We start from the raw sequence: 143,741 nt of genomic DNA, 5'->3' as shown, positions 1-143,741 counted from the left end.
TGCTGCGTCACAGGTCTGACCGCCGCCTTTAAATAGTTAAATGTTTTTAAATGCGCGCGCAAAATGCAATGTGGCGCCATCTACTAAATGGCACCGTAAGATTTGTTGCGCACATCCCGGAGGCTTCGGATAACAGCAGGCGAAGGGCGACATTGCCACTTTCCTTCATGAGTGCGCCGGTGTACGAGCGCTCTCGCGACGGCCCGTGACCTTGCTCAGTGTCACGTGGCCTTTCAGATAAGTGTGCCGGCGCCGCAACATACGCGAGCACGTTCGCCCCGTACGCTGCTGGCATGTAGCACGCGAGGAAACAGCTAGCGAGGCCGGCGTCATCTGACTTGACAACGCGTGAGTTTCCTGCCTGCTAATTGCTAGCTTCGATTTCGCTTGTGGCGATATGCATAACACGACTATTAAGATTGTTTCTCGCTTGGAACGGGTATCACACAGATGCATGGCATACGGAATCTTTGCGAGTGGCGAGGCAAATGCGCCTCGGAAGCTCGGCGAGAAGCGGCGGCGCGCTCCTGCAAAACGCGATCGTCTGGCACGTTCCCGTATGACGTAGCTTCTCGCCGACGCAAGGGGGCGCTCTCACGGTAAGCGCTATGGTAAGCGTGACAGCGCCTACCGTGAGAGTGCTCTCACGGTCACGGTTACAGTGCACTAGAAAATATTGGGTAGTGGAAGAAGCGGCGGCCCGGGCGCGAGGCATGTTGTGTAGAAGCTCACCAGATGGCGCGCGCGCTCACATCCCGAGCACCGGCTGAGGGAGTATGCGGCAGAAAGCAGCAAGCGAGTGCGGCGGCACAGAGTTTCAGAATGCTGCCTTCATTTTTCCTCAAGCCAAATATGTAAATATGGTTTTATGTAAGCAACCACAAGATCTGTAGCATGGGATGGTAGGGCACGGCACGTACCTGCAATGCCTGTTATTGCGATACACGCACTTCGTGCCCCCCCCCTCCTCCTGTAGCGGCAGAGTGCACTTCTAGCATTAAAATTTAACTTCTTTTTGGTGTACTGAGCGGCAGCAAGACGATGAACATCCTCCTTCTTTGTGAGAAGCAATTTGTGGCATTCATCACACTCCAATTTCAACAGAAACTGCCTGGCAACATAACCACAAATGTAAAAAATGAGCCGGTCGTCACTTTTTGCTTGAGCACATGAGACATGGTCAGGTACAGGACTCTGCTTTTTATGCTCTGCAGTGGGAATGTCATCATCATCAAGAAGGCTTTGGATTAGGTCCCTTTTGCCAGGTTTTGGGCCTTCCATCATGTCTGGCTCAAGTAGGGCTGTAAGAGCTCCAGGCTCAGCATTGCCATTAGCAACAGATCTGGCAAGCCCATAAACACTTAGGCAAGACACAGTAATGAGAAACTGTTGGGATGTTGGATGGGTATTGCAACCGCTTGACTGTCGTGCTATACCGAAGAGATTTTCAACTGGGTCCTGACTCAGCTTTGAGGTCATTAAGTATTTGTAGGTAAAATTCTTTGTCAGGTACGTCAGCAACAACAGAACACTTGCAACTGTCACTCTCAGGCCAACAGCACTAGATGCGGACAGGAATCCACCTCGACCACCTGCATGCAGCTCCCATTCGGTTAGGTACGTCAAAAACGAAAGAAGCTTTTCCACAGAAGCAGATTCTGGCCGCACGGCTTGGCTTGGAAATTACCGCACGGCTTGGCGGTAACTGTGTTTGCGCAGTCAGTCGTAAACATCAGCACTCTTATGTGAAAAAGAGCAAATGGATTTTTTCTCACACTTGTCGTGGTAAACAGGACTCCATCGAAGTCTACCGCATCAAGTCGTGTCCACCTCTTCGGTACGGTCACACTGTTTACGAGCGTTTGAAGATCATGCTGAGGCACTGTCACATCCAGGCTGTCGTTGCCATCCGCACCATGATCTAGGGATGATGAATCATGAACTCATGAACATCGCAATGAGACAAACGCACCTTCTTCGTACGTGCAGCTCGGCACACAGCAACGCGTTTTCTCTCTGGTCTTCTCTGACGCATTTCCTTCGAGAGGTAGGATGGCAAATCGGGCAGGAGCGTGGGCACCGCGTCGTCGGTTAGCGCCGGTTTACCTCGAGGAATCTTTACTTCCTCACCGTTGATGAAATGAGCATAGTCGCGCAAAATAAAATGCGCTTCAACGAGCCTCTCGCACACACTTCAAGTCTCGGAGAGTTGCTTATCTTTGCGGTGAAGATTCCTCATCCATTGTCTTTAGGCACTCCAAAAAGAGAGAACGTGCGCCCATTTACTTTCCGAAAACCAGGATACCCGGCCGCTCTTGCATCCGGGCGCATAACAATGCGTATCGCTTTTTTTCTTCTTCTCTTCCATTATCCAAAAAGCAACAACAGGGCTGCATCGAACTGAGCAACAGTCACGCTCGGCACTCTCAGTAGCTTCACTAGCAAAATGCGAAAAGCACGCTGGCTCGTAGAATGACGCGGTAAAGCGCACGTGGGCAACGCGAGCTCCAACCGGCACGGTCTCCTCGGGAAGAGCACACCAGCGCCCCTAGCGGGAGTCTTCGCTCTTGGCTTCACGCTGCCTGTGTGCCCAGCCCTCCGCTCTTTCCACTACCCAATACTTCTAGTTCACTGTAGTCACGGTGTTAGAAGCTCACGGTACCTGTGCTTGTACCTGTGGAGACTTTTGAGCGCTCAAAAACAGGACGTCGAACGAAGAAGGGACCTTCTTCGATCGACGTCCTGTTTTTGTGCGCGCAAAGGTCTCCAAAGAACGATGTCCAACCAACTCGCCCAAAACGTGACGCTTCTCTTACCTGTGCTCGCTTTGCTCGAACAGGTAGGCAGTAGAGCGTCATCCTGGCTTGGCTTGGCTTGGGCGTGGTTGCCACGTCTAGCCGATACAAAGGGTTGGCCACAACAACATCATCATCATCATCATCGTGAGCGCAAACCTTTAACAGTGTGGCCACCTTCTAGAAGCATCGGGATTCAAGGTGCAAGGTTTAATTGGTCAGCAGGCGAGATAAATAATAAGCGATTAATACAACCGGAGGCATTGCAAGCGTATGTAAATATCGTACAATGTCGTGAGAGAGGATGGAAAAAGGCTAGATAGCGATAGATGTATTAAAACCTAAACAAATCAAGCAGCCTAGGGGACTATTTGTCCAAGCACCGTTTAAAGGGGGACGCCAATAAACACCATCGTCATCATCGTGACCTCATGGAGAAATAATGTCCGTAATGCACACTACGGGAGAGCGTATTTTTCGAGCTTGCCAGAGCGGCCTTTAATGCAACAGGGTGATCTATAAATCAGGCAGTTCCGGCGGCTCTCGAATTCCCTCCATCGGGCAATTAAGGTGCTCGCTCGAGTCGCAGGCGGCGCACCTTGAACGGGAAATAACTGTTCGTACCGTTAGCGCGACCGATAGGGCGGAGACTGACTGAAAGTTGATCAAGTTGGCAAGATCGATTCACGGTACCATAAAGCCCGCGTGCAAACACGAACACATGAGGGAACGAAATATGAGTTTCGTTTGTGTTATCGTTTTCACCGTGCCTACCTTTTAGTACGATTCCTAAAGTTCCTAAGTCGAATCGAAATACGGAGCTGCAGAGTTAAGACGGACAAACTACGCAAACAATGAAGCGCTTCTGTGCTCGCGTCCATGTAGTTTGTCTGCCTTATAAGAGGAAGCTTTAGCTCGGGCCCACCTGCGACGAGGCCTATTCAAATACATGTAAAACGCAGAAATGCTTTTCGGAGATAACGTCTGGATCAATTTTAATGAAATTTGTTGCATCTGAGAGAGAAAGTTAAATTGTACTGTCGGATGCGTAATATTGATATAGGGCCTGAATTATGTTCAAAGAATTTTAAAGAATTCGCATGTTCGATAAAAAAATTGGACGCATGAAGTTTATTAACGAATAGCTCTGCATCAAGAACAGATATTGCGGTTCTGTAAACGGCATCCATTAGATCATTCAAAGCGGACAAATTCGATATGTCAATTTTTATCTTACGCGAATTTGTTACGTTGTGCACAAAGGTTCTGCAAAAGCTGTATTTACACATTACTAAATTTTTTGAGATTCATGTGTAACATATCAAGTTTGTCCGCTTTAGATGTTCTATGAGATGCAATTCACATAATTGTGATACCAGTTACCATTTCTGAGTTACAGAGTTATAAACTTGATAGTTTCGTTTTCTGAAAATTTCGATTTTTGCCCATTGTTATTAAAATATCGACAATCTAAATCGAAAATTCGAAACCTGCAGTCACTAGATTTTAAGTTTCTCTTTTAGATGCAACAAATCTCGTCAAATTTGGTGCAGTGGCTGCCGAGAAAAACAAATTCTCCTTTTACATGTATTTAGATAGGAGCACCCGAGCTGAAAGAGAGAGAGAGGGGGAGGTGGAATATAGGAACGCAGGGATGTTAACCAGTCAAGGGTCTGGTTGGCTACCCTACGCTGGGGGAAGGGAGAAGGGTAGAGAGAGAAGGGAGAGAGAAGGTGTTGAGACGTGTACGGACACTACTTGAGTTAAAGCCGCTCGCGCAAACCAGGCGTTCTGAGAAAGCACAAAAGTGCCTTCACTGCCTTCTGAGCCGATGATCGGTGGGTACGCTGCTCTAGTACTGTCTGTTCACTCAGAGGACGATCATCTAATTTCCTCAATGTGTTGGACAAAGAATGTCTTTGTGCTTGAAATTGAGGTCAATGGCACAAAAAGTAATGGCACCCGAGCTAAAGCTTCTTCTAACTCTGCATCTAGCGCTGTATTCTAATTACGCTATTCGATATAGCTCCAACGCAAGCCTCTTTAGTGTACCATGCGGTACTGCAGTGTTTGACATATCCAGCCATAGAAATAATGAAATACGTCTACGAGTGAGTGAACGCCCTGAACCTGGTGGTTAGCAGATAAATAAATGCTATCGCATTTAAAAAGTTGCGGTGACCGAATACTGGACATTTCCAACTTACAGATATAATAATTTCTGCTGTTAGATTTCTCAGATTGCACTTCTTGAAATAATCGATTTAGTCAAACAGTCGATTTAATCAAAGGTGAGGGAATAATATACTTCAAAAGATTGCGACCCTTTATACGCAATGCCTAACAACTCAAAGTGTTCCAGAGAGTTGGAAGAGTGCCAACACTATACTAAGCTATAGGAACAGAGACGTTAAAAATGTGAGACTTTAAAGATTTGAATAATTATAAATCAATTAGATTGCACTCAATACTGCATAAAACATTCACCAATTCACCAACAGAATCAGGGCAGCCTTTGAATTCAATCAACCAAGACCCACCTTGGTGGCTTAGCGGCTATGGTGTTGCGCTGCTATGCACGAGGTCGCGGGATTGAATCCCGCCCGCGGCGGCTGCATTCCGATGAGGGGCGAAATGCAAGAACGCCCGTGTATCATGCATTGGGGGCACGTGAAAGATACTCTCGTGGACGGATAGGTGGGCTAGTTGGTAACGCACGTTAATAAAAACTTGGAGCGCTAAAAATACGATAGACGTAGAAAAAAAAAACCACGCGCTCTCACTCACAACTGATGAGCGCGTGTGATGTGTTTGTTTTTCTACGTCCTTCGTGTTTTTAGCGCTCGAAGTTTTTATTAATACTCTGGTGGTCCCAATTAATCCGGAGTCCCCCACTATGGCGCGCCTCGTAATCAAATGGTGGTTCTGGCACGCAATACCCCAGAATTCATTCAATCAACCAAGGCTGGCTTCAAGAAGGGGGTATTCGCAATGGATCACATCCATGTCATTAATGAAGTTACAACGCATGTAAACTGTTTGCGCGCGTTGTCTTAATCTTTGTTGTTTTTTGAATTTGTCTACCAGTTACTCTAGAATGCCCGCATGATCGTTACAGGGCGGCCATAACTCCTGTCTCTTTAGGTGCGTGCCTGGTAAACCCGCAGCCGTAATTGTTTTCTTTGTCTTTTTGTGACGTTGACTATCGTTCCTTGCTTGCAGTCTTTTTTTTTTTCCTAGTATATTTTCCCGTTCTTCCAATAGATCCCAGTTGATAGCCAGCGCTCGTACCATGTGTGTCTGAGTTCTCGTTCATACCGCTGTTCCCAACACAATTCCTAATTGTTCCTGTGCACCATATAATGTCACAGGGTGTCACTACTGCCAGAAGCATCATGATCACGTGCTCACCCGTGACCCAAGCAGCCAGCATACATATACCCAGACTGTATTCAGCCTGCAGTGCAATGGTTGCAGCTGTTAGACGAGCTAGTAGGTCCCAAGAAGAGAGGTAAAATTAAAGAAAAAGCTTGGAAGTGTACTGAAGCCTAAAGAGACCGGAAATTAAATTTTATGGCACCGGTTTTCTTTCCCCAATGCAAAGTTCACGGCGTAAGAGTGCGCAATCTTAACAGTGGCAACGCCGAAAACGCCGTGGAACGAATTTCTTTCTCGGAATTTTTCGATCTGCAGTTGCGACTGCGTTTATGGAAACGCAGGAAACAGTCTGGAGACAGCGATAGCTGTATGCGACAAGTGTATGCGACAAGGATTACTGCGATAGCTGGATTACTGGATTACTGCGATCAGCGATAGTGTATGCGACAAGGATTACTGTAGTAGGTGATTGATCGCTTTTTTTCTCTCTTTTTCTTTTTCCTCTTTTTTTTCTTTTGTTGTTGTAAATAAGCTGCTGGTATTTTGTTCCCGCACAATTTTGCTGCTACCATGAGATATGCTAAACCTTGTTATTTTTTGTAATCAATCCTGTATTTTGTTCTGTAACCGTTCTTTTCTTGTTGCTTGTATACTTCCTTATTATATGCTGTTGTTGCTTTTAGATGTTAACTACAATAACTGTTCTTGTACAGGAGGTCCCGATACAGTCTTTGACTATGGGACCTCCTTCTGCATACTAAGTACTTGTAATGTGACCCAACTTCTAATAATAAATTTTGATTCTGATTCTGATAGCGATTCAACGGCGCCATCGGGGCGAAGTGCGAGGATATACGTGCCAGTAGTGCTGGTACCCGTTTACGGCACGATTAGTCGATGGCCATTTGTATCTCAAAGAGAGACCACAGATACACATTTCAAGCTCGCATGCGCAGTCATGCAATGAAGAACGTACGCCACAGTTCACCACGGTTCTGGTGTTCCACTCGTTGCCGCGAAGACAGCGTCGCTTGCTAACGTGAACTTCTTTAAATATACTAATACGTATAGAATAATGCGTAAATGCCTATATAATAACACGACTGCGATATAAACAATAGATACCGTACACGTAATGTAATATGTGGTTACTTAGCATCCATCTCTAGTAAGAATGTTTCACAGGAGAGTGCAGGACACACAGTTTTTTTGTTACTTCAATTGCTGCAGATTGCTTTGGTGTTTCGTGCAAATAATGTCCGTCTGGTTCTATTATTAATCTTTTGTGTCGTCATTCGAGAAACGTTTGTGGGGCTCTTTTAAAAAGAAAGTGTTGAAAGTAAAGGTTAAAGGTTTTTTTTAAGTGCGAAACTTTTTCCTCATTAGTGCAATACTACTTCGCAAATAATTATTCATGGTAGTCTGTTTGCGTACCCGTTTTATGTTTGCGTAACCCCCCCCCCCCCACTCAATGCTCCATATATTGGAGCCTGTAAGCTATGTTAAATAAATAAATAAATAAATAAATAAATAAATAAATAAAGAAGACCCATTGAATATGGCTAACGTGCTCCATTGTTTTCGCTTTTGTGGTCACAGAAACCCTTTTTTTTTTTTCAAATGTCTCTCATTCATGTGCTGGACTTAATACAGCATCTTTACAGTCTAACGCTATACTGGCTCTCCAACTTGTTGCGCGCGCGTACTGAGGTGCTGCACCGCCATCTTGACTGCTTTATCTTTCCCTTTCTCAAGCGCCTGTATCTATCTCAAAACGCAGTTTGTTCTGTAGAGCGCAGCAAGCACGTCGCATGCTGTTTTGACTGCCAGAGATAGCATTGTGTGAGGCCGCTGGAAAGTCGGCAAGCTGTTACAGGAAACCGAGATCGTTCGGCCTCGAAATCGTTTAACTAATATATGTATATATATATATATATATATATATATATATATATATGGACGACATCTCTTCGTGTCGGGGAGCAAATTCAGGACAGACAGAGACCGCCGACAAAACCTGTGCGCACATGATTTAGAGTGCTTAGAAGACGTTTAGGCTGCTGAACGGGTCTCTTGTTCACCACGATGAAAGGCTCAAAATGTCGCGCTTATGTTAGCTTCAGGAGTATCTTTGGGCCTCTGGAGTGTCAGGCAGGCGGCAAGTTAGCCTCACTTCGGTTCGGCCTCTTATAGCTATAGAGAGACGCGTCCAAATACACTTCGTTTTCCGACACTCGACCTACACGTCAAAGCCATGCAAACAAACTAATTGAATATTCCTGCAGTAATGAAACATTCAAACATTCTTTCTTTAGCTTGCCATAAGAGAATGGAACCAACTGCACCAATTAATGCATCACAAACACCAAATCGTTCGCGGAATTCGCTAATAAAATTGAAGGCAACAAAAACTAGCTTTTTTTTAATTGTTACTTCATGTATCAATATTCTTAAACTTTAGTAACACTAAAGTGATGTTCACTGTCTGTATTCATGTAAACAGTATGTGTTGCTGTAATGCAGTACTGTGACCTTATTTCCTACATTTGTTCACAAATTTGATTGTTTTGTAAACGTTTCACATATTGTATCGCCCTCCTGCTATGCTCTCAGCTGAGAGCAGCAGTATAAAAAATAAATAAGTAAATAAATAAATAAATCTCGTCATGAAAGAGAAAATTAATATCCCCCCGACAATTGTAGCACGAAGCTAAAAAGCTCCCGAGTTCGATTCTTGCACCAAATATATATATATATATATATATATATATTTTTCAACTTCGAAATGTCTTTTTTGTGAACCGGAATGGGTTTTCTTTGTACCTTCGCGCACAAGTAAGGTGGATGTTAATTTTCTCCTTCGTGAACATTCCTTCAGCTTGCGGGCTTCGGCGGAACTGATTTCCCAAATATGTTATCTGGATAGTTATTTATCTTATAGATATTACCGTTGCGCCCAGTTCTCATCCTTCGCGATAATATAAGCCTGCAGGAGGTCCCAGTCGACATCCCGCTGCCTCGCTTTATGCGTGTTCGGAGAGAACCCAACACATATCAGACAAGGGTAGTTCAGGGCAACATCGTTTAATAAGGGGAGAGGGGGGCGCTGAGTACGCTCATTTATGCATCATTGTTGTCTCCAAGATGTATTCTTTTGGCTGGCCGGAGCATACATAAGCGCTCCTCATATATACTATAGCTTAAGGCCTCCGTCGTTTACGTTTTAGCAACACGGGTGTTTTATTTTGCAGTGCCCCATTTCTTGCCTGAAACAACTTTTTTGTCACCCTAGACCTCACTTCAAGAACGTTTGTACTGCGATTTTTAACGCGACAGCGTTAAGAAGCTCGTGTCGCAGAAAAGCCGGTGTCGTCGGCGTCGGCGGCGTTGGCCGTGAGCGATAAATCCCAGAAGGCACTTTTTTAACGTAGGGTGGCTCTTAATCTCTCATTGGTTGATAGCTTGAATTCAGTTAGTCGGACTTCTCAGTTACGGCCACTTGGCCCACCGCAGCGGCCAAGTTGCTACGGCGCTGCGCTGCCGTGCACGAGGTGGCGGGTGCGACTCCAGCGCGTCGAGGCCGCACACCCATGGCGGCGGAGCGCAAGAAACGCTCGTGTACCATGCTTTAGTTTCAAGTTATACCCCTGTCAAGCGGGCCAGTTAAGTGCACTTACGAGACCTTGAGTGACACTTTAGGCGACGCGGTGCTAAATGGTAAAGCAGAGCGCACTCACATTGAAAAAAAAAATGGCGACAGACTAACACCATGTTTTTTAAGATGCAGATTAAAATAAAAAAAAACTTCTAAAAAGCGATTGCTTTAGTTGTAATATACATAAAAAACAATTGTAATCTATATTTACTCAAAAAAAAAACGAAAGTATCTTTATCATAAGAGTATTGCAAGTCAAGGCCGGCCAAGACGAATGGCTAGCCGATCCAGAACAAGGTGGTGGCGTGCGACGATGCGGCATTTGATCCTGCTAGAACAGAATATGAGCGCGCTGTGCTCTGTTTATTTTGTTAAAAGCTGTTCAAAAGCTAGAATTAACTTCTGTGTCATTTTTCTATGCATCACATTTTGCACCGTTGAAACCGCTGGCGGCGAGGCTACGTACTCAACCAGCAAAGTACGTTCCGTGAACGCACTCCGACCGGAGTCCACTCTTCTGCGAGTGCACTCCGCTTGCGACGTTTATATTTGGGAAAGTGCACTTAAAACCGAGTGCACTCTCCGTAAGTGTACTTAACTTGCCCGCTTGACAGGGGTATTAAAGAACCGCAGGCGGTGAAAATTCATCCGGTACCTACTCCCCCTCCCCCCACTCTATGTTAAAAGTCATAACCCCACTGTACAGCTTCGCAAAGTCTTAAACAACACAAATTTGAGACAGGAGTCAGTTGCGTTTCTTTTTTTAAAGGCGAATAGCATTCTTGGTTCTGTAAAACCAGTTTTCTTTCCGGCTATTTAGCTATCCATCTATTCCACTAAATGTGTGGGCCGATCCCGGAGGTAGTGCAGCCTAAAAATGCGGCCCGAGTCTTAAGATAGTGCGGTCCAAAAAATGTGGGCCGATCCCGGAGGTAACGCAACCTAAAATATGCGGGCCGATCCCGGAGGTAGTGCAGTCAAAGAACGTGGGCCGTTCGCGAGGTTACGCATGTGCCGCGCTCTTCAATAATCCACTTTGACCCCAACTGGTCACCCGCCGCGGTGGCTTGGCGGCTATAGTGTTAGGTCGCGCTAAGTCGCGGGATCAAATCCCGGCCGCGGCGGTCGTATTTCGGATGGGTGAGAAATACAAAAAAAAGAATATCACTAAAGACTACGATACTTTCTAATGCGAAATTTGAGCGCAGCTCTATACGTGTTATCATGTCGCGATATATATTGAGGCAAAGACTTTCAGAAACATGTAGCGACCGGCAATCGTCGAACGTCCGATCTGCGAATCAAGCGCGTCGGCTTTTATACGTGACTTGTCGAAGGCTCCAGTGTAGTCGCTGGTGCCGCTTGGCTTCCAGAAAGTACTACACAATTCGCGTCGTGCATACAATCAGATTGCAAAACAGTCGCGAACCATGACAATCAAAACAAGCGCCAACGAGACCAAACGAGCGAGATCTGACGCGAGCAGACGATAGTGCGAAACTTGCGGTCCGGCTGAGACCAGATACGAATACGCACCAAGCCGTCGGGCGTGTCCGTATGAAACCAGTTTCCCGCAAGCACGTCATTGAAGGCGCCGCTCTCATTCGGCGCTCATTGGTGTCCACCGTTCGCGGCTCGCGTCTTTCTTCCCTTTTTTGCTCTTTCATCCTTCGCTGTTGTGCTCGCTCGTTCGGTTACGCCGAGACCGCCGCTCGCCGCCAAAGCGGGCGCTGCGCTCTAAAAACGTCCGCGTCCCGTGGGCACACGCTACTGTTCCCCGGGTGGTCAAAATTAATTTGCAGTCCACCACTACGGCGTGCCTCGTAATCAAATCGTGCTTTTGACACGTAAAACCCCAGAATTCGACTCGATTCGCCAGCTTAATTGTTGAAAGGGAAACGCGATAGAGGAGCCCGACACGCTTCATACACTGTGATGCGTTTCGGCTATTCGCACTCTTCGACAATCATCGCGTATATGAGTTCTGCCCGAATTTCTCGCATTTATTCACAGTACCTTATGTTTCTTTCTTCGTTCGTTCTTCCACCCGGCTCTTGGTTCATCTCCTGTTACAGGCTTAGAGTTCCTCACCATATTACCTAGAGGGAAATCTGGCGCTGCTGCGCTGTGGTATGCATGGGAATGCTGGTACATTGTGGCTTAGGATTGGCATCGTTCTCGGAGAGCCAGGCAAGCACCGTTCCGTCTGTCACAATGATTAATTTTCCACTAAAACAGCACGTAAAAAGCTGTTTTAGCTTTATTATTACACAAAAACATGTTTTGTTTAACTATGAAAACTTGTTATTGCATGTGCAACTTTATAATATGTAAAAAGTATCAGCGGGCCGCTAAAGTTGGAGGACAGACGACAAGATTCGACAAGATCTTGTCGTCTGCCCTCCAACTTTAGCGCACGCTCTGGAACAGTTTGTCGTCTGTTCTTGCTTTTCTTTCCTTCATCATGCATTTTAGGTGAGCAAAGATGCAATTTGCGTTAATGGAAACATTTTATGAAGATTTTACTTTAACAACGCGTTATTTGTGTAGCCATATACAAGTTTTAGACGAAGCCTCTTACAACACCAGCCAACAAAAGCCTTGCAGACACATATACCGTCATTCCCATGACAGCACAGCGCCCCTTAAGAAATTCCCATAGACAGTGGCGCCGGATTTCCCTCTCGGTGTTACAGTGAGAAACTCTATGGTTACGGGTACACACCAGTTTGAACATAAATATCATCGTCTTCTCTGCAGGCAAGCATCGTCATGGTTGTCGTCTGGACGCTGGCATAAATCTGGTCTAGCTAATTCGCCATCGCGTCGCTTCCGTAATGGATTAGAATCAATCAATAAATACTTACCATGGACTGTCGTCGTTTCTCTTACCCGAGGAAAACGGCTGTGCAAATCCCACCGCGACAGCTTGGCCTGCCCATGAAGTCTTATTATTTCGTCTATATGCCTCTTCTTTCCTCTCGCATACGTTTGTTGTTTTTTATCGTGGCTCACCGCTCAACCACAGAGTATATCTGTACTCCCCTTGATTTCTTATATGTATTAAAATAATATTACTGTCATTCTTGAATTAATTGCACTGATACCTTCATCAAAGCAGCTGGACGATGGGTCATAAAAAAAGAAAAGAGAGATACCTTTGAGAGGGTAGGTACCCCTGCTAAACGTATTATTTATGCTAAGCTGAGTTTCGTATGTCGAAATTTGTATTTAAGCACGAAAAACCTGATTCATAGCGTTTTTGGTGAGCTCAGAGCCAAGTTTCAGTTGTGGATAGATTAGGAAGCCCAATTACAAATTAATTACTACACTAATTAAATATTTCCTCAAATAATATTTCATTGTTTTTTTTACAAATGTTCTCTCCATGGCCATAAACAAATGGGAACCAGTTTACCTCATTTTCATAAGTGTGGAAACTGTTTAGGCATCGCGGGGCTGATATCACCATTGTAGTAGAGTCATCACATCATGATCGAACACCATCGTCACCAGCTCGATGCCGGCTCGTGGTTCCCCTGTTCGAAGGCGCCGTCTTCTATGCAGGGAAGCATACCGATCGACGGCATCACCGAGTTACTACACCAATGAAATATTTACTCAAATAATATTTCATTGTTTTTTTACAAATGTTCTCTCCATGGCCATAAATAAAGGGGAAGAAGTTGTCTTAATTTTCATGAGTGTGGAACTGTGTAGGCATCACGGGGCTGCCATCACCATCGTCGTAGAGTCACGATCAAACACCATCGCCATCGTCTCGATGCCGGCTCGTGGTTCCTTCGTTCGAACGGCGCCGTCTTCTCTGCAGGGAATACATCGACGGCACCACCGAGGGGGCGCGCCGCAACACACAACCATGTCCCGGAAAGGCGAAGTGGGCGTCCGGGGTTCGGCTCGGCCCAAGTTCATCAACGCGCCGGAGTCGTGCGTCGCCGACAGCCTGGCGGGCTTCGTGGCCGTCAACACGGCCGTCCGCGTGCTCCGCGGATGCAGCGCCCTGGTGCGGCACGACTACGAGCAGCTGGCCACCAGGGGACAAGTGGCGCTGCTGTCCGGAGGCGGCTCGGGCCACGAGCCAGGATTCAGCGGTGAGTCTGAGTGGAGCGTACTGACGTGAGGTTGTCGAATTTTTCTGTTTCTTCCTTTTTTTGCGTTAAATGAATGTTTGAAAACTCTCGATCGTATCGTGTAGCATCTGCTTATGGAAACTGCTGCTTACATCAACCCACTCCTCTCTGTATATGGTTAATGTAACACCTCTCTCTAACGCCCTAGTAGTCATGAAAGCATTAAAATGAAAGCCTACAAAAAGTACTAGCCCAACAGCGCACTAAATATTTTATTATACTCGTGGGCAACATTCTGGCGTCATGAAGGGAAAGATATAGAGGGGCGGAGCTTATGCACTCTTGTTACTGCGCCAGGTAGTCCGGCAGTCTGACACCTAGCGCTTTCTGTTACTCGGAACGCTCGAAACAGATATTAATCGGCGTAGCTTCTACGCGCGACAGTTTCGCATTTGCCCAAATGCGCAAGAGAAAAGTCGATGAAAGTCAATTTCGAAGGGACTGACAACTGGCCCGAATGTGTTGTGAGACGTTGATGGAAATGAAAGGACCATGATTTACAGTGATAAGAATGATAACTTTAAATTGACAAAGAAAGTCTGAAAAACCAGTATGTGGCGAGGTCTGGCGGTGAAATCTTGGTACTTCGGATGTAGCCTATAATATTACTGTACGTATGTCGCATATCATATTGACCGCAAATAAGGACGGGGACAGAGGGAGAGAACACATAAACAGCACGGGCGGTCTCCCTCTGTCCCCGTCTTTATTTGCGGTCAATATGATATGCAGTAAATACCAACTAGGCCAAAGTGAAGTTCTTCTGTACGTATGTCGACTGTTAAGTACAGCATAATTATTGCTTAAAATTGCAGTAGTTCTATTACTAGAACGCGCTTTATTCTACGCGTCAGAAATAAAAGGCGCACGCATGGCTTCGACAACACGCTGGACTGCGTATCACGTGTAAAAGCGTCGTTTCGTTTTCGATCCAATTTGTTTCGCTTTCGGTGGTTAAATACCAAACCAGTTGGACAGGAAAACATGAAAACACGCCATTATCACAGGAATACTTCGGGAAATATGAACCGCAGGAAAATCGACTTGGTAAATAAAATGATGCTTTCTCACAGTTACGGCCGCACTTGTGCGTCTGCCTCCCACTAATGTCAGCGTATAATCGCTATGGCGCTCACCTATCACCGTTTTCAGGCTACTTCCACGTGAACTACATCCTCACTGCAGATCGAGAAACTCCGATAAAATCTGTTCCGCTGCGTTTTCCGCGTTAGCACTTCATGGTTATACACTCTGGCCCGTAAGCTTTCCATTGCACACAAAAAAAAAATAATAAATAGGTATCATCAAAATTGGTTGTCAGTTCCTTTAACACTCCATGGTGTGGTTTATCTTATGTTGCTGTTTTAAATAGGCTGTTTGTTTATTTTTCCATAGTGCTCACTAACAACGCGGATGCGGAACTTTTGTGTGTATATATATATATATATATATATATATATATATATATATATATATGCATATTTGTTTTCACAAACAATTAAGTTTAAGTACCCCTGAGCAGTAGCACATCGCGATCCAAAAGAGCCACCTGCAGGGCCCGTTTACTTGCTTTGAGCAACACCATCGCATCTACGCACAAAGTTAGCAAACTTAGCTATGCGTCATGACTTCACGACAATGTCCATGACGCCAGATCCGGAATCGGGAGACCCAACTTTAGCATCAAATAAAGATGTCTTACCTTTCCCAACCTTCATATACATGAGTTGCCTGATCGTGAGCCTCTCAGGTAGAGAAGCGCGTGACAGAATTCGTACGACTTCGAAAATGTGGAACGATGCTCCTTTTAAAGAATCGTCGTTTTCAAAAGCCACAAAGTGCGTGGATGCAAGAGAAGGGTTCACAGGAAGATGGAGGCTTGAGGTAATTAACTCTGGTTGGACGAGGAATGTCGCCGAAGTCAACGGTTGGACAAGGGAGCCTGTCTTTATCGTGGCTGATCGGGCATGCGGAACGCCGTTAGGCCTAATTCTCTAAGACGGCGCCGTGAACATTGGAGTCGGCCACCAAGCGCAGTGAATAAGAAAGACTCAAAACGAAACGAATCGTTACAAAATACGCAGTTTCGTCCGCTTATACGTATAACGGCCAAACCTTACTTCATTGGGAGTGGAGCCACTTAATTGTAGTAAGTGGACGTTGCGTTTTAATTTAAAAGAAAACGAGAACACAGTGCAGAAAGGTCAAATGAACGCAATTATCTGGTCCATCTGTGGGTGGTGTTTCTCTTGGCACGGTCGAAGAATCGAACGTCAGTGAGTCATGAATTACCACACTCCTACAGTACACGTTGAAGTAAAGGTGTTTTAATGTTGCGCTGTTACAGGACCGAGTGCCAGTCGACGTCAGGCTGTAGGTCGACTGGCCCTCGGTCGCGACTCTACACGTCTCGTTTTACCTAACCAAGACAGCGGACCTCGCGCTATAATCGGATTTGCGACCTCAGCGTTTCGGGATGGCACCACCATCCCCGCTGTGCCCTCTGTTCCTTTAACTATCCAAGCTTTCAAAGCGCGTCTCTCAGCTGGTAACATTGCTATACTATAGCGTAAAATGGAGAACGAGAATAGTTGTAGTGTTCTAGTTCTATTACACTTAACGTGCTGCTACCGGGAGTTCCACCATCTTGGTTACAGATGGCCAGAAGCATTGATTAAAGCCTGCTTGCACCAATTTCGCACGCCGTCTGCATTACTTAAATTTGTGCTATATCAGTTTCGGCGACCTCCGCAAACTAAATATCTCGTCTCTGTTTCTCGCACTGTCCGTAGAGTTTATGAAAAGGAAGTGTCGCCGCAGCACGCAATAATGACGCGATAGTTGCTCCGGCGAAGTTTTTCTTCACTCTTCTGGCCGCGAATGGTACTGCTCAGGCGTCGCATGCTATGCTAAAGTTCGCTTCTGCAGGCTTCATCGGACAGGGCTTGTTGACGGCTGCCGTAGCGGGACCCGTCTACACGTCTCCGTTCTCGGATCACATCCTGAGCACCATTAGGACAGTGGGAACCAAGAACAAAGGTGAGATGTACTGAAAACTCGCAGTTGAAGAAACGATATAGATTGAAAGGCATGTTTGATTGGTCGTTTAACTGATATCTACTTTTACGACTGAAATGTTGCGCCTGTTTTTTTTTTCTTATAATTTGCTCTTGTGGTACAAACATCAACCGTGTCTCGTTTCGCGTTCGTATGGAATTGCTCCTCAGTAGGGCAAAAGAATGCTGAAATATAGGCTGTTTGGTGCATGTTGTAACCGGTCATGGTACAGGGCGAACGGCTAACTTCATAGAGAGCGTGTACCAAATGCTAGTCAATGTTCCTTTCATATTTGTGGTGGGCACGTGAAATACCTACTAAAAGGTGTTCCTAAATAGTTTCTTGAAAAATACACTCAAACGAAAAAGTGCTCTTCTCAATATTGCTCACGGGTATCAACGTATTTAAAAGAGTTTCTTATAACTTCACTGAATTTATCTGGAACAGCGTCAATGGATATTTTCTTAACTTCAACGCTGCAGGTTGCGAGTACGCCAACCGTGTCGCTTATTGGTCCTTTCTGAACAGCAGAAACGAAACATTCTGTTTTTAAGTAGCAATTACTCGTGACATGTGTATATAAACCTAAGAAATACTGAATGTTGGGCTAGATAGCCGGTCTTGCATCTTAAATAGGAGAAAGCGCAAAAAAAAAAGATCTGAAAGAACACAAGAACGAAACAGAAAACTATGAGAGATTTTGACAACTCTTTGACAACAGGGGACCAACCACCGATGCTATGCTACTTCGAGCCGAACTTTTTGTTGGGCTAGTTGGTGCATGTTACTGAAGTACTATGCTACTTGGAGCGCATGCGATCCTCGTGTCAGTGCGCAATAAAAACCGCGACACCCATGGCAACAACAACAACAACAACAACAACAACAAAAAAAAAACACGCCGGTCATTTGAACCGCATTTGTTTACGGTTGCGAAGGAGCGTTTTCGCTTACTGTTCTGCCTCGCGCGAGGCCGTCATGTGAGCCATAAAATTAAAAGTTTTGGTGGTCCATAAGCGTTATCACAGCCTATGAAAGGAATGCCGGATATCAGAAGGCAGCGGCTGTAGGTGCGCTGGTTGCGCCGTCTTGCGAACACCACCCGCCACCTCGACGTTCGCTAGGCACATAAAACAAAAAGTTGATAAATATATTTTACTCTTACTCAAGAATACACTATAGCTTGACGCGCGAGGTGTGTCTCCTATATTAGAGACATTAAGAACGCTCACATACATACAAGCTTGACTACAGGACAAAAAAAAAAAAAAATTTGTGGCTAACTTAAGTGCAGTAAGCTTGCCACTGGAAGTTCTTTTGGTGTCACAAAACATATACCGCTGCCACGTAGTGCTGTACGTTTGTCGCTTGGTGGTAAAGTGCTTCCATTTGTAAATTGAACGAAGTGGTTAACCGCAGTTGAATGAAACTAACGGCATATGGATTGCCGTGCCGCTCCTTAGAGCATTTTTTGATATTCCGCCTAATTAGTAATTAACTGAGGTCAACTATTCATTTTTTAATGTTCACTTTAGATCCGAGCGCGTTTCGTTACGTTGTAGAGTGTGCTCAGAAACGACCTATTAAATTTTTTTATGGCACCGTTCATGCGACGTGGTGATTTTTTTCCGCGTTTAAGGAAAGCCCGCGAAATATGAAATAAACCACGTGACTGCGCTCATGCGCTGTCGTATTGCAGCGCTCTCAACGTTGCTACGAGCCTATCGCTTATCAGGGATGACGGTGCTTCACTGTCCGCGTGCCACCCTTCAAAGACCGTGACGCAATGCGAAGCCGATGACTAGAGCCGCGGCCGCCCACTTCGTCACGGTCCGCGCGCACAGGTTCTTTCGCACGAACCGCGATTGAGGGCGCTGCAATACGATGGCGCATGAGCGCAGTCACGTGGCTTCATTTCAAATTCCGCAGACTTTCTTTGAAATTGAAAATTGAATCGTTCGTTTCTGAATTCCCTCTACAACGCAACGGAACGCACCTGGCTCTAAAGGGAATATTAAGAATTTCGCGTAATTGATCTTAGTTGATTAACTAATTCAGCGAGCTGTAAAAAAACACTCTAAGGAGCGCTACATGACGGCAAACCACCTGTCTTTAGCTTCATTCAGCTGCAGTTAACCAGGTTTTTTTGCTTAATCCTTGGTTCAAGTTACGTGAAACACGCTATACCTATCCCCCCCGTGCACTGTGCAGCCGGCGTGCTGGTGTTCGTGTGCAACTACACGGGTGACCGGCTGACCTTCGGCATCGCCATGGAGAAGGCCGTGACGGAGGGCATCCGCGCCGAGATGGTGCTCATCGCCGAGGACACCGCGCTCGCGCACACCTACCCGTCCACCGGCCGGCGAGGCCTGTGCGGCTCGGTGTTCATGATGAAGGCAAGAAGAACCGTCCTATATATAACTCGTTTCACGATTATGCGACGCGCGAAACGCTCCCGTGGGTGGCGTCGCGCTGCTGCCCGGCGAGGCTTAACTTTTTGTTTCACGCGTTTCGTACTTTCGAGCCTGTGCGAATCATGGCCTCCGAGATCCGCAACGGCGCGCGCGCAACAGGATCTCGGATGCCATGCTGGGACGCAGCGACCGCCACCGGCGAGCGAGCGCGCGCGCAGCGCCGCTGACACATCAGCACATCAGCTTCCGTTTGCCAGACGCTGAGTCGCCGCAAAAATGTGCAACATTTCGGGTCCGAGTTCTGTCGCAGATGCCGCGAAAAAACGCGTGCTTGCGGCCGCTGCGGCCGGAATCGACGTTTGAAACGGGCTAAGCATCTCTTCGAGCACGTCACTAAAGGAACCACGCCGTTCAACTATTGCGGGAAGCTTTGATTACTGTGTCTTCCGCCCTCCTTGCATTAAGATGCGGACATCACTTGCACACGAAATCAAATATGTACATTTAATTAACAGATTGAATTTCACTAATAAACTCGTAGGTTAACTATATTATGGGCTGATCCGCCTGTGAGTTTGCAAGGCATATCCCTCAGGAACGAATTCTGGGGACACCAGTTCCGAGAAGAGCATTTCAAAAGCGCGCGAAAAATACACACTTCCCGCCAGTGCTCTTTAACTTAATTTTCCCCTGTATAATGCCCTTCCACAGCAACAACTTGTGCGCAGAATACAAGCGCGCACCCTAGTGTTTATTTAGAGCGCAGCTTTTAGGCGCCCGTTGCTGTGTTGAGCGTCGGTGTGCCTCGTCGGCGTAACTGAGCGAACGCGGAGCGCAGCGGAGAATGAAAGACGACGACAGCGAAGAGAGCGCGAAGATGGAGCAACGCGGAAGAGGAGGCCATATACAGGGAAAGCACAAGGCGGAAAGCGGAAAGGAGGAGCGTATGGCGAAAGGGTGAGTAGAAAAGCAGAAGACTGAGATAGCGACGAGAGCGCGAGGAGGAAAGCGGAAGAAACCACTTTGAGGCAACACCAGATGGCGCTCACGTCCGCGCATCCGACGCATCTGCGGCATCGGCGCTGCCGGCCTAAACAGCCAGAAAGTTCGCTTTCTAGCACAGCGTTGGCCCCAGGCGTTTCCGGTAAAGACTGCAGTCGCGTAAGCTGCAGTTGCTGGGAAGCGGCAACTGTGTGGCCGTTCTATACATAGCGCCGCGAGTCGCGGCTCTGCCATTCAGTGCGGTGATCGATGCTATGCCTCTATATATCGCGTAATGAAAACACGCATAGAGCTGCGCTGAAATTTCGCATTAGGGAGTGTCGCAATCGTAGGTGAATTTTTTTCTATCGGTGGTGAATTTTTTTCTTCAACTAAAACGTTCAAGTGATAGTCAGTGCTCGTGTCGTGTTGTTCTGTCCTAGTCTTTCTGCAGCGTTTTTGTCGCGCTGAAAAGTTAATGATAAGTGGAAAAACATTCCACTTCTAACGCTAGCTTGACGGCGCTTATCTCAAAACTGGTGCTATAGTTTCAACGTTCGTACCATAAGGATATGGTTCGAGAATTCACTGGCTTCAATCCGTAAATTGAAATATGTGCCCTAAAGTAATCGATATATATATATATATATATATATATATATATATATATATATATATATATATATATATTAATTACTTTAGGGCACATATTTCAATCTACGGATATATATATATATATATATATATATATCGGCTTACGGCTGCACTATGGTATGTTTCTACTACGCTAACAAGTCTAACCAAGTCAGCCAATATCGACACCAGCACCTCGCCTAGATACCTCTTATCCTTATCTGGCATCGCAGATTGCGGGTGCTATGGCCGAAGATCAGAAGGGCCTCGATGAGATCAAGGCGTTCGTCGAAGCCAAGAAGCAGAATATGGGTGAGTGCGTCATCGCGATCGTCATAAGCCTGATTAAGTACGCTGCAAAAGCCTCTTTCGGAGATTTCCACGTGTGGTTTTGTACTGAGTAAACCGAATCCACCATATACCGGAGAATTCATTCATTCATTGAGATTTATTTTATTTCACTTCCTTTCAACGAAACAGGAAGTCGATCGTTTAGCAGGGACTTTAATCGATGCTTTAGCCGAGACAAGACTAGAGGAGAAGTGCCGCGAAACTAGTCGCACGGCATTTTGTCGTATTTCGCAGGCTGTTTTTTCAGGCTTGGAAAAACTTTAGTGTATCACGTATTGAGCAACAGAAACCTGGATCGGGAATTTTTCAGGGTGGTCTACACTTTTCTCATTGACACTTTTGTTTGAATATGATATTTGATGAGTCGATTGAAGAATAACTATAATTATGCAATTAGGTGAAATACGATCTCCAAGCGACGGCAAACAGCGTTACCTGGGTTTTGTCCAGCTACGTGACACTTGCATATCTTAAAATTTTGGTTTCAAGCTATTCGTGGGACACCCAACATACATACACCTAAGGTTCTCGAAGGACAGGACACCATATATTCAGTAACAGCCTAAGAATTCAGTACAAGCTCCGCCCACAAAAGCACACTGCATCTGCCCTCTGGACCTCCACGCTACAAAACGTAGTTCCTAAGAGACGCCTATATTGAAAGAAGCTCGCCTACGCAGTGATGTCACGGAAAGGCGAATGGAACTGAATGGGCGCAACCATGCAAACTTTCATACAATTGCGCAGCCGTCAGAACAATCAAGAGACATCTACAGCGGCTTAATTTTGAAACGGCTGTGAAAGGAGCACACATCGAAACTACTCAAGGCACCCTAACCAGGAATCGGACTGAGTATGATTATCACTGCAGCTGACTGAATGCTTAGACCGTCTTCGCTTTTAAGCGAGTGGCACACGTGGTATCTTGGCACCTGCCTCTTCTATTAATTGTGTCAGCCGCGCTTTTTTTACATAAATAATATTGAAAATAATATTGACACATGGCAGTTAAGTTTATCGGAGAATGGCATTGGACCGCAGGTCCTTCAGCCTCAGGAAGATCTTAAGCCCATGACCTACGTATTCATTGCAGAGACGGGCGTTACTTCAGGCCCTCCAAAGATTTCTAGAAGCGAGCGATATGCTCGCAAACTATTGCGTAGAGTATTTATCTGTAATAATCCGACTCAGTGTGTTTAATCTGGCCCAAATTGGGCCCATTAAATGCTTGGATTCATGTGCCTTCGTGTGGAACCTACTATACGTTTTCTTATGTGCCCCGACTTTAGCGTAGTTATGTGACTGCACTTTGTGTTGTTGTGTTACTGAGTTGAGTTTAAGATTTAGTGCATTTAAGTGCTCTCTTTCATGTCTATCTACTTTAGTATTAGCGCATCTGTACGTCAAAACGAGTAGCTGACGCCAATTAAAGGCGCCATCATCTAAGCATCATATAATAGCAAAACAATATTCTTTATTTTTTTTCTTTTAAATGCAGGTACCATAACCGTGGCGCTCACGCCTTGCAGCCTTCCTGGCAAGGACGAGCTGCTGTTCAACTTGCCAGCGGACAAGATGGAGCTTGGCATGGGTACGCAGCGTGCGAGATTGCCAGTTTTCAACTATGCCTTAACACAGCTTCCGAGATCTGGAGGCGCTCCAATCTCGGAGGCCCTAAGCCTTGTTCAGGATTTAGTTTTCTTTTACTAACTGGCTAGTTTCAAAGGGGCACTAAAGCACCAACCTTTCCGTATGCATTACACGTGCTTATAATACTTTTTTTATGGAAATTGTGTGCTAATCGAGACGGAATTTGTATCCATACCGTGAAACTTATAGCGAAAGTACACGAAGAAGATATCAATCAATCAATCAATCAATCAATCAAGGAAATTTATTTTCATGATAACAGAAAACTTAGTTTACGAATAATCAAACATAAAATGTGATCTCAAACAATTTTTACACATTCGCATGTTAGTACTACAGTATACGCGAACTACTAGTGCATGTGCACAAGTAATATGACGATTACGACATGTATTTCTAGGGAAAATGTATTGTGAACGGTGAAATGTAGAAATGCACTTTAGAGACATGCGTATAACATAAGAATAATTAATAAAAATAAAATACGAAGCGTCATGAAACACTAATATAAATTAAGGCATGAATAAGCTTTCACAGAAATAATGCTCTTAATTCTTCTTTAAGGAATGAAATGTCATGGAATGAAAGCGAGTCATGGTAGTTTAATGTCGTTGGCAAGATGTGTCTTATGCGGTGCACTGTGCACTGCGTGCGTGAAAATAAAACGTGCCGAGGCGATTGATATCGGAAACGATAGGGAAAGGCGTTTCGAAAAATTATTTGCCGAGGACTGTCTTTTTGTAAAATCATAGTAGTTTGTAATTATACAACTCTGCTATTTTAACGGTCCTATGCTTCTTGAAAAGAGAAGCGGTGTGTTCTATACTCGCGGACAACTTTCTGTGGCTATGAAGGGAAAGCTACGGGGGTGGAGCTTCTGCACATGTATTACGGCGCCAAGTAGTCCGCCAGCGTTTGACCGTGCTTCTGGTTGCTCGGAGCAGACGGTGAATCGACGGAGCTTCCACGTGCGGCGGTTTCGCGTTTGCCCAGACGCGGAAGGGAAAAGCCGCAAAATAAGTAAAATTTTACATTCAGTGGTGTGGTCTGTCTTAACCGTTGTTATAATAATGTGTTTATGTTTTCTCTTCCCCAGCTTAAGCTAACGTGGATGAAAACGCGGGACTATTTTCAGAAGCGCTCTCACTTGTACGCGCTTGGCCTCCGTAGCTTTCCCTTCATAGTCGCAGAAAGTTGTCCGCGAGTGTAGAAAGGAAGCATTTGAAATTACCCGAACCACTTTTTTCCGTAACATGCTCAGGTTGGATATATTAAGATCTGTAGTTCTACCCCATACCAGCAGGCAATAACACTAGTGAGAGTTAAGGGCGTCGTATAGTTATTGCAACTGTTAGCGTATGTAGATGACGGTTCATTAATCCTACACACTTACCTAATTATGACGTTACCGTTCTTACTCGGTCATTCCATTACATGTGTTCAGCGAAGATGTCAAGTATCTCAACGCATTTTTCAATACGGACAGTGTACTGACCTAGGGGAAGGTTCTCTGGTACCGCAGACAGTGTTCCAGGCCCACGATATACAATACAGTTTTTGTTTCGGTCAATATTAGGCTGTTCGCTTTGCACCGCTGATCAAGATTCCAGCAAAACGTACTGGCTTCGGTTTGAATTCTTGACCAATCTTTTCCGTTAAAGAAGACTGCAATCATCGGCGTAAATGATAAACTGACAGTTGGTGTTTATTTTTATTATGTCACTTATACAGGCTGTTTCAGCTAACTTTCAGCCAACTTTTCAGCAAGCGTTTCAAAATATGCCGATGCACTCTAAGACGACGCGACCAAATGCTTGTTGCTCACTTTTGTATGTAGTGTGTCATGCTATTATTGTATTTTGCTTAATTGGATGATTGGTCAAGATTGATTAACCAACTCCTGAAGCAACGAAGCTAGGAAAGAAATTCCAATTGGAAAGTTGCAGAGCAGTTTGCAAAACGTCCGAATAAACGGTTTCTGTCTTTCTATCTATTAAGTATTAGTTCTTTTTTTTTTCAGCCTACTGCGGATACCTGCAAAATAAATAAAAAAACACAACATGGCATGCCCGCTTACGCGTCATGATTGCACTGCTCCCAAGCGTTCCGCGCACAAACGAACATAGCATTTAGCCGGGTGTGCTGCCGCTGCGTCTGCTTATCGCTTATCATGAATCGTTGCAAGGGAAGGACATCGCTGGCGTAAATCGCACAGCCAACGCCTTCGTCACTGCCCTGTCGCCTTTTAAGCGGCAGCACGCCTTGCTAGATGCGATGTTCGTTTGTACACGGGCAGTTTGGGAGCGCTGCAATCACGGCGCGCAAGCGGGTATGTCACGTGGTATATTTTTTTTTTGTATTTCGCGGGCACCCGCAGTAAGCTGAAAAGACTAATACTTAATAGATAGAAAGTTAGAAACTCTAATCGGACGTTTTGCAAAGCGCTCTACAAATTTCTAATTGGATTTTTTTTTGCCTAGCTTCGTTGCTTCAGAAGTTGGTTAATTAATCTTCACTAGTTATCAAATAAGCAAAATACAAAAAATAGCGTGACACAATACATACAAAAGTGAGCAACATGCATTTGGTCGCGTCGTCTTAGAGTGCATGGGCATATTTATAAACTCTGGCTAAAGTTACCTGAAACACCCTGTATAAAGAAGGAAAAGAATAGGCCCTAATATACTCCCTTGTGGTACTCCCACAGCAATTCGTCTTAAACGTGATTTGCATGTACCTATTTCGGTATATCGAAGTCTTTCGTCGGGGCAAGAGCGAGTAAGTTGCGACTAAACTCCCCGAAATCCGTATAGTTCAATTTTTTCCAGTAATACGGCGTGAGTGACACGATCGAAGGCTTCGCTAAAATCTAGATACAGTCCTAGCGTCAACGTCTTACTTTCGATGTTCTCTAATATAACCTCTTTCTGAAATAGGAGCGCGTCTTCTGAGGAGCGATTTTTTCTTAATCCAAACTGACCGTTAGTGTGAATGTTAATTTTTTTTTCACTGGAATTGTCGATGCGGGTATTAATAACCTTCTCAAGGCCTTTTGAAACAAACTGGCAAAATTAAGAGAAGCGGTAGTTAGAAAAGCTGTTCTTGTCACCTCCTTTATGTATTACTGTTACTCTAGCTGCTCGCATACTAGTTGGAAAAACACCACTTGAAATAGATCTGTTAAATATATGTGTAATCGCAGGATCGATCAAATCAATCGAGAACAGACCTACAGGCTTAATTCATATTCCGTCTACGTCACAACCATGACTGCGTTTAAGGCCCGCAAAAAGAGTTGTAACCTCATAAATAGCTGTGGTAATCTTGGAATATCGATGGAAGTAACCAAGGGAGCTGCAATGCTTCCTATCTGTACGAAGAAGTCATTAAAACGGTTCTTACGTTGTTTCCCGCTTAGTGAAATGTTATCAACTACCATGCAGTCGACAGCGTCTGACAGTGGCTTTCTATTCAATAGGTTATTTATTTTTTTCCAGACAATGTCACTTTTCCTAAGGCAATGACTGTCGTAATTTCGTCTGAAATATCCTTCCTTTGATTTAGTAATGGCTTTGTTCAAGTTGTTCCCAAACGATTTGAATTCTCGCAAGATTTCGTTGTCGCGAGTCTTAAGGAAGGCCTCAAACATCCTGTTTTTCACGTTGATAAGTTTTGCTAATTCTTGAGTGACACAGGGTATGCGAGCTTTCTTAAAGACGTAGTAGGTTTTCGGGGGAAAGGACGCGTAATAATATTGTTTAAATATGTGCAAGAACTTATCGTAGGTAGCGTTCACGCCTGTGAGAGCCGTTACCTCACTCCAATCAATAAACATCAGTGTTTGTCTATAACGGCCTCGACCGTATGTATTGATATATCGCCATATGCTGTTTTTCTTTGTATTCGTTTTTTTTTTTACCGCTGCCTGTCTTTCAAGCACTGACACAGTAGGCATATGATTGCTTAGATCAAAGGTTATAACATGAGAAACTACATTTTCGGCAACCAAGTTTGTGATGAACAGGTCAAGCAAAAATGTTGTAGTGATAACACGGGATGGGGGCAAAATTTTCATTGCAAAATCCATTACACGGCAGTGTAAGTAGTAAAAAAAGTAGTTCGATTCATCTATAATACATTTGGGCGTACTTCAATTACTTACCTCTGATTTCGGAGCGGCTTGCCTTCTATAACTGACAGAAATCGTCAATGTAGTTTAAAATTCCTTTTCCAGCTAATAAATGGTCACTATACACGTATCACCTTCTCATCTACACGACAGGCTACGCTACCAGGCACAGACACTCGCTAGCTGTAACTCCATTTACTACACGTGTCAACTGCTTCAAGTATTAATTTTTTTCCTATAACCATAGTAGATTGGAGTAAGCTGGCCGATAAAAATGTAACACAGGACTCATTATTACTTTTCGAGACATATCTTTTATGAAAAGCAGTCTCCGCTTGCCGAGGGTGTTTTGATGTCACTGTTTGACTGTACGATTTGAAAATTGCTGAACAACGTTGCTTAGCTTTATTGTTCCTTGTTTTTTTTAGCGCTTGTGTGAAAAAACTTGAGCGCGGGTCCCCATTGTATTGTATTTATTCTGTACTTATTCCGCGTACCACGCTGCTGACATCTTGTATAAGATCGCAGCATATATACATAAAAAAATAAGTCAACAGTAGGCCCGAGATTTTCGAGACATCAACGTTCGAATCGCCACCTATTGTTAGACCATAACCATTGTTGTTCCCGAAAGGCTGCTTCCACGTGGCGGTCGATAAATAACACCAAACATTTGAGTGTCCTTTTCTAAGGCATAGGTTTTCGTAATTATCTGTGACAACTGTGTAGCCAGGAACTAATTGAAAACCCGAGAAATTTCTTTGCAAGGCCACGCCACCGTCTCTGCTGCCCTGCCGATTTAAAAAGAAGTGGTTATTGGGGGCGAGGACTTACGAAGTCGCCAGCTGTCGGAAGCGCCCCCATAATGCTCGGCGCGCTCCTCATAGGTTTGGCTTACGGCGCTCAATAAAAACACCACGCGGCAGCCCTCCTCGACATTTCTTTAGGTACATACTCTCAAAACAAGGGAAGTTCTTTACTCTCAAAATGATAATCTTGAGCAAACTGGAAGTACAGAATCGTTTACAGATGCTATTTACCGAGTACGTAGTGAACGCCACTGAGCGTGGTCGCCGCGATGAAAAACACCCGTGCACTTAGATTTAGGTGCACGTTAAAGAATCCCAGGTGGCCCAAAATTTCCGGAGTCCCCCACTACGGCATGCCTCATAATAAGATGGTGGTTTTGGCACGTAAAACCCCATAAGTTTCAACGACCCCCTCAGATAAAAGCAGAGAGATTTCTAACCTGTAGCATGACGAAAAGCTGATCAGGAACTGCTCGTGCCGCCGCCACCACTGCCGAATGTCGCCTCAATTAAGTGCGCCAGTTTGTATAAGTGCAGCAGCGAGCACGTGAACAGCAGTGACGTCAGGTCAGGAGTGTTGTCTTACGTGACATGTCAATAAGACACAGTATCAGTCAATAGAGAGCTTTAGATTAGGGGACGCAAACGGCTTGCGTAACCAAGAACTATAGGGCTACGGTATTGCGCATGCGCACACCAAGCGTAGGTGTCTGCGCATGCGCAGTATCGTAGCCCCTAGTTCTTTCGTACGCAAGCCACTCGCGTCCCCTAACCTTAATCTAACGTGCGCAGTAGTGGGCAACTGGTAGTCCACTGATGATGGCCCTGCTTGCCTATAGACCGTTTTTTCGTAGGCGCCGCCATATTGTGAACGCAGTGGCGCCGCCTATGAGCAGCGCCATACTGGCTTGGGTGAAAGCGGTTTTTTGCATGGCAGGTATACGCTCGGCGCTAGGTTCTGGCGTTTGTTTTCGCGGTCGTGCGGTCTGTTTAGTATGACGCGCGTTTTCTACGTGGTAAACGGTTCTGTGAGACGTGCCGAAGTAGTTTAAGGCGTCATGGCCGGAATTTCTGCTGGCGTTGAGGTGGACGGAACACGCAGCGCGACGTGTGCGCGCATATTTGAGCGTACAATCAGCCCTCGGAGACCGATTGTGTATTTCTGAATGTTCTAATCATTAATGTGACCTTATTGCAGTATTATCCTCTATTTCTAAGCTGCGGTTTAGGAGCCATGAAACATACGCGACGATCGTAACAGCGTGGATACCGTTCTGCTACGATAGGAGCTGTGATGTTATACTTTGACAAGCGTTCAAACTGTTCGCTGCAGGTTACATTGCGTGACTACTTGGTTCGATGGATGAGATTTCCGCCCCTGAATAAAATAGTTTTGGCAAGTAATAGCAGCATACCTTGCAGTCTGAATTAAGCTTGTTCAGCAAAGGGACTGTTTACGAACTGAGCGAGCGTCCTAAGCAGTGGTAGGTGCTGGATTACATATATCTTTGTTCTATATACCGCATAGTCCAAGCATACGGCATCAGCGGTTATATATTTATAAACGTTGTGCGGCGTGACTATGCGAGGTCTTACTGCGGCGTTAGCCCGTTTTATCTTGCTTTTTCGAGAAAGAGGATGATAACCGAATCTTTTTTTTCGGTTGTGTTCGTGGATTCTCTACGACGCACTCACACGTATTACCAAAATGTTCTCCTCAAAAATAGGCATCGCATTCTTTTTATGCGATCCCTCTCATATATTACGGCTGTATGCAGGCCAAAAAGGCAATGCCGAAGCGCACAGCTTACATATGTATCGTGCTGGTTCACCAACCGCAGTGATCGCTGTGTTGAGCAGCGCCATCGGCCTCATGCAGGAAGGCTAGCGTAGACATATGGTAATTTGAAGCCTACTAGACTTGAAATGCCCGAGAACGATGCCAGTGCATCACAAATATTTGATAGCGCCTGCCGCTTAGATGTTTCGTGGTTGCCTTAGGTTTGCCGTGCACGAGCATGCGCTCTTATGCTTTATGTTTTACTCCCTACGCCAAGCGATCAGATAGTGAGCAGATTTACCATTTCATGCTGCTAATACAGAGACACCGGTTTTCATTGTTGAATTAAAACCGATATAAGCAAAATAGTTCACAACACACACACACACACACACCGCGACTGATAATGTGCGTACACCGCGGCCGATAAAGCGCGTCACATTTTTGCGCCCCCAAGAGATATTTCCGCCTACTGTAGTTACCGACCTGCCGAAAGGCTTCCCTGACGACCTTATATGAACGGAAATGGCGTAAATTTCACAAAGTACCATCTAAAACATCTCGAAATCGTTCCGCAGCACCCGACAGCAGTACTTTCAAGCAGCGCCGCGCCGAATCGCCCAAGCCAGAGAGGAGGAAATGCTCTCCGCGCGCCCTATCCTCCTCGCCCGATGAAACGGCGACTACCAAGCGCCAAAGAAACCGGCAATCGTCCGCTCCGGCGTGAAAGAACAGTCACAACGACTTGTTCAGTGTGCCTGTAACACGATAAAGGAACTGCTCGTGCGGCCGCCACCACTGCCGAATCAGATATAGAATATAGAAGATACAGAATTATTGGACTGCATATCTGCGTACGGGAAGCTTCTCAAAAAGGAAGTTGAGCTGTGTTCGCAAATTACACTTCTGAGAAGACCAAAAATGCCAATTGTGCTGCGCCAGAGGCTTTGTAACAAAGGCCGAAAACGATAGACGAGTAAGGACGCTGCACACTACAGTTCCACCACTAGATTCCGCGATGTCGTAGATTTGGAGATCCGCGACGCAGGACTAATTGTTATTCTGTCTATAAAAAAAAAGGTGGATAAGATTGCATCTCAACGAACCATTGCCTGAACCTACATAGAGTGTTGAGAACTCGCTGCGCACTGAAACGGCCCAAACATGCAACAACAACAAAAAAAAAAAAAAAAAAACTTCGCAATTCGTGACGTCACCTTGACGTACCGGCGCTGCTGTTAGCTCGCGAAATTAATTAATTTAATTATTACGTGCCAAAACCACTTTCTGATTATGAGGCACGCCGTAGTGGGGGACTCCGAAAATTTCGACCACCTGGGGTTCTTTAACGTGCACCTAAATCTAAGCACACGGGTGTTTTCGCATTTCGCCCCCATCGAAATGCGGCCGCCGTGGCCGGGATTCGATCCCGCGACCTCGTGCTCAGCAGCCCAACACCATAGCCACTGAGCAACCACGGCGGGTCCGCGAAATTCAAGAAGGAAAATAAAATTGATAGTATGCTCCCGCGCTTGTAATTAACCTTTGTCCGCCCAATCAAATCAAGATAGATTTATTATAATACTTCGCCACACTAAACTGATTTCGGGGTAGCTCTTTAGGGTCGCTCAAACGCTATAAAGCTGCAAGCGCAGCTATGTTTAGCTGCGTATGCAGCCGTGGGGAGCCGCCAGCTGCAGTATAAGCTACTCACCGTGGCGCCGGGAAAGCCCGAGAACTGGGGCGCGAGCTCGTGACTCCTAGAGTTACTCCAGTATACTATGTTATTACTCTAGTTACTCTACTATATGCTCTAGTAACTCCCAGCGACCACAATTGGTCTATGCTTCGCCCTAGGAAGGGTAAACCTTGGCTGTTTGCGGTCTCGGCGCCTTTCTTGAGAGCCACGGCTGTGCCCTATAGAACCCACGTTTCCACAAGAAGCAGCCATGATGTGGAGGCCCTCAATTCGTTTTTCATCGCCTCGCAAACTTTAAAGTGCGCTGTGAATTAACTCGTTTGAGGGGGGCGCTTTTTTTTTTTGTGCATTTCGTCTTCGTCTGAACGCGTCCCCACTCGAATCTGTGTGACGGGTTCGAATACCGAAGCCGTAACTATAAAGCAGGTAACTCGGATGTGCACGAATGGTCTCTGCTGGTTAATTCTGCCATATATGATAAATACGCGCATAACAATCGCCTTTGTGCTTCCGGTGTACACATTTGCCGTATAGTGTATGCAATATATAAAAGAAAAGTTAATCAGTTCAGATATAAGTACGCATTTCTTGATAATTGACGGTAGGCGAAAATCCGTGGCCACGTCTTCCCACAGATGCAACTTGCCCTAGCCAATATGGCGGCGCGTTCCCGCTATACTCATGGACAGCTTTATGTGGCAATGAAGGGAAAGTTACGGGCGCGAAGCTTCTGCACACGTGCATGTCACTGCGCCAAGTAGTCCGGCAGCGTTTGTTAGCGCTTTTGGTTTGCTGAAACAGATACTGGATTCGGCGTAGTTTCCACGTGCTATAATTTCACAATTGCCCCGACGCGAAAAAAAAACCAGATATATACGTCAAATTGGACACTCGATCAGTGGTGTTTGTCTGATTTTGCTGTTGTAGATAAAGTGTTTACGTTTTCTCTTCCCCAGCTTGAACTAAGGCGGCTGAAAATGTGAGACAGAAGTCAGAAGCGCGCTTTGCCTTCACAGTTTTTCCTTTGCTGCCACAGAAAGTTGAGTTATCCATTAGTATAGTTGCACCATTAAATCGGAGACGCGTTTTGAAGGCTTGCACGGGTGCGGGGAACTGAAGGCGACAGAATTGATGACACAGGTCCGTATACATGCCTTAATTATGGTTCCAGGCCGAAGTCCCACTATCTTTGTAAAGTCAAACACGGCAAATCAAACTTCCAGGTCTAGGTCTTACCGCAGTCCTGTGAGATATCTCGATAGTCAGAAAGGAAACGCGGTGAAATTCGAGATATGTATGCATATATATTTTTTTATAAATGCTGTTTTTCTTTAACCTCGCTGTTTCAGGTGTCCACGGGGAGGCCGGGGCCCTGCGAGTTCCCGTAAGTCCATTTTCCCGAATTTCATCACGTTACGTCCATTTTTTTATAGCAGACATTTTTCTTCCTTGACACAGAAAAAATTTTCTCACGACCATTCCTCAAAATTGGGCATGCAAGAAAGTACGACCCCGATACTGGATTAAGCTAGACATGTTCGTCCAGCTATACTGTCTGACGTCGATAATAGTCGATTGTCACATGCATTAGCGAGGGGTATTAGCCTTTTATGCATGTTACATACAGGTAAACACAGCCAAAGAGAATTCGCTGACCCATCGGTGTTGTACATAGCGTTTCATTTTACTAAATTGCTGATCTTTTCCTTCAATTCATTATACACGCAATTCGTTAGTCGGGAGTAACGCCCACCTGTTGTAGATTTTGCTTTATTGTTACTTTTTATCCTATTATCTGCCTCTACTTCGTAGTTCAGACGTCCGGTTTTTCAAGCGAAGCTTGTATTGCCTCACTCGTTCCGGCGTTGGTATTTCCGTACAACAACAACAACAACAACAAAAAAAAAAAAACCCAGGCCGCGCGAAAGTACCAATTCCTTCTCGGGCTGCGGATTCGAACCACCGACCTCCGGGGTTGCGAGATCAGCACGCTAACCGATTCAACCACTGTCGGGTCTTCATGCGCACGCACTTTAAGTAGAGGTTTTATATGCATGAAGTAGACGCAGCGCAAGGCGCAAGCCAATATCAGGCGTCCCCTCCCTTCCAGAGGAGGAGGAGGGGACGCCTCCTCCGCGTGTTTGCTCGCCTCGCGCCCGCCCTTTCCCGCCACTCCGGGCAGATGTGGAAACAGCGTTTGGTTCGTTCTGCCGAAGAGCAGGCTGCGTCGAAGGAACGACAGCGGGAGCGGGCCGCGCGTTCGGCCAAAGAAGCGGCTTTTCATGAACGCCGCCGGGATTCGCTCGAGGAAGAGCTCGTCGTCGACGTGCCGACCTCCCCGTGAGGGAGCGCGAAGTCGAGGCGTTACGACAACGAGGAGCTGCGGATCCTGAGCTTCGCTTGCGCTCCTCTTCACAGTAGTGGAAGGGCGGTCATTTTTTTTTTATATATAAAAGTGAACGAATTAGCTCTGTACATGCATTTGTCTAAATATTGTGGACGCGAATTTCTGCCATTTAGTTACCCCGTTGAACAGTGGGCCGTGGAACTTCTTAACATTTGACGTTGATGTAAAGTCATACGTGCCTTTCTGACGCAAATTGTTTCGTGCCTTGTGGACACAACACCGCACTATGTCGCGGCAGGGCAATTCGTACTATCTCACACAACCAGCTAGAGTGCTACAAGAAAATGCGAAAGCTCTTCACGGAGCTTGAACAGTTAACTTGCGTGATACCGCCCGTACTTGTAGATATACGAGCTAGAAGACCCCCCCTCCCCCCCCCCCCCCCGTAGCTCTTACATTCGGGTACCACTTGATCATGCAGCTGCAGGGCGTACATGGTAAACCTATGTGAAATGGAACAGATTATAATTTCATTCTTGTCCTTGCCAACATAAAAAGCACCACGTGACCACTTGTTTGAAAACGAGGACCACGCGGAGCACGCGTTTGCAAATTGCGTGCCCACTCGTACTTCTGGAATATTTATTTGCATATCAATATCTATATTCACACCTCCTGTAAAGTCACGCGCACTTGCCACCCGACAGGGGTGGTAGTGATCTGCTTAAATGATGTATAGTGAAGCCTTTTGGGACGCGTTGCCGTACGTTGCCCTTACCATTTCAGCAAATTGATTTCTGGCTATATCGTAACTATCAGTTCATTCAAAATTTTAAGAACTTATGGGGTTCTACGAACTAAAACCACGATTATGAAGCAAGCCAGGTAACTATCACGCCGCACATGTGCAGGTGGATTTAGACGGAGCGGGTTATAACGACAATTACTACGGCCACATATGTGACGTATTTTCGATGCATAGCGTTTCTTGGCGTCGACAGGAGGTCGTATTACCAGAGTCCTTTGGTTTTATGTTTTTCTATGAACGTGTATTTAAATGAACGTGTATTTAAACACGCACGCGCATTTCGACCTCGAGGTTAATGCGCGGCGCCGACATGGCGGGTGGGACGATGCCGCAAATGCGCCTGTGTTACGTTCTGTAATGGTCGCCGTTTAACAGCAGCGGAAACGGTAACAATAAGATGTCCTAAATAACTCCCTTTGCACTCGCAGATATTTTCCGCGGCAGAAACTGCGAAGCTCATGATCAACCACCTGCGCAACGAGAAGTCCAAGAATTCGTTGCACATCAAGAGAGGTATAAGTCTTTTCTATAGGAGATATAGCCTTACCAATTCCCGTGAAATGCACTCAAAGCTATGGATCGCTTTAGCAAATTAGGCGCGCGAACCAGGACTTATCCACTGTCCCCCGTTAGTCTTGCCGTGCGTGAGACCATGTAAGGGGACAGAGCACGAGCCTTTTTCCTTTCCTCGTTGACTGACAAGATCCGTACCTTTGGCTGCATTTCGGTGAGTTGGCAAGACAGAGCATAAACTTCAGCAACTTTGAATCTAGCTAGCTATAACAGTTGCTAGCTGATAACAGTTGCTGAAGCTAGCTATAATCTAGCTAGAGCTCTGCCTGATTTTCTTTAACAGCAATTCGGCCTGCTGAGGTGTATTACATGAAGAGACGGATGGTACTTGGCACGACAAACTTCAATGCCGAGGTGCCTAATTAAAGGAGTTCACTAATTAACATTTTTATTCACTTCAGGGTACGCGTGTTCCAACTGCCAATATGAAGCCTAGTAGTAGCGAAGCCATGTCTGCTTAGAACATATTCTAAAGCTATAGCACCAGTTTTGAGATACTCGCCTCCAACATCTGCTTTAAATATGTTTTGCACGACAGCTTAGATCATCCCGCATTGTGTGACGCACGTTTCTGGGACACTGTTAGGTGGAACGCCCATGTATTAACGCGACGGCGTTAAGGAGCCCGCGTCGCAGACACTTCGGCGTCCGGCGTTGGACGTCGTTTCGGCAAAAAGATTTTCGAACCACCCATACCCAGACCATCCATGTGACGCAAGGAATTTACTGAACTAATTGAATTTCTCAAGCTAAAATACGTGGACAAATCGTAAACTACGACATACACAACCTACAGACATGAGACCTCCCAGACTGCAATTTGACTATACGACAAAACGTAATTCGGTTACGCGAAAACTCAAAGAAACCATTTTACAGTGTTTCTACAATTCACAGACCGGCCACGGCGTCCGCTATTTGCGCGTGCAGACGCACGGGTGTCTCGGGTGCCACGGAGCGCCAGTCCTGTCGTATGTGTTCCTTCGCCTTCAGCGCTTTTTTATGAAAACCGCCCAGTTCCTTCCAATACCTCCAGCTGGCGCTCGCCTCCGCCGCGTCGCAACCCACGCAAGAAGACGCGTTTCTACCAAAAAGCCCGCCCTCGTGCATAACTATCGCGGCGAGCGTTTCCCGGTAAACATTACGGTTAGATACGCTCCTTTTGCCGGGAAGCGTGAGAAGCAGTGAGGGATCTTTGAATGATATCGCGTTCCACTCTTAAAGGGACCCTGAAATGATTTTGGCGATCTTGTATCAACGTACTGAGTCGTTGAAGTACCTTCTGATCATTAATTGATGCATCTACTCCACGTAAAGCGCGTAATTTATTATAAGGCTTTAAAAATGTACATCGCTGCCGATCGTAGCACACTGCACGGCTCAATTTTCAGCCGCGCCTACCTATTTGACGTAAATTGCCCTAATAACGTCAGTAGGGCGAGCTATCCGATTGGCTGCCCAGGGCGCGTCATCGATAGTTTTTTCAGCATTATGGTGAACAAATTTTGTTCGTAATAGTTGGAATGTTAGTTAATTTGTTTCTATAAAAATAAAGCAACAGCAAGAGAATGCACAAGAAAAATTTTTCAGTATACTTATAGGCACTTCCGTCACACAGCGTGTGCTTGTGTTACAACGTGCTCCGTCTTGACGAGAGCTCCGCGGTCAGTGTCCGTCTGTCTTTTCGTGAGCACCATGAATAGCCTTTGTTGCGTTGTGGGCTGCAAACGTACCAAATGGCAATATGTCAAGCTGCAACATCGTGTCCCATCGAGTGGGGTTGAAGATTAATATGCAGAAGACAAAGATATTGATTAATAGCCGGGTAAAGGAACAAGAGTTCAAGATCGCCAGTCAGCCTCTAGAGTCTGTGAAGGAGTACGTTTACCTAGGTCGACTAATCAAAGGAAACCCTACTCATGAGACGAAAATTCATAGAATAAAAATGGATTGGATCGCATACGGCATACTTGTCAGCTCCTGACTGAAAGCTTACCAATATCACTCAAAAAGAAGGCCCACGATCAGTGCATATTACCAGTGCTGACATATGGGGCAGAGACTTGGAGACTGACAAAGAAGCTTGAGAACAAGTTAAGGAGCGCAAGAAGCGATGGAACGAAGAATGCTAGGCATAACGTTAAGAGACAGAAAGAGAGCGGTTTGGATCAGAGAGCAAACGGGTATAGCCGATATTCTAATTGACATTAAGAGAAAAAAATGGAGCTGGACAGGTCATGTAATGCACCGGTTAGATAACCGTTGGATCATCAAGGGTTACAGAATGGGTACCAAGAGAAGGGAAACGCAGTCGAGGACGGCAGAAGACAAGGTGGAGCGATGAAATTAGGAAATTCGCGGGCGCTAGTTGGAATCGGTTGGTGCAGGAGAGGGGTAATTGGAGATCGCAGGGAGAGGCCTTCATCCTGCCGTGGACATAAAACAGGCTGATGATGATGATGTCCCTCTGCAAGGCAGCAGACGAGCGGAGTGGCTGCAGCGCGTCGGACTATCAGTATCCGATCGGCGCCAGGATTTGCGCGTTTGCGGCCGCCACTTTACACCGGGGGATTACTACAATAGCGTTTCGCGAGTCCGGTATTCGGGTAAATGCAAGCGAGGGCACACGACCTGGCCTCTTGACCGTGCCGTTTCAGGGGATGAACAGAAGCGCCAACGTGATCTGCACGGTGCAGCCACCTGGTGGCACAAAGCTCAACCAAACATAGTAGTAGTAACGAAGTGTATTCTTCTTTGCTGCTCGTGTAAATTTTTCGCAGGAGTGTAATCGTTAACATGCTATTTTTGTAAATGTTTAAAATATTTTACACTTGGTTAGAGCAATATTAGCTATTTGTTTGGCTGGTTAAGAGGCAGCTTTAGCTCGGGCCCAACTCCGATGTGAATTCTCATCCGAATAGTTAACTATTCAAATACATGTAGAACGCAAAAACGTTTTTCTGAGACAATCCCTGGACCGATTTTGATCAAATTTCTTGCATTTGAGAGAGAAGGTTAAATTCTAGTTGGAAGCGGAATTTCGATTTAGGGCCTGAATTTTGTTACAAGAATTTTCAAATATTCGAAAGCTTGAAAAAAATAGCACAAAGTTTGCAAATTATAGCTCTACACCAAGAAGAGATATCGTGGTTTTGTAAACGGCGTCCATTATATCAGTGAAAACGGACAAATTTGGTATGTCATTTTATGTCTTACATGAATTTGTTACGTCGTGTACAAGGGTTCTGCAAAAGCTGTATTTCCATAGTACTCAATTTTTCGAGATTCATGTGTACCATATCAATTGTGTCCGCTTTGGATTTACTATTAGGTGCAATTCAAAGAATTGTGGTATCATTTTCCATTGCCGAGTTATACGGTTGTAAACTTCATAGTTTCGTTTTCTGAACATTTTCGATTTTCGCCAATTTTTTATAAAAAGTTGACAACATAGGTCAAAAATTCCAAACCAACAGTCACTAGATTTTAAGTTTTCCTATTAAATGTAACAAACTTCGTCAAATTTGGTTCAGTGGTTGACGAGAAAAACAAATGCTCCTTTTACATGTATTTACATAGGAGCACCAGAGCTAAAGCTTTTAAGCTCTAATTAAATTATGGGGTTTTACGTACCAAAACCACTTTCTGATTATGAGGCACGCCATAGTGGAGGACTCCGGAAATTTCGACCACCTGGGGTTCTTTAACGTGCACCTAAATCTAAGTACACGGGTGTTTTCGCATTTCGCCCCCATCGAAATGCGGCCGCCGTGGCCGGGAGCTTTTAAGCTCTGCGCCAACAGTTGTGGACCGTGCAGACCAATCAGGCCACTCACGTACATCTACACTAAAGTTGCTTCATGAGCTTGAGTTTGTGCCTCCACGCATCCGTCGAAATGCCCAGCTCACCATGCAGTGGTTATTAGAATACCAGACACGTTTGGCGCGGCGACAGAATGCTCGCAAAGCACACTGCTTCGATCGCTCTCGCTTGGGATCGACTGCCAAGCATCTGCTGGGGAGGTTAGAGAGGTTTCAAGCACTCACTCCTAGAGAACCGGAAGCAGACGACTCGATGTGCCATCATGATGTAGAGTCAATGAAGACGGAGCTTAGCCCCGATCACACGGCAAACGAGTTGAGGAGAAAATGCATGGCTATGCAGGAGGGTAACTTGTAATCATCCGTAGTTCTCTTAATATCAGACACTTCACACAAATTGTGGTGCGAATGGTCTATTTTAGCTGTACCCTATGTGTCTTCAAAATTTGTCCGAACCATTTCAGGGGCCCTTTAAAGGCGAAGCTTAAGCGTCCTCCAAATTTTAATTTTGTAGCACATTTTAAAGGAGGATATCTTGAAAGTGTTGTTGGACCTACGATCTCTGAAGCTATAATGACTTCACTGTACTGTGCTCGGCTTCACTTTCACAATTACAGCATGTGCCCTAAAGTGAATAGCTCAGCAGTTAACTTGCATATCTTTTAATTAGGTGTACCTAAACATTCAGATTTGTCGAGCCAGTAGCGTCCGTCTGTTTCATAAATGCACCTGAAGATGTGGAATGCTGTCACATGCAATTAAAAAAATCTACTTAATAAACAGTTCGTGGTTCATTAAGTCATCAAATCACAAGAGCATGAACTCTGTGTTCCAACAAAGAGCAAGTTACCTTCACTTATTACTAGCAGCTGACTATTTTGTTTTATGCTGCCGTGCTCCGCCGGAAGAAGTTGCTTCAGCATATTTGTATTGGCACGTATTAAATGTTTCACGTTTGTAGATCCTTACTACCAAGCGTGTGGCCACTGCTAGCAGGAACATGAGAACCCGTGCCAGCACTGGCACCTCGTGAAGTCTTGATAGGCGACTCGCCATAGTAGATGACTCCTCGGGCTTTTCGCCAATCACTTTGATTGCGCCTGCACCGCAAGACTTCATGAGACGCGGGTGGTAGGGCACCATGCGAAGCGATGCAATGGGCTCCGTGTTCCCACTAGCAGTGGCCGCACCTGTACGTGTATTACCATTTACGAGATAGTCGATACTAGGGTAATTTATCTTGAGAGCATAAATCTATCATTCCAGTTACAAGTTATGTGCAAGTAGCTGATGTCACAGAAGTGTGTGTGTTGGAAGCAACAAATACATGGACCTGTATAGTGGTTCTTTCGACTAGAGCGGGAAACATCTAGCTGCTCTCATCTGTCTCCGTTGTTTCAATATATTCCACAAAAATAAGTACAGACACAAACTAACACTCACAGTATCTAACAGATAACAACATCCCCAATACTGAAATAAAAATTATTGGCTAACTGACTGTCTCGTCCTTCCCTTCCGCTTTGTCGCTGCATCGATTCTCCTTTCCGTGATGCAGGCGAGACTGTGGCGCTGATGCTGAACAACCTTGGCGGCCTCACTACGATGGAGATGAACATCCTCGCCAAGGAGGTCATCGCATATGTTGGTCAGTTTACAATGCCTTCCCCGCAAAGGACAGTTAACGGGAAAAAAATATACGCGAAACACATAAGGTGAAATGGCGAATGAGCAGCCAAACATTTCGAATGAGGCATGCCTGGCCCTGGCTGGGGCACACCTTTGTCTGAAATTCAATGCATCACGTTGGCGTCTTAGATGCTGTTGTTCTGGCGCAGAATTTTGAAATGGGAGTTTAGCCTTAAAGGCACACTAAAAGCAAACACTAAGTCGATGTGGACTTCTTTAATACGATTCCAGAAACTTTGCAATGCTTGTTTTGTGCCAAGAAAAGACTTAGTTTACGATAAAATTGCATCTGAAGGGTCCGAATACCTTTTTCGAATTTCAAATCTCCAGCCGCCCAACGGGGAAGTGGTGACGTTACATACACCATCACCACCCTTTGCTGATGTCGGTAACTAAAACGGCGCCCGAGAGACGGCGGCACCGAGCCATTCGCCGCTGCAGCTGCTTTTTGGTAAAGTGGCTTAGACCGTTCGGGCAGCCCGCGACATCACATGAAAGTTGAATTGTCCGCTACTTGCAGTTTCTGCAAGTTTCGCGAGCCAGCAAAATCAGTGCAGCACTATGGGGCAACAAAACTACTGAAACGCCAAAGTGCCGGTGGTGCGGAGTCGAGCGAAAACAAAACCTTTTGACTGCCCGCATCGTTGTCAAGGGTAATTTCAATTAGTTCTTTTTTCATAAAATAAGATAGAACTGGACAAGTACATTTTATTTTGTTTTATAATACAATACAATAATGTTCTTTTGCAATGAGAGGTTCTCTACAAACGACAATTTAACCAAGAAGTGCTTTCGTCATCAGGCAAGTACTTGAATGTCCCAGGAAATTCTCCCAATCGCGTCCGGCATTTAACTCAATTTCTCCATTACTAAGGCTCTATTCGTGGTAATATTGACACCTTAGAGACTCTACAGCGCTCCTCTATCCGCTTGACTTAATATTTGCCTTCAGTGTCCCTTTAATGATTTTGCCTAATAATCTATTTTCTCCCTTGCAAAAAATGAAAATTAGGTATTGAACGCTTTAGTTTTGCTTGAAGCAAATTTTGGCTATATCTTTGTTGCTCTCTCTCTCTCTCCATCCCACGGTACAGAGCACCTTGGTGTCCACGTGGTGCGCGCTTACACGGGTCTCTACATGACATCACTGGAAAGCGCTGGCATATCGGTCTGCCTGTTGAAGGTTGACGAGGAGGTGCTCCGTTACCTCGGTGTGTGTATTTTGTAACTCTCAGAGAAGAACATGTCCACATATTTCACTTACATTTTCACACGTGCTTTTTAAGAGGACTGACAGTGCATCCTTAACCTTTTTGTTAACCAGCAGCACCAGCTGCCTCCATAAGTATATATATGTGCAACATCACAGGCCTTTACATGCTACGTAGGTATGTGCCATTTATGGAAAATCAGCTCTGGTGAAACGTGCGAGGTGGACGAAGTTTTATGCAAGGGCAAAATAGCCATCCACTTATGATTAGCACGAAGCGACATGAACATCCCAGGAAGGTGTTATTCCCGTTTGAAATCTCCGAACAAGGAGAAATTTCTTAAGCACGGCAAAGATTTCTTTCTGGTGAACTCTGTTATGAGGTTTCCCTTGTACCTTTGTGCTATACACTCGGGTGGATAACAAAAGTTATCTTTCTTACATGCCATATTGTAATTTCGAGGGCAAAATACGGGACACTCACACGCTTTAAGAGACATCCAACTGTTTTGTGCATTTAGAGGGAACATAAGATGGGAAGCGTGTGCTTTCGTAACGTTCTCATGGGATGCAAAGGATTAACAACTATTATCAGTTTGTGCCACCTCTCTAAGATAATGTCAGCGCATACTGCTAGCCAGTTCCAATTGATAACCTTGCCATTTAGATGCACAACTGCCAAGGCGGCTCTACCATAAAGGGGGCAACTGTATCGCTCTGATATTTTCACCCACCCGCTCATCGCTCCCCCCACCCCCTTCAGTCCTCTACCACAATGCACTGTCATATGGTTGCATATGGTGGAGTGCCTTGCTGCACACACAATTAAAATGGAGAATCGTGCTCTGCTTCACGTGCATGCACAGATGCGCCCACGAATGCCCCGGCCTGGACAAAACCGTACTGCACGTCGGTACCTCGTTCCACACCGACCGAGCTAGAGCCCCTGGCACCCAAGCACCGCCACGACGACAGGCAAGTCTTGGCCGAAGACCAGGTCTATGTGCTGAACACTGGTGAGAAGTTGCGCTTGTCGAAATAATTAAACCCCCAATTCATGGTTGGCATGTTTCAATGACGCTCCTCGGTGATTTCTTCGTTAAATTTTAATTCGCAGCCGTGAGTTCTCAGCGTTAACGCTTCAGAGCGGAGGCGTGTTTTGCCTCTCAAATGACTCTACATCTAAGGAGCGTTATTGAAGCTCGGTAGCTGTACTTCAGTCAAGAAGTATTTGCCGAAACACCCTGTATGTCAATTCCAGCCGAGCGTGAAGTATTGCGGGCATGCCTGCAAGCAGCTTGCGATGCCCTGCTATCCCGGGAGAAAGAGTTGGACAAGCTGGACTCTGAGAGTGGCGATGGGGACTGTGGCGCCACGCTGGCCGCCGGAGCGCACGGTAGGCAGCAACACACCCAAGCTGTGCTTTCCACTGGCATGCAAAACAGTATGTTGCGGATGTATGCTTCCCCAATTTATGGTAGCCTGTTTACATGTGGGACAGTGCGTGGCCTCCAAGATTGCAGCAGCACTGCGCCACGGCGATCTCCAGAGGCCATGGGTAGCGTGTTATGGTTGATGACAGCATCACAAGTTGTCGCAACCAGCCCTGCTGCGTTTCACCCTTTCAATCATGAATTACAATGTAACATCAACAAATGCATTACTGCCAACTTGTATGTGCAAATATGCTGTGATTAAGCAGGGTGAGGGGAGAAGCAGGCATTTGTTTAAGAAGTTTGTCCTGTGCACACCCCTTTTTTGTGGAATAGGTACAGACATTAACATAACTTACCTTTAAGTACAACACGCAAGCAGGAGCAAACTTGAAACAGCAAGTGGTGACAAGACACTCTGTTTCTAGAACACGATGACTGCTGCTGCCGACTTTGCCTGCTTCAAGAACTTGTATGAATAAGCTAGTATGAAGCAAGTACGTCTCTGATATATGGTGTCTTGCGTTGCCAAAAGAAGCTGGCGCGGGGAACATCACCAATAGTGTCTGTGTGTATACTCCCAAAGGGCATATAATCAGTGGCACTACATCACAATTCCGTATTTGTATAAACCATCCGTAATCTTGCGTCGCACCTCTGCGTTCGGAAATCATTTGGAAAATCAAATAACAAGCAAAATTCATGAATCTTACAAAATGCGGGAGTTGGCAGGCACACATAGAACTTGTCAAAGTAAAAAAAAATTATTCTGAGGTGCTGTAGACTCTCTTCAAAGAACGCAAGCATGGTAGGAAGATCATCTCTGCATTTTCTAATGATGCCTCGTAATTACACAGTAATTAAATTTCAACTTGCTGCAGAGTCAGTAATGCCAAATTCTTTACCACGGAAACAATTTGAAATCACTGGCTTAGACCACATGTACAAGTTAATTGTTGGCTGCGGGCATAAAGACGAAGGAAAAACAACTGATTCACCATTGCTGACGGAACCTCGAACATCCTGTCGAACATCATATAGCACATTTAGCAAAGCAATCGTGTTTATCCATACTCTGCAGTCTGAAGTAAGCTGCAGTAACACTGAACTGGACATAAGCAGAAAGTTCAATGGACCAGCAGCACAGTCTCTGTGTTTTCTTTTTTCCTTGGCCCGCAACTAGTCAGTATTGACCAAAATAATTCGTCTCCACAAATGGAGACATTGAAGAAGGGTCCACAACGTGTTTTATCGAGCGACCTCAATGTTGCTCTCAGATCGTGTCCTCACGCTACTTCTGTGCTAATCCCACTCCAGTATGCTAAAACTCTACAATCGGTGTCACGTGGGCACTTCTAACTGCGATCGATTCCGATCAGGCTCAAGCACAATTGAATGTTCACGCACAACTGGGACATACATCTGAACGTCAACATAGCTATAATGGGCATAACAAATGATCAGATATAACAATGTGCATGTAAAACTTATCGCCGATTTCGGCATGCACCCAATATCTGCTTACAACGAATGTCGAATATCACGAAGTCATCTTTACATCAGATTTGAATTAGGAGAGCAGTTTTGGTAAGTTGGTGTAAGTTCATGGCGTAAATGCGGTGCAAAGCACCGAAGTGGGGGAATGTATGCGCTGTGATTAGAGGAACGATATACAAACACAAGTGCTGACTGCCAACTGAATTCTATTGGCCAAAGAATGTAGTACATATATATAGGAACAAAGAAAATGGTATTGAACATGATATCGCAGACATATGGCGATATGAGATCAGCAGGTACAAGAAACAGCAGCCATAGTATAAAGCACGTGTGCATGGCAAAAATTATTTGTCCAAAAGATTGTGAATTAAGCATTATGCAGTTTCAGAAGAGCTAATTCTTTTGCGTGTATACTCACAGAGGGTTGACTTGCGCAGCTGTCACCATATTTTTTGTCTATAGAAATACATTTTCGATATAGAAACCACACACGCCTATAGTCTTCCTGCACTTAAGATGCCACTTCATTATAGCGAGGTTCAACTATACTATGAATGAAATGGGAAAAAACTTGCAAAATAGAAGTCATTCACAGTGCCTCATGTCCTCGTGTGCTCGTTTCCATGGCACAGGCGTGCTGGCATATCTCAGCTCAAAGCCTCCGCTAGAGCATCCGAGCTTGGTGTTCCGCCAGCTGTCCACCACAGTGAGCTGCAGCATGGGCGGTAGTTCGGGCGCCCTCTACAGCTTGCTGCTGCTAGGTGCCTCGCGAGGTTTCCAACTCGGAACCGGCTTCAGTGCCTGGGTGACCGCACTTGAGCTGGGCATAAAGCTGGTATCCAAGTACGGCATGGCGCACGTCGGAGACCGGACCATGGTGTGTATGACGAACTGACTTTGCTGACCATGGCTACTGTTGTCTTGCCAAATAGAGCATGTGCTCGCGAAAGTAAGTACATGTGCATACGCCACTGGCGTGTTCGGAGGTGAAGGGGAGGGTAGAAACCTCCCCCCACATGACATGCCGGATGAAAGTATAAGGCGTGCGGCAAGACCCCCCCTCCCGTTCCCTGCATCCTTTGATGAGGGCACCCCTCCAGGAGGCTACCCTGGATCCATCCTTGGCATTGCCAGTTTCCATAAGGCAAAGGAAGCAGGAATGAAACGGATGAATAGTCAACCATACCCAGTATTTTTCGTGTTATGTTTCTCCATTCATACACCTTATTAAATATCTTATTAAATAATCTCATTAGAGATTCCCACGAATATATATAGATGTCCTTGAATCGTACTTTTAAAGAGGTCACTCTGCAGCACATACAACCATACTTAGGCATTACTAGCCATAGTCTTCTGACACTGCCATGGTATGTAGCTTCCCAAGTCTTGGTTTGCTTACATTCAAGTGCCGTGATCATCACCGCGCTTTCATTGGCACTTGCCAGAGCTCTGTTCAACATTACAAAATTACGAAATAGTGCAATAAAGCAATGCTGCTTTCTTTGAAACTGCAGTTTGGCTTAAGAGAAACATTTTAGGGATTCCGTGCACTGCAGAATTCAGTGAACACAAAGCTTTTTTAGTTGTGTATGCAATGCAATGTATTAATGCAATGAGTGTGATGAGAGTGCTTGTGCTGAAAAATACACATAAATGAGTGAACTCTAACATTTTTATTCCTTGAACTAAATGAGCAATTGTCACTGTATCAATCAACTGAGACGTTGGTGAATGTCCCCTATAGGGAAGCACTGTAAGAATGCTCTCCTGTGTATGAACATGTAGCACCATTACACTTTTAGAACTCCTCCATGCTAACTTCACACCTCTTATTTGTGTTCAGTCATGGTGCCCTAGCTACGTAAAACATCCCGGTGCTACATACTCAGCAAAACACCGACGCCAAACCCGTAGAACGAAGGTAGGCGCACCACGGTCTCCGAGATAGCATGGATTGGCATCAACGCACATGATCTCGGAGGCCATGGGTTCATTTGCTACGCACAAGTGACTGTTGTGCGATAGCATAAGGATGGACTTACCCACATCTTTGACTGAACTGCCAGCAATGGCTCGTTACAGGTAACATTAAAACTCATGAGAGGAAGCACATCGCACACTGCTCTGTGGATTGGCTCACAAAATCACGTACACTTTCGAATATAGATGGCAGGATTGGCCCAGTTTGGATTACACTATCTCCGGGATCGACACAGCTTACACATTACGACACGCCATATGTATTTAAGTATAGGCAAATAAGGCTTCGCTTTATCTGAATACTTTGGCTCGCCGGCGCTTTCCCAACCCTGGCCGGGGGCTTCTCGGTGAAAATGGAAGGCACCGCGTCAGGCGTAAGCATTCTCTATTTGCACGTCACTTGCACAGCCACATTTGGGTCGCAAGAGAAGTGGTCGCTGTTGAATTGAACCTTCATATTACCACAGACAATACTTATTGTCTGGTATCAGCGAGTCATCGAATTAGTCGCTGCAAACATACATTCGTTGCATTGGGGGTCGATGGCCAACTTTGCTACACTCAAAACACTTGCTGCTTCTGCAATAGTGCAAGACAGCTTCATCCCAGATGCACGACAAATTATGCGTCCTTTGAATGTGACGTCTACTTTTGATAGGGTGAATCGTGGTGTCGCTACCGTTTTTCCTTCGCAGCTGGAGCCCCTGGACGCAGTGCTGACTGTGCTGAGCCGTAACGCGGCTAGCTACCGACCCGAGAACTTGCCGGCGGTGCTGCACGAGACGCTGGATGCCCTGGCGGCCTCCACAGCTGCCACGAGGACCATGCGAGCCAAAGCCGGCCGTGCGTCCTACGTGAACCCGGAGATGCTCAAGAACCCGGACCCGGGGGCACGCGCTGTCGAGATATGGATGTCGCGCGCCATTCGCGTCCTGCTCTCCGAGGGAAACGCCGGCGGAAGCAGAGGCGGCGGAGGATCGCCACAATAATCTAATTCATTTGCTGAAGTGCTGTTCGTGGCCGCATTTTGCATATAGTAAACATTGTCTTTTTGTATGTGCGGTCGAGTTGTTAACATGAAGCATTCTTTGCCTATTTCTTGGCACATTGTGGTAGGTAGGTAGGTTCCTGTCTCGCCCTGATTTAAGAAAATCTGTGACTGATGCTGGCATCGCCTTTTACTGTCGAGCAAAGCATTCCAATACTCTAACCATTACACCTTGATCATTCTTTCTTTTTAAATTCTGCAACAAACATTATCAAATCACTTTAAAACTTGAACCCTCTCCAGCTGGGGTGCCGTTGTCGTTTAAAATTTTCTGAGAATTGTCCAGGGCTCTGCCCTCGACATCCCCTCAGGTACACACTCTTGCAGTCTTTGCATTTCTACAAATTTCCATGCTCTTGCAGAACAATCGGGCGGGTCGTGCACCCGGGTCACAGTAAAACCCCGCCATAGGGCTTGCCATAGACAGTGCGAGCCAGTCAGCATTATCAAGTCGTATTGTACTCCATCGTCGCTGCTAATGTCAAGAAATTTTAAGTCATTGAACCCGCTGCAAGGTCTTGAGGCATGTTCGAAAAATCCCTCCAAATACTGAAGACAAGCATGATCAATAGTCTCTGGTTTCTGAAAGATGAGACAGTGCGAGCCGTACGGTAGAAAAAAAAACCGTTCTTCTAAAGACATCTTACTGACAGTGTGTTAGTATGTAGTTTAAATGGCAAGATTTTGCTCCTGGGCTAATTTGCTTTCTTTTCACTTGTTTTACCACATCCCTGCCTTGGCCTGCACTGCCAATGGCCCTGCACATACGGACTTAAGATTTGTGCAGGCAATAATACTAGATCATGTGCATTCTCATTCAGCTTCTTTTCAGTATCACTAAACAAATATTTGTTTGAAAGCCTTGCAGCCAAAACCGCACGCTTGTTACCACTTATTCTATACGTAAACATGAACTGGGCCTTTCATGATGTTGGTGCCCATTACAAACTGGGGTGATGCACATTTGGACCTCACCCAAATTACAGTGTGCAGAAATGGGTCAGTTACACCTTAAAAAGGGGGAAAGAATGGTTTACCACCTGTCGTGAGAACAGGTGTGTCAAATACGCATCCGCTCCTTCAACCTACGAAATAAATTCGTGAGACTACGGTGCTCCTTGGTAGGCGCCCACACGAATGTGGCAAAGACACGATGCATCTTCTATACTTAACCCGAGAGTAGCGCAGCACTTGCATTGTGCACCAAAGCTTGGACACAAACAGGTTGCGTACAGTGGCCCTGGCAAATGTCGAGAGATGTTCCGCCATCCACCTATCCGCTTTTTCCTTAATTTTTCGTTTCCTTTTGCCAATATTCATTTTACTAGTAACCCTTGAGCGGGACACCCAGATATTTAACAGGGGTTCTGATTCACTTTACATTGCTGAATGTGTCGGAGGTCGACAACCATTCGCCATGTCAGAAGGCATTTCCCGGTGTTTACCTCTCCAAGACTTTTCACAATACTCATCATTGTCTGGATGCCGTCTAACTGTTCAACACGGTCATATGGTCTGTATATGCCAGAAGCCTTACTTTAGTGGCATGTACACGAACACAATGAATAGACTTGATTTTTTATCCTTACACAATGTTTTGATAGTGTTACCGGGAGATGTCAGAAAGGGATTATATACAATATTTACACAGCAAAAGCCAGTGGCAATACAACGAAGATCGTGGGCCAAGGAACAGCTCGTCCTTTTTCTCGTCTGCTATGGCACAGCATATTCGTCCGCAAGATTGGTGGCTCATAGCATTACCCTCTGGCGGCTAAAGCACCGTCTGGGTGCAGTTGAAATATGATGGCACGGAAAAGATTCATTGCACACAGGGTTAATCAGTGTCTGGGAACTAGTCAGTTACTCCTCGTGGGTTTGGAAACAAACATGGGCCGTTCCCTCGAAATAAAAGCTGGGTCCTTCAGTACTACAGAGGGACCATGTAGTAAACGTTAGCCAGCATGATGGTTGGGTCCCACTCAATGTTCTTGCTGGCTCTCTCATATTTGATCAACGAGTATTCAACATCCATGGCATCAGTACTGAGAAGGTACAACAATCTCGGAGTTGTGCCAGGACTACCGATGTTGTGGTAGCCAAGGCTGAGCCAGCGGGCCTGTCAGTCGACATTGTCATATGGCCTAAAAGATGCCCCCTGCGAAGTTCCATGGAGCCCTTCAGATATACTCCATGCTTTCACCAAAGATGTAACTGGGAGACGTCAAAAGGAGTTTTGTACAATTCACAGAGTGGCACAACAACAAAGATAGTGGGCCAGAGCACAGCTTGTCCTCTTTCTCGTCTGCTATGTAATGTCTTCTTTGTCCGCTGCATTGGTGGCTCATAATATATACACTCAACAACAGTGGGCTTAGAGGACATCCATAACGCACAAATGCGTTACATTAATGGTGGCCGCCAATGTGCGACTGGCTATTAATCTCGAACTGCACTTATTATATGCTATGGACATCCCCTCAGTTATGATAGTGCCTTGATTAACATGATTCAACACATTGAGCATTGAACTTGAGAACTGTACTTTTTGTTAGGTTATGGCAGATTCGGTAATGACACAAAAGTGCAGCCTTGTTCGATATTCCCGCTGACACCAAGTAAATAACCTTGTCAGAATTATCTCAGAAACTGTTACCATTGTGTGTTGTACATACTTCTCAAAAATGTAGATGATCTCTAATGTGTTGTTTATACATACCAGAAAGGCAAGTGAACAGTGTTTGACATCGAAGAATGAGGCATTCTTGGGCGCATTAGTGTACCATGTAGTTTGTGTAGTTCTGACTGCACTACATTTCAGATCGGCCCCCATTTTGCGACTGCACTATTTCCAGGATTTTCACGCCTGACAAGTTTTCATCTAACCTTGGCTTATATATCTCCGGGATCAGCCCATATATTTGGTTGAATAAAGCCACACTTCTAGTTCCAGATTTATGCATGAACAAAATCCGATGATCTACACAGGCAAAGGCCTTCTCAGGTCTATTTGAAGGATAGCGACTCCAGCATGTATGGTGTCGCAACACTGCAGCACGTTACATTATGTGCATGACAATGGACTGATTATGTGTGCCGCAGGTCTGATGTGGCCCAAGTCTTCTGTCACCTTCTGAAGGCATCGGAATATCCATAAAAATTTTGTAATCGCAGTTTCTCAGACATCGACCTGTAAGATCAGATTGTGTCTTCCGTCTTGGAATCAGAACTATGTATGCCTCACCAAATGATGGGGGTAATGCCTCTAAATTATATATGAAATGCTGCCACTCGAACTTGGGCTATACTTACCTAATTAAATGTTTTATATGATACAGCACTCAGGCATCAAGACCTGGAGACATACTGGTAATGAAGTTTTTTATCACCTTAGAAACTTCAAGTTTCACCTTCAAGTACAGTCTTCACTTCGTCTGAAAGCCATGGCCATGCTATCGAGAAGAGAGAGAATAAACTTTACTGAAAACTGGTCCGGCAATTTTCCTTTGGGGCGAGATGGGGGAGAAGGGGATTAGCCCCTAACCTTTCCCACCCTCCGTCGATGATGACGATGATATACGCTATAAGTTGCCAAGCAGTGATAAAAAATTAACAGGAGTTGCTGCATGACAATCACAACTATCTGTCAATGCAGCAGACAAGTAGACTCAATCTACACGCGCACGACTCTTCTCCTGAATATGCATAAATTGTACCCCTCTTGACGCGTCAAAACACTCACTTGCATCAAGGTCAACTGTGATATGATCGATCGAAACATACTTCCCTCGCTCCAAAGCCGAACAGCCAGCTCTTTAAAACACTCAGCATGTGCGCCTTGTGCCCCTTTCTCTTCGTCTTTGGGACAGCTTGTGCTGGGACCGCTACCTCTGGGACCGGCCCACTTTTCCCAGTATACTTATTGCCAGATTACACTACGTAGAAACCATGAGACATGCTGACTTTACATTCACTCAAGTTAACAATGTCTTAGCATTTATTCGTCAGAGTACAAATGCTGCTGTCCCTCGTCATGACTGCTGGACATACACCACATGGTAGCCATAGGAACATAGAACTGTATAACATGTAGTCGCTGATGACGTTAAAATCTGTGTTACTCTTGCTTAAGCTCGTGCTAACAATCGCCCCGTCATAAGCTCCCGTTGAGTGGCCGGTGTAAATCGTGCCACTGTTGCCGTACGATCCTGTTCAACAAGGTCATCGTGCTGTTGTAGTTACATGCACGTACACTCGCGACTCACACACATGAAACTACTCTAAACAATGCTCCATATCAAGGTACAGCAAAATGCTTCAAATACCATAGATTATCATAGTGCGTAGGAGCCGCACAATTTTTTTCTATATTTGTGTGTGACTTGGGCATTTGGGAAAGCCGACCCTAAAAAGGTATACAAGCTTCCGAGACGGTGCCGTCCTGCTGAGGCAACAACATGGCATGCCACCATCTCAATTGAATAAAATGACCTCGTTCTTTTTCTGCGTTCCGGATTGTGTGCAGTGTATTGGGCTTGTCTTAGGGAGTGTGGCAGCACTGTAGTAGGCTAAAAGCACAGGCTTTGAGATTTTGATGTGCCAGACTGTTGCAAATGCAGAATGTCGCAATTTCAGAGCTCACGCCTTTAGTGCGACACAATGTTGCCTCTCCTCAGATAAGCACAATGCACTACGCAGGATCCTGAACCCAGAAAAACCCAAGATCTTCCTAATGAACTGAATTTCAAGCATCAAACGCGCAAGATTGGTACTATCCACATCGCATGTCTCTCGCTAGACAACACCTCACAGGTTTGTGAAGTGAGAGTTTATTTCAGTTCAAAGCCAAGTTATACCCATATCTTCCAGGCTGCATGTACTCAAATGCAATGTCTTCACTGCTGTGCCAGATTGTGTCTTTGTAAGTCCAAATTAGGACATTATCATTTAGCGGAGAAAGAGCAAAGGCTTTGTGCTTCTGTGTGGTAAGCTCCAGAACTGTACTTTTTGTTAGATTATGGCAGATTCGGTATGACACAAAAGTGCAGCCTTGTTTGATATTCCCACTGACACCGAGTAAATAATCTTGTAAGAATTATCTCAGAAACTGTTACAATTGTGTGTTGTACACACTTTTCAAAAATGTAAATGGTCTCTAATGTGTTGTTTATACATACCAGAAAGGCGAGTGAACATTGTTTGACATCGAAGAAAGAGGTATTCTTGGGCACATTAGTGTACCATGTGGATTGTAGTTCTGATTGCACTACCTTTCAGATCGGCCCCCATTTTGTGACTGCACTATTTCTGGGATTGCAGTAATCTAATTCATTTGCTGAAGCCCTGGGCCGCATTTTGCATATAGTAAACATTCTTTTTTCGTATGGGAGGTCAAGTTGTTAATACGAAGCATTCTCTGCCTATTTCTTGGCACATTGCGGTAGGTAGGTAGGTTCCTGTCTCACCCTGCTTTAAGAAAATGTGTGACTGATGCTGGAATCGAACCTCTACTGTCGAGCACAGCATTCCAGTACTCTATCTATTACACCTCGATCGTTATTTTTAAAATTGCACAACAAACAGTATCCGCTTTTTAAGTCCACTGAAGAGAAGTAACGTGCGTGGCGAAGCCTGTCGAGTGAATCGTCCATACGTGGAAGCTGGTACATGTCTGTGTTTGTCACCTGATTTTGTTTTTAGTATAGTCCACACAGAAAGGCAAGCTGCCGTCTTCTTGACTAGAACTACAGGAGATGCCCAGGGACTCGATGGTTGGATCACGTGGTCTTCCAGCATTTTTGTCACTTGTATCGCTTCACCTTCTCTGATAAGGATAAGGACACTATAAGGATTTTGGTGAATTGTTCTTGCCATATCCTCTGTAATTACTCGATGCTTCGTTAGAGGCATCCGACCGACGCTGGACGTCGAGGCAAGGCAGTTGTTGAACTTGGACAATAGTGTAAGAAGCCGTTCTCGTTCATGCTGCGAAAAAGCAGTGCTGACGTCAAGTGCAGGAGCTGGGTCCTGCGTTGGTGCTTCTTCGAGTAGTGAACAGCAGCCACGAACATCCGCAGCACCATCAAAATAAGCCACAGCCATGCCCTTCGGAAGGTACTGTCGCTATGTGCTAAAATTGGTTAGCAAGAGGTTCGTGCACCTGTCAGTTGCATTTACGATTCCTCTTACGACCGAGATACCATGAGTAAGCAACAGCATGGTTATTTGGTCGGCAACTCCCTCAAAATGAAATGGTGCGTCACATGCTACCGAAAAACGGGTACATGTTTGAGGTGGGATGACGACGTCACCTTCTGCTAGACGAAAGGAGTTGCGTTGCAATGATAAGTAATGGACTAAACCAGGGCTCTTATAAAATGTGACCATGTGGTCCGAGATGTTAATTACGACACCGTACTCTTTCAGGAAATCCATTCCAATAATCAAATCTTTACAGCACACAGGCAGAATGATGAAAGTGGCCACGAAAGAAGAATCCCCGATGGTAATTCTAGCAGTACATCTTCCAGTAGGCATCAGTAATTGTCCGCATGCTGTCCTTATGTGAGGTCCCGTCCATGGCGCCTTTACCATCTTCAGGTGCAGGACGAGTTCCTGACTCTTTATAGAGAAGTCGGCACCAGTGTCGACTAACACTGTCACCGGCTGCCCATCCATGAAAACATCAATGTCGGCGCTCAGAATTTCTTCGGTGTCGGTGTTTATCGGCTTCACATTGTTCTGCAGCGAGAGTGTTGGGGGCTTTTTATTGTCTTGCGGCGGGCCTGCAACCTTACCCCGAGAGGTCGCCGCCTTCAGTTTCACCGGCGTGGGCTGGGCGACCTTTGTCCTCTGAGGTCAGCAAAAGTATGACCAGTAGGGGAAGGCATCTCAAGTGGAGGGGTCAAGTGGAAGGATTGTTGCAATGGCTCGCGATGTGACCGATATGGCGGCAGTTGAAATGATAGGCCGATCATCTGCCATCTACCATTCAGCCAGATTCCAACAGCGACGATAGAACCGTTGTTCCTGAGGCAGCGTTCTTGGGCGATGCGGCGACCTAGGGCGAAAGTCGGGTGTCTGAGAATAAGAAACTGCGCACACGACGAAACCAAAGTTGCTGAGTTCCTCCCCCACAATGGACTGGACCAGGGAAACAGCCGGCACATGAAAATTGCCATGGTCGGTGTTGAGGAAAGCAGGAGCAATTTTCCGACGGACGATTCGTGTAAGTTCCGATGACGGGTACGACTGCAGACGAGAGACCTGTCCGTCTTCACATGATGACGTCGGAGCAGTGTTCAGTAGCCAAATGAATATCCTCGCAATATGCCGGCTTTTGGACTGCTCAAAATGCCGGCATTCCATATTTCGTCAATGGTCGCACAATTTTGGCACAGCAATAGGTTGAACACATCGCCTGCGATTCCTTCAGTACATGACCAACCTTCTCCGACTCATCACGTCACTGTCAGCTTTACAGGAAACAACCAAGACGTCCTGAATGTAGGATATGTATGGTTCAGTGGATGTCCGGGCACGGATGGATAGATCTTTCGTTTCGGCTGTCTTACGACCCATGGGCTTCCCAAACAAGGCACTAAGTTTTTCTCTGAAAGTGTCCCAACTTCAAATCTGCGTCTTGTGGTTCTTGAACCATGCCTTTGCCATTTCTTTGAGGTAAAACAGCACGTTCACTAGCATCAGCGTGGGGTCCCAACAATTGATCTCACTGATGCGTTCATAATCGGCAATTCAATCTGCGATGTCAACTTCCCCCATACCGCAGAACATTCCTGGGTCTTTAGGACGTATAAGGACGATCGTTGACGTTGTTGTGGCTGGTGCAGGCATCATTCATAGTGGCGGGCGCAGGCGTGGTCTCGTCTGTCATCATGATGACCTCGACTTGACAACCAATACGGGGCTTCGTTGTACTGCGGTCCTGGTACCTCGCAGCTCTACCAAATTGTCACAGGGATTCACGAGCACACAGGAAATAGATGAAACCATATACTACATTGCTTAGAGGCTGCTGCTACCGCAGAATGGGCAACAGCATCTCACATGGAATGTCCAGTCTTCTTGCTCTTTGTACAGCAAAGCGGTCCCTTAATGGCGTGCTCATACGTGATGCATCGTAACAATAGCGTTTGGAGAGCCTGAATATTTCAGATGGTATCACACTACGTAACTGTCAGAATTATGCGACGTACACACTTTTCAAAAAGGAAAATCATCTCTAATGTGTCCTTATACTTTCGAGAAAGACAATTCAACAGCGTTTTACATAGAAGAAAGTTTACTTGGGCGCATTAGTGTACCATGTCGTTTGTAGTTCAGATTGCACTATCTCTGGGATTGTCATGCCTGACAAGTTTTCATCTAACCTTGGATTACATATCTCCGAAATCAACCCATATATTTTGTTGACTAAATCCAGAACTGGTTCCGGATTTATGAGCGCGCTGCTCGAATGAGCGCATTTGGGTCTGACTTAGGCCTTTTTGCACTATTTACGCACTGTTCCGTAAGCAGCTCTACACTAACTAGGTGTGTCTTTTCAGTTCCGAAGTTCATATTGAAGCCTTCTGAGTTGTCGTACCTGCAATAAAAGGCCTCACATCATTTCATTTTGATGAAAGTGGCCAAAAAGTGCAAGCCTGATACTCAGATCCCATGAGCCCCAAACAATCCAAACTCACCAATGATGACCTTGTATTTAAAAAAGAAACCTACATTCATTTAGTCAAACAAGCAAATGTACAATACACCACCGCACTTGATAATCAACATATTAGTAGTGTGGAATAAACAAAATGAGTTATTCACAGACTTTATCTTAGTTGTTAGCACAGCACTAGAAAAAGACAAGTACCGAAAGAATGAGGGCACCCACGAAGTGCAGAATTTTTCCAATGCTTCATTTTTTTGTGTACCTGTTTTTCCAAGTATGCTACTTATCTAAAGTATATTTAAAGGCAATGAGAGGAATGCTAGCAACGATGCACACAAATGTTTGGAAGTGTGTTGGGTAATTAATGGATAATGCCCCTGCCACACGGGCACAGAAAATGGCGTTAACTTCCCTATGCCTTAAGATTTAACGTCATTTGCACGATGCCACATGGGTAAATCAAATGACATTTACCCTAATGCTATTCGTTGTCGGAAGTGTTCGCAAGAACTTATTCCACTGAGAAATGCGTGTACTCTCTGCACCGTAGCTTGCTCAATGCGGTTTACTTAAGTTAGTTGAAACGACATCATATTTAGCTGGAAACAAATGTTTCAGGTGTTTAAGCCATACAGCGCACATAAAGAAGCACATCAATATTTATATCATGAAAAAATTTTAAAAACACATTAGAAGAGATGCTGCTGCAAGCGGAGTCGTGTTAAATGTTGGAAAAAACCATACAAGAACCATGTAGGAAGGGAAAAGATACAAGGAAGCATATCGCAATGGGACTGAGGCCAAACATGTCAGCTTAGCACGTGATCGCACATTGAAGTGTGCAGTTGGTTTTAGTGTTCCCACTGTGCAGGCAGAGCCACAGCAGGGCAGCTGAACATGTATGCACCGAATAAACTACTGGCATAGCTACTGGGAACCAAGGAGGTTATATACCAAGTCGGAACCAAACGTCTCAGGAAATCGATTCTTGCTCCGTGATCTTGGCGCAAGAGGTCACTTGTTGGGCCCCCACTGTGGCTTCACGGAGCATTCACTGGCTAAGGCTGTCTGCATGACATAATGCTCCCTCCCATATTTTTCCTTCCTCCATGACAACAAGGACGATTTAATCGCCATTGTGCTTCGTCAGTTGTAAAAGACAGCAACGAACTAAACCTAGTGGCACCATAGTATGCCTATTTCTGCATTTCGCTAGCCTTGAAGGCAGATTAAACTTGTATATGCATGTTTATCTTTTTATTATTAACCAAAAATTTCTCACTTCAGAAAAACCTGTTATCGACATCGTCGGGTCAAACGTCATTAAATTTGTGTGTGGCAGCTTTGCGAAAAAAATCTCATTCAGGAACTTAATACCTTAACTACTGAATGCCATTTTTTGTGCCCATGTCGCACGGGTATTAATGGCACTTAACTAAACCATTTTTCGCTTGTGTAGAGGCGTTATTAAGGGTCTCACAAATTTTCCCCGCTGCCCCGAAAAAGGCAAAGGTGCTAGCAATTTTATTTGCATCGAATGGGACCTTGTCATAAGGGACATGTTCCGAGAGCTTCACAAGCGTATTTACGAAAGCCTTACAAGCATATTTTATTAACCACACAGGAAGTTTGCCCAATGCTATGGAAGAACTCAATGTGCCAGAAAATTGACATTCTGAGGCAATAAGGAGTATATTATACATGATGCGTGCGCAAATCTTTGGGATAATCACTTAATCACAGCCTTTGGAAGAGCTTTTCACACTAGGATTCAAAAATGCACACTAATAAGAGTATAGCATAAGAATTTATATTGCTGAACAATATTTCTCATAACTGCATAAAATGCCAATAAACCACTGTACAAGTGCGATCACTTTAATTTTCTTGAAGCATTACGCATAGTAATATGCTAATGATTTCAAAGATTACATGCTATTAGTGCAACCATTGAAATATCAACAATTAGCAATACCCATTCACAAGTCTTTCATTTAGTGCATTGGAACAGACCTACACAACTGATTTCGTAATTAGTAGCTCAATATTTTATTGTAGCAAAGAAGTGCTTATATACAAGACAACAAAAAGCTTAAACATCTTAATAATGAAAAGACCGTCAAAGACTCTCACATGCATAGAGCCTACTGGCAACAAGAATATGAGTCTAACAGCAAAATCACTGCAAAAATTGGGAGCAGCCTAGATGGTAATCCACGTGTAGATTTGAAGTGCAAAATTAACAATGGGGACTTGGAAGCAGAAAGACAAATGCTAACTTCGAAGCACTTTATTAAGACAAATAACACACATATATGCATTAGAGATCCATGAAAAAAGTAAGAACATGAGAACCAAGAAATAATGACAAGTTTCACAACTCAGCACTACTGTGCAGCAAGTGTGCTTGGAAAAGTCAAGTCTTTTGGCAAAAGATGTACTGATGTGACCTTTACACATGAACCAAGAGAACATTGAATTTTTTCTGCTTCAACGATCTCCTGTATGCACTGGCTTGGGGACCAATACATTCCTGAGCTTTTGGAAAGTATGAAAACCACTCAAAGAGCCTCTTACTTTACTGTATGTGCAAGTAAACTTTCAGTGTGGACTTTCGCGAGAAGGTTTGAAGACACGAAAGGCACTGAAATGACATCTCACCTACGTGGACGTGTAGGTGTTGGTTCAGAGTACTCTTTCCTGGAAAGGTTGAAGGACGCAAAAAGCACTGAAATGGCATCTTGTCTGTGCGGATGCACACGTGAGTCTTCAAACTTGTCCAAAGCACTCTGACACGAAGGGCACTAAAACAGCCTCACACATTGGTGGATGCGAAGGTGAACCTTTAGTGCAGACTTTTGCTAGAAACTTTGCGGGCATCAAGGCCACTGAAGTGGCATATCACCTGTGTGGGTGCACAGGTGTTGGTTCAGACTACTGTTTAGTGAGCTCTGATGGCATGAAGAGCGCTAAAATGGCCTTTCACCTGTGTGGGTACACAGATGTTGATTCAGATGACTCTTCTGCGAGAAGCTTCGAGGGCATGATGGGCACTGAAATGGCCTCTCACCTGTGTGGGTGCGCAGGTGGTTGTTAAGGTGACTCTTTCGTGCGCAGCTGTATGGGCATGCAGGGCAGTGAAATGGCCTCTCGCCTGTGTGAGTGCGCTCATGATCCTTCAGTGTAGTCTTGTGTGAGAAACTCTGCGAGCATGAGGGGCACTGAAATGGCCTCTCGCCTGTGTGGGTGCGCTCATGATTCTTCAGTGTAGACTTGTGTGAGAAGCTCCAAGGGCATGAAGGGCACTGAAATGGCCTCTCGCCTGTGTGGGTGCGCAGGTGTTGGTTCAGAAGACTCCTTCGTGAGCAGCTGTACGGGCATAAAGAGCACTGAAATGGCATCTCACCTGTGTGGGTGAGCAGGTGGTCGTTCAGGTGACGCTTTTGTGAGCAGCTGTACGGGCATGCAGGGCATTGGAATGGCTTCTCGCCTGTGTGAGTGCGCTCATGATCCTTCAGTGTGGTCTTGCGTGAGAAGCTCTGTGAGCATGAGAGGCATTGAAATGGCCTCTCGCCTGTGTGGGTGCACTTATGAGTCTTCAGTAAAGACTTCTGTGAGAAGCTCAGAGGGCATGCAGGGCATTGAAATGGCCTCTTGCCTGCGTGAGCGCGCAGGTGTCGGTTCAGATCACTCTTCTGTGAGAAGCTTCGAGGGCATGAAGGGCACTGAAATGGCCTCTCACCTGTGTGGGCGCGCAGGTGGGTGTTAAGGTAACTCTTTCGTGAGCAGTTGTACGGGCATGCAGGGCACTGAAATGGCCTCTCGCCTGTGTGGGTGCGCAGGTGTTCGTTAAGGTGACTCTTTTGTGAGCAGCTCTGCGGGCATAAATGGCACTGAAATGCCATTTCACTTGTGTAAAAGCACAGGTGTTGCTTCAGATGAACTTTTTGTGAGAAGCTTTGAGGGCACAAAGGGCACTGAAATGGGCTCTTGCCTTTGTGGGTGGCAGGTGTTGCGTTAGGTTCAATATTGGCGAGAAGCTCCAGAGGCATAAATGGCATTCAATCGGATGCTAGGCTGCACTCATTATGGTGGGTGCTTCAGACCATGTTAATCTGTCTCGTACGCACAGGAGTTAAAGCTGTGGTCGCGTCCTTGATGTGAATTCACCATCTGCAGTTGCTTCACAGCTGGAATGCCCCAATGCTGCACAAGGAAAACAAGACGTGTTACCTGACAAATGCATTTCACTTCAAAACAAAAATGTAATGACAAAATGCCAGAAGAATGAAAGAGCATAGATACTTGTGGTAAAGATCCCCTTTTTCATCGTTCAATAAGTCTTGGAGCATAGTATTAGTGCAAGCTGCTGTTGTAACCAAGTGCAACAACCTGAACATTCAGTTATACCACCATGGGCCTCATGACCAAAATAAGAGCCGCAGCATTTTGTCTCAAACTGGGATTCATCATAGTGCTCGTGGTTGACTGCTACATTTTCGAAATTTACTTATAAATAATGCAGACTCACTCGAGTCTAGGCAGGAGTGAATATAAAGAAATTGCAAACATCAAGGAACAAAAAAAAAAAAAACAAGAAATTGGAATAGAAAATTGCACAACTAAACAATGCAACTTATAAATATGACATTTCAACTTTGAACATTGCCAAAAAAATTAATATCTATATATATCATTCATGGCATGTAGCACCTGTATCATTCTGTGGTTTTGATGAGCATTCACACAAGAAACTAGACACAGGTTAAGCAATTTCATAATGTTGGACGTTGTCGTATATTAAATACAAGAGGTTTAGCCTTCTTCATTTTATTTATACATACTGCAGCCTCAATAAGGCTATTGCAAGAGTGGGATGAACAACGAACATTTACAAACAAGCTCGCGAGAATTTTCAGTGGTAGTGAATGGATGTTGCCCGGTAATGAATTAGACTTCAATTGTTGATGGAAAAAAGCTGTATTTAAAGGAATCAGTGCGGGCAAGAAAGGTTGAAATAGTTAGAGCATGGCTACTCCTTATGGATGAGGGTTTGGAAAAAGTCAAATAGTTATCTAGAGAGGAGGGATGAGGAGAATTGATTAACATGTAAAAGGAATTTAGGGCATTCGAGTTTACGACGCTCTGCAAGAGGAGTGAGACCAAGTAGGGAAAGAAAGTTAGATGGCAAAAAGTCCTTCTCATATCTCCAACAAACAAAATGTACTGCCTTTTTTGCACTGATTCTAGTTTTTTGACGTCACGGTGTCTTGTATGGATTCCATACAACGCAGCCATATTCGTGGATAGGGCAAATGAAGGTTTTAAATGTTTGTTGTTTCTTGAGCAGAAAGATGCAGCATACGATGCAAACAACCTAGTCTTCTAAGGGCCTTATTACAGGTGACATCAAGGTGTTTTGATCATGACAAATTGCCCGTTAGTAGGATACCTACATATTGCAATTTGAACAATCAATTGAAAGCAATACTATTAAAGGCATAGGCAAAGAAGGAAGGGCATTAGTATCATTTAAAGGACATGGATAGTTTGGGAAAAGTTCATATTGATTTGCCATGCTTTGAACAAGCTACAGAATTCAGCAAAAGGATTGTTAAGGACAACATGATCACTAGGAGATTTATTTGTATAATATAAAACGCAATCATCTGCAAAAAGGCATATTTTAACTGAGGTGTGTTATTAGGAGATCATTAATATAAACCAGGAACAAAAGAGGACCCAGTACTGAGCCTTGGGGAACCCCTGATTAGAAGGCATCAAGAGTGAGTTAGTACAGTAGAACCGTACATACTGTGTGCGCTGGGAAAGAAAGTCCGATATCCAGCCAACCAAGGATGCATTCTTTTAGTATTGGCAGCGTGGAGTTACGGAGTCGCCATCTGTCGGAAGCGCCTCCCCTGCGTAGTATGAGGGATCACGTGGCGCGCTCCTCCTAGGTTTCGCTTACGGCGGTCAATAAAAACACCATGCGGCAGCCCTCCTGGGCATTTATGTAGGTACTCTCAAAACTAGGGAAGTTTTTGACTGTTGATATAATAATCTTGGGCAAACTGAAAGCACAGAATCGTTTACAGACACTACCTCTTTACCGAATACGTGCTGTGAACAGCACTGTGCGCAGTCGCCACGATGGAGTCTTCCGAACCGGCTTCTTGCGCGAAAGGTAGCCAAACACTGAGAGTAAACTATCTTAGATATGTGCTTATAGTGGGCTGTCTGTATAACCAAATGGGGCATAACAGAATGGAGCCTCAATCCAGCGATTGCACGGGTTCACAGTGACCGACTGCGCGCCTGCATGCATGTCCACGCAGAATGTTTTGCTTTCGCTGTGAGCGCGTTTTCGCACCGTGCCTCGAGCTTTAGGCCACAGCATGTGAGCATTTGACATTACACTAGCAACCATTGTTGTGTGGACACTATCAGAACTGTTCAAAAATAATTCCGTTACAGAGACTTCGACGCCTAGCTACAGCGACTGTGAAGTGCCTTCACAATTCAATCTTTTTTGTCTTCTAAATTCTTGGACATTTCAATATTATTTCTCAAGTTGTGTCGCACCGTACGTTTATCGGTCTTCTAGCATGCGATTTCCCTCTGCTTGTTTTTCGCAATCCAGTGAATTAATTCATAACACAAACGACCATATGCCGTGTCTTTTTTAAATGTGCGTCTCACCGCTCCCTTTCCATTCCAGTGAACTTGCCAGTATCTAGCATAATAAGTTCATAGATCAAACAGTCATGACATTAGCCGGGCAGCGGACGCGGGTGAGCGTCTCAGTGCGCGTTTTCGGCTACTCACCGAACATTGCGCAGACCCGGCACCGTAGCAGAAATGGTCCCCGCGTCTGCGCTTGTTGCATACCCAAGTTGTAGCCAATGGCTGTCTGACGGTTCTAAGTTTCGCCGGCCAACCTTCGCACAGCTCCTTGCCCTGTGGCTACATGTGAATGAGGCTGACACCAAGCTCTGTTGCGTACGTCCGGCACTGCGGCACCAAGCAGCAGCCTACCATGCTGCACGCCTCTACAGGCAGCCACTACCTATTATAGTACTTTCAAATGTTGTCAGGCAGACACCTAAGGCGGTAAAGCCTCACCACTTAATCAGAACCGCGGCGCAGGTGGGACTTCAAATTTCCTTTTCAGCTCGCTTCGGCACTTCCAAAGCAGCCGACGCGGCCGCTGTGTCCACGTCATCCCTCACGCCATGTCACGCAGACGGCGCTAGCTTTTCCAGTGGTGGAGCTCGCCGCCAATAGCAAATAGCTTGTGCATAAATTTAGGATGTGAGACAGTGTTGAAGGCCTTTGAAAAGTCTATAAATATAGCATCACTCTGGTCACCTATGTCTAAAGAGCTGCTGATGTCATAAAAGAATTCTGTCAGTTGAGTTATACTGCTGAGGCTATGCATAAAACCATGCTGGAAAGTACGTAAAACCTCGTTAGTTTAAAGAAATTCCACAATGTTTTAAAGGTAGCATGTTTGAGTGATTTACATGAATGTGCTGTGAAGGAGATAAGCCTATAGTTAGATAACAATTGAATGTTACCCGACTTAGTTTTCACGAGGGACGAAGGGTGGCCGTTAAGAGATTTTCTAAATAGTTAGATTTGTGCCACACCAAAGGGAGTATCGAACGAGAAAAAGAGTAGAGATACCGTCAGGACCAAACAACTTTTTGGTGTAGGAGTTTAGGATTAGGTTAACAACACCCTCAGGAGACAGTGATACATCATCGATTGGAGGGTATGGTTCAGAATCAAAAACAGGGATTACCGAGTTATCAGTGGTAAAGAAAGAGTGGAAGTAGGCGTTAAAAGAAGTAGGTATAGTCTGCGTATCAGAAACTGCTACATTGTTAATAATCAATGTGTTTGAGAATGACCCAGGTGGTAGGATAGCTTTCCAACATTTACGGCGCTTTGTCTTCATTTATTTTGGCAAGGTTACCTTGTAATGAAAATCTTTTGCAACATTGATTTTAGAACCAACCTTCTTTTTGGCACTAAGGAATTGCATGAGTTTTCTTGAGTTGCCAGAGCATTTTGATCGACGTAATCTGGCCACACGACGTGATTAACGCAAAAGGTCTCTAGTTATTAAAGAACTTTCAGTTTGTTTTCTTTGTTTTTAAAGGAATGAAAAGGTTGATACCCTTACTGACAAGATTTTCGTGGAAACTTGCCAAAGTATTAGTATCACCAGTGGTACTTATTAGCTCACGCTCATCAAAAGAATAGCACAGGGTGTCTGTAATTGCCAAATCATCAGCGCGGTTAAAGTCAGGAAATGTGCAGTAGATATAGCGGGATTTAGGGCCGATGCCTGGAACTGAAATTTACACAGCATTGTGGTCCGATATTCCATCAATAACATCGCACTGATAACCGGAATTAAAAAGAGACGTAGTAAGAAAAACAAGCTCAAGGACTGAAGTTTACCGAGTGAAACCCTGAACGGTGTGGTGCATGCCACAGGTCAATGAAACGTGAACTATCTCCCGCCCAATAGCTACTTCATCTCCGCTCACTTTCATAGAAGACCAATCAACATTAGGAGCATTAATATTGCCAGATAACATTGGATGAAGAAGTATTGTAACTATGCAAAAATTCATTAGATTGTGTGAATACTCAATATTAGAAGCAGGTGGATGGTAAACAAGCCCTATAATCAAAGGCATATTTGCAAGTTGGACATTACACCACAAAGACTCAGTATCAGGCTGGGCAGGGAGTACAGAAAAGTGGAGGCGAGATTTAAGAAATAGAGCAACACTGCCTCCTCTCCCGAATTTCGTCTCTCGCAACCACTTTGAAGTCAGGGAGGGTTACTTCAGAATCATACACACCATCACGTAACCAGGTCGCAGTAACACTGATAATATGTGGCGAGCAAGACAAGACCAACGAAAGAAATTTAGAGAAAGTGCTGACAAGGCTTCTTGCACGAACATTTAAAATGGAGAGTTTATTGCTAGTACCGTGAAATAAAAGAGGTTTGGCCCTAGGAAGTGTTTCGGCGGGTTTAGCTGAGCCAGCAGGTGATCTGACAAGAGTATGGGACGTGCTATCCCAATTGTATCATACCCTGTCGATAAATACATGATCGAATCGAAGTTCCACTGCTGAGCCACTATTCCTATGGGAGGAAGACACTTGGTGCGTCCAGAGTGGTGAAGAGTCCTCACCATCTGGGACACACTGTCAGTTGTTCTGTGGTGATTCCAGATGAACCTAATTGCTATTCGCTGTACTCATTCCAATTTAGGAAGTTTTCATTTGCATTATGATACCACGAAGCTAATGCATATTCGAGGAGAGCTCTACCAAGCATAGTGAATGCTGTAAGCTTTATCTGTATGCTGCCGCCTGAAAGTTTGCAAGGAGGTTCCCTAAAGTTCTCGAAGCGCTCACCCAAAATTTTTCATTGTGCTTGTTCCACCTCATGCGTTCCACCCTGAGGTACTAATAGGCAGAAACATCATTAAGTACAATGTTGCGAATGAAATAGGGAAATAGAACTCTTCTTCCTGGTTATCTTCATAACAGAGCACTCATTAACGTCTAAGCTTATTTCCCACTCTTCACACCAGTGGCAAACCTTATAAAGATTATTGCTGAGGCTAGTTTCATTGGCTTTTGATATAACTATTGTGTGCTGCATCAGTGAAAAGCTTTATTTCAAGTCGGAATCAACTGTGTTTGGTATGCCATTGACATACATTGGCAACACAATCAGTCGCAAGACTGACCCCTGTAGTATGCCCGACGTCATGGAAAGTGTCTCAGAAATGCAACTGCCAACCTCGACGTACAGAACACGGTTTTCGAGGTAGCTCTGACAGAATGTCCAAGTTTAGTGTCTATTGCAACTGCAGAGAGCTTATACAGAGCTTAAGCCTTCCATAAAACCATCCTGGACTTCAGACAGCAAGTTCCTCTCTAGGTATTGTTTGAGGTGCCGACAGATCACGTGCTTCAACATTTTGCAGCAAAGTGAGTTCAGTGAGATAGGACGATGATTTCACACTTTAAAGGGGGATGCAGAGCTAAAATTGTGATTTTTGCCATAACGACACATTTTATAATTTTGTTTCTTTTTGATTTCTAGTTATATGTTGCGGGGAAGAGAAAGATGAAGGTGTGTAGAGAGAAGGACGAAGACTGTGGCTGCTGCTTGGGTGCCATTTTCTATCTCCTGTGAGTACACACTAAACGAGTACTGACACAATATTTCAAAGTCGAGTTAATGTGTGTGATCGATTTATGTGGGCACACACACACACATCATCTGCAGTATACCAACAGCAAATACAGCTTAGAACATATTTAAAATCAATTTTAAAGTATGTGCGCACAGCCAACCGCAATACGCGGCACCTCGCGACATCCACAAGAAAACAATGTAAACAATGGAGAAAACTCTGCGTCATGAGTTTGCGCTGCCGATGGGGCGGGCCCTGCAAGCGAGTTTCTTGCCGCTCCGATTGTCCTCGTCATTTTTTTTTCTCCCTGGTCGTGACGTTCACCTCTTTCGCTGCTGACAGCAGTACAAGAATCTGCTAAAATATGTTTCTGACACAAAATAACTAGTAAAGTGACCTCGAGAGTGTGCACGTTATAAAGTGTTGCGTGATATAGAAAATCGTTGCCACAATTTTGACTCTCAAGAGGTCAGCGCAGCTGCCGCTGAAATCGTCTCTGCAAAGTGGCTCGCCTGGCTAACGTGTTTCGTCATCACTACCAATGGTGTCACGAAGACTAATTGTATTATCGCTTTTAAGCGACATAAACGTGCAGGCATTGATTGTGTTGAACAATATAGAGGTTTTATTATCAGCTGTGGATGGGTCGCAAGGGCCGTTGGCCTCGGATCTGACGGCTAGCGAGCTAGGCCTATATACCGTTTCCCAGCAGTAGAAGTTGTCCAAATTCGTGTGTGCCGCTGGACGCTTAGAATGGACCCTACTTAAGACCAGCCGGATTTGCTCGTTTCATTTCAAGCCTGCCTGGAATAAAGAAAACCGGCCAAGCTTAGAGCAGTCCAGTGATCTTCCACCAAGACTATGTACCCCCAAGCCTGATGCTGGGTTGACTTTTGCCTTGCCTTGTGTTCTGCTCCGGAATATGCTTCATTCTCAAAGCACCCTCAACGAATGGTTCGTACTCCTTGTACCGGTGCGTGCGCACATTGATAGCTGTCGCTAGCTGCACATTCCAAGTCGCCGCATTGTGGTGGACCCAATCAAATGTTGCTGGCCTCGTCTAATTCGGCGGCGGCTACTACAAACAGGAAATAGTCGTCGCTGGACGATGAGAACAAGGAACACAATGATGGCGAGGACATCGCAAAGCAGGACCTTTAATAATGTTTCTGCAATCCAATCGCAAAGCACCTGTAGGCATAGCAGACGAATTAGGAAGACGAAGCCGTCGTGCTGGCGAGCGCACGTCACAGTTTTGTGAGATCACGTGTCCAGCTGTGTTTACATTCCTTCTTTGGCCCATTTCGTTGCTCTTTAAACCGAAACTTAGACTGGTCGCAAACAAGACTCAAAATAATTACCTGTCGCGCTCTGAAGCCAATGCTGTTTCATGCGGTGATTACTGGGTTACTAGCTATTTAGTGCAACAGAAAAAACAAGATCAAAAATTTTTGTGTCAGTACTCTTTTAAACCAGGACGTATTTTTCGTCAACTGCCAAGTTTTCTTCCTGAGAAATCCAAATGGTTTTCATTTGTAGATTTCTACTATTTACAGGTTAATGCCAATTTTTCTTTCACAAAACTTTCTGCACCATTAGGAATCTTAACTCGTTTGCCAATAGAAATCTGTACGCCATCTTGGCAAGTGTTACCCGTTGTGACCTTGTCTATATATTCATTCAGCCATGCAGCTTTCAACACAGAAGTGAAAGTAGCAGTATAAGTAAAGGTGCCATTATCAATATAGTGGTAGCAGAGGTTGATATGTGTTCTAAAAATAGTTGTTGGCATCGCAAACCTATGCACATCAACACTCCCCTTTACACCGACCATACAAGAGAAATTTTCTTTATTACAGGATACAACACAGTAGGGTTCATGGGGTACATTCGATGCTACAGACTTGGATGTAAGAATTGGCACGAGTGTTATCCGTGAATTAAGTGTAGAATAAAAAAATTCAATAAATGAAGTGCCAGACGATGTTCTTAACGAGGACCAGAATTACTCTTTATCTTTTCACATGACTCCAGCTTTTTCTAGACTCTTTTTATGAAACGGTGCAATTCTTACCAGATTATTAAGATGTGTTCCAAGAAAGATACTAAAGACAATTACGAAATCAAGCTAAAGTAAGAGATTATGTGTTCCAATATTTCTTTTATTGTGAGGAGGGCATTCCCAAACAAAAAAATTATGTAAATGTAGAACAGAAGTGCTAGCCACTTCTTGCTTCCAAAAACTTGTGCAGGAAGGAAATGGTGAGGGCAGAAGAAAAAAATTTAGTTTCGCCAATCAGGCAAGGCAGTGACATGATAGCTGGCGAAACACAATGCCCAGTAAGCCTCAAAGGTACCCTGAAACAATTTGGCAATTACGTACAAACCTACCGAAACATTAGAATAGGTCCTTCTGATCATTAATTGACACATCTAAGTGCTCCGTATAAAGCGTGTAATTTATTATAAGGTTTAAAAATATACATCGCTGCCGATCGCAGCACATCGCTTGGCTGAATTTTAAGCTGCCCCGACACATTTGACGTCATTGAGCCCAATGACTTTAGTAGGGCGAGCTATCCAATTGGCTGCCCAGCGCGCATCATCAATAATTTCCCCTACTTTATGATGAACAAATGTTGTTCGTAATAGTTGGAATGTTAGTTAATCTGTTTCTACAAAAAGAAAGTAACAGAAGGAGAATGTACAAGAACAATTTCTCATTACACTTAAGCACTTCCGGCACCCAGCAAGCTTCGTCTCCTTGTGTTACAACGTGCTCCATTTTGACGAGAGCTCCGCAGTCAGAGCCGGCCTGTCTTCTTGCGAGCACCATGATTAGACTTTGTTGCATTGTGGGCTGCAAACGTAGTGAGTGGCAATAGGTCAAGCTGCGTCACTGTGTCCCTCTGCAAGGCAGCAGATGAGCGGACTGGCTGCAGTGCATCGGACTGCCGCAATCCGATCGGCGCCAGAACTTGCGTGTTTGCAGTCGTCACTTTACACCGGGGGATTACTACGGCAATAGCGTTTTGCGAGTCCATTATTTGGGTAAACGCAAGCGAAAGGGGACAGGGCCTGACTGTTTGACCGTGCCGTTTCACAGTATGAGCAGAAGTGCAAACATAAATGGTCTGCACGATGCAGGCACCTGGTGGCTTAGAGCTCAGCCACACATAGTAGTAGTAACGAAATGTATTCCCTGCTGCTGGTGTATATTTTTCGCAGGAGTGTAATCAACACGTTTTTGTAAATGTTTAAAATGTTTTACGCTTGGTTAGAGCAATATTAGCTCTTTGTTTGGCTGGTAAAGCTCTGTGCCCATAGGTGGCCGGACCGTGCAGACCGATCAATCCACTCACGTATGTCTAAGCTAAAGTTCCTTCATCAGCTTGAGTTTGTGCCTCCCGCCATCTGTCAAAATGCCCAGCTTGCCTTGTGGTTACCGGAATACCAGACACGTTAAGCGCTGTGACATAATGCTTGCAACGCACGCTGCTTTGATAGCTCTTTCTTGGGGCTGACTGTCAAGCACCTGGCTGAGTTTGGAGGCTTCGCGTGCTCGCACCTAGAGAACCAGAAGTCGACGACATGACGTGCCACGATGATGGAGACCCAGTGAAGGCAGAGCTTAGCCCCGATCACTTGGCGAATGAGTCGAGGAGAAAATGCACGACTATGGAGGAGGGTAACTCGCAATCTTCTGTAGCTCTCTTAATATGAGACGCTTCACACAAATTGTGGTGCGAATGATTAACTTTAGCTGTGCCCTACGTGTCCATAAAATTTGTCGAAACCATTTCAGGGGCCCTTTAAGGCCGCCCCACATTCAGCGTTTTTCCGGCGTTATGTCACCTGGCATCGATGCTGAGGGTGGCGCACTCACAAGAGATCGCCGCAGCCGCCGGAAGTAGCCCTATGATTGCAGACCAATCAGTGCTGGTCCGCGTGCCGCTCATGTAGCTGGATGCTCTCCCTGGTGCCGGTTATGTGACGACGCCAGGAGACGCCAACGCCAGAAAACGCCGAATGTGGGGCGGCTTTTAAACTGCTACGAGCAGCGTTCATCAAAGTGACCATTCGCAGGTGCAAGCAAGCAATCTCCCTTTAAGACGTAAAAGAAGGGCAAGTTTTATTCATGTGTCGAATTTGCACATCCTCGTGGTGAAGTCGGAAGACTCAGCAGTTTTTCTCCTCTTACCTGTCCAGACTTAGCCACTGCTCTATACTAAAAATAGATGTTAGCTTCTTACTGCTGGATTCATCCAGCTTTTAACCACATTAATAGGCCTCACGCTAACCTTAAGACAAAAGGACGTCAGCACCATCCAGTAAAAATTAGAAGAAGCAGAGCACTGGAACATGAAGACTAAGTAGAGGCACTGAATCATTGTATTTAGAAGTAGATTGAGATAATTTAAAACCGCCTCCACAACTGGGAAGGGTATGTGCTAGAACACAAAGAAGGCACATACACCCGTCCTGTCCACTTTTGCTTTCCAGTCAGGATCAATATTCTCCATCAGCAGAGCGGCTGAGAGGTACAATCCTGCCAGCAGAATGAGAACTGTTCTTTCTGTGTAATTTCCTTGTAAGGAATTTTGGGATTCTAGTGAATCAAAACGACCAGGGAAGCTGTATATCTCTTTGCATGATAACATTTTGCACAGGGCAGCTATCATGGCATGCTTCAGCCAAAATGAATTTTCATACATGTCACTAGAGAATTATACTCCGCTGCTAGCAGCAGAACTGCCAGCACTGCAGTTGAACCAATTAAGGAACGGAATGAGCAAATTAATTTTTAACACTGGCCTCAAAATTTGAATGGCTGATGAATAAGTGTCGTAAGCGGTGCTCTCAACGGCAAAACTTAAACATCAATATGAATAAGTTGGTAAAATCGGCACTTCCTTAGCGAAATTCCCCTACTTTGATATTCAAACTATTTTGCTAAGTACTGTCGCCAACCGATTCATTTTTTAACGTTTTCCCAAACACGGGCCAGTGTGCGACCAACTTGCATAATAAAGTTTTTTCCGTTACATCCCATTTGCGGTAAAAGCATATGTTAAGTGTCACATACTTTCTCTGGGAATTTGTCCTTTTCTTCACCGAGTCCAGGGTAGCTTCTTTCGACTTCAGTCACCCAAGCTCTCTGTGATAACCTGAAACGAGCGGGCGACATCCTTTATCTCGCCGGTCGAGATATTTTGCAAGATACTAACTAGTCTTGCCGTCATGCGAGAAAGTGTAGTGTTTAGCACTACCGATACTCACGCTTGTCATTTGCAGCAGGCGGTAGGGTGCATTGGTGTTGGAGACAGCATAAAAAGCGCGCCGCCACAAATCGGGCGCCAAAAAGCACGTGCATGCAAAACAGTCATGAAAACCTAGTAGCGGTGATGAAAACAGCGGCACGCCAGTGTTGCCAGGTTGGACGAAGTGGCGTCGCCCAAAGCTAGAGAAATTGTAGCCCAAATGCCATAGTTTCAAGGAGTCCAATGGTGCCACAGAGTTTTTCATATAGTGAGAAGCTCTATGAATGGTGCCGAAATTGACCGCTGGGCAGATATCTTCACATTCTAATAACACATGCTCCATCGTTTCTCTAGCTTTACCGCAGCAAGCACATGCTGCTTCTGCTTCTTATATCTCGCTTCGAAAAGTAATGAGCTTCCCTTAGAGTTACCATAAATTGTTTGTTTCCTGATTTCGTTTTTTTCCCTCTTAAGTAGTTACTCATGGCAGGCCATCTCTGACTTTCCGCTTGACGTTCTTTGTTGCTGTGTTACCCATCATACAGGCCGCAAACTTGCTGGTGAGCTTCCTAGTTCTTTTCGTCCACTGTGAATCAATGTTTTCTTTTCTGTACAAATATCTCAAAACTCTTACAGTCCATTTACGTTCTTCCATATCTGTCGGTCGTTCTTCAATCCATGGTTAATAGGGCGACCCTGGTAACGTCCTCTAGGATGAAATGCGGATCTTAAAGGCTATGCTTTTGCTTAGCCTGAAATACGTGATTCACGTCAGATTTTGGACCCTGCGTTCTAAAAAAAAACATGATAGTGAACGTTTTCAAGATACAATCCTGTTACATTACCTTCTGGGCCAATAGGTGGTCTCCAAAACTTGACGCTGAACACGTGTTTTCGGCTCCCGAAATTGCGTCCGGCGTCTTCAACCAGCAAAAGTATAGCTATTTAGCCAGGCATTTTAAATCTAGATGGTATAAGTGGGCAAATCTTTGGGCACCGCCTCAATGAGTTTACCCCGTCATCACCGCACGTCTTGCAGGCTGAACAGAACGTTGGAGTGAACCTCACATGGCAACGATTAGCTTACATCTCAAAGGTTACGCTTTTAACTTATCGCAGTCGTCTAACGTAAATGTGACGTCATACCTGCCATTTTTTTAAAGACCACATTATTGTTAGTATTATTCGTATTATTGGTATCTTAGAAGAGCATTGATGCAAGATAGTGGCCAATGGCAAAATTTTCGGAAACGCAAGCTTCGCAAGTTTGTGCTTTGAACCAGGACGTTGTGTTATTAAACACTATGTATCTCATAGCAAGTGACGATACAGGAAATTAAGGCCTCGCATGCCCAGTCCCGTGGCATCGATATGGCAACGCCGTCATGGCTCCATTGTAGCCAAGGAGGATATATAAAAATTGCTGGAGTGGAGAGAGCGCGCTCCGACTGAAGCCTCCGTCCGCCATCTTACCAGAGGCAGAAAGCGCGCTCGGCGCCGGCGGCACCGGCTCTCGCTGCTGTTTTCGTGATTGGTATGCAGTGCAATTTGATGTGAGGGGCATGTAAACACCATCGATTTGATTATGGTTGCCTCTTGCGTTGCCTACGGATGTGCGAACAGGCTGAAGAAGGGTTGTGGCCTCACGTTTCACCTATAAGTACACGAGAACACGTTCATTGAGCCACTACGCTCGCGTTGCCGATGGATGTCAACTGATAAGTTGTGTGTGTGTGCGCAACGACTAATAGTCCTGGAATTGCCGACAGGTTTCCAAAAGATCCGGAGCTGCGGAGCCTGTGGGAGTGGGCTGTTCGCCGTGAAAGGTGGCATGCGAAAGATGGAGATCGCCTTTGCTGTGTGCATTTCGCGCCGGAGTGCTTCGACCGCACCGGACAGACAACACGACTGCGTGCGGGTAGTGTTCCTTCTGTGTTCCCTGCGTTTCCGGAGCATCTACAGAAGCCCGTGAGTATGTTAGAACGTCGCGTGATGTATTTGTGGCGGTCTCGTTTTCGTTGAGAAGAAGTGACCGTGATAAGCCGGATAAAAATCAACACTGTGTGCCCTGCCAGCTGCAAAAGCGAGAAATGCGACTGAGTTTCTCGAGCTCATTAGACCGCGGATGTCGTTTTCAACTAATGTCATTAAATTTACCATTGTCACAGCTAATGAAAGGCATTACCTTTGAATGACATTCTATGAAAATTACACCAAATTTGCCGTCTGGCAGGGTCGCCTCAGCTAAGCTGTAATCATGACATTGGATAGAGACCGCTATTGCGCCTAGATTTTGCACAGCTTCAATTTTTTTCTTCATTTTCATAGGATAAAAAGTACGAAAACTGCTACTCATAACCGTAGGCTGCAGATGCGGCTCCAGTCTGCAAATCTGTTCAGTAAGCGCGCGTCGGTGGTGACGTAAAGAGATCTAATTAATATGCAAGCTCAGATGCTAAACAAAATAAACAGGCTAATGATTTGAAAAGATGCTTAAGCAAAATTTGAAAATAACATACATCCACCTTTATGAAGCAGTAAGTTTTGGTAGCAAACGAGGCATAGCTTTACAACTGCTCTTATTTTTCTCTGACTTGAGACTCATCAGATGTATATATGGCGTCTATTTCAGGTGAAAAGGAAGCGTCCAGGCCGCAAGCATGAAGACTGGTTCCAGAAACTGGAGGACCACATCCTTGATCTTGATCCACTTGATAACCATATTTATATTTTGTGCAAAAAAATCGCTGAAGAATATATAAAAGTGAGAATACACCACATGACGAAAGAACGTAACTGTGAACTGATCAAAAACAAAGTGAGACCACTTTTGTCGAGGGTGATTATTTTCAATCACCAGTAGGGTGTTTGTCATGGTGTTCTTGACTGTATGTGAGACTTTCTCCTTAATATCTGCTCATGTGAACTTCCTTCTGCGTATCAGTTGGCTGCTGGTTGATGGTAAATAAACGACTACAACTAGAACCACACATTTGCATTCCTTTCTAAATGGGAGCAGCTGCATCAGCAAAGCGAAAAAGCGCGAGCGCAGCTGCATTACGCTTTTCTCCTTAATATTTGTACAGTTACACTGCCTTTTACATGCCAGTTTTCTGCTAGCTGATGGAAAATAAATGGATATAACTAGAACCACTCGTTTTTGTTGCTCTGTAAATGCGAGCAACGTCATCCGCAGCGCGGAAAAGCGCGAGCGCGGCAGTGCTAAGCTTTTCTGCTTGATATTTGAACTGGCAAACTGCCTTGTACATGCCAGTTTCCCTCTGGTTGAAGAAAAATAGACGTTTAATACTAGAACCGCTCGTTAGCGTTGCTTTGTAAACGCGAAAAAGCGCGGCTGCGCTATGCTTTTCTCCTTAATATTTCCGCAGTTAAATAGCCTTCTTCACGCCAGTTGGCTGCTACAGTTGATGGGAGATAACCGTTTACAACCAGAAGCACTTGTTTTCATTGGTTTCTGAATGCTAGCGCCTTCATGAGCAGCGCGAAAAAGTAGAAGCGCGGACAGGCGCGGTTGCGCCGTTGCCTTTTGCCTCTGGTAAGATGGCCGCCGGCCGTTCGGCGCGGCTTCACCCTTGCTCATAGGCGCGTATAGGCGGCTTCCACTCCAGCAAGTTTTATATATCCTCCTTGATTGTAGCCGATCCTTGCGCAGTCCGTTGCTTTCACCGTACGTAAACAGTGCCCGAGTCAACGTGATCGCGGTCGCAGCATAGCCTTTCCATGGCTCCCACAATACAGTCCGGGTCTTCCTCCGTGGAAAGAGACCGCAAGAAACCCGGGGAGCGCCGGTAAGCATTACGGCGAAATTTGTGTCACGTCCTCGAAGTGGCGTCCTTCAGCCGCTGAGCAGCGGAGGAAATTGTTTGTACGCACTAACTGCTGATCCAGTTAAAACCACCTGTTTCTCAAACAGCCTTCATTCTCGGAGTACTAGCGAGTCTGAAATATAACCACTTCCCTCGACTACGCGAACTTAAGCCCGCACCCTCTAGTTTCTGTTTTGGCGTGCGTCAAGACGTGGTCAAGACATACTGATTCTTACCTGCAACTTCTGAACACTCAAATAGTAGCGTCTGTTCTAAACTAGCCCTTCTATGAACTTTGGGCGATTAGATTGTCGCTTTTTTGCCCTACTGTGGTCAGGTTTATTTTAAGCGGTTTCCGCATGTTGTGGCGTACCTGACGCTCCCAAACCCTTCTGGTAAATTTGGAACGGTTTATTGTCCGACTGTTTCGACTGTACTGTAGTCACTGCCGCTACTTGACATCGGATGTCCTCTGAAATCACCTTTCCCTCCTGTTGAGACAATTAGATTTCTACGGCTGTACTGCACGCAAGTTCGTGTCCAGTAGCATCGGTGCCTTCCACACATGTCACCATGTTTTTACGTTGTTAGTTTTTGGCAAGGCAGTGTTTGAAACGCTTTCTATCGCAGGTCGGAGCTGGTCTGTCGAGTCAAATATTGCAACACCTTGCCCGATATACCATTTGATCCAAAGTTCATAGCCTACCCTTTCGAGCCAAACAGGTAAGAAATGCGTCTGGCATGCTGCAGTTTCATCTGGGTGCTTAATGGAATTTGAATGGCGCTGTTTTCAAAAGAGTTCGCTTGACTCACCATTGCTTCGACGTTGTGCTTAAGGGTTGTTGGCATCTAAAGGGAATTTGGTTACAGCTTTCGCCTAATTGTGCTTGGGAATTTGCGTTTTTTGCACAACATTATTGCATTAGCAGGCTATGTGTTTAAACAATTACATGGAGGAAAGAAAAAGTAAACAGGAAATGTCAAGTTCTATCTTAACTTGTACTTATTTATTTACATTGAAGAGCTGTATACTCATCTTGTTAAAGAATAGGATCGGTACTTGTGATTACCTTGTCAAATATATATTGTTAGATGACGTTGATGCCTTGAGTAACATAAAAAGTACAGGACAATGACCTCGTAGCAGCATCTTTGCTGTTGTGTTCCAGTTTTAAAAATAAATGTGCATTATACTTCGAAGCAGTCGGCAACACATATGCTATATTAAAACTGAAGAAAATTAAAATTCTAGCTGCATGAATTGCGGTCCTCAGGATGTGCTACTGGCCCACTTCCACAAGAGGTGGTGACGAGCAGGTGACACCACTGTGCTTGAGTTCTCTCACTAGCGCCCCCTGTAACTAGACCTGGGACGTGAGCAAAAACACACATCCCTTCCCTTTTCCCCTTGCCACTCGGTATGGCCACTAGCGCCCCCTGCAGTGGATGCTTGCAAAGTACTGGCCGCCACTGGTAAAACTTGAGCAGACGAGTACTGCACGTTGTGATGTATGCGTAAGCACACAAACTTCATGCTGTTTCCCAGGCATCTAGTTAGAGGACGTACTGCCTGGTGTCATAGATTATGGTAACGTGTAAAAAATCGGTGGTGTCCAAATCCACACCTGACAGGCTCTGGATTTAAAATGCAGATCTTAAGGGCTATGCTTTTGCTGGTTGAATGCAGTAGAAGCAATTGCAGGAGCCAAAAGCATGCCCTAGCTGTCGGGTTTTGGATGCCGCCTATTGCTTTAAAAAAAAAAAAATGATTACAGTGTATTCATGAATGCACAAAAACTCAGCCAAACTGCTTTTGTACTTTTGCAGCACAATAACCCAAAAATCTGTGCCATCATTTTTGCATCTCAAATTTAAGCACAGAATTCAATAAAGAAAGTTTTGCATTTTTCTCTAGTGTCCATTTGAATAGTGTTTATCATATGTAAGCCTTTCTGAAATGTCAGAATTCAAATAGTGAATTTGCGTTTGTTATATTTCTGGTTCTTCATGTCGACGTTTTTTTATTCACTTTAGGTTTGTCTCTTACAAAGCGACTTCGCTTGAACGAAACTACAAGCATGACCTACTCACGGAACACGACCTGGGCGTCACAATTGACCTTATTGACCCAAAAACGTATGAGATTGACCCAAATGGTGAGCTCAGCTCCTTGACATGTGAAAATCATGTGAAATAGCAACTGGCTTCAGATATATAAACCCAACCATATTAGCTGGGGCTTGACCCTTTTACTCCCCTAGTTCTTTTCTGGAAAAGTGCATGGAATATATCAATTTTGTTTACTTTGCCAGTATTGTGCACATAATATTTTCATTTTAAAGAAATAAATTGTAGTGTTGTCTGTTTTATTCACTGGAAGCTTTGAGTAAGAGGTCAGCACAAGCTTTGTCTCAAATAACACAAAAGCTAGCAGAAATATTCTATACACTCATGACAGCAAAACAAATGTAAAGTACAAGATGATATGCATGAATGCCCTAAGCCAGCAGCTATCGGTAGAAGGAGTTGATGCGTATTAGTCACTACTGCAGAGCGACACAAATTGGGCTGTGAAAAAGTAAGATTCGTCCTTGGCAATGTCATTACAAACTGCTAAGACAAGTACAGCTTATGCTTGGGGGTTGAGCAGTTAAATGTAATTAATCCAGGTTTCGTCAGATTGACGCATCTTCACTCTTTTCATTTTGCTTTTGTGAGAGCATGCATACTGGCAAATTGTTTAAACTTTTCTTTTTTGGCTACTGTCAGTTGCTGAATTAGTTTCTTGCTCTATTTTAGCGTTACTGCTACTGCACTTTTACAAACGGACATCTGACTGCATATTCTTTACATTTTCGTTGTATTTGTGGTTTCTCAGCTTGCTATTTAATCTAACATAACAAATTTTATCCTTACTGAGTTACTAGTTCAAAAATAATGTTGCTTGTTCAGTGTTTTGCTACTTCATACTTACAATATTAAAAAGAATTTTTTTTTTTACATGCGATGCTTACTTACAAGTTGGATTGCAACTTGTATAATGTGTGCTTCTATTATTGTATTTATTATACATAAAATCCCACATGCTTGGTTAAATGTGACCATAGTATATTGTACATAACTAATGTCGCATCATGCAGTTTACCTGAGGCTTTCAAAAGCTCGGTAGAATGCATTGCTTGAAGTTTGGTCTGCAAGCATATTGGCATCAAAGTGCCATGTTTGCTCAGTTCTAATACACATTCTTCTGCAAACATTTGTTGAAAAACGATGCGCACATTATAATCAAATATGAAACCAAAACTACAGTAATGACAAGGTATTGTCAATGGCATTAAACATTTCTGTAATCCAATCTATGCATGCTACTGCTGCTATGAGAGCTTGCTGTAGCTTTGTGCTTGCTCTACCCACAAGATCATTAGGCTGTCAAGGCCTGTAGGACATTTAGAAAATATGACACCTCCAATACTAAGGACAGCGCCAAAGATGAGATGCTCCGGGTTGTTGATAGTGGAAATGAGGCCTCTGACAGTGACGATAAGTGATTTGAAATGATTGAAATTTCTGACAATCAGATTGGCCGCGCAGTACTATTTGCATTTTTACCAGTGGCATTGTTCTGCAATGTTGTCCCGTAATGGATAGTGAATGAAGTCGCCTTATTTGTACTTGGCTGAATGAAATGGGGTCACTGTCTATGACGCATATTTAAGTTTCTGTGTGACATTGACATTGTGTGTATGACCAGTGACGTGTGTGTGTGTTGCAGTACGAAAACAAAGTATACACAGGATGCATTACGACTTCTTTTGTAACGTGTGCACCCTTATTATTCTTATCAACAAAGTTGATAAGAATGTGCCTTGTATTTTTTTTTATCGCCTGCAGCTGTTTTGCATCCCGACGACGAGAAGCTGCTGGAAGAAGACACCCTCACACCGCAAGATTCTAAACGGTGCTGTAGTCATTTTGTGCATGTTTGTTTGGATTTATGCTTCGAGCGGTGTGATTTGCATGAAGATGAGGTCTATGCTGAGTGCACCCATCTGTTCTGCAGGGTGGTGTGGCAATGATAATTATGGATATCGATTCTGAAGATCGCATTTTTGCTTGTCGCTTGTGGGTGTTCAGGCAGCGCTACCAACTTTGCAGCGCTAATAGTGGTGGCAGTAATTGTAGCAGTAGCAACAGTAATGGTAGTACTAGTAGAAGCGACAGAAGTAGTAGTAAATAGAAGCAATTGTATTGGGGTAGTACTACAACACAGCAACATGTTGTAGCATTACAAATAATAGTGTAGCAATGGAATTAGTAGCAGTGTTAGTAGTATGCAGCTACAGGTTGTAGTGAGAGAAGTAGTTGCAGCAACAATAATCATAATGGTAATGCTGATAAGAGAGAATAGGGACACCAATATGTTGTTTCACATTCATGATCAACGTGAGCTATGTTGAACAAAAGTAACAAAATGTAGCTTTGCCGATTCTGAAGGCTGTTGAAACTTTTTTGACTGATGTCACAGAGCTTAAGCACATTTTTAACTTTCCTTAACACTGAAATGTTTTAGCCACGCTTCTCGATTGTTTTTAAGAAAAATTGTTCGATTTTGCCGTCCTCATGTCAATACTAGCACGCGTGGAACACGGACACAGTGTCATTAATAACAGCTTGACAGTTTTGAGTGAAATTCATTGCGTTTGAGTTAGCAACCGATGTTCCAAGATGTTAAGGTTCTAGCAAAAGTTTATGAAAATCAAAATTAAAATAAATAAAAGCCCCAAGCTAGCCCCTCCCACTACACAAGAGAAAAGGATATTATAACCCTAACTGGAACTGTTACAGCTCCTAAAAGCTCCGCACATGACAAGACTGACCTTGGTATTTCAGAAGCGCCATTTAATCAAACAATCATCACTGGAGTCATTATTGCATGCTCCAGAGGTGAACGATCTTTGCGCAAGAAATGTAACAAGGACATTTTAGCGAAATGTTACCGTTATGATGTTACCATTACCATCACTGCTGGGTACCACCTGCATACTGTTTGTGGAACACAGCTGTTCACCTGATGTGGAACAGAACATCATGTATGCAATTATGGGTACCGCAGAGGGGAACTAACAGAAAACATATCACTTTTCGTTGCTTCCTTTTCCAGGTCAAGACACCACAACTTGGTTGTCCCATGGCTGAAGAAGACGGAGTACATTGCGACCGAGTTCAGTCGATACGGTCAGACCGGTGTTAACACCGAGACAAAGTGAGTAATGGCACGCCCTCCATCCCCCCCTTGAAATTTCTGTTTGTGTGTGGCTTGCCCAGCTACATCCCTTCCTGCCTTTGCCCTCCCATATCTAGTCAAGTGCATACCCCCCTCCCCCCTAAAAAAGAAACTGTTAATAATTTCCAGCCGTGCCATCGGCAGGAGGTTTACAACATTCTGAAATTAGGAAAATGTGCATTATAATTAGGCATACCACGTCGCCTGCTCACTGTCATGGGCAGTGAATCATCTCGGAGCACCGGAATCGCTTTAACTATCATGAACATGGACTTTTGAACTGTGCCATGGTCTAGTCACAATGAACATAAACTTGTGAACTGTGTCATAACGTGCTGAAGTGCCGTTCCATTCTCATAAAACATCGAGGGGATGTGGGTGGCAGGGCATTCATCAAGCATGACCGTGTGTATTTTCATGTCGGGCTTGCATGGTTTCCCTATCACCATGACAAGCTTATGAACCACACCGTGATACAGAGTAATGTTGAAATGCTATTGGACCCTACTCGATAGTCATGAGACATCACTTGTGCAACAATGTTCTTTTTTCTCTTTTTGTAACATGTCCTTTCATGTTGTACTTCCGCAGTCGTTTCCCATCACTGTACTCACGGTTTACTGGAAGTGAAGTGCGAAAATGTACGGAGACACACGAGCTAATTCTTCCTCTGTCGGTGTAGTTTTGCGCTTTGCTTGCAGTATGTTGCACAAACAAGGCCAAGTTTCTGCCCTTCTTGGATTCACTTTCGTCATGCCGTAATTTGTGCCCATTCACTTTTAGTTAGGTTAGGTCCGTACACCGTACTTGAGCCCCTCGGTACCTGCCTACTAAAGCCAAGACGATACTTTCTGCACGCAGGGTTGGCTACAATGTCAAGAAGCTGTTCAAGGAGGAGGACCTGTACATGGACCGAGAAAGTCAAATCAATGCCATCAACAAGACGTTTGAAGAAGCCCAGAAGCCAGTGCGTTTCTTTTTCTCTCTTTTTTTCTTTCATCTTAACATCTCGGTTGCACTTTTGTGAACACACACCCCTGCACGTTCCCTTCACTACATGCGTTTCTATAAGTGGTATCCAAATTCACGCCCTAGCAACGTCTCTCCGCAAGCAACAAAAACTGATCTCAAGGGCTATGCTTTCCAAGCATATGCCAACGCCGACTGCTGCAGCCGGAAACACATTTCAGCCACCATATTTTAGACATCACCCATTGTTTCTCCATTTCAATTGCCTGGATATATGTTTTGGGGACAGGTACCGACTTATTACTAGTGTTAAAAGTTCATGTACAGCATGTCGGAACATGGTGTAAACTGTAAGTGCTTAAAGTGTCTGGACAGAAACACAAATAGGAGGCAAGGAATGAAACATACGTGACACTGCTAAGTTGCATGTTGGGGGCTTGTTCGTTAGTTGCGAGCAAACCCTACCTGCAACTCGTTTTTCAGTGCCTGTTCAGTGTTCCTTACGTTAACCACCTTTGGCTATCGGCCAGCGCTGCGGACCACTTTGACCTAATCTAACCTAGTCTAACTTGCTCGAACCTACGCCTTGTTGAACCACGACTTATTGGCTTCTTTACTTGCTTGCCTTTTTCTAGATTGAAGGCCACTACAGCAAGCCCAACGTTCGGCCGGTGGAGGTGCTGCCTCTGTTCCCCGACTCAGATGTGAGTTAGCTTAGGTGCACTCATTTGTGATAGTCTGCATCTGCCAACCAGGCATGCCCAGTGGTGCACCGAGCCCAATCTTTTGTCTCGTGTTGCCTTTATACTCAAACTGCACAAGCGATGTAACGAGGAATTTTGAACATCAAGAGATAGGAAGACAGAGATGTGGATTAGATAGCGAATGCATCTATCTGATATTCTAGTTGAGATTATGAGGTGGAAAGAAAGGGGGAGGAAGTTGTGCAGGCCATGTGATTCATAGACCAGATAACTGGTAGTCTTTTAACGGAATGGAGTGCATGCCTTTTGAAGAGAAACGCAATTGAAGTGGCTGTGAATTAGGTGTTGTGATGAGGCTAAAAAATTTGCAGAGCATGGGATGAAGCCTGGTGGTGCGAGAGAGAGGTGTTATTGGAGATGGATAAAGGAGGCCTTTTTTTCTGCAGTGGGTATATGATGACGACATGATGATGACACAATAACGATAGCATTCTTCAGGCAGCTGCAAGATAACAAGCAGATTAAAGGCAAACCTCGACAGAGGAGTACAAACGTCTTAGGATTGCAAATATGGCACTTACGACAGGGAAGAGCAAGACAGAACACTGGACATTTGCTGAACACATCCTGTGTTCTCTTTGGCTGTCGCTGTCGCAAGTAGCGCTGTTGAAGTTAGAGGAAGGCAAATTTCACTGTGGGGCTGCTGAAAAAAGTTCACAAGGGCTCGTTTATGATCACCCTAATTTGGGACTGAGTTCGTTTTAATCTGCACTCGCTGATCTGGAATGAATGCCATTGGCCCCTTTTGTAACGTTGTTGGATAGCACTTGACATTTTTTTTTCCTCCCTTTATTTCTTTGCTCCAGTTATGGAAATACCCATTTGCGCAAGTCATGTTTGACTCAGATCCAGCACCCATCACGCAATTGGAAGAGATGTCTCAGGCCATGATCAGGTAAGGGAGCTTCTGCTCTTGGAACTGTCCCACGTTAATTTGATGCATAGTTTTCTACAATAACCACTAGAGGGAGCTCTGGCACTAGCATCTATAAGAGCCGCAAGCGCGGCGGTTCGGTTGGCATCAGAATGATGGCTACAATTTTCCCAACTCCTTAGGGGGCCATGAAAACGTTCGAAAAAATCAGGCAGTTTGATCAAAATTAATGCATCTACTGCTCTCAAAGGCTCAACTCGCCACTGGCATGTCCGAAATAGCTATGAAGGCCTGCCAGTGCCCTTATTGAACGTGTCAGTGCTCGTAATGCGCCAGGAGATGCCGGGTGTGCAGGTGTACTATTAAGAAACACATGCTGTGTCCCGTGACAGTGGCCCCTTTTCACTCTTTGCATGCTTCACCGCAATACATCGCATATACTGCATCACGTAAAATCACTGTATTGCGGCGAAGCTGACTTTCGGAAACCAGCATCATGCAGTGCTTAGTTCTTGCCGTGCCTTAGAAGCCATCGGCGATGATGGTAGAGGCGGAGTCAGCACCATTGCTGACAGCGGCAAATTTTTTCAAGTGCAAAAGGCGGCGCCAAACAGCAGGAAGTTTGGTAGTGAACGTCGATGCAGCTAGGCTTAGCTTTGCAAGAGCACCGCTTCGTGGCTGTGAGATAATCAAAATGGCAGCAGTGACGGTTTCGATTAATGCTATTTTGGACCTGCAGTCAAAGCAAGATGTCTAGAAAATTGGGTGGCGAAAGACAGCAATAAGAACTTCTTGGCAGTGAAGGATGAGGCATAATAAGTAACACCTCAAGAACGTCTGAAGTTGGTAGCATGAAAATTGTACAAATATATGTACTAACCGTAATTCGCATGGTAGCTGAATGATAGCAATCCCACAGTGTCATCTAGTAAATTTTGTAGGAAGCTCTAAGGATGGCAGAATATCACAGCTGCTGAATGATTGCAAAGAGTATGCTGAAAAACACACACATGGTCAAGTTTCGGTGACTCACAACTTATGAGATTGACGTGTACGTTTGTCGTCACAGATTTGCCTGGCACGAATCAGTCTGCAGAGATGTCTGTCTTGGAATTACCAATGTTTCTGGAGACTTTTTCCAAATTATGCTCAACATGTCTCACAACGCATTGCCTTTCAGGGGTGTGATGGACGAGAGTGGAGAACAGTTCGTCGCCTACTTCCTCCCAACCGAAGACACCATCAAGAAACGAAAAAGGGACGCTGAGGAAGGCATGGATTACATGGATGATGACGAGTGAGTTTGAGAAACCTCCATCATTTCTAAACAGCCAGTCCTAACTTGTCATGTTTTATGAACAATATTTTAGTACATCAGGTGCTCCGACGTAAGTATTCAGGCTTGCTTTTGAGCCAATTTTTCACGGAAAACACATGTTGCGAACATCTATGTTAAAGTGTCACAAACACTGCCTCAAGTAATACAGAAGGCCAGACGAATATTGGGTCTTACATGGAGTCATAGTAGTCCCACATTAGACAGCTCTTCCCAATTTGAAGTCGGTGTGTCACGATGGGTCGATGTTGGCCGTATACTTGAGACAATAATTATGCCTGTTGCTCACTGACATTCAATTTTCTAACTTTTCATCTTATAAACCGTGTTTCAGTAACTCAGGCACTGTCACGTAAGTACTCAGGCTCGCATCTAACGCCTGACTTTTCATGGAAAACTCATGTCCTGAGCATTCGTGCTAAAATGTCGCAAACACTAAACTACTTACATTATTCACTCGTTAAGCCAATTTCTAACTTGTCATATACTGTGAACAATTTTGCAATACCTTCGGTATTGTCACGTAAGTACAGTAGCACCTCGTTCTTCCATTCCGAAAAAAAAAAAAAAGACGCACGGAAAAATGTACTAACCGGGAGAACGTACGATCCGAAGTAACTAAGAAATTTGACTGACTCTACGTAATTCGAAGCATTGTGCAGATCGTTGCAGCACGAGACACCAACATGCGACGAGCTGGAGTTGCTCCACTGTCCTGAGACGCGTTTTGTTGTCTTCTTATTGCGTGGTGTTTTAAGAGGGCGATGGGAAACCGAAACGAAATCGAGCTGGTGGGCGACGCCGAATGCCACCGAGGTGAAACGTGATGCCCACATCGTGCTGCCTGCAGCAGGGAACGGTGGTGCGTTTGAATTATTGCCTACTAAAAGTGTGCGGTATGCTACCAATGGCACTACGCATCACGCACTGTAAAACAGATAGGTGAAGATACTTATCGCAACAGGTTTGGCGGTGATAGCTGTGAATGTGCTGTGTGATGACCCGGGCAGAGATTTGCTGGTACCGGAACAAGAAACTGTGCGCGCCGTCGTTTTCATACGAAACGGGCGGCTACATACTTTTCTCGGTTGCGCGTACCTCGAGTCTTTTCTTGTTCACATGGGATCTAGCTGCCGGAAAACCTATATAATCGCAGTCTGCAGCAGGGAACGGCGGTGTGTTTCGGTTATCGCTTATCGGATAGCGCTACGCTTCTAACGGCACCATGCACTGTGAAACGAAAAGGCAAAGATGCTTACTGTAATAGAATTTGTGGTGATAGCTGTGAATGCCATGTGGCACGACCCCATAGAAGATTTGCCGATACCGAAATGAGAAACTGAGTGCACACCGGCGTTTTCGCATGAGATGGGCGAGCGAGTATTGCGGTGAAGCTGCCGTGGCGGGCAGCTATGCACTGTTCTCGATCACATGCGCCTCACGCATTTCCTTTACGTGGGATCTAGCGACCGGAAAACCGGATTGCGGTTTGGTGAGGCACTGAATGTTAGAGCCGAAAAATTGTATTCTCGAGTAACTATGAACCGGTAAAAAATGAGCATAACTCTATTGTGTCATTTTTTGTGTTCTCAATTGCGAATGTTGGCGCCAGGAAAACGTACATGACGGAAATGTAGCAACAAGGCTCTATTGTACTTAGGCATGCATTTTACAGCCGACCATTCATTGAATAAAGGAAATCCATATGTATTGCAGACATCAGTGCTAACGCATCACAAACTCTTGGTTGCTTACGCGAAACTTGAGTCACTCCCCAACCAATGTGCCAGTTGGCTTACTTGGCCTGTGATTGTTCACTATGTAAGCTCAGTATGATAATATTATCAACAGTCCCTAATCTCGTTGTTGGAAGCCATGCAAACTAAAGCAGCTCAATACATTTCGTGCATCCATGACTACCATTCCAGTATGGAAAGAATTAAACTAGGCATTAGAACTTAATGTCTTAATGCCATTGTTCAAATGTCGTTGCATGAAAAGAGAGCTGAGTAAATGACATATACATGCATTACTAAGTGCTAGGTTTAACAAGCTCTGTTGCTTGGTTATTTAAGTACTTGATTGATCGGCATATATTTCACAAGTGTGCTGTTTTACTGAGCATGTTGAGCACCTTCTTGGGATTGCATTTTCTATTGTGTTCCACTTCACTAAAGGTACAGTTAGTGATCAATAAAAGTTAGCAGCTAACATTTCCAATCACACCTAAATCCATTTACAAATCAGCCAGTCACTTGGTTACTGTTCTAGTACCACTACACTTAAGCAACAAAAATTTGGTTGTGTTATTGTATGCAATCTTTTCACAGCTCTGTGGACCTAGACGTAACTTGTCTGAGAGAAATTGTTCATGCATGCTTACAGGTACGAGTACCGGATGGCTCGTGAGTACAACTGGAACGTGAAGAACAAGGCGTCGAAAGGCTACGAAGAGAATTACTTCTTCGTCTTCCGAGAAGATGGAGTGTATTACAACGAGCTCGAAACAAGGTAACTTAGTGTTTTTCTGTTTGACTGTACCATTTGGAAACTATAGGTAGCTGTGCAACCATGTTACTTCACACATTAGCTGCATTATACTGAAAAGCGTACCGTATTTATTTGAATATAGGTTGAACTTTTTTTTTTCGGAAATGTTACCAATAATTAGCAATCGACCTATATTAATGATCAAAGCTAGCAAAAGTACCGAGCTAATGGAGTTCCAATGTGGAACAGGGTCGCCGCTGGAGCCGCGAGGGCCAAGACCGTAAACCAAAACACCTTGCCGTGCACGTCGATACTATACGTCGAAGCCGCAGTCGTGCAAAACACAAGTGCCATACATACTAGATTCTACTGTGCACCGATTCTAATGCGCACTCGTACAGTACAGTACCCACCAAATTAACAAGCATTCTGTCACACGCGCACAAGCAAACATGAACACATCTCACTCTATAACCTCGGAAACTCGCTGTCAAAGCACTGGACTGAGAAAGCACAGCAGCAGCTGCCTCTCGCTTCAACGTGAACTATAAGTGGCAAAAACACAGCATGCAGTGGACTCTGTCCCCGTCGCAGATCGCTTTCAAGGCAGGGCCAGGTGATCGTATCACCGAAATGGATCGTCACTAGCACGTCCTGCTTCATTCTACTGTGTTGCTTTGCCGGTGAAAACCATCTCCTGTTTGCGCCAGTCCTGTACGCAAGTTTCAGGTACTCCGAACGCCCATGATGCGGCCCAATTTCCGTCCGTCTCTGGCACAGATGATCACTTTCCTTTTAAATGTGGCATCATGATAAACTTGGCACTTCATGCTGATAGAGCAAATGCAGAAAATGGGAAGACAGACGGCAGACTAATGCCTAACCACACATACTAGAGCACATGGAGGAAGCTACGGCATCTAGACATGGAGCATGTACGAGGCGGCCATTTTGAAATGTCAATGGCAATAAGGTAACACAGATTTAGGGTCATACTCAATTCTAACGCGCTGATTCTAATGGGTCAACCTATATTCTAATAATTTTTTTGTTGACCTATATTAACGCTTGACCTATTTTCGAGTAAATACGGTATGCATGTGGAAGATTTCAGTGTCATTTGCTGTAGCTTGTTCAATGCTAAACTGTGCCTAGCACCAATAAACAGGGGTATTGCATGTTCAGAATGTCTAAGTCAGTTTCATTGATAGGTTGTATCTTTGGGTGAGTTGGTTATCAGCATTTTGAAAGCTTGCTACTCATTCAGGTACTGCAATGTGCTTTTCATGTGTAAGGAAGATAAACATGCCTAGAAGTGTAGATGCGAAAACGTAAGCAGATGACATTAGTTGAGATTAACAGATGCAAATGGGGGGGGAGTTGGTCAGGGTAGGTAATTTCATTGGAAAAGCCAATCGATGGTCTACTTAAGTGATTTAATGAGCGCAAAGGGAAAGGAGACATACCTGAAGCTGGCAGATAACTAATACGAAGTGGTTAGGTTCCCAAGCGTTGATTTCGTTGATGCGACACAGGGAGTGCTTGGATATCCTCGAAAGAGACTCCCGTATTGCAGTGGACCTAATTGGGTTTATGATGATGCTGTTGGGGGTGATGAAGATATTGTCTAGGCAATTAATACAGTTTTCCAGAGTTGGGCCCTGAAGCACACTTGCTACAAAACTTCACTAAGGTTAAATTGGTTACAAATGATTAGTATATAGTATCACAAAAATATTTGCAAAGCTGTATGGCTGGTAATTGCCTAATTGCTGTTTTATTAGCAGCCTTTGAATAGTGCCTTAGCGGACAACATGGGTGCATGGTGGTTAGCTGATACCAGAACATGGTCTCTGAGATCTCCAGCAGGCCAGTGATAGTGTCTGATCTTGGAGGACTATGCCCAGGCGCCACGATGCTTTGCAGTGTTCCAGTTTCTGCATCATTTGTAGCTAGTAGGAATGGTTACATTTTATTTAGTTTTGGTATGAAAAAATGTCTATTCTTGTGAACTTTTTGTAACGCATGCACCTGTATTTCAAACATTACATTTTGCATTGAGGCAGCTCTCTACCTACACTGATCTGAATCAAGGCTTTTTACGAAGTGCAAAATTTTATTGCACCTGGTTTTTTAAGTAACATACTTGATGCTTCAGGGTAGGGTCTGTGAAACCGCTATGTCAAGTCGAATGTGAGGACTTGACGCTCTGAGCTGACTGTAGACGTTGCTGTATACCGCTGTGCAATAAGTTTCTGTCTCGAGTGACTGGCACTTTACGGAACAATAAAAGCGGCGAGTTTTAGAAAACACCGCTATGTGGGATGTTGATGCACTAGACGCAAAGAGCAATGCACTGTTAACATTTTCAGAGTGCGGCTGACGAAGCGTCGTCTAAAACCTGGCGTCCAGCCCAACAATTCGAAGTTAGTGGTGCGACACCGACCGCTTAACGAGATGGAACACAAGACGCAGGTAAGCTTCTTTCATTCTTCCTTTCTTTTAGTTCTTTACTTCAACTGCTTATATTTTGATGCGCGAGGAGCTGCCTGAATAATTTGCATGCATCATTGTTCTGCCATTTTGGTGAGCTGGACTTTCTCAGCTCGAAATATATCTGTATAATTTACACATGGAATGGTTATCCATAATGTGCCCATGCATGTAGTTACAAAGATAATAAAATTATATGATAACAAATTCATGCAAAACTTGTTCAATTTTATCGGGAGTCTAATACAGTAAACCCTCAATCACTCGCCTTGCGGGGGAAAAAAAAAACGTAAATACTAAGAAAACACGTGATCGGAAGTCACAAAAAAAATTTGGCAGGCTCAACTGTAGTTGATATCCGCGTATTGGGAGGCGTTGCGCAAGTCATTGCAGCATCGTGAGACGCCGACGCATGCCAAGAGGCCCAAAATTTGCATTGTCGTTATTGTGTTACCCGCCGTGGTTGCTCAGTGGCTATGGTGTTAGGCTGCTGAGCACGAGGTCGCGGGATCGAATCCCGGCCACGGCGGCCGCATTTCGATGGGGGCGAAATGCGAAAACACCCGTGTACTTAGATTTAGGTGCACGTTAAAGAACCCCTGGTGGTCGAAATTTCCGGAGTCCCCCACTACGGCGTGCCTCATAATCAGAAAGTGGTTTTGGCACGTAAAACCCCACAATTTAATTTTTTTTTTTTTCGTTATTGTGGCTTTGGCAAGCTTACATTTCTGCTGCTGAAATTTAGCCCAAGGCAGCAGCTTCACTGGGGGGGCATTTGGCGGGAAGTTTTTTTACGTGCCCACTTGACGAAAATCACTGCTGCACGAGACTCCGACATGCGTCAAGGCTGCCGGGGCCCTAGTGGCCCAAGACGCGCTTTGTGGTTTTCATATTGCATAGTGTTCTTATCTAGACGGCGACGGAAAACAAACGAAATAGAGTTGGTAGGCGACGCCGTAATACAATGCCACCAGAGCAAAATGTGAAGCTCACTTCACGCTGCCTGCAGCTCGTGTCACATAAAAGCTGTAGCAAATTAAATGTCACTTGCACCAGGCTTTTCGGATGTAGACAGATCTGCCCCACGGGTGAAAGGCGTTGTGCAGATCGCGCCCTGTTGTGCGTCCCTTAATTTCCACGGACCAGATCAAATGCCGGCGTTCTTTCTGCAGGCAGTGAGTTGTGCTCTGGTGGTTGCCGTTGTGTCCTCACTGTCTGTTCTCTCTCGGCCATGCCCACTTGCAGCAAGCCAGGCTCACCCAGCTGGAGCAGCCACAGGAAGACGAAGAGGAAGCAGAGGAGGAGGAGGAAGAGGCAGAGGAGGAAGAAGAGGAGGAGGAGGAAGAGGAAGCAGAGAAGGAAGAAGAGGCTGCCGAACAGAAAGGTGAGGCACCGTCTCGAAGGGGAAAAAAAGAACGCTTTGAAGGGAGCAGTGAAATTAGGCAAAGCTGTGATGCCAACCTCCCTCTCATTTAACGTGCCCGGCGCACAAACGCATTGACTCCTGAAAACAGCGTGCTGTACAGACTACTCGCGATGTTGCTTGGTTTGTGGTAGGTTTCAGTACCACTGGCTGGCCAGAGTTGCCGCCGTGCTCTCTGGACTGTGCCACTTGCTTTTTTTGCTTGCTGCATTTTAGGATTCTAGTTTTGATCTCAGTACCTGAAAACATTGTCACTGTTGCAATGGCAACATTTGCTGCAGAGCACCTGCATGATTGGCTGCACATTACAACCTCCAAGCGGCGCAGCAGGCGGCTTTTGCAACTATTGCAACTTTATTACTTACGTCTATAGTCGGGTACAACTTTAGAAAAAAGGGGCGTTTACTCACACAAGGCGGATGCACACGAGCCTCCACCAATGGGCGCAAACTCTAGACCATGGAGCAAGAAACATTTAGGAGTGGAAACTCCGCTGTTTGCTGCGACCAGGAAAGGTCACAAGCCCGCGGAGCCAGTATCATGCTGGCGGGCTGGAAAGAAATTACCGCTGTTTCGGTTGCCAGGGCAACCGGTCGAGCGTGTTGCTCCCGTTCGGCCGTGTGCGCCTGACTTCTATTGAGGGCACGGAGGAGGAGGCCGGAGAGTGCGCCGGAGCCGCCTGCCCGGGTGCTGCATTCTTTTTTTTCGCTGCGGCGAAAATTTGTTCGAATTGAAAGAAGTTTGAATTAAAGGAAGCTAATTAAATGGAGGACTTAGCTGCAGTGGTGCAGGTGCACTAAGCTAACACATGACTGGGAAGTTCCACAAGATTTATTTACCCGTATTTACAAATTACAGTAAGTTGTTAGGCCGGATCGGTGCTCGCACTGCGGTAGGGGACGGCGGGTGCACGCGTGTATAAAGGAAACACGCCATGTCCCGTAAGAATTGCCCCTTCGAACTTCTGGTATGCTTCGCCGCATCACTTCTGTATTAGGGCGAAGTTGACTTTCGGAAACTGACATTATGCAACGCGCCATGCTTTCCACGCTCCGAAGCCATTGGCGGGGATTGCAAAGGCGGAGTCGGCGCCATTGTTAACAGCGGCGAATTGTTTCCATGAAAAACACGGCGCCGAACAGCGAGAAACTTCGTAGCGAACGTCGAACTAGCTAGGCCTAGCGTTGCCGTGGTGTGGCTACGGCTGCCAGCGGATCTGCGTGCGAGAGCGCCGGCTCGAGGCAGTGCGATCATCAAAGTGGCAGTGGTGGTGGCTTCGATTAATGCCGTTTCAGATCTGCGGTCAAGGCAAATAGTCTGGAAAATCGGATGGCGAAGGTTTTTTGTGTCCGAAATTTCAGACGTTCTTATACATTGACTCTATTGGGTACATGGCGGTGCCGCAACACTTACTGAAGTCACTACCCCAACACAAAGACAAGTAATCGGCACACGCCTGCACACAAAGTTCCACCACGGCTTTCTTTTTTTCTTCGCGCGCACTGTTGAGGAGTCTACCCTAAGCTCTTCCTCTATGGCGGAGTCAGAGGAATGCTGGTTGGAGCGCAGTATGTTCGAATTAACAGTCGCAAATGCTTGCACGTTCGAATTACTGGGCATTTTCGACCATTCGAGTTCGAATTAAGCGTGTTCGAATCAATGAGCTTCGACTGGATAAAGTTGTAATATCTCCAATGAAAAGGTGCCATAAACATGACGTTTCAGGTACAAATTGACTTCATCCTCAGGGGTTAAACGATGGATGGTGGCAGGATGTAGCTTTTTAAAGAGAAAAGTTCCTTACAGTAGTGGCAAGGGCATTGTATTGCTTCCTTTATTAGAGCTAAATTTGGTTTGATTTGGTTTATTTTTCGTGTCTTCATTTAATCCTTGAATTTCATTAATCCGTACTATCCAAATTCTTTTGGGTTGTGTACTGACCAACCGATATGCAACTTCCATTTAATTTCTTTTTATGTTTAAATGTGTGTTTTCAGTTCTTATAATTTTGCTGCCCGGTTCATGGACAGTCCTCCATGTGCTACGGAGACACGAAAGACTGCTACTATGTATGCATTAGAAGTGGGAATGGTATTCACGTGGGTACCACGGTACCCTCGTGAATACCATTCGTGAACTGTGAATACAATTTGTGCGTACTGCAGTCTATAACATTGCTGTACAAGTGATGCCTGTAATTAGACATAGCATTCTTTTTTTATATAATCACGTTGAGAAAGCCCCTTGTGTTAGTAATCATTAGCATTGCAATGTTGTTATTACATGTGTAGATTCATTCACCAAGAGCTCGTGGTAATTAATTTTCTCACTGCCGCTTACCACAGGCTCAGAGGCAGAGTCGGAGGCCGAGGAGAAATCGGAGGCGGAGGAGAAATCAGAGGCCGAGAGCGAGGCCGAGAACACAGAACAGAGCCCCGCCGGGTCGAGGAAAAAGTCCGGTTCATCATCGTCATCATCCGCATCTTCGTCGAGCGAAGAGGAGGAAGAAGAGAAGAAACGTCGTGACGAAGAGGAGATCTTCGGCAGTGGAAGTGACAGTGACTGAGTGTGTGCCAGTGACACTGCAACGTTTCGCAACTGTGCTGTACATAATGCTTCTTCAGCAACCTCTCCTAAATAAACAAGTGTGTCCCCCCTTTTCCTTTTTTGTTATCTTGACAAACGAGCAGGACATCTTGAATCTTGTACAAGTTAGCCCTTTGCAGTTATGAGCACTTGCCCACTTTGCATTTGTTATGGTGAGGAACTGCAGCAGAATCTTGTTAAATAGAACGTCAACGAACCGGGGAACAATGTTCCAGTTAACAGAAGTTCCGTTTACTGAGAAGGAAATGCAGAGGTGTAGCACTGTATGCCACACACCGTCTTAGCACTGTTAGAAAATGTTAGGCTTCAAAAAGTGAATGTAGCAGCTAGTTTGTCTTGTGGTTTGGCCATGGTCGGCAACTTGTGGATTGGCTAGGCTTTGCAAGTTTTGTTTTCGAGGAGGCACCAGCGATGTACCAAAGCAAGAACAATGGTCTTGCTGCTAGACTCTGGGTGAATTAGCGCGAGATCAGGCAGGTGAAGGCCAACTTATTGAATGGCGTGCTGTAAGGTGTCCAAAATTTGGCGTTCTTATTTCAGTTGTCTGTGGCGGGCAAGTGGTGATGCCACCAAATTGCCTGGACTGCACATGCTACGCATTAAATATCGACCAAATTCTTATAGCGTGTGTCATTGCCACCACGTTTTAAGGATGGCTTTCTGCATAAAAGACAAGTGCCAGGGCAAAAAAAATCTTCGAGCTTGCTTTTGTGGTTGCGTTTACAGAGAGTGGCAAAAATTTTGATTCCGATTAACGAACATTTTTTACGATTAACAAATGTTTTTTTTTTTTGCATTATCTAAATACAAAACCAACCAATTAGGAGGCTGTTATTCTGTTCCGAGTAATTTCTGTTTACCGAGCTTCTACTGTATTTCATGCATTTTGGATGCCATGAAGAAAGAGCACTTGTGTGGACAAACTTTCCATAAGTGATTTATTCGAGAAAGATTTATTTGTTCTTGAGGCTCTCTTATGGTGTACAGTCTCCATCTAGCACCATGTTGTGAACGATCACGACAGGACTAGTTTTCTACAGGGTTTTCAGCACTGCTCTCTTCTTCGGCGCTCTGATTGAGGGACAATTGCTTGTTGTCTGGAGGTTGAACACACTCCTTCTCAGCACTAAAATCGTTTTCGGATTCACTAAACTAGCACAAGTTCTTTCCGTAAACGCACGCGGAGAAAAGATCGTCGTTTACGGCACTCCAGGTTGCGAAAAGCGTGTACGGATCCTTTTAAGTGCGCCACTAGGAAGTGCTTTCCTGAAACTCTTTAAGTCCAGTTATGAATAGTCAAAGAAAGTTCCCGATAGGTGTAGCAACAAATGCGGATAAAGATTTGCCAGAAATTGTCTCGGGGTGACTGTCGACGCTAATGAGATTGGCATTCAAGCAATCTTGCGACGCTCTGTGCTGCCACTGCCGAAGTGTCTCATGTATGAGTCGTGTGCTGGAGCCAGGATGCTCTCCTGTGCTTCCCTCTGGGTACTCGGCCATCCAGGGATGCCACTCTTTTACTGAATGTTAGGTGCTCTCCTTTAAACTATACAGAATTTAAAAGTAATGCCTGCGGCAGATAGAATACTAATGCTTGAACTTGGTTGCTTGAAGGGGCAGCCATTACTTGCCCAATAATCTAATTGCTCTGCAATACACATTGCAATTTCGCAACTGTAGCTGGCGAGGTTTGCAAGTAGCGAATTGAGGATGGCACCAGTTTCACATATGTGCTGTCAAACTTGCATTGAAAATGTGCGGCTGTTACACTCGCTCTTTAAATAAAATGCCGTTTTGTGCACAGAAGCACAAAAATAACTGGAATAGCAATGTGTTTCATTGTGCACTTTGGCAATGAATAACTAGAAACTGCTGTCATTGAGAGAACCTGTTCCAAGTAAGTACACCTTGCGGATTCGCCGTCTACAATTTGTGAATTGCAATATGCGCCGTAAAATAAGTGCTACTAGTTCAAAACTGAATTAGAGAAATTTTAAATAGTTGTTTATGCAGTTAAATATTCTGGTCTAGTAATGTGTGCCTCTTCCAGAGATCTAGCTAAAGGACGAGTATCGTACTGTCTGCCACAGGCAAAATAAAGAATTTTGTATGGTCTCAATAAAAAGAAACACTCGGTGCACTTCCCAAATTATTGAATTTATACCTATTTTGTTGCCTTCGGATTGCCTTGCATTTAACAAAGCTTAAGCACACCTGCCATTGTGCACAACTTGCATGTTGGAGGTTGTGAGGCGTGAGAAGGTCAGGTGACCAGCATTTGGAACTCTGCAGTCATGTCATTAAGTGCTGACCTTGGCCATTTTACAATAAAGCTTTTAAAGCTGCATTCACACGATGGGACGGATCGCCAGTTTTGTCCGCAGACTGCCATGACGCGGTTCAGTGCCACCGAATCACACCTCGCTCAAGGAAGTGGCTGACGAGCTGCTTGCAGCGCGATTTGTTGCCACACAGTGGCGTCACACTTGCCTGCGAACTGAATAAGCGATCCGTACCGTCGTGCGAATCAAGCTTAAAGGGAGTTCCACAATGTCTTTTGTGCATCGCAGGCCGGCGTGCAATGGTGTGGTCGATATCAAATATAAATGCAACGCAACATGCGTCAAAACCTGAATTTGTATTGAAATGCAATGATCAAGGATTATAAAGTAGAAGTTACCTTGCATATTTATTTTATTTATTTATTCAATACTGCCGGCCGCCTTTTGCTAGCCAAGGCACGAGTGGGTACATGACGTTTACATATTAATGGTCCATCAAGAAAACAATAACAACTACAACAGAGAACCACACAGGCACACAGTAAAGTTACTGTGAAGCAAATCAGGAACAAACAAAACAAGACACATTACATTCAAATCGGAAAATAAAGCATCAAAAGCATACCAGTGAAAAACCGAGCACACGAAACTTATTGGCTAGAACTGATTGCTGAAAAGAATGTATTGCGGTGATGATATGTCTCATTAGAATGGACAATAGCATACATGCATGTTTTTTTTTACCAGTAATCTACAATTTTTGTTTCTTGTGTCGCGGTATAACAGTTTCATGTTGGAGGTCAGCTAGGAGCTCATACGGCTGCAGCAGTGAAAGCCAATGTCGTTCTGCTGCAACTCAGCCTGCGTGGAATCGTCATGGAGCAACTGCTACTGCATTTGAGTGAGACCGTGAGCCACCAAACGGACCCCTATTACTTCCGAAAAGTTTGAGAACGCGCTTGAACAGCTGTACTGTCTTTGATGTCAGTTGTGTGCAGATTTCAATGAAATGAACCACACTTCTGACCACACAAGCCCCCATGGATCAAAAACTTGCTTTGTAAACAGTATATCAGCCAGGTGACAAGCAGCTGAAACTCTACACTCATGCCCCTAAACCTAAACCTCTAAACCTTAAGCCATCTTATTGTGATGGCAATCATATACCAGTGGCACCCGTAACCCAGATGAGGGCATGTATGTGTGTGAATATGCGTGTACACTGTCCTGGACATCTAGAGTCCATTTTGGGCAGTGAAAAAGAAAATGCTGAACTGGCCATTCCATGTAGACCACGTACAGCTTTCCTCTGTAAAATGCGGCATGCTATGCTGGAGCACTGGCATGTGACTGCAGGATCCAGAAAGAAGCAATTTGAAGCACTGGCAATGCTTCACAAGATGCTGGCAGCAGCATATGTAATGGTATTGTAACCATCCATTAACCTATCTCTTGTCTTGTTGCCAGGTAAGGCTACCTGCCAAATGTACTCAATGTGTCCATACATCACGGAGGAACCCACACGCCTCATAGCATTTTACCGATACAGTGCTACCAACAACTGTCCCAGCAGCATATTTTGGCAGATCTGCCAGGAAACTGGCTTTGATAATCAAACTTTGATGGTTTCAGTGCAATGTGTTTGTGCACATTTCAACTGAACGAATAATACTGCTCGACCACAGAAAGCCCAAGGGAGCAAAAATTTGATTCAAGAACAGTACTTCTGCCAGCAGTGTATTGACTGCAGTTTGTAAACAGGCATGGGTTGTTTGCAGAAACATAACACTGCTAGAAAAATTAATCTGCATTCCCAGTTTCTAAGTGGAAAATATGCTTTCAGTTGCAAAACAAAATGCGACACTCGCTGTTATCAGCAAGTACTAGTCCCTTTAATCAACATGGTAATGACACTTCCGGCGTTTTTTGTGCGTCTTCATCACAGCGTGGCTTATCTTCAAGGTGCATTTGCTTTATCTTCAGGTAGCCCACAGGTGCGAATGCATCATCAGAGTGAATTACGACTTCACTTTCATCTCTAGAGAATAAAAAACGAACAAAAGACAAAGATGAGGGCAGGATGCCATAGGTAGTAATGCACTTTCAAAAAGTATGATGCAAGACATGCAGATATACACTCTAACCTTGGTTATAAAGAGCATATACAAGAGAAATTATAGGTACTCCAAAGTAAACTTAAGAAGGCCAACTCAGGATGGGTTGGCCATGCCTTTGCTTCAGTGAGTATTCTACTACTATAACGAAGGTGGAAATGCAAGACCTGAGATAATATCAGTTACAGTGCAGCGAATACGTGTTCACTTCACAGTTCAAACTAAGCATTCTGGTAGCAAAATATGTCCAAATACGCAGCAAGAACAACTTGAAATGGCACACTCTAGACACCCGCGCGTCTTTTGGCCAGTGGCTTGGGTTGGCTGCCCAGTAGCCACTACATCAACGTGCTGATCCCGTGTGCTGATGCTAGGGCTATTTAATTTTTTACCTATATATATATATATATATATATATATATATATATATATATATATATATATATATATATATATATATATATATATATATATATATATATATATATATATATATATATATATATATATCTGCTTCTGTACATAAAGCATTATATCTGGTATTATGTATTCTTATTTTGATGAACTCTTATTTTCTGTTCCATACGTTTTTGTTTAACAGTTCGACATTCACGTCGAGGTCAAGCGCTGCCTTGAATATGGTGTCCGGGCCTCTGTCAAGCTGCAGACCGCAGCTTTTAGCCCTGTCAACCACAAAACTTGTTTTGGAAAATAAAGAATTTGAATTTGTGCTGCACTTGTATGACTGGACTGTAGCCAATCGGAGCCGACAAAAGGCGCTCGACATCCCACTTTGCCCGACTTTGCATCCACTGGCTGATTACATGCCCTTGCTAGAGCACTAAAAGTCTATGTACATACTAGTTTCCTTTCAACAACAAATCTAGACATATTGCAGTTAAATTCAATGCAAATGTGCAGCACACTAAGATAGCTTCTCTATGCTTATACAGCGCAGCATCTGAAACAGCCTGTCTGTATATTTGTCATCCGTGAGTACAATCATTTTATCTCCCTGGAAGATTAGCTCACCTTCCTCTGTGACACACGATCACTCCAAAACTTCGCAGCCATCCCTGCAACGAACCTTCCCTACAGGGTACCTTCACCGTCATCGCCACATATATGTACACCCGTGAGCAAAATTATACGGACCACAGGGTCGCCGAAAAAAACTACATTTCCTTGCAATTGACGTGCTAAACTCAAATTGACGAGCACACTGGAAAGATCACAATGCCAAGTTTGAACTGCAGTGCTCAAATTCAACTTGCATTTACATACAGAGCAAAAAATTGGCTTTATTGGGCAATCCCTGGTCCATATACTTTTGCTAACGGGTGTACATAACAGACGGCGCCGACAGTAGCAGACGAAACGGTGCCGTGCATTTGTAATGCCAGCCTGTTTGTCTGCTGCCTACACTCATTGAAACTGCGGTGTAGGAAGTGTAGTTTTCTTGCTACACTTCTAGAAAAAAAATGCCTTCGTGTAGAAGGGTGGTGCTACATTTTTCCTAGGCCGATTAAAAAAAAATTGTGGCTTTCTAAAAAAAAAAATAATAACCCTGCTGATTGGATGGTTACGTATTAACACCACAAAGGCCAAGCATCATTCCACATTCAAGGAAGATTATAACTTGATCACCTTTATTTGTTGACACAGAGAGCACATTCGTATGAGAAAACAATGTGGTACTAAGTATTTCAGTAAAAAGATAATTAGCATATCAATGAATAATTAGTAATTTGTTTGGTGAACTACACAGAAGTGCAAATCTTGCTCCAGCTCATCAAAAACACTGCAGCAGGCAATGTTTCTCGCAGTTAAATCTATATATTGCCATACTAAAACTGGAGCATCAAAAATGATACGTTGGGCTTTCTGGGGCCCTTTGGAGGCGTCACATTGGTGTTTCGTCCACATAGGCCCGATCGCAATTTTTTTGCCACTAATATATCAGCAAGTATGGTTGTAACAAATATTTGATATAACAAAAACATTTTCATTATATCCACAGTGTCTGGTATGTCTGTCCTACATAATCATCTTAGACCAGTGTTGAAATAAACATTCGAACTCACACGACAATCCGTTTGCGAAACAACGGGCAATCCAAAGTGGCAGTCTCGTATTCGCCACCTTCACCACAGACATTGAGGCCATACTTTTTTTCCTGAGAAGTATCAAATAAACAAAAAAATGCTAAGTTCATTGCCATCACAGTTGTCCGCTTGGCAGACCACAATGATCATTTCCTTAACTCGTTAGACGCAGGAGTTGTTCTTTGAAGTCCAGACCCTCGCATAACATTTCTTGTGTTAGAAGCATTGTTGTCAGGGTACAAAAGCAAACACTTTCTCAAAAATCTGCAGCGAATTCATTTCAAGAACTTAGCAGGGTTGTCATTGTGCACAAATTTACTAGTCAAACTTCAGTTTAAAAAAACGATTAAAATTTTTTTTTGATTTATCAAAGTGCTTTGGATTCCCTGTCACTTATTCAGGAGCCCAATAGTACACTGCAAACAGCAGTGTACAGCAAAGCAGCAAAGCAAACTCAACACCTTGCCTTCTTCAATGAAGTTTTCTTTTAGAAGTGTAGATAAAGATAAAACGGGTAAAGAAAATGTTGCGTTAAACAATGCCTTGGAGTGTATTGACGTTTTGCAACAGTAAATATACATGACCCCAAAACACAGTTAACGGCTGTTTTTTGCATTTTGCCCCCATCAACATGCGGCCGCCACAACGGGCAGTCAAACCCGTGACCTTGTGCTCACCAGCGCAATGCTGTAGCCACTGAGGCACCATAGCGATCTCTTCTATAAACGCCTGCACCCGCAGCAGAAATGAAATTTTATTTCGCTCTTGAATAAATACTACGCTATTTGCATCAGTGTTTTCAGTTTTACTGCGACAACAATGATATGGACACTCCAGGCACTTTTTCGTCATCGTCGTGATGTTCCGTATAAAACCCAAGTGCGATAACATTGTTGCCACGCACCGTATGCTGTACATGCAAGTGAAAGTGTGCAAGGGTGAGCCTCTTCCATCGCGCATAAAGCACCGAGGGAGGGGAGGTTGTGTTCTACTCCAGCAGTGGCTGCGTATGGCGCAGCTGCGTAGGCCCCATATTTAAAGGGACCTTCAATGGAGACAGCGCGTGCCGACTTATGATAGCCTCGTGTACGCTGTGTTTTTGCCGCTTAGTTCGCGTTGAAGCGAGAGGCAGCACAAAGCTCAATTCGCTCGCTGCAGCTGCCGTGCTTCCTCACACCAGCGTTTTGACAGCAAGTGTCTGCGGTCATCGAGTGCGATGTGTTCATGTTTGCTTGTGCACCCGTGACAATTACTTCAATTAGAAAGGGAATGCTTACAAGCTTATACAGCCAATAAAGCTACTATTCTTACTTCATATAGTTGACTAATAATTCGCTATCGCAATTGATGCTTCGCCTTTTGGGTCAAACTGCGGCTTTTCTTTATTCAGTGAAGTTCTTAAGCTAACAAAACTAAAAAAATATTTCACTGACACAATCAACTTTGCTAGACAGGTTTACCTGAAAGTTGCCCGCCTCATATTTTCACTCAATTTTCTTTCGAGTTTAGGTGGGCTACCTCTCAGGACTTTACAGTAATTCATATATTACAACTGCAACTTGTAAACGTGTGTTTACGTAAAATCGCATGTTACTTGTGCATATTTCTGCATCTTGTAGGTGATGCACTATATTTTGGCCGCAAGCGCAAGTGACGCGCTGTAGCCGGTCGTCACAGAAACATGTCTCTCTGGTCATTTGGTGGTAAATAGGTTGAGATCTACGATGCCCTTTCGTGTGATAGATACATCACATATTGGTGACGTAAAAGTATGTGACCTAACCTTACCTTAATTTCATGGCGTGTACCTAATATCCTTCTTTCATAAGTGACGCTTTAAGTTTTAGTCGCAAATATGCCAACAGTAAGAGAAATCTGTCTAGCCTTCATACAGTTGCCTGCTATGCACAACACAAAGACACTCACTTCCATGTGGCAGGAATACCTGACATGGCCCTCTGGTGACTGGCAACACATTAAATGTGTTATATGATGTCTCTCCAAATTTCCTCCCAAAGTGCAATCTTACAGTGCAATAGTTAAAAAACAGGTAAGAACTGCCAATATGGCAGGTGTCATGTTCCTTCCTCTTGACTGGGTTAAAGACAACTCAGCCTCGACCAGTCGAGGTCATGAAACTTACCATTGAGATCATGTGGTCGTAGATTTCAGCCAAGGTTTTCCCCAGGTGCTTGTGAGGTTCCAGACCTATAGGAATGTGAAACACCTATGTTGAAGCCGTTGATAAAGTAGCATGAACCAGACCTGACATCAAAACATGACTGGACTTTCTAGCCCATCTGATGCAGCGGCTCAGCATAGTTCTGCTGCCACCCGCGAGGTTGCGAGTTTGGATCTCAGCCACTGCAGCTATACTCCCATGGCAGTAGTTAATTGTAAAGAACGCTTGTGGACTTAAACTAAGGCATGCACATTTTATCACCTTTACGCACCGATTAATTCTGTCCATTGAAAACTTAGTCTAGCCACATTTCTTCAGAATCATGGAAAGCACACAGCTGCAGAACAGATTAGAAATTTTCAATTCCTCAGTGAGTTCTGTGCTGTTTACAGAATGCGAATTCCATGCAAGTGCTCCTTAGAGAAATGTCAGATGTGAAAACATCCAACTATTTTATATCTAGCGTGAATGATAGGCCTGATGTAAAACACTGGTAAAAACAATGAAAGAAGTGAATCCACTACATGATGTCATACTGACACCAAGAGCAAGTACCCAACTGTCTACCTTCCGACTAATTTTACTAAAACAATTTATGCATAGTACCCAAACTTGCAGCACAGGTTCAATCCGAAGTGCTTCGATATGTAGTATGAATTGAATCGAATTCTGGGGTTTTACATGCCAAAACCCCGATATGACTATGAGGCATGCTGTAGTGGGGGACTCCGGATTTTGATTAACGTGCCTCCAATGCACAGGACACTGGTTCAATATGTGTGCGACATGGTTTAAACATCATTATTTTCACCAGTGCTTTTCCTTTTGATGCACTATCTTGGCATGCACAATTTTGCACAGAGAGCCTGAAGGGGTTAAGCGAGATGAATCAAGGTAACCGAGGGGACTCGATTTATTATTACAAAGCCAACCGACAAAGAAGCCATGGAAAGCAGAGAAAATTAACTGGTTCTAACTAAAATTTAACCTGATGGCGATTTGCCTTCTTTTTACGCCTCCACTGCCCCTTTTCACTATTATTTCTACAAGTAAATTAAAAACACAGTTAACCCTTCCCGTACCTTGAAAGAGCTGGGTTCGTCCGCACATTTTTTGGGTAAGAACGGCCAACAACAGTACTTCTCATTTTTCTAGCAATGCCATGGACAAGGTGGTTTCGTATTAGTGCTTATCACGCTTCTGGTAGACGGCAGCACACAATTTGTAAGGCAGTGTAAGCAGGAGTGGGTTTATTCTGGCAGAGGAAGTAAAACAAGTTGGCAACTTGGGTCACTCAACATGGCACCAGTGGTAGCTTGTGCTTTAATTGTTTCAATGAGAAAACGAAAGCTGAGGGTTCGTGCCTCACGTTATTAGGTATAATGCTGTTAAGCTAAAGTTTTTGCAATAATGATCGACAATTTTTATAAGTAAGCCCTTAAAACATTGCCCACAGTGTATTTTGTAAAGAAAGTGCACAATAAAACAATGTGGCTATTTTTCACCAGAATTTGGGAGAATAGTACCGCACGGAAGGAGTTTCCCCCTACGCTTTCCTTGGCTTCATTTGCTTGTTACACACACACTTAACACCAGAAGAAAAACAAATTAAAGAAGCCATTTTTTTTTTTCATCCACAGAATCCTAAGTGTCAACAAACATTCGTCTAGACTGTTTGCATATTTGTAACACAGGTAAACGCACCGCATTAGAAAGCAGTGTGCAGCCTAAAATGGCTGCCGGTAAGGCACTATGGGAATCTTGCAGGAAGGTGCCCCGTCGTCTGTTTCGCTTGCGGCCACCAGCGCAGGATGTGTGTTGTGCTGCCGTGAAGCCACACTTCCAGAACTCGTCTCTAGCATTAGTTTAGTGCATGCCACCTAATGCAGCGTTGCATGCAAGTCCTCCATTCAATGTGTTTCCTTTAATTCTGAATCCGTTTATTTCGAACAAATTGTTGAGCTCCTTCAATTTCAAAGCATTGAGATTTGCCACCCATCAATACTGCGATAGATGAGGCATTGTACCAGTGGCGTGAACAGATGTAAGTGCCAGTTTTCCTTCCAGTAATTTTAGTACAAAGCTTAAATCAAAATGTAGAGAGCTTACCCAAGGCAGCAACTTTTATAAGGATGGCATGGACATTGCAGTCTACCATCTCCCTCAGAAGCTGGGCCTGGTCACGGTGCCAGAGATAGGCCAGCATCGTGACACCTAGCCTGTCACACCTGTGACATCACAAGGGGAGGCAGGGGGAAGGAATGTCACTTCACTTTACCTAATTTCAGTCACAAGGCAATATACTTTCCTCATCACGGAATATGTGCCTCACAACCACAATGAAGGAAAGATAGATAGAGAGAGAGAGAGAAAAGGTGTTAGTTATGATTTAAGCATCGCATGGGACCACTATTTCGATATAGTGACTATGAACAGCCCATTGCATATGAACAGCTTAGTACGGATAAAGTTCTACGGGCCCCTTTTGCAGCTTCTTCACGAAGAAGGTCTGCATGCATTTATTTAACCATAATATATGTTGTATGTTCAAGCTGTGCAGTCAAAAAAATAAAGAAGAAGAAAAAGACTAAAATATTGGTAATAACGTGGGAGATATCTTGCTTGCCAGTGCTGGTCAAAACAATGGGAGTGAGCCTCTATGAAGGATAGGGCAGCTCACCTTCTCGCTTCATGGCCACACAATGATACATGTGCTTATATGTTGGTTAATACCAAACCCTTTCTAAAATTTATTGTGGTAGAACACTCCCTGGGTGCCACTTTCCAACTTCTACTGCATGACCAAGATTTCCAAAAGGGCCCATGGTGAGGGGCCAATAACAAATGTACAGTTTAAACACAGCAATGAAAAGAAATCAAACAGACACATACTAATTAAATTGTAAATGTGCACACACATGCGTACTCACTCTCTCTCTTTCTCTCTCATGCATACACACATAAACGCATGTGCACTGGGTGTTTTTGGCAAGACCTTAGCGATTATTAAACACGAAGTAGCAGAGATTTTTCACAGCAACTTTCACAGCAGCTGAAAGCAAATTTGGAAGCATAAGATATGAGCGACGCTGTGGCAAAATGCATTGAGAAGAAATGTTAACTGGAACAGCAATGCATATTGCTTGCACTGCGCATATTCAATACGCATGAACCAAGGGTGGTGCTAAGCTCCGTATTTCCGGCAAACTGGTATGGTTTTCAGATTGGCTGGCCTCAATTATTTGCAGTTACAAACATTTCCTTTATGGTTCTCATTTAACATATTAATTAGCACATTTTAGTTTATTTATTCGCTGTAGTGGTTATCGTGTAGATCTTGATGTCAGCTGACATGAACGACACGTTGCCGAAGAATGATCTCTTGATCTTAGCTGTACCTTGCTTAGCTGTTCCTTAAACTATTTTCCGGAATGCATGATATATCACTGCATATGTAGAAGGCACCATGGTGACATTGCAGAAATTTGTTACATGGTATCGGCATACATTGACTGTGCTTAAAGGGACACTAAAGCAAAACAATTAATCAGTGTAGACTAATGAAGCATTGTTTGAGAACCCTGCAGGCAGTCATTTAAAAAAAAATAGTTTGGTTATTAGATGAGAAATTGAAGGTCCAAGTATCAGTATTTGAATTTCGCACCGAAACCCCAGCTCCGGTACGTCAGCATGACGTCAGGGATTCCAAAGTATGTTTTCGCATTTGGGCCGCGTTGGCTGAATAAAGGTTCCCGAAACTTGCCATGTTTATTATTTTATTCCTTTAGAACACAATGTAGTCAATCTGTACCGCTATATACAATTACTACGCCCTAGAAGATGCCATCAAAATCCAAGACGTCACAGCCCCCAGTTGCAGGAATTCAAGTAGGCGTTGCCACCCGCATTTCGTTCTTGCGCTTTTTCTGGCTTACCAAACGTCTTAACGTTGTAAGAGTGGTGTTTTTGGTGTTGTAGAACAGTAATTTACTGATGCAGAAGAAATCATTTTTCACTTTAGTGTCCCTTTAAGTTATTATTGTTAACACTTGATAGAAGGGAAATAAACCAGTCAATACAGGTATCCATGCAGCATATCCTCAGTATCCATCCTGTCTGTGCTAAAAAGTGCATTATAATGTGTTTCAGAATAAAATTATAAGATTTTAAGTCAAAAAGCCACAATCTGCCTATGGAACATGCTATAGTGGGGGGTTCCAGAGTCAAGCGATTTCTCACTTTTATTTTTGCCTCCTCTTTCAATATGTATGTGTTGATGGGAATAAACATCCTTGTTTTGACCACACGGCATTCCCCAATATGCAAATAAAGGTATGCACATGAGCATTTTTGCATGTCGCCCCCATCAGAATGCAGCTATCACAGCCGAGAATCGAACCTACAACCTAGGACGCAACAGCAGAATGTCTGAGTCATTCAGGCGTCGTGGCAGGTGTCAAATGATCTGCACAAAATTTTCGGAAGTGTTAGCTGAAACACCCCATAGAGAAGTCTAACTAGAGCTACAGAGTCAAGTACATGATATTCTGAAAATTTGAGGTCATGCGGTTTTCTATATATTTTCCATATTAAATACTGAGAGCCTCAATATTACCAGTGTTTTTAACCACTACATAGAGACTCCTTTTTGCATTTAGATGCCAGATATTTCATCAAATTTGGTTCATTCATTGATTGAACAATTAAGTTTGTCTCAAAGCAACACCGGGGCTATGAGGGATGCCATGGTGGATGGGTCCACGTTAGCTTCCACTGCCGGTGTTCCTTTGTGCACATAATGGGGCACAAAAGAGAAAAATTATTTCAGCTGTATCACCAAATTACCCCTCTACAATACCGAAAAAAGAAAGAGAACACTCTTACCGTGAGATGAGGCTTGCTAAGCCAGAAAAAAAGTCAGAACGAATAACGGGAGGCCATGCTGTGTTGAAGTTCCCGCACCAGTTTGCAATGACATCATAGATTTTGAGGGCCTCAGATCAAGCTTAGTTAACTTTTTTATCAGTAAACATCAAATGCCTTCTGTTCTAAAAGAGCCAAAGAGAGAATTTGTCAAGTTTCAGTAACGCTTACTTTTGCCACAACCACCCAAATTTTGAAGAATACTGCGACATCCGTGATAGCACATTGACTTAATGGCACTGTGGCTTCAGCATGATATTAAGAAAAGAAAAAATGAAACTTTAGACATCCATTTTCTCTTGTAGTGATCATACTCTTACTGCGAAATCAACAAAAATAGAGTTCTGAAAGAATATCAGTCTAAGCTGACTTGCTTTTTCTCTGTAGTATCTTTTTGAACAAGTACATGGGCATTATTGAATTTCGCCTCAATCAGAATGAGGGCGTTAAGGATGGGAATTGAACCTTCAACCTCATGGTTCAGTGGTGGAACACCATAGCAAGTGAGCCACCGCGGTGGGCGTTTCAGAAGTTGAACCCAGTAAAAACAATTCGAAGTCATCTAAACTGACAATACTTAAACACCAAGCCAGACCCTCCTTTGAAGGACATCAAATAGAGACAAGACAGAGATTAGCAGGTGGCTTACACATTAAGAACACGTACACGCTGGTAGTCTGAAAAAATGGCCCCAACAGACACAGCTTCATAGTCAACTGCCTCCTAAAAAAAGGAAGAAGGTGCAGGGCAGATAAAAAAGAAAAGAAGAAAAAGGACAAGGCATTGTCAATGGTGGCATATAGCAAACCTTATTTCCACCACTTTAATAAGCTTTCTTTCTGAAAGTATGTGGCCATATTGAGCCATTTTCTGAAGGGTTAGCCTTTAACCCACTGTTACAGCATCAATTTATCATGTTTTCCAGATCACTATTTAATTTACTGGCTAATGAAAAGAGATTCATCAAATTCAACAACTCACCTATCATCAACATGCTTTACATAACTTTAACACTTGAAACATCCCAGTAGACATTGACTGATGGCTTGATTTGCAGGGTTTAGTGTACCAGAGTAATACAGGGGAAATGAGAGATGTAGTTGTGAAGATCTTTCCATAGTTTTCATTACGTGCAACTCGTTAAGGGGCACTAAATCTAAGCACACCAGCATTTTTGCATTTTTTTTCCCCGTCGAAATGTGGCATGGCAACAAGGAATGAAACCCGCAACTTCTTGTTTAAAGAATAACTGACAGAAAATTGTTGTCCCATTTTTTTTTTGTCATTGGATACTCATCAACCCAGTAATTACATTATGGAGCCTCGATTCCCCAAGAGCACAATAAATAGTTTATTACGTTCGAAATATGACCATTTCAAACCACAAGCCAAAGTGCAGCATGGCTCCGGACTTGAAACGAGAGACTCACGACATTACCGAAACCTGTTATGGTAGTCTTGCAGTAGCGAGAAAACCCTTACATGTACAAACCTGCTGTACGATGGGAAGGACAAATTTGGTACTGTATGGCCTTCAGTCACTGCACCGAACTGACAAGTATGCACTTGAGTTGTCTGTGATAGCATGGGACCACCACCTCTGCATACGGTGATGCGAATAGTCTGCTGTTTTCCAATCCAAAGGAATGCTGCACTAATTGCACATTTTGAATGGGTCACACAAGAGGGGCAGTAATTATTTGTGACACTTTTGAAGAATTGAGGCTCTGAACCGTAATTACGGAGTCTATAGAGTCTAACTGCAAAGTATACTGAAAAAAAAAGCAAAAGAAGCAGGACACACAGTGGACACGTTGTTTAGTCTAGAAGTCAGAATAAGTAGACATTACAGCATTTTTTGGCTTCAAAGTATAAAGGCCAGAGGTAGGCACTGTTAATTTGCACACACAAATGAAGCATCAACCTGTTATTATCCAGACAAGATTGATAAATACCCAGGTCATTGAGAAAGTATCATACCATGTGTCCAGAGGAACATTTCAAGTGATCATTAAAACCTCGTGCAGCAGAGATCAAGAGGCTATATTTTTGGCAACAGAGTGAGTGCTGTGGCAGACTTCAGGACATACATGAAAGTGACTGATGGATGAATCGATTAATAGAGTTAACTTGGCAACTTTTGAATTATCAGCTTTATTCCTTTCAGGCACATATCAGTTTTGTGCGCTGAAAATATATTACTACAATTTTTTTACACCTTTCGAAATATTTTTTCTTTAAAGCCTGCACCAAAACTGACTAAACACTGTTTCAGTCAGCTTTGAAGCTCTATGTGCAACCAACTACAAACCGCCTCCAACATCTACGCTTCGCATTCTAACAGACAGCCAAAATGGCTGTGCAAGCACTACGATCAGCTACACGAGCCAGGAGCCCTCTGATCCACCTCATCGAACAAGGATGCTGGCGTTTACTGACCAACACTGGCATTACTACGCGTGTACGCTTGGTACCCAAACATTGCGAAATCTCGGAGCACCAGGTGGCACATGACGCAGCGAGTGAGATTCTATCTACCACTTGTCACTGTGACGACAGTGACAGCCTCCCGCTGCCCCTGGATCCTTTATTTGGAGTCCATTCCGAAGTTGCTACAAAAAAAGCGTAACATTAGGGAACGGCTGGTTCAGCAAATACCACACAACCCAGATCCAGTGCCCCCTGGACAACTATCATCATCACCAGCAGCAGCAGCCTGGTTACACTCACTGCAGGGCAAAGGCCTCTCCCATACTTCTCCGACTACCCCGGTCATGTACTAATTGTGGCCATGTTGTCCCTGCAAACTTCTTAATCTCATCCGCCCACCTAACTTTCTGCCGCTCCCTGCTACGCTTCCCTTCCCTTGGAATCCAGTCCGTAACCCTTAATGACCATCGGTTATCTTCCCTCCTCATTACATGTCCAGCCCATGCCCATGATGACAACTATGAGGGTGTCAAATTCTAGTGCAGAAGGCCGGAACTGGCGCGGCATTAACTCCGGATGTCTTGTTCTGCTGGTAGGCATACCACAGCAAATGCAGCACCCCCAAATTGAGCACGCCTTTGCCCAGCATGTAAAACAGACACCCGCACAACCACCTATCACCTGCTATAAGATTGCAGTGCATTCCCTCACCAACATTTCAAGCACTGGGGCTTGGTGGCTGGCTTTGAGCATTGGATCCAACTGCGGGCAGACAAGTGGTGTGCTCTCGAGGCACTCTCTGGAATCTCTTGCGAAACAGGCATCATTCGCCTCCTTTAGAAGAGTCGAGTGACACCCTTGGGTTCGGCCGCTGACTCCCGCGGTGTCCCGCCTCTTTCCTCTGCTCCCTTACCCAGCGCTTCACACTTAGGCCATAGAGCCAACTTTATGTTAATAAATGCTGTATTCATTCATTCATTGTCTCAACAAACGCGTACTCAAGTGTGAATGTTCTCATATATTTCTTGTTCACCTCATTGCCTTTTTGCCATTGTTTTCCTGTTTTTGTATGCTCCACTTCAGTTGTCAGTCCTGCTAAGAAGTGACATTTCTTGTTCTACCACTGTCAATCCCTTCAAGTCTCCTTCCTCCTGTGATACAGTTCGCTCTCTTGTTTCAGTGCTGTTACAATATTTTGTAAAACTCCGAGCATATTTCATCAAGACGCTGAAGTAACAAGTCTCATAGGAATCACAAAATCTTTGATTTAGCAATGGCCTGCACGGTTCATCAAAAACATTTCCATGCTTGGCCCACCTGTGCTTCACATTTGCAACATTTTATAAAATAAATGACAGCGTTTCCATCAAAGCTACCTAAAAGACAGCCAATATTAGAGAAAGTGATCTCTTGGTAACGTTAATTTGTAGATCTCTATCGATTTTACGTAACTATGTTGTCTGTGTCAGCTTCATGCTACCAAGTCTACTCACTTTAGCCCTTGTCATCAACTTGAAAAGATCTTCAACTTCGTCCCCTTCCGTAACCTCATACTCGCTTGCTTGGTTGTGCGGCTTGCCAACGATGTCCCCCTGGAACAGCGGCAGCCCCATAGCTTCAGCATAGTGGTCAATGATTTCATGGCCTACAGACTGGTACATGTAGCTGTCGAGCTCATCTGCGAGGGACAACAGACGATGGCTACGATTAAGTTCCCAAATGCACACGTACTTGAAAGTGTTGGGTGTCCAGATGTAACTGTCAGATTTGTTTCAACGCTTTGCCCCGGCAGGCACAACCACGCAACATAAGCAGGAGATGTTACGGCCTTGGAATGACGTGGTTGTACGGTTGTACGGTTGAGCGGCCGTGTGGGAAGTGTGTCCATTATATGTGCTGCTCGTAGAAATGCAAGCCCTCTCTGTCTTGCACTTCACACAAAAAAAGAAAATACATGAAGTTCTGGCGTTTTACGGGCCAAAACCACGATATGACTTTGCAACCTGGAGTGCTTTAACGTGCGACTAAATCTAAGTGCACATGCGTTTTTACATTTTGCCCCCATCAAAATGCGGTCGCTGCAACCGGGATTGAACATGGGACCTCAAACATGTGACTGCACTTGCTTCACCAAGTGCGGTCAGCACTGCACGGTCAGTCTTTTGTTGAAGAGCAATTTAGTGCAGGTGGCTCGGTTGCTGTGGTGTTCTGTTGCCAAGCGTGAGGTCATGGGTTCGATTCGCAGCAGCAGTGGCTGCAATTTTGATGGTGACGGAATGCAAGAACGCTCGTCTACTTAGATTCAGGTGCGCGTCACACAAGATGAGGTGACCAAAATTATTCCAAAGCAATTCACTACGGTGTCTCTCAGGTCAGAAGTATTGCTTTGGGATGTCAAACCCGGAGAACCAACCAACAGTTAAATGCAACACTGGGACTATAGATGCCTTAGTCGAAGACTTCAGATCAATTTGATTAATTGGGGCCTTCCAACATACACCCAGGGTGTGGTACCACATGAGTGGTTTTTCTTTTTTCATTCCCTAAATGACCATACTTCCTTTTTATTCTTATGTACCTAATGCGACCCAAGTTCTTTTGTTTTGTTCCTGATGCCACACTCCATTCTTAGTTGTTGCTTTACTTTACTCATATTCGAGAAGGATAAATAAAAACAAATGAAAACGAAATGCTATGTGTGCTCTGAAATCTATTTTCTATTGCCAAGAGGCGAACAAAATTGCCTTTTCTTTCACTTATCAAAATATGAATCGAATGATGTTGTCGCGATTGCGGTAACATCATCACTTTATTCGGTATTCGTGATGGTGCCATCTTGTTTTTGTTGTTTGTTTCCTCCTTCCTTCCCGTCTTAAAATTCTGTTTCTATCCCTCCTTCCTGAAGAGTAGATGGGCATTGTGCCCCTTTCAATGGCAGTTACCAGTCTGCTCCCTCCCTTATTTCCCTATCTGTTCATTATATATATGTTCTCAAACATTGTCAGAGTTGCAGTGCCTGCAAATATAAATTCTTCGTTAAATACTGTAGAACAATTTCGACACATGGGGCCTTCCAATGTGTACCCAGTGTAGGGCAAGCGTTTTTTTTTTCCCGCCACCTTCATCAGAACATAACAGCAGTGGCTGCAAATTGAACCTGCGACCTCATCTAAACAGACAAACCCTTATATCCACGGCAGGAGGTTCAGGGCAAAGACAGAACAGCAAGTGCAGTATGGTACGAGTTGGGTCCTCCAGCCACTGAAAGTTCATTACAGTATAACCCCATCACATCAAAGTTGTAAACACGGAAAAAAAAATTTTTTTGAGATATGCAAATTAAAAAAAATACAAGGCCCTGGCCGTGCACAACCAACATTGAGCCTTTCCAAACAGGCACCAGTAGCCGGTAAACTTCTCACAAAAGCCCAATATACCAAGAGCATTATTTTCGGTAGATCGCTTTTGTGGGATATTTTGCGACTCGGCGCCCAGCACATAGGGCATCTGTGGGCAACAGCAATCATCATCGCACAGAGCCAAGCAAACACGTAGGCACTGATGTGTCCGGCGAATAAGCAAACTGATGATGCTACACGTATGCATGAACATGCATCTTGTGGAGGTCATGTGCACCTTCTTGTGGTTATTATATGTTTCATCAGGGGTCAGAGCAACACTTCGCCAACATTAAAATGAGATCGCAGGCGGTCATGAACAGTGGATGATAAAGGGTGGCACAGGATATAGCCGAATTCGCTGCAAACTTGCAGTCCTGTCACTTATTGGGTTGTATCGCAGTGGTGCACTAAGCATGGAAACTTTGAGGCAGTGACATTTTCCTGACACTTTCACATTCAAGATTTCGAGTACGGTGCAAAAGCATTCCGAGTCGAGAGGCAAGAGATACATGGGGCTGACATCGAGTCAGAAAATTTTTTTGACTTAAATGATACTCCGAGATATCAGAGTTCGAGTTAACGAGGGTTTACTGTATATTGCTGATGCTGGAACTGCACTCTAGACATTTGCAAGATATGTTTACGGGGTGCACTGCAGCACAGTGTCAACTGCAGTAGAGAAATATGGTTTAACAGATAACGTTTCCGAGAGGAAATTTGTATAATTTATCCGGACAGCACGCCCTAAATATCCCCGCGTAATTGAGGTAACGTACGGGTTTGACAATACGTCGATCATGTCTCAGCTGATTGCAAAACAAAGGACCGATTATTTGAAATAATGTTACCGTCTATCAAGACGAGTAATATATCCCTTTGTGAGTAGTTTGCGTCTGCTAGCACTTTCTCGTTCACACGTTCAACATACAAGCAGAATTTCTCACCTTGATCGCACTTCACCAAAAACATGACGCTGCCATCAAACATTTACATTTTGGCAGCTAAACTTAGCAAACGCGAACATCTTGTATGCTGCACGGTTAGCTTCCTCCTTCCTAGTATTTAAAGCGAACCTAGCACGCCATACGTGCATTTCAAGGCGCCGAGCAAGAGTCGATGGCCAAACATCGAAAGGAGTCCGTACACAGTTATATGAAAGGCGTACTGTAAACTTAGGTGCAATTAGGCGTTTCGGAAACGGTACGTGTGAGGTTCTACGCATCCGGTAATGCCCACTATCCCAAGTTTCTTCAAAGCACGGCGCCACATACCACTGTCTTTCGGCTTCAAGTGGGCTAGGGCGACGATCTCGTGACCATTCTCGATGCACTTCATCATGTTGAAGCAGCTGTCCTTCCCGCCGCTGCAGGATAGAAAATCGGAGGCATTTACTTGGCGTTAAGTTTCATTCACCGTGTGGAGGAAAGCTACAACGACGCCACACTCACCTAACCAATGCCAACACTTTCATGACGCGCGCAGGCGATGTTGTCACGAAGTGAATACGTCTTGAGAATCAGCAGCTCGGCAACTTGAGGCACGACACACGCCTAGTTGGAGGACCGTCACGGAATTGATTACCCGTAGCCGGAGGCGCCCGATTACCCAGATGAAAGCTTGCTAAACCACAAGACTTGTGGCCTATTCGAGCACTTTTGCCAACTTGCGAAGCGAAACTAATGCACGCGCCCTGGACTTTGTTGTGCAAATTCATGTGCAAATTGGTTGGAGCACGCGAGACATTTAAAAATGGCGACATACCAGTGTTTCAAACAGCAAGTCGCAATCGCGACAGCGTCAGCCAATTCGTAATTTATTTTGATAAATGAAAGAAAAGGCAACTTTGTTCGCCTCTTGGTAATAGAAAAAGAATTTGAGAGCACGGATAGCACTTTGTTTACATTTGTTGTTTTTACTTATCTTTCTCGAAGCGATTTATATCACTTCGAAACTTGCGAGGCGACACGTAAGAGGTTTGTTCCTGCTTCTCGGTATCGGAAACTGAACCGAGAGCATTCATCGGAGACTGTGCGGTTGCGAATGACAACTACGTTGCATTAAACAATGTTACCGCGTTATCTCGGCGCGGATATTTCACGATAGTGACGTCGAGTGTTTCTTGGCACAACCGTGCCAAGCGTCGAGGGATCGGGTCAAGGATAACGAAGTCCCCCGACATTCATTTCCCACCCGGGTAAGCGCGACATTTCACCGCACGGCTTGTTTACAGTTCGTCCACGCCTACATTTTCTTGGTTCTCTTGGTCATCGTAATACAGCGATGGTTTCTGGTTCGTTGATTGTTGCCGTTGAAGCTTGACGCAATTTGTTGGACGATCGTGACGGCGATAAATCTTTGAAACCGGTGTCAACGCCGCTGTTGATCGGTGCGACGACTTTTCTAAGCTTGTACTAGCTGCGGGCGGTCGTGCTGCGGGCAAGAGTACTTGTGTTACAGGAAAAAGATCAATTTGAGCGTCGCCTTCTCGTGAAACACTGCAGAGCAATGAGACGTTAGCGTCAAATAGCGTTGACTTTCTGGTGTGTTGGCTGTTCGACATATATACGCGCCCTGTCAACGCTAAAGGAAGTATGTAATTGCGGAATGACGCTGTTTGCGCGTGCGCGGGTTCGTGGCAGTTAGCCCATTCATTTGCCAATCGCGTACGTTTAACGAGAACATTGTTGATACGTACGTGCTGTATGGCGTGCGTTTATTTTGTGTGAAGGCGCCGGTAATGCTTTTATAAACTACACGTATCGTGAACGTCGAGAAATTTGACACTTTCGCATCACGTTCACGACTCGTGTCCGCGACGAACATTTTGTTTCGGGCAGATAAAGTTTTTTGCAAAAGGCGAAAGGAGAACTTGCTGCGATTACGTCGTTTCACTTAGCCCCAACCAGACGTACGTTTACAGACGTAGTTTACAGCGCGCAGGATTTGTTTAGGCTCTGTTCGTCTGAGAAGTGTCCATAATTTTGTTTACGGTTACGATAGCATCTTGTTACTGCCAGATGGTAACCTGGTACTGCGAAAAGTAAATGACCTTGCAAGGATGCAATGGTGGGCACGTTTTTTATTGAAGTAGCAACATTGGCAGTTTTGCATGACGTAGTTATGATGTCATTTGTAGTAATACAATTCTGCCAATCATAGACAAATGATGACATATCCGGAGCATTCAGGGATTGGAGGATAGAATATTTTTAAAACAGCCAAGTACCAAGACTTCAGGGCACATTCGAGAACCTCTGGTGGTCTCATCTAGCCGTCTCGTACAGTTTATAGTACAACTACGCGAAACCAACAGACAACAAATTAACATGTTTACTGCATGGTCACCGCAGTTATTCTCGCCGTGCAGCTGTCCTGAGCTTTCCTGCAGTGCGAAAGCAACATCTTTACTAAAAATTAAAGGAGTAGAAGAGTTGTTTCTGATGTGATGCACTGTGGCACCATCTCTCTGCACCTTGAGGAAATTCCGAAGGAGCACAACTCCCTGGTGACTCACTGGTGGATCACAACGCAACATGGCAAGTGACCCACTGGTGGATCTTGACCACGGTGGTCTTGACGCATAGGAATCGAGACTTCAAGAAGTGCTGTCGCAGTGAACGTGTTAAGCCAAGGAAAGCATTGAAGAAATTAACTGTTTTTTTTCAATACGAGTAGTAAAGGAATAATAAGGAAAAGGGAAATGAAAATGGACAAAAAGATAACTTGCTGCAGGTGGCAGCTGGATTCACATCTTTCGCATTATGTAGCCGATGCTCTACCATTTGGCTGTCGTAATAGTAGAAAGTGGACTCCAGTCCACTTTCTACCATGGAGTTAATATAACCTACTCTAGAGGCAAAGCTCTCCATAGCGCCCATGCATAGAAATTGGTAACTACAAGCCCGCCACCATGTTGCTACTGTGTGCAGGCATGTATGCGCAGAAGCGTAGATGCTATTCAGACAAAGTGCGCAATCAATGCAATCCTGAGACTCCCTCAGTATGGTGGTGCCATCTAGTTCAAGCATCTGCAAACAGACCCTTTCACTCACCCTAAATAGTACACCAAGAGTTTTCAAATACCGTCAAATATTTGTGAAAAACATGTGGAATGAACTTTACACATTGTTCATATGTACGTGCTACTTGTAAATGCGTGCTTTTGCATCATATTTTGATTATCTCTAGCGTTACGAAAAGTAGACATAGCAACACAGCATCACCTTTGTAGTTGCCACTTGTTTCACCCAGCATTTCATCCTCTAGAGTTGGTATACTGACCTTTCTACAGTATTTATGCATGTGTACTAGACATAGCCCTAGAAGTGTTAGCCAGTGGCACTCGCAGCCTTGGCTGCGAATTTTTCAACCGCAGGAGGCACATGGTACATAAACTAGGCAGCAAGAAGCTGGCCAGTAAGCACTCCCCATCAAGGCTGCCAAAGTGGAGGATGTCACAGTGTAATGAGCAAGCAGAATGGGGGAAGTGAAGAGACCCTCCAGTTTCCCATATTCTTCTTGCTCGTTATATCCTAGGTGTGATGATGATGATGTATGGGGTTTTAAGACTAAGGGCCCAGGACGACCAAAAAGAGCCGCATCTCAGCTGTAATGTTGGCCAGTGTTGTGTCACGTGTTACATGCTTACTCCAAGCCAGTCACGAACTCAAAGCGACTGTGTTAAAAAAAAAAAAAAAGACGCATATATATGCTGGTGGTGCCATCTCTTGATGGCAGCATATAACATATCCAGACACACCTATCCAGGCCATATCATGTAGTGTCATATATATATATATATACATATATATATATATATATAGTCATATCATGAGAAGCCAACAAACACTGACACCAAAGACAACATAGGGGAAATTACTTGTGATTGAAGCACAAGTAATTTCCCCTATGTTGTCTTTGGTGTCAGTGTTTGTTGGCTTCTCATGATATGCCTAATAAAAATCGGGCCCCTCGGTTAACCCCCTTTCTTCCCGTTTATATATATATATATATATAAGCGGGGACAAGGGCAAAGAATCAAGTTCAAGAAACATGATGGCGCTTGTGTTTCATTGTACTTGTTTCTTTGCCTTTGTCCTGTTTGTAACATGTTTTTGCAAATTTACTATAAAATACCAACTCTCCCATGTTCACATCCTCTTAATTTATCAATGTTGCTCTCCACTCCAGCCTTGTGGCTATGTCGTTGTGCAGCTGAGCTCAATGTCGTGGCTTCTATCCTGGCCACAGTGGCTGCATATAAATTGGCGCTAAATGCAAAAACGCTTGTATACTTAGATTTCGGTGCACGTTAAAGAAACCCAGCGGTCAAAATTAAATCGGAGTCCCTCCCCCAACTACGGTGTGCCTCACAATGATATCGTGGTTTTGACACGTAATAACCTAGAATTAAATGATTTTTTCTCCTCTCCACAGGAAGTAATGTCGTGGTTCAGTGACATTGCGAGCCGGGCGGAAGACCTTCTCACCAAGGTCGACCAGACCGCCGCGTCGGCACTTCAGAAACCACTCTTGCCCAATGCCAAGACCAGCTTCATGTCATACACAAAGAGCCCCGGTAGGAGTCCTCAGCCCGAGCCATCCAGTGCCTCTCCGCCAGTGTCTGGCGGGTTCTCGCGAAGTCCAAAGCCGTCCAGAGGCCTCTCCCTAGCCGCAAGCTCGACCAGCGTCAAGCCAAAGCGAGTCGAAAAGCAGGCCAGTGACGAGAAGCTGCTGGAGTATTTAAACAGCCCGGAGCCTGCGCCACAAGCTCCGAAACGTAGTTCGTCTCAGCTGAAAATTGCCCCGGAATCATTGACCGAAGCAGGAGACGTTGCTGGAGTCGGTGAAAGCTCTTTGTCAAAGGTCCAAGGTAAGCGCCCTTTGCCAGAAGGTGCAGTTCTGCTGCTTGTTTGACCTCACAGCTCCTTATTAGGACATTAAGGATGAATATGGAGTTGTGCTGTAGTATTAAATTTTGCTTCTTCAATAGCAAAGCGGACACTCGCACCATGAGTAGAGGCTTGGTAAAACGAAAACCGGGTGACAGTGCCTTTCTGAAGCCTTTGTACCATCTCGTCATGACGTCATGGGTTGTGACTGTCTCTGCTCATACCTAGTTGTGATTATCAGTTCCACGTCTTAAATTTCAGTTAATTGCTTCACATAACGGTCACAATTTTTGAAGAATATGAAATGCATAGTGTTCTCAAAGAACTAGAGGCTCAACATAGCAAAAACACATATATTCCACAAAACGGGCACACACACACACGCACACAGAAAGAAAGACATTTTTGCAATGGCATAGGTGAGTTTTTTGCACGTGTCCTATTAGCGGCAAATATGTGTCCGAGCAAATATACGAGCTAGGCCAAGAAGTCTTTTCTTTTTATCAACCTAGCAAGTTTCAAGAGCTTTTCTTGTGCCAAAACAGCCCTAGTACAAGAAAACACGTTGAAATTTGTGGTATCATGCTGATGTACTGGGCTGAAGTACTGGGGTATAGTACCAGCACAGATCTACTGGCTATGAGGCACAAAATTAAGAAAAAAAGCTAGTTTAGCCTTCACTAGTAGGTATTACCTTTACTATTCCTGCTAGTACTAGTAACCCTTTTCTGTCGAATGAATGATATGGGGCCTGTTTGCCAAATATGAGTGGGAGTGTGGTTTAGATATATATTGATACTGGTGTTTTTTTTTTACTCTTAATGTAGTTTCTCTTTCTTTTTTTTCTTTCTGATTCTCTGTGTGGTATCTTGACGCCAATCTGTAGTGCAGCAAGGTGTGGGAATTTCTAAGTGCTAACAGTTCACTTAGGGCAAGAAGCCCTAAATTGTTGACGCCATCCACAGCAGTGGAGTGACGAAGGTCGTGGCTTCAGTAAATGTATATAAAACGGATTCTAATAGTTTGGCTTCTGTGTGTTCTTGTGGAACGTGTTGCTGTGGAACATCAGACCCTGCGACTTGATTCGATTTTGATTTGCTTCAAGTAGTTTGGATACTTTCCGCATGTTTATTGCACCTTACTGTAAGTCCTAGAGGTTGCAATTTTTGTGAAGGGACTTCGGAAAAATTATAGTAATGGAATTATTGCTGTTCATGTGATGGAGGGAGGTTAGCAAAAAAAGCTGAATTAACAACATGACAACTGGTTCTGTGCTCTTTAAATGGAATATATACAGGTTGTTGCAAAGACAGCTTGAACACAATTGACAGCATGAAATTAAATAATAATAATAATAATAATAATAATAATTTTACAGAGAAATCGAAGTCATAGCGCTGGATTGACACGGACAAGAAAGACGACAGGACTTAGTCTTGTCCGTGACAATCCAGCGTTATGACTTCGACTGATGCAACGAACCAACTAGCCCAAAAATCTGCACTCCTGGATTTAGACAGAAGATTACAAGAAGTTTACACCACTGAGCTTGCTCAGTACAATACTCCCACCAGGGAGTTGAGGTTGAAGATGATACGTCGCCTTAAGAGACCTTGTTCCTCTGCATTGCAGACAGCAATGGGAAGAACATTTAAATCAAGTTTACCGGATGCATCATCCTTGCAACGCAAACAATAGTAATGAAATTTATTCTAGATGCACTCACACTAGCAAATTGCGACACTGCACTCTGCATGCTCATTACTGTACAATGCCAACCTGCAGGACGAAAGAAAAAGAGAGACAAATAAGATATTTCATGACCCATGCTCTTATTATAATAATGTTTGGCCATACCTTTCTCCCCAAACATTCCTCACAGATGAAACAGTGTTGCAAACGGAAGCAGTAATTTTGCCAGAAGCCAGTGCAACGACGACGACAGCCCATGGAGAAGCAAGCACATCGTTGGCTGCAGATCAAACAGCCCCAAGTTCGCGGAGAGCTTCGATTCAACACGAGGAACTCCAAACATCTGCATCCTCCACGAAAAGCGATGCGCCCGAAGCGGTACAAGACAGCCTCGCAGAAGAAAACAGAATGCTTCGGAAGGAAGTGTCCACACTGAACCAAGAGATGGCATCGGTTCTGCAGAGGGTCAAGAATGCTGACGCAGGTAAGTTTTTCTTCCCCCATGTTTTGCAGGAAAACTCTGCCTGAAGAACCTTGATGGACACCAAGAAACTGTGCACTCAAGTGAAGGTTCATTCATGTGAAGTGTGCAGTACAGTGCATTGTTAAGAAAACTTGCAGTTAGTGTTTGACAGCCAATTACCACTGAGTTATACTTAGTTTCGTACATAGCTATGAAAGATAAAAAGGCTCTCTCACTGCTTGCAGTCATGACCAAAAGTAATGCATCCTATGTGAAAGAAGGCTATAGGTAGGCATCATCTAATTCGATGTAAAATTAAGCCTTGTGCTTGTATATTGTAGATTTCTGTTAATTCAGCTATGGATAACTAAATTTTTCGGTTAGTTTCATCTTAACCAAAGGTCTGGGTCTGCGCCCATGCATTTTTATGGGCTCAAGCTTTTGTTATATTGATCCTAAATTGGCCACATACACATGACTGTTATGGTGAGCACAATAGTGACCCCTTTAGTGATATGTCTTGGCAGAGTTTAGGGGACATCATTGAACACACTTTTTTCTTATCTTCCCAAAAATGCCTATTTTTGGCCTGCCCTAGGAACATTTTCAAGCAATAATGGTAGCTTACAATGACTGATTCTAGCACGCGTCAATTTTTTTTCCAAGATGGTTGGGCTGAAAACTTTGTGCGCGGTGCAGTCGAATACGAAACCAGAACAGCATTTACGATGTTCATATGCTTTACTGTATGTTGATGTGTTGTGGCGAAGCTGACTGTAAAGAAGTGGCTGTGCAGCAAAGCTGACTTTAGTAAGTTGGCCGCCATCATGCAACACATATTAGAACGTTGCCCATTTTCCTTGCCAAGAAATCAGGTGTGCATTAGGTTTCTACTTTGTTTAGGTTTCATGACTTGAATGTAATTTCTACGTTAGTTTTTTTACTTCGGACACATAGAAAGCAGGCATGCGTGCGTTTGATTTGGGGGCATGTTAAAATTGGGGCAAATACTGCCAAATGAATTGGCAGCGTGTTTTGGCGTTTTTTGTGCATCTTGTCTAATACAACCTGCCAGATAGTTTCGTCAGTCCAATCAGGGTCGAATTAATGGAAGTCAACCGTATTGCAAAATGTGATGTAATTATTACATGGGTGACATCCCAGATGGGATCATATTTACCACCGAATGAACGGAATGACACCCTTATGTGGCTACAGCGTCCTGTTTGAGTTTGCAACCGAAACATATGTCGCGTACCAGAAACACAGAAGGGCACAAGTAATGCATGATTCGATGTAATCTTGCAACCACAAGTTGCAGTCATAGTACGTAAAGTAGTTATTCTGCAGAAAGCACCGCAGATCCCAAACAACAACCCTGCAAGAACACTTGAAGATGTATATGACCTCACTACTAGTGTACCTTCCACAATGTTGCCTGCTAAGTATAAAACATAGTACACAAGATGCATGCAGGCTATATCTGAAGGCATAGATGTCAGCCTAATGCATCCTGTGAACCATCCTTGACTTTTGATAAAGTAGAAGTGGTTCAGTTATGTTGGCTTTATTACCAGCTAGGTGTTCCGTTTAAGTACATATGAGGTCTTTCAGTGGACAGAGGAATGCAAGTGTTTTGTTGTTCTAAGTAAAGTCATGATCATTACTAGCAGTAGCCTATGTGAGTCCGCTGTAGGATCAAGCCATCTCCCAGCAAAGTTCTGTTAGTACCCCAGTCCTGTATTACTTAAACTGAATCCCCTGCATGAAAATATTCTTGTATTTTATGTACCCCTTGGCCACCCTTTACTATAATTTCCTTCCTATGGCACCCATTCTGCTACTATACTATAGACTTTCGGTTATCTGTCCTGTGCATTATGTGACATGTTCTACTCCACTTTTCCTCTTAATGTATAATAGAATATACAAAAAAACAAGAATGCTGGAAGGCGCCAATCTGCCAATGGACCGTCACAAATATTAGCTACCATGGTCCCTGTCAAAGTCTTCACTTCCACCTTGTATATTTTTTGCATCTTATTTTCCTTTCCACTGCTGATCGCACAGTTCATAGCATTCTTTCCAGTTTTTTGTTATTGTTTTTTTGGTACTATGTGGAAGAATGCGTTGATTTGTACATTTTACTTCTCATTCATCTGCATGTTTTTTGCGAACTGATAAAAATTGGAGCGCACGTGATGGGTGCTTGCAGAGTTATGGGTGGCAGCTTTCCTATGTCATCAAAAGAAATGCATGCAAACTACCTTCGAAACAAATTTAAGATAAAGCCCCCTGTGTGTCTTGGTCACATTAAGGCACCATGAATCAATGAAGCCCAGAGACAGAAAAATTTTCAGTTTGGTGATCTGTGTCTTGAGACTGAAAGGGGGCACCTCGTTCTTCGGGTCATGTTCGCAGAGAAGCAGCGCCTCCACAACCGCCTCGACCACTGGTCTAGCCAGGTGTCGGCCAGCGACTCGGCATTTCGTGAACTGCAGGCACGCGAGCGTGACCTCTCGTCGGCCCTGGAGGCCAAGGACTCGCAGCTGGCTGTGCTGCGTGTCCGGCTCCAGGAAGCAGACCAAGAGCTGACCGCCAAGCGGCGACTGGTGGACGACCTCAGAAGCGAAAACCAGAGGTGCGTGTTTTTTTTTTTTGAGAATTTCAGAATATAATAGGGGCCCGAAACGTACTGTTGCTCCAGAGAAAAAGCGTTGCTTACACTGTGCACGCGTAAGACGCAATTGGAGTTAGCGCCAGGCAAGCTGGAGCAAATACAGGAGGCTGCTGTCACAAAGCTGGACGACACTACAGTTTCACCTGTTTTTGTTTGTCACCTCTCATTCACTTACCCGTGTCAGGCTGCAGTTCTATTCATCGAAAGTCTAGTTTCACCACATTTCTTGCATTTTCAGGTCGTTAAAAGAGTACTGCAGTGGAACAGATGAGGAATTTTCTATTGTTCCGTGAGTTTTTCGGAAGTGTACGCAATGTCATGCAAGAATTCTCTTCAGGAATGTCACATATGAGAACATCAACTATTTTATGTCTAGCAGAGTTGGAAAGTACCCATCTAGCTATTTGAACACATGATGTAAAATTTTGTCAGAAACAATAATAGAGGTGGACTTCTACATGACGGCATCATGTCACTTAGAAATTAGAAAATTTCCGGGTGATAAAGTGGGGTCAGCTGGTGCAAGACAGCGATGATTGTATATCACTGGGAGCAGCCTTCATCCTGCAGTGAACATAAATGTTGATGATGATGAAATTATCATTAAGGTCTTTTTTTACTCTCTCTCACCAAGAACTAGCATTTGCGAATGCAACTTGGTAGATTGCATTCTGAATTGCTTGAAAAACTTAACCAATAAAGCTTTGGACTGAGGGTTTCTAAGCATAGTGGCACCTTCTAGAACAATAATGTCTCCATTCATTCATTCACACTGTGTTGCAGGCTGACGAGGGACCAAACGGACTTGTCCCAAGTCCAGGGCAAGACTGTCGAGACCTTGCGCGACAAGTTGGCTCAGATGGAAGAGGCCCTCCGGAAGGAGCAAGAGAACCACCGGCATGCTCAGGTGCAGAGTTTGGCTTGCAGCTCTGTGGGCACAGGGCATGCTCATTACAAAGCCTAATTTGCACTGTTGTTGTGTAATGCAGTCGGATCTTGCAATGCAGTCGCATCCATCACAAATAAAATTGTAGTGACGATTTAGTGGTCAATATGAGAGAAATGCGTTAGCATTGCGTCGCACCTCTTTGAGGTCCTGTATCCATGATTTCAACCGTGTTTGCCACTTTGCAACATGTTGTTCAAGGAGCCCACTCGACACATGTTCTGCCTCTTTGAGAAGCAAATTGCACCTAATGGTGGTCCAGAGCACAAATATATATATATATATATATACATACATACATACATATACACACACACACATGCCTCTGTTGCATGACCGGTTTCCCACACTTCACACACATACACTTTGACACTCCTAATGCTAACGCATTAATAACCTTCGTTATATCTGATGTTTGTTTTAATTGTGCACACCAATATCAGAAAAAAGAAAATCGCAGTTGGGAGTATGCAAACAAAGCACAAGTTTTATGGCTATGACAGGCCACCGAAGGGTCTCCTGTTGATATTGATCGCTCGTTGGCAGCTGGCAGTGTCGATACGTGACACGTAAACAACGCTGAGTTATGAACATGCAATTTGCAGTGTCATTCATCGCATATATGTTCATAGCCTACCAAATTTTAGACTTCGCTACGTTCATCAAGCTGTTGTATCTGTGTTCGTTAGATTGAGATTTAACTGCGTGCTGGCTGTGGAACTAAAATGTTGCCAGGAATAAAGAGATCACAGAGATCTCTAGGTGAATAGAAGAAGACGTCCTTAGTGTGCAGCATCTGTCGTTGTTGTGCTGAATTAAATATAACGGCGCACAAATGGCATTCGCCGTTTGCAGTTAATGTCGTTAAATTCATCCCTGAGACACAAGTATTACCATCCTAGCATACTTTAGCAGTTTTAAAGGTGTGGTGTCATAAAGATTACCAGCTTCATTGCCATTGTCATGTCCTTTTTTTCAGGCTGAATTTATGCAGAGGCAGCTGAAGATGGAGGAAGAAGTCTCCAACCTGTCCGAGAGCTTGACACTGGCTCAGAAGCAGCTTGCCGAACACAAGGGTAGGGTGTCCGCTCTAATCTCGCGACTACATACATGTGGACATTTGCCACTTTGTCGACAACTCTGATTTATTTTGTCTTCTAACACCACTGTGCCTCTTTCCTGTGTGTGAACCTGCTTGCGTTAGTCGTGCATGATTAAGTGTGCAACAGTGCGTTTGGAATGGGACGGCATTGTTATTGCCCCGCCTGCCCGAATGCGCTCTTTGCAACTTTGCAGCATGTTTCAATATTTTTATGCTCTCTCTTTCTCGCGCTACCATTTATCTGTTCCTTCCTGAGCTTGTATTTCTTTCTTTCATTTTATTTCTTTTGAGATGTTCATTGACAGGGTACACTCTTTGGCCCCTTTACTTGGGCTGTCATCCTGGCTCAACCTTCGTCACACTTTTCCTTTTTGCCAGCATAGGAATTCTCATGCTTTTTCTTCTACACAATCTTGGCCCAGTGTTCATGACTTTTTCGCAATGTTGCCCGTCCATCACATGAACTTGTTCCAAGATCGTATCTTTTCTCCTATCTCGGGGCATCCACTGAATATTAAATGTTTTCATGCTACGCTGTCGACGTTATTGTGACGTCAAATCTTACACGAAGCACTTTCACATATCTTTAGGCTTTCTGTGCAGTGAAGGTTCGCAGATGTTGTAAGGCTGAGCGTTTTTTATTATTAGTTCATTCTTTAGTTCATTCTTGAATGAACAAAAAAAAAAGCTAGCTCAGTCCAAAGATTTATTCATAGCTATTAAATTATTCGTTAACCACTCTTTCCTTCTTTGTTTGTAAAACAGCGCATGCAAAGGAGTCGGGCAGCCAAGTGTCTTCGCTACGTAGCAGTTTGGAACTGGCACGCCAAGAACTCGCTGATTACAAGCAGAAAGCACAGAGAATTCTTCAGGTAAGCAAATGCTTGTGAAGAAATTGATTGGCTAACCTTCTCTACCCGTGTGTTGCTTTGAGCAATTAAAATCGACAAATCAATCGATTGGTAGATCAGTGGGTCAGTTGGTAAATCAATAAGTCAGTCAATTAACCAATCACTTATTTGATAAATCAGCAAGTCAGTCAGTAAACCAATGAGCCAATTGATAAATTAGTAAGCTAAGGAAAGATGTAGATGAGTGAATTGATCAATTATTAAGGCAATGAAAAAATCAAATCGCCTTCTGGTGTTGTGTACTGCTGAGACATTTATTTTAATTCATTTCACTGTCCAGGGGATTAGGTTGCAAGATGGCAGACAGTAAACACAGCAAACTGCGCTGGTGTTAAAAAGTGAGCTGATGATGACAGATTGTGGTGCTCATTTGAGAGTCACACACTCCCATTTATTTACAGTGAATTGCATGGTCGGTGTCAAAGAGATAGGGTTATGCAAATGAGGAAAATGGCTATACAGTCGAACCCTGCGATCACAAAAAGCCTGAGAGAATGAAATTCTCTCCTCAATTAAATATTTGTGTATTATCCGCAAACGCCCATAGGTTTCAATGCATTTTTTATCCCTCAAAAACGAAACGTCACTTGACTGCAGTCTCGCATCAACAAAATCTTCCGGAACATTAGATCCTATATTATCTTCCCATGTAATGCTAACACAGTACAAAAACTGTTCAAATGTGTTTTCTCCCCATTTAAATTGCATAAAATACTGTCGCAGCATGCTTGCGAGGCTTCCACCATTTTTTTGTTTACGTAAACGACAAAGCGTTGGAAGCAATTGCGCGTGCTGGAGACACATTGTGACTGCCATCTTGTTTGTTGTTCTCCTGTTTTAATTGGCATGGCTGCATCCCTGTACTTACATGTGACGACAGTTTTTGCATACCTAGCACAATGCATAATCTGTGGCTTGATGAGAAAAGCACACAAGAACAAGGAAATTCACGTCCCGCCAATGTGGGTTTGTTTATGGTGTCTGAGATGGCAGCCGCAGAATGGGCTGCTACGCCTCCGGCCGTGATTGAGAACTGGGGCCGTATTGTGACCCCAGTAGTGGTTGTCCGAAAATCTGTGTCCCCTGCTTCAAGAACCGCCGATTTCGGTACCACCCAATGCCATTGCATGCAGATTCAGCTTCATTGGACACAGTTTTTTGCGAAGAGGCTGTATTCTCATTTCATCGTTGTCGGGGTTAAAAGATACAATCACTTTCGCGCTCTGTAATGGATGCATTGGTGCTACAGGCAATAGTGTGCACTGGATGGATGCTGTTGCGTGCATGGAATGCAGTTTCTTGGCGTCCTGTGCAGAGTTTTGCAAAATCTCGTGAAGGCGATCATATCTTCCAAAGAGATCGACCAAGAATACCGCTCCATGGTAATGCCGCCATTGCTGACCTACGCATGGGGCACACTTTGTGCCGTCAGCAGTGTGGCTCTATAGCCTCAAGCACAGCTTGCCAAATTAGGTAAACGAAATTTTGGCAGTGAAGCGACACACACAGTGTCCTATCTCAATTGGCAACAACGTGTTTGTGCTTTTCCCACTGATTTCGTCATTGAAGGGTTCAACAGTAGTCCTCACCCCCCTGTTTCTTTTTCCCTTCTTTGTGAATAGTCAAAGGAGAAGCTGATTGCAAGCCTGAAAGATGCGGCCAATGCGAGTGGGTCGGCTCTGGACGGCTCGGAAGTCGACGGCAGCCGCTTCAACGCTGCCTCCGCAGCCGAGCTGGAGGCCATGACGCAGGAGTGCGAGCACCTCCGTAACGAGTTGAGAAAGACGCAAGCCCATGCAGACTCCCTCTCAGCTGAGCTGCATGAACAAGAGAGCTCCCTGCGCAGGTGAGTAGTGCAACTTCAGCTGTTTGCCGAGCCGCACCTCTATCTATCTGCACCAAAGGCAACAAAACACACAGAAAGGTGTAAATAATGTGTTGTGGTCACGGCAAGGCAACTGGGCTGGCGATACTTGTTAAGGAACTACGTAAGAAATGTTTATTTCGTCATTGCTTGAAGAGAACTAAACTGCAGTGACTTGTGCAGCATTCTATTTAAAGTCGCCTTAGCAAAGAGGGCAAGAATGACAGTATATTACCACGAGAGTTTCACTTGCTTTCACTGCGTGGCTTATGTTTCTGGTATTGTGCGAGGATGCACCTGTGATATCATAAAGTGCATCATTCTTGGATGTAGTACAGCTAAACCTCGATAAAACAAACTTCAGTATAACGATATTCTCAATATAACAGAGTAATTAACGTTTTAGGACTTCATGTCCATAGAGTGCCTTGTATTCAGAACCTCAGTGTAACGAAGTGTAGTTATACGTTATTTCAGTCGCTGCAAAGGAATATTCCGACGGTATCGTTTTTCATTCACCCATCGTGCATCATCGCGATGCTGTGAAGTGCAACCTTGTCTTGTGGCACTGGCAGTTTGTGCTGTGTCATGCAAATTGAGCTTGATGCTTTCTGTCTACAAGCGAGCTTAAGATGTTTCATTCTGCAAGCACAGAGACAAAATTTTTAAATAAATTTAGCAAATAAATTGCCATGTAATTTATATGCAAATTTCAACTTGAGGTGTGGAATCATGGCAGCAAGGTCTGTGATGCTGTGCAACCATCTTTAGGCCAAAGGTCTCCGCCATCAGCGTTGCCGAAGAGGTGGGGCAACGGAGCGGCTGTCTCAAGATATGACTTGCATGATTCATGTACTTGTGAATGGAGACTGTTTTTACGAAGATTCGACCATTGTTACAGTTATATCCAGGGTTATATGCATGGACCTTCTTTTTTTTTTTTCTTTCTCAGGTGTTGTAATTGAGGGTGTAGATTATGTGCAGAAAAATATGTATATACATTTGTTTCAAGTACTTTGTAAACTTTGAACACTGAAATTTTAGCCGAAGTAAACATTGAATATTCGCACATGCCTACGAAGGATGCATTGGCAAAAGGGCTTCACAAGAATAATGTATACTTGTGACAACGAATCGCTCTATATGATGGTCTTTTGTTCCATGTGGCCTCTACATTCACCTTGGTCAGTTGCTGCCACGTCACAGACATAAAAGCTTGGCAGGCTGTAGAGGGGTTGTTTGCTTACAAGCAAACTTATCTGTAACACGGTCCAAGCAGCGTCCCTGCTCGTAACGAACTTAACTGGACCACTGTACTAAAGGGCAACTTTCAGTGACAGTGAAAGGAAAGCTAATCAACGTAGGTTTCAGGTACAATGGTTTTGCGCTTGCCAAGACACTGAAGAGGAAAGTAAAAGAATAACTAATATTTAACGCTCGGTGGTGTTTTGTCTGATTTGCCTGCTGCAAATGTGTTGTTCTTGTCCCCTCATTTAGCGCTCCTGCAAGAGTTTCAGTGTATACTAACAAGACCAATTTTCAACCCTTCTGCAAATAAGGTGTTTGTTTTCTCTACCCTGGTCTAAACTTAGCCGGTGTGGAAAAATGTGGGATTTTTTCAGAAGCGCTCTTGCTTCTTCACACTTTGCTGCCATACCTTTCCCTTCGTTTTGACAAAAAGTTGTCTAAGAATATAGCTTTCGTGTGCATCCTCTCTGCAGTAGCTCGCACCTCCACGTTTAATGGGTTGTTTGCGCAGTTGTTTGCCTGGGCTGGCAGGATATTCCTCCTGCAAATCACTGTTCAATGTTGTTTCCTCTCTTCTCTTACTGTTGCTGTTTTTGGCGTCACTAACGAAAGTACGTCTCCACCTCTTCTTCCATCGGAAAGGGAGCTGGAGTCCTCGCAGGAGCAGCAGCGAGACCTCCTGAAGGAGCTCAAACAGGAGCGGCATCAGCGCCAGGAGGCCGACCTCGAGGCGCGGCAGGCAACAGAAGTGAGTGCAGCTCCTTTTGCTGGTGCCTTCGGAGGCTGCTGACAGTTTCCAAGTGACAAAATGGGTGCCAAGAGAAGGGAGGCACGTTTGAGGACAGTGGAGAATTAGGTGGTGTGCTGACATTAAGAAATTCACAGGCATAAAATGGGGTCACCTAGCACAAGACAGCGTTATATTAATATATCTGGGAGAGGTCTTCATCTTGCAGTGAGCGTAGACTGATGATGATGACAATTTTTGAATAATCGTTACTGACAGGCTAGACAACATACTGAATTGAAGCACTGTCAGAACTTTGTAGACCTCGTGCACATACTGGTGCCACGTTGCTACCTCTCATTTTTGTAACGCTACAAATATCCCAAATATGATGCAAAAACAGCATATACATGTAGCATGTAGATATAGAAAATGTGTAAAGGTCAAACCAGATATTTTTCAGTAAAATCCGATGGCTATTTATAAAATGTTGATGTATAACTTACAGTATGTGAAAGAATGCATTTGCAGGCATCTGAACTAGATGGCGCCACCATACTGATGGAGACTTGCAAGTCTCGTCTGAACCTCGTCTCGTCACCTGTGCCTGCGTGCCTGCACAGAGTAGCAACATGGCGGCGCCCTTGCGGTTATTTATTTCAATCCATGAGCGCTATAGGTAGCTTTTCTTTTAGAGTTTGTTATATTAACTCTATGATTTATTGTATCTGAGCTACAGTACACTGAGAACTTCTCACTGTCACTGTCAGAGGCCTCGTTACCGCTAGCAACCACCAAAGAGCATCTTCAGTGATGTCTATGACGTTTGAGATGGCGCATTTCTTGAGGGGATACTAAAGAGAAAAGAACCTTTGGGCTGTATTAGCAAGTTAACCTTCTACAATAGAAAAAACCCACCTTACTGTGAGAAGGGGCTTGGTATGTCAGAAAACACGTAAATATGAAATGAGTAGCAACACAACATTGCCTTGGAAATTTCTGCACCAAGTCCCCGTGGTGTCACAAATTTTGACTCCATCTTTTAGAGCCTAGTTAATTTTTTTATAAATAAATATGTACTATGATGTATTCTAAAAAAGCCAAAGACTTAACAAGTTTCAAGAACTTTTATGAGGCCAGAATGGCCTAAAAAAAAAGAACTTTAAAGTCTGGCATGTCACACTAACGTGCTGGTGTTTTCAAAGCACGAAATTAAGAAAAATAAAATTCATCTTCATCTTATTTTAGAATGTAATGAATGTATTGGGGGCGGGGGGGGGGGGGGGGGGCATGAAATTATTGAATATAGAGTTTTGAAAGAACATACGGTCGAGTGCCTCTACAACGAACTGACCTGTGTTACCAAGAAATAATTCTGTCCCGGTTCTATTGTGAGCTGTGTGGTACGTGACCTTGACTACAAAGTGACCTGCATAGTGAATGATTTTGGAAGCCCCAAGCGCTTTGTTATAGAGGCGTTCGACTGTACGCACCTCACTAGGGCTGAAATTCAGTCTAGTTAGTTACTCATGATCGTCAAATACTAGCGCGTGAAAAACAAGAGATAAGTAGAAGAGACATACACAGTGCTATGTATGCCTCTTCTACGCTCTGGTATTTAATATTACGTTACCTGTCTAAACTGACTTTTGCTTCCCTTAAGTGTCTCTCTAAAAGCAATGCGGACTGCGGCACCTTAACTATAGTTAAGCTGTAGTTAAGTTAACTTAACTAACTTAAGGAGCGGGCACTAACATAATGTTGCCACTGCAGCAACATTCAGATTGTAATGGATTATGGAAACTTTATGATAGCCTGTCACTATAGTATTTATTTTGTGCTCAAATTCGAAATGGCCGTAATTCTATAGTGAACTTTTCCAGAAAGAAAGGTATGCAATAACATCGAGTAATTATGATGTAAATGCACAGCCCTATTGCTCATGCCACTGCAAACCCGCTTCTCAACATTACAGGAGATCGCGTTCTTGAAAGAAGAGCTTCGACGCAGCAAGGAAGCCCTGCAACAGAGGCTCAGTGAGCGTGAATTGGAGCTGGAAAAGCTACGGAAACAGGCTGGTTTCATTTCTGTTTTTTTTTCCTTTCACTACAGAGCTAATTATGGCAGACTGACTGCAAGATTTTCATTTATGTCACTTTGGAACATGTTACCGTTTGATTTAAACTCCTGTACCATTACACTCTTTCTATTGACATCATGAAATTAAAGTTATTGGAGGCATGACAAATAAAGAATGGCATCCAAGGAGGTATATCCCAGATCAAACAATGCAATGAATGAATGTTTGATGTTTAATGGCGCAAGGGCCAGGTATGGCCAAAGAGTGCCATGCATAGTTTCATGCAAACACTGCTCTACGGTTTCACTGTGATCCGATACTTGCATTGGGCTCTGATGTACATTAATGATCCTTGATATTTGTACGAAATTTCTTCTGTGGGTTTTCTGTGGATATTCAGAAGTTTGACAACCCGTTAATTTGACGTTTCTTGCTGCTCCTAGGAGATAAAAATTAACAAGGCTTTTGCTTAATTCAAATCTGCGTACCTTATGCAGACTTGTTGCGACTTGTACTTTCATGAAATGTTTAGAAAAAGAACAGTAGGTATAAAAGCCATTAGAAAAGAATTCCAAGACATGAAAGATGGAAGGCACATTTTCACATTCATACTACAATGCGTTCGTACTGCCATCGCAGATTATGACCAAGTCCATGAGCTCAACTAGTGAGGAAGAGCTGGAAGCCCGGCTACATGCTCTCACCGAGAGCCTCATCCAGAAGCAGACCCTGGTCGAAGCCCTGAGCACTGAGAAGAACTCGCTCGTTCTCCAGCTGGAAAGACTCGAGGTAGCCATGCATCCTCTCTAGGTCAAATACTGGGGGGTCTTTCTGTTTCACATTCGAAGAAATCACATGAAGCATATCCCTTTTATGTGCTATGCTCACACTTGTGCATGCGAAGGTAGTGCATCAAAAGCAAAAGCTGTTATGAATGTAGTGATAATTAAAGTGTGTCATATGAATCTAGAAAGACTTTTGATTGGATGTGCATGTTCTGCAAATTTTAATGCATGAATTGTTTAGGTTATAGTTTTAATGTAGATAACTGGGTGTTTGCTCTTGGTGTCAGTATGTCGTGTAGTGGGTTCCCTTTGTTCAGGCATATTTTTCAAGTGGCTGTATAGGAGACTTCCAAGTATTGTACGTGTGGAATAGTTGATGTCCTTGGATGTGACGTTACTTTAGAGAGTTCTTGCATGGAGTCCACATTCAGTAAACTTTGGAGAACTCACTGAAGATAAAAAATTTTCTAATGCGTACTGCAGCTGCATGCTTTTTCTGATTCTGGAGATGCAAGAAATGTGTTGAAAGTAAAATATTAGAGCACAGAAATAACTGGTACTTGAAGAGAATATAGTACAATTTGGCCTGTTCGGGGCAGACTACCTGGGCCTGCCAACATTACTTACACGACCAGTTATCAATGTCCTAGTAGCTATACAAAAAAATGATTGATCAACTTTTGAATTATTCACTTTAGGGTACATATCGCAGTTGCAAAATTGAAGCCAATCAGTACATTACTAATCTTGTTCTCCACAGGTTCCACTGAATAGAACGTATTAAAAGGAATGTTCCACCTATTGTGTGCAACACATGTGAAATTAATGTCCTTGAGCGTTGACTTTTCATTAGGTGGGAGCTTGTTGCCTCCCTTAATGTTGTTCCACATAGGTTAGTTGCACTAAGGAACATGTAAATGAGTAACTATAAAGCTAATTTATAAATCCTCTTTAGTTTGCTACCTGGACATTGCGATTTGTTGTGCTATTAGCACCCGTCTCTTCAGGTGATTAGTCAACTTGAGCAGGCCAAATTGCACTGTGTGCTCCATGCAACTTTTGAAATTTCTGTTCATACAAACAATACATAATACATAGTCAAAACTCGTTATGACTGAGCCGTATCTGGCTCGAAAATGTCTTTGTTATATCCAGTATTTGTTATAAGCATCTCTTTGTTTTTCACTGACATCGTTAAAAAACATTTTAGATTTACTTTGCTTTATCTATTATTCTTATATCAAAGTTCAACTGTAATAATAAACCGGTGATGTTATAATATGCTGGGCCTCTGTTCAGGAAACCTTACTTACGTGAGCATTGCGTTTAAATCAGAAAAAAACTTAATATCTTGTGCATGACTTTAGAATATGTCAGCATTGTTTGAATGAGAGTTTTGCAAAGCTTGCATAATCAGAGTAAAGAATTTAACACAAGCTGTAAATTCGCATTAGTTGTCGTGTGGAATGTGTAGTTGATGTTTTCATTAAAAAAAAAAAAAGGAGAAGCTAACTTCGCACCTTTCAATGTAACCTGTGGCGGAAGTGGGCAGCTGAGGATGATTGCATTTCACAATTTTGGTCAATGACTGATCTTTTTCGTCGTGTAACTGAAACTGATGGTTTGCTTTGTCACCCAACAGCGTCAGCTGAAGGAATCTCAGACTCACAGCTCCAAACCACACACAGCAATAGCCGGATTTGGACAGCCGGATGAGTGTAAGTAAAAAAAAAAAAAAAAACCTCGTGCATAAGAGCCTAGTACAGTATCGTTCACTGCGAAAAGGAACACCAGATTGGTATTTTTGGACTGACTGCAGCTGAGTTTTGACACGAAAGCTTCAGTAATAATTATTCACCATTATAGGCCGACCTAATGCATAACAGGTGCTTTCTTCCTGTGACGACTATACGTTAAAGTGATGGTTGATGAATACTAATTAAGTGTTCTGTTTAAGAGTGTACTGTACTGTACATATAGTTCTCTCGGTTCAAGACCATTGTAACATCTTTTATGAGATAAACCATATTGTATAAGGCAGATACCGATTGTTCTTGGTATCTCTGTCAATTGAAGCACTGAAGGAGGGAGCGTGTATTTTATATTGTAGCACTGATTATATCTCGGACTTTGCATGAAGGCCTGCTCCTTCATCAAGTTATCATCTTGCCTTCACACCCCATTTTGAGTAATCTGAGATGGTTGTTGTGCAGACTACGCAATAACCGCATACCACAGGCGACGAGACATGCCGTGTATACCGCACGACGGCACGCATTGGTATGCAGATTTGGGTGTAACGTGTTTGCATGCTGATGTGAACGTAACAAACGATGGGAAACGGGCATGCAGCATAGTTAGCCATGTTGCGTGTGCTTCGACCAAACGTTTATGTCGCTGCAAATGACTCACAAACTTTTGTGTCCTCCCAATGCTGTTGTCCTTTCAGCCGATGAGTCGGGTGAGTGATTCCTGCCACCCACACTCTAGATGTGGCTTGACAGTGCTGAGAGTTCTGGCTGGTGTTGTTAAAGCGTCTCGCACATCTCTCGCAACAGATCCCAGGGCGCGGCTTCCAGGAATGTTTGTCGAATCTCCCTTCGATGGCAGCGTGACCCGGAAGGTCAAGAGGGCGTATGGAGTCATCGACTCCCTGAGGCAAGTTGTGGGACCTCTGTACCTGCACTCGCAACATTTCCCTGTGTTAGAATGGCAAAAGAATGTTATAAAAGAGCCACCGGACCAGAGCTTTGGTGCCACTGTAGACCATAGTAACTATTATTCCACTTGGCTTTTGATGGCTTGTTGCTGTGACTTGTCACTGTGCTTTAATTTGTTACAATGGTAGCCTTATGTGTAGCTCGAAGCCAGTTAAGAGAACAGCTTTCACCCTTTTAACGACTGCCCTGACGATCTGCTTCTGGGGCTTTGTTTTTGGCTGTTGTGCCTTTAAACAGTGTATGCATGGGATATAGCTATTGTTACTGTCTAGTTTGCTTTGATATAATTGAATTGTTTCTCTAATAATAATAATGACAATATTCATTGCCCTCTTATTTGTTGTATAAGTTCTCTTTCTTTTCCCTTTTAACAGCGTACGTGCCGGATTATTTCTAAGGCGGTACCCACTAGCCCGAATATTCATCCTCATCTACATGGTAAGAAAGGATTTACACAGAGGCAGTAGACTACAGTCTTGCTTTGCTGTTTAGCTTTCAGCATTTATTTTGTCCCCAAAAATATGGGTAACTGATACTCTAGCAGTCTAGTTGATAACGGGTGGTTTTCATTAGACTAACAGAATTGGTGCCTAGTGAAGGGCCATCAGCTGCGTAGTTATGCTTTTAATTCTATGCAACACCTTATTTAATCCTATGCAACACCCCGTACGTGAGTACTCACGTACGGGGCAGAAACCTGGAGGCTTACGAAAAGGGTTCTACTTAAATTGAGGACGACGCAACGAGCTATGGAAAGAAGAATGATAGGTGTAATGTTAAGGGATAAGAAAAGAGCAGATTGGGGGAGGGAACAAATGCGCGTTAATGACATCTTAGTTGAAATCAAGAAAAAGAAACGGGCATGGGCAGGACATGTAATGAGGAGGGAAGATAACCGATGGTCATTAAGGGTTACGGACTGGATTCCGAGGGAAGGGAAGCGTAGCAGTGGGCGACAGAAAGTTAGGTGGGCGGATGAGATCAGGAAGTTTGGAGGGTCAACATGGCCACAATTAGTACATGACCGGGGCAGTTGGAGGAGTATGGGAGAGGCCTTTGCCCTGCAGTGGGCGTAACTAGGCTGATGATGATGATGATGATGACCTTGATATTTACAGCACGGAAGCAGCTGCAGTACCATAGAGCCGCTATTTCAGAACGTTAGCAAAATTCCCAGAGCTGTCTTTTAAAAGAGTGCAGTAACGTGTTGGTCACGTACACTTTGAAAAGCCAACTCTATAAAACAGGGTCTTAGGTGCCAAAACCATGATCTCATTGTGAGGCATGTCGTAGTGGGGGACTCCGGATTAATTTTGACCACCTTGGCTACTCTAACGTGTGCGTCTGTCTGAGTACATGAGTGTTCTTGCATTTCGCCCTCATCGAAATGTGGCCGATGTGACATCAAGCTCAACAGTGCAACGCCGTAACTACTACGCTACTGCGGTGAGTAAACGCTACGACTCTGGATTTCACTGTGGTTCTCAGAATTTGTGCAAAATTTTACCATTCTTAACTGGTGCCAGTACATAAACTTGCTCATTATACAAGGACACCGATCCAAGGCTAGTAGAGCAATATACACATCACATAATGTGACACTTGTTGAATTCCTGACACTCGTGCACGTTTTTATTTTGCACTACCACAGGGCCTTATGCACTTTTGGGTCATGATCGTGTTGCTGACCTACGAGCCAGAGATCCACGGTCCACACATCAAGCAGACGGCGAATGCAGTCTCCAAGAATCTTACCTGACCGTGGGCCAGCCAAGTCTTCCCTGTACATTGTGTTTATACGACGTGCACTTCTTTTTCTTAAGGCTCTCAATTTAGAAATAAATGTTGAGGGGGCAGCGGGATGTTCGTTAACTAATGAGTGATTGTGTGTCTGGATGCTGCATGGTTGCAAGAGTGTCTGAAGCAAAGGCTTTCCACGTATCTAATTTTTGAATTTTGGTGTAACATATGCACAGAGCTCAAATATGTAAAAGGGACACCAAAGAGAAACCCTAAACTAGTTTAGACTAATAAAATAGTCTTCTAAAGCATCGATACACCAGACAGCCGTTAGTTCAACTCCGGTTAATTTGATCCCGGTTAAAGGTCACGGCCGGCGCCTACGCATTTCTGTGAGCCCAAATTTTTATTTCGATCCTAAAATTGGCCTTCGCCAGATAACTTGAACTTGACCGGTCAGAATGCACGCGCCTTGCCCCTATGGTGACCATAATGGCGACCACTCTTGTGGTAGTGCCTGTCTCAGCAGACTTTAGGGGACAGTGAATACATTAAGAGCATGTCATCTTACGTTGAAAACGATTATTTCCGGCCTGCGATAGAAAGATTATATTTACCTGTTCCCAACGCGCACTTCTTTTTTAAAGAAAATTGGGCTGGAAATTCCCTGTGCGGTGCAATCGGATACATAACCGCAACGCAACGTTTACAGGCTTTGCCGCATAAGAAGGATGTAGTGCAGAGAAGCTGAATATAAAAAAAAAAAAAGTCGTGTGGCGAAGCTGACTTTAGGAAATTGGCTGCCATTGTGCAATCATATTTCTTACTAAATAATCAGGCGAGCGTTAGGTTTCTACTTTGTTTAGGAGCTTTGATGTCACATCTACGCTAGTTTACTACTTCGGACACATAGTAAGTGGGTGCGCATTTGATTTGGGGTGTTTAGAATCGGGCAAATACTGCCAAATGAATCGGCAGCCTGCTTAGGTTTTCTTTTCTGCATCATGTTTAATTCGACCCACCGGATAATTAGATGAATTCTGTCGGTTTCATCAAGGTCTAATTAACGGAAGTCGACTCTATTGTTAATTTTGTTGTAGTAGGTTCATTATTACAGGAGCAAATGAAGGTCAAAGTTTCATTGTTCAGGTTTTGCGCCCCAACCCCTGTGCCGGTATATCAGTGCGACATTGTAGATTTCAAGGTATCGTTTTCTTTGGGGGGGGGGGGGGGGGGGAGGCGTCGGGACTCGGTAAAAGCTCTCGAAACTTGCTAATTATTAAAAATGCAATGTAGTTCTATTTTTACCGATAAAAAAACTGCCCTCGAGCAGACACTGTCAAAATCCATGACATCATGGCAAGCTGATGTGGGAACTTTAAGGCTGTGTCGCCACCTATGTTTCATATTTTGCACCTTTTCTGGTTTATCAAGCCTCTTCTCAAGGTAACGATGGCCTTTTCGGTATCGCAAAAGCTTTACTAATAGAGCTCAAATAATTTTTTTCTTTATAGTGTGTCTGATATACATACTTGCCATTAGCACTGAATGGCTTGAATTTTAACATGTTCCCTAATGTGAACTGGTCACGGAGGCACTTAATGGTTAAACACATCGGTGATTATCACTCGTCTTCTAATGTCCACTGGCACAAGAAATATCACCGGAAATTCAACCTCTGTAGGGACTGCTGCTTCTAGTTTAAACTCGTTATAACAAACTGGCATCCGACACAAAAATTGCTTCCTTATACCCTATATTCTATATAAAGATTTTGTTACACTGTAATAGCGGTGATAATTTTTTTTTCGTTATATAGAGGCCTGACTGTAGTCATGGTAGCCACAGCTGGAACCTACTGACTAGGGCTGCGACCACCACTTCTCTTTATCCACTTTATGAAATACTTAGGTCTTTTCTGGTACACCTGGCATATTTGATAACAGAGTCCGACTGCAGCGAATGTGTCAATGTTTAGCAATTTTTATTAGAATCCAAAACATTTGGCTTGACCAATGGTTCTCAGTAAAGGCCCCAGCATGGTTCAGCACATGGCCGTGGCTACCTGCAGCTACATTTCGTGATAACCAGCTGCATTATCGAAGAAGGCGCGGCCACAGCCCATTGCTTCTGGCCAGCTGTGCCCCCACTCCCCCGAATGCACCTGCGTTGGTAACGCAGGCGGTTGTCAACAGGTATGCCGTAAACATATCTCTATGTGACAGCCGAGAAGCCCACAGTAAAGGCTATCCTCAATAGCCTGACAGAATGAGGGATGCCAAAAACACTTTCACAGCAGTGTGGATCAGGCAGAACGTAAACTTGCCCAAACGGAGATTGCCAAGGTTCTGCTAACAGCACTGCACAACCCGAAACACCCATCTTGAATGGAAGACAGTGATGGGAGCACTAATACACGCACGAACGCCTTACTTGATTCTGGGTGGGCAACTAGCCCAGCCAAGTGGCGATATTAGCCCAAGCTTTGCCACCTTGATTAGGTCGGATTACTTGTGCGAAGAGCACATGTGGAGCTTGCATATTGTCCATTTAGCCTCGCCAAACACACAGCAGTAACAATGGATTGTCTAGTACCTGCAGACAGTGTTTCCTTGAATTGGGCCCGTCTGGATAAAATCGCTTTCACTGGACATTTCCAAACTAGCCCAGGGCCATCACTTCAGTGCAACTATTACCAGGCACCGTTAGGGCCACGCTAAACCTTCTGCATTAGCTAGCAACTGTGCTTCCCAGCATGTTAATTAATCTGATTAATTAGACCACATTCCAGTGAGGACGGGTGCTACGTGCTTCAAACACGATATCAGTCATCACAGATCCTAATCTGCTGCATCATAATCAACTTCCCACTGCTTGACTAGGAATTGGTTCAAAGTGTGTGTGCAGTATTTCAATGTGATAGTCGTTATACATACTTGCTCTTCTCTCGCTTGATGTGATTAAGATATAACACAGATATAACAAGTTCTCGGATATAACGATCTACAAAATCTAAAAAGTTTCTTGCCCATCACAGCATGCAACAAATATAGCAGAATTGATAGTTGGGCGAGTTGGCAAGGTAGCGTACTTCTTGCAGCATGAAAAGACGTAGAGACATACATCAGTGCGTCTCGTGCCGAATCTTTTAGCACTGCAACAAAGTATGTACGGTATATATGCTTATAACAAATACTGGATACAACAAAGGTGTGTCAGAAGCTTATTTGTTGTAACGTGCCTCAGATGTACTTTATTAGGTCGTCTCCGTGTCAGCGACAGGCTAAAATGTAAAATTTCTTGGCAAGACATTCTGTAGCCTCCTCAGTAAGCCCCTGGGGAATAAATCACCCTAGTACCAGTGATCGCAGAAAGAAAAGGTATGAACTTGCGTGCTCCAGCTAGTCCACTTTAGAATTTGTGTCAGTGGTACATTGCGCTTATGGGCAGTCTACAATTCCTACCTCCTACACCACCCCACACATTAAATGGACACTATAGAAAAGTAAAGCTATAGTGTATTAGCATAAATTACACTTCTGCGATAGAAAAATCGGCACCCTTATGTTAGTGGATTCTAGAGAAATGCATTCTAGAGAAATCAAAGCCTCATCCTGAAAGTTTCACCTAGTCAAAAAACTAAACAAAAATCTATTGAGTCCAATTGGTTTTTTTTAGTGCAACCTAGTCTGTTCCAACTGGACATTATTGGGGCATGATATGCCAATTAGAAATTGCTCCATCAATAATTGCATGAAACATAATTGGTAAATAGCATAATTGTAATGCCAGTCTTCGAATAAAAGGTCTTAGTATTTTGGCGTGATCAACAAAGAGAAGTGTTTGGCTTTTTGTGATTCTGTCTTGAAACTTCAACTAACAATTTTTCTTGAACCACTCGCACCACTTAGTCAATCAAATTTTGCTTACATATATCGCAGCTGATATGCATCTATTGCAGCGGAGTTGTGAATGGTGGGTATGTCATTGAATTAGCATATTCCATGCATGAGTAAGCTTCACAAAAGAAGTTTCAAGTATACCCGTGTTGTATCAAGGTAAAGACCCACCTAGGGTTTCTGCTTTCATTTTTGTTCACATTGGTCCAGAGTGTAATTGAGGTACCCATTGAGACCTTGATCTCAATTATGTTCAAAAACACAACTGGTCCAATTGGAAATCCTAATGAGTTTTTTTTTACTGGGCTAGAACGTTTCCTGTGGCAAAATGGCTGAAACATGAAAAACTAGTTCAAATTTCTGCGACATCGCAATGACATACCAGTGCCGAGGTATTGGTGCAAAATTCAGGATGCCAAGCTTCATTTTCCCGGATTAATGAACATTCTTCCACAATACATGATCGAAAATAGGATTCCGAAAGAATACTTGAGAAACTCGTATGGGTGTTCTTTGACATCCCAAGTTTCTGTGTGCCCCGCGTGCTCAGACAAAACTAAACAATTATGGTACTTCACCATACTTGGCAACACCTTGCTTTCACCGGATTCACCTTTGTGTCGCATGTTGCACGCACCAGGTTGCAGCAACATTGGTTAAAACTGTGAACACTGTCTGGTGCCAGAAACACTTGCACACATGTTTTGCATTTGTCCTGTGTATGCACGAGAATGGCAAACTGGTCTCTTAAAGTTTGTTTTGGGTCCACGCCTGATGCAAACAGTACAGTTGCGATTATAAGAACAGCTACAGCCTTTCGACAAGCCAGTGGACGATGCTCAACCTCGCAAGTCATTTGCAGCCCTGCTGAAGGTTCGAGGGGTACACAGGCAATACCTTTCCACGGCGTAATATGGTTCTGTGCGCAATTGACTGATTAATGGCAGGACTAGCAGAGTATTATTTTGGCTTGGTATCATCAGTTACAGCGATACAAGACATGTTAGGACTTTTGCGCATATACGTGGTACACCACAAATTCAGCAGCCGTTGATTGGACGATGTGGTGCGAGGGGCATTCGGCATTCCTATTGGCTAAGGTGTCCTGCAGGTTCCACAAACGACTTGCGAGATGGAGTATAGATACAGGTTAAGAGATGCCACAACGTTGCGGACTTTTATATAGGCTCTGGGGGTAAACAAATAGTAATTTTTTAGGCCAAATAAAATCATGCCACAAGCAAATCAAATACTTTTTTCAAGTAATGAACAGCGGTTTGCACAATACGTAGTGATGTTCATATTGTATGTATAATGCAAGTTTCTCTCGTTAAATTACACCTTAGGAAGTGCAATTGAAAGCATAAATGAAGCATTATGAACAAGCAAGCAGTTGGTTTGCATAACACGGGACGCTT

At 44.2% G+C, this 143,741-nt stretch overlaps 5 protein-coding genes and 1 long non-coding RNA gene across 7 annotated transcripts; 4 read left to right on the top strand and 2 right to left on the bottom strand.

The window, feature by feature from the left end:
- The first annotated feature begins 244 nt into the window (after positions 1 to 244).
- Positions 245 to 47,903, top strand: LOC126544819 (triokinase/FMN cyclase-like). Its single transcript, XM_050192311.2, has 14 exons — positions 245 to 348; positions 13,661 to 13,940; positions 16,908 to 17,018; positions 19,248 to 19,432; positions 21,298 to 21,376; positions 22,914 to 23,006; positions 32,832 to 32,866; positions 35,066 to 35,150; positions 40,591 to 40,680; positions 41,816 to 41,932; positions 42,798 to 42,947; positions 43,193 to 43,327; positions 45,497 to 45,741; positions 47,543 to 47,903. Exons 2-14 carry the CDS (start codon positions 13,709 to 13,711, stop codon positions 47,834 to 47,836), a joined length of 1,851 nt encoding a protein of 616 aa, XP_050048268.1. The 5' UTR covers positions 245 to 348; positions 13,661 to 13,708; the 3' UTR covers positions 47,837 to 47,903.
- A 10,941-nt stretch (positions 47,904 to 58,844) lies between these two features.
- On the bottom strand, positions 58,845 to 72,197 carry LOC126543653 (uncharacterized). 2 transcript variants are annotated; one of them, XM_055077847.1, is made up of 4 exons: positions 72,091 to 72,197; positions 71,897 to 71,978; positions 62,388 to 62,493; positions 58,845 to 60,778 (listed from the first exon to the last, which is right to left on the bottom strand). In XM_055077847.1, exon 4 carries the CDS (start codon positions 60,631 to 60,633, stop codon positions 59,542 to 59,544), a length of 1,092 nt encoding a protein of 363 aa, XP_054933822.1. In that variant the 5' UTR covers positions 60,634 to 60,778; positions 62,388 to 62,493; positions 71,897 to 71,978; positions 72,091 to 72,197; the 3' UTR covers positions 58,845 to 59,541. The 2 variants fall into 2 exon arrangements, with proteins under 2 accessions (XP_054933822.1, XP_050046716.2); XM_050190759.2 differs by lacking the exon at positions 62,388 to 62,493.
- Positions 72,198 to 73,734: 1,537 nt separating this feature from the next.
- Positions 73,735 to 74,846, top strand: LOC129387965 (uncharacterized). Its single transcript, XR_008615109.2, has 2 exons — positions 73,735 to 74,039; positions 74,704 to 74,846. It is a non-coding gene; the product is annotated as an uncharacterized lncRNA (long non-coding RNA).
- Positions 74,847 to 75,731: 885 nt separating this feature from the next.
- On the top strand, positions 75,732 to 94,186 carry atms (RNA polymerase II-associated factor 1-like protein antimeros). Its single transcript, XM_050192298.2, has 13 exons — positions 75,732 to 75,880; positions 76,529 to 76,621; positions 77,933 to 78,054; positions 79,790 to 79,856; positions 81,060 to 81,161; positions 82,044 to 82,149; positions 82,787 to 82,855; positions 83,722 to 83,810; positions 84,970 to 85,086; positions 87,511 to 87,636; positions 89,988 to 90,090; positions 91,354 to 91,492; positions 93,877 to 94,186. Exons 1-13 carry the CDS (start codon positions 75,813 to 75,815, stop codon positions 94,095 to 94,097), a joined length of 1,422 nt encoding a protein of 473 aa, XP_050048255.1. The 5' UTR covers positions 75,732 to 75,812; the 3' UTR covers positions 94,098 to 94,186.
- A 4,104-nt stretch (positions 94,187 to 98,290) lies between these two features.
- LOC126544812 (diphthine--ammonia ligase) lies at positions 98,291 to 115,339 on the bottom strand. Its single transcript, XM_050192304.3, has 8 exons — positions 115,024 to 115,339; positions 114,847 to 114,938; positions 111,668 to 111,852; positions 108,394 to 108,467; positions 104,931 to 105,049; positions 102,783 to 102,847; positions 100,619 to 100,710; positions 98,291 to 98,458 (listed from the first exon to the last, which is right to left on the bottom strand). The coding sequence occupies exons 1-8, from the start codon at positions 115,044 to 115,046 to the stop codon at positions 98,317 to 98,319; spliced, it is 792 nt and encodes a 263-aa protein (XP_050048261.1). The 5' UTR covers positions 115,047 to 115,339; the 3' UTR covers positions 98,291 to 98,316.
- A 198-nt stretch (positions 115,340 to 115,537) lies between these two features.
- On the top strand, positions 115,538 to 138,556 carry LOC126544799 (golgin subfamily A member 5-like). The gene is made up of 15 exons (XM_050192273.3): positions 115,538 to 115,769; positions 119,012 to 119,447; positions 121,349 to 121,642; positions 124,043 to 124,262; positions 125,085 to 125,208; positions 126,227 to 126,323; positions 127,115 to 127,221; positions 128,883 to 129,106; positions 131,015 to 131,120; positions 133,075 to 133,173; positions 133,819 to 133,968; positions 135,607 to 135,682; positions 136,523 to 136,622; positions 137,059 to 137,122; positions 138,336 to 138,556. Exons 2-15 carry the CDS (start codon positions 119,018 to 119,020, stop codon positions 138,441 to 138,443), a joined length of 2,199 nt encoding a protein of 732 aa, XP_050048230.1. The 5' UTR covers positions 115,538 to 115,769; positions 119,012 to 119,017; the 3' UTR covers positions 138,444 to 138,556.
- The last annotated feature ends 5,185 nt before the right edge of the window (positions 138,557 to 143,741 follow it).

This window comes from Dermacentor andersoni, chromosome 10, assembly GCF_023375885.2.
Source record: "Dermacentor andersoni chromosome 10, qqDerAnde1_hic_scaffold, whole genome shotgun sequence".
Lineage (NCBI taxonomy): Eukaryota > Metazoa > Arthropoda > Arachnida > Ixodida > Ixodidae > Dermacentor > Dermacentor andersoni.
Note: the sequence above shows the minus strand (reverse complement) of the source record. Positions and strands in the feature narration are given on the sequence as shown.

Coding starts and splice junctions, on each gene's coding strand:
- LOC126544799 (XM_050192273.3), top strand. CDS start 119,018: ATGTCGTGGTTCAGTGACATTGCGAGCCGGGCGGAAGACCTTCTCACC. Junction 125,209..126,226: donor AGAACCACCGGCATGCTCAG/GTGCAGAGTTTG, acceptor CCTTTTTTTCAG/GCTGAATTTATGCAGAGGCA. Junction 135,683..136,522: donor ATTTGGACAGCCGGATGAGT/GTAAGTAAAAAA, acceptor CTCTCGCAACAG/ATCCCAGGGCGCGGCTTCCA.
- LOC126543653 (XM_055077847.1), bottom strand. CDS start 60,633: ATGCCATTTATGCCTCTGGAGCTTCTCGCCAATATTGAACCTAACGCA.
- LOC126544819 (XM_050192311.2), top strand. CDS start 13,709: ATGTCCCGGAAAGGCGAAGTGGGCGTCCGGGGTTCGGCTCGGCCCAAG. Junction 17,019..19,247: donor AGTGGGAACCAAGAACAAAG/GTGAGATGTACT, acceptor TGCACTGTGCAG/CCGGCGTGCTGGTGTTCGTG. Junction 40,681..41,815: donor GGAGGTCATCGCATATGTTG/GTCAGTTTACAA, acceptor CCCACGGTACAG/AGCACCTTGGTGTCCACGTG.
- atms (XM_050192298.2), top strand. CDS start 75,813: ATGGCTCCCACAATACAGTCCGGGTCTTCCTCCGTGGAAAGAGACCGC. Junction 78,055..79,789: donor GTATGAGATTGACCCAAATG/GTGAGCTCAGCT, acceptor TATCGCCTGCAG/CTGTTTTGCATCCCGACGAC. Junction 90,091..91,353: donor AGATGGAACACAAGACGCAG/GTAAGCTTCTTT, acceptor GCCCACTTGCAG/CAAGCCAGGCTCACCCAGCT.
- LOC126544812 (XM_050192304.3), bottom strand. CDS start 115,046: ATGAAAGTGTTGGCATTGGTTAG. Junction 114,939..115,023: donor AAAGTGTTGGCATTGGTTAG/GTGAGTGTGGCG, acceptor TCTATCCTGCAG/CGGCGGGAAGGACAGCTGCT. Junction 100,711..102,782: donor ACGACCACATGATCTCAATG/GTAAGTTTCATG, acceptor GATACTTCTCAG/GAAAAAAAGTATGGCCTCAA.